Genomic DNA, 124,976 nt, shown 5'->3' on the forward strand with positions numbered 1-124,976 from the left:
AGATACAGCTTTGACTCATGAAAGAGCAAAACAGAAACCAAAGTCTGAAAATACAAACTCATTTGAAGAGTCAGACAAGAAGAAGAGGTTTGTATTGATAGGTTTCAAGGAAGCAAAACCTAGAGAACTGGGCAAAGACGTTCCAGAGAGGCTGCCTCAGGAAAGAGATAAAAAACCTAGGAGAAGCTGGAGAGAGAAAGAGAGAAGGAGGGAGACAATGGGAGGGAGAGGTAGGGAGAGAGTGAGGAAGAGAAAAGTGGGAAAGAAAGAACAGGCTATTGAGGAGGAAGAGGAGGAGGATTAGGGACATGGAGCATAAAGGAAGGGGGAGGAAGGGTTAGGGACTTAAACATGAGCATGGGTCTATTCCCTGGATCCTCTTCCAGACTTGATGGTAGTTGATGGTCCTGGTGCCTAGGAACATCCAGCCTGCACGCGTCCTCTGGGCTGTCCTGGCTCATTTGCATTGTTGATCACCTTCTTCTTCTTGATACTTTCTCTCCTTGGCTTCTGAAGCTCTTTTCTTTCTGTATTTCTGATTTCCCTTTTCTATCTCTTTCTTGGGGTTTTTCTTTTTCTCTCCATGCAATCCATGCTGGTGTTTCCCTTCTTTAGTCCTTAGCCCCCTCGTCTTTTCTTTTCCTTTCCAGTGGATGATGCCACTTCTTCCCATGCCATCACACCACTTAGACCCAGGTGAATCAGTGTCTCTAATCTGCCTTCTCCTCTGGACTCCTCCTCTCTACATCTCCAACTGGATTGCTCATAAACTTCTCAAACACAGCAAAACCAAGTCCTGGTCTCCATCCTTCACCAGCCATCTCCCCTTTTACATCCCCAGATGTCTGTTAATGTCTGCACAGACAGTGTCCTTGTTGCCTCCCTTTTCTTCAGCCACCATCTTTAATCAGCCACTGGTAAAAAAATCACCAGGAGAAGCAGAGTAATGTCGAGTGTGCTCTTCATGCAACCCCATGGCACTTCAGTGTCTCAATACACAACAATATAAATCCCCAAACCTAGAGGATGCGATGGAACACAAAACTGATAATCCCTGAAACCAGCTGCACATAAAGTATAAGGTATAATGTAGGATTCTTCTAGTTCTCAGTAGTGTAAAAAGTATGACAGTTTCAATATGATACAAACCCCAAACACAAACTCTGAGCGTATGACATGGGAGCCCTCACTCACATATTAGCTTGTGTTCCACCACATCTCCTGTCTGCACTATTTCACGCAATGCCTCTGCACCAAGTTCTACCCACTGCATTACTTGAATGCTTTCAGACTCCACCCCCACATCTGCAGTGTCATGCCCTTGGTCTGGTGTTTGCATCACCTCTCTCCAGAATGGTTGCAGTGATTTCCCTATCACTCTCTCTAGGTTGGTACCTCCCTCCACCCCCTCCACTTTCCACAGCCTGCTGCCCACACTCAGCCTACTGATTCAGAACCTCCCATGGGTGAGACCTAGGAACCTGCATTCCTAATAAACACAAGTGATTCTGATATGCCCCAAATTAGGCAGTCACTGGCTACAGGACTTACACAAGTATGACATTCAAGACTATCCACTCTCCCCTACACCCTCTGTTCCCATCCACTCGGGGCACACTTTTCTGCTTGACCTTTGTCCCCTCTGCCCTGCCCTCTCATCTCCCAAGTGTATTCTTTGTAACCTCTTTGAAAAGTTACCCAGACCCCTTTCAGCTGTGTGAACCTCCCCCTCCTTAAATTCCCATAATACTACGATCTCCGCTCCTCTCATGACATTGAACTCCGCTTGCCTGTGTGAGACTTGGGTGCACACGATCTTGCTTCCTATGCTTATCTGGGCACTTTGAACTCAAGGACTTAAATGGCAGGCACTTCTATGATGGAAGAGGTAGCCTTTGAGAGGACACATGTCCATAACCAACTCCATTTCTCATCACCCTTTCTTGGATAATGTCCAGGTGACAAAAACTGTACCCTTTCCACAGTGAGAGAGATTGTGGCTTAATGAAGGGTCAGATTTTCTTCAAAAGGTCAAAACAAACAAACATCAACAATAACCAAACCCCCAAACAAAGGCTGTTGGTTATCCACAGAGGATTTATTTCCATTTTGGTCCCCTGATGGAGGAAACATCGCAGAGGCACCTTACAGAGGAGTGAAGCTTGTGATATAAATATACAAAGTACAGCATCCTCTACACACACCGCTCACAGACACAGGAGTGTGCTGTCAAGACCCAACTGCAAAAGCAGATGCTTCCCAACTGCTCTCTTGGAATCCTTCTCAAGTCTTCTGTCTCTGGTGGGGAGTCCCCAGGAGAGCAAACCCCAGGGAGGAGGACGGTCAGGCTGGAGATAGCCAGGGAGAGGTTGCTGGCATTGGAAGCAGTGAATGCTGGAGCTGGAAGGACCCTGAAGGGGATCCGATGCCTTCCTTTTACAAATGGGGAAACTGAGGCCCAGGGAGGGAAAGCAATTTGTCAAAAGTTACAAGCCAGTTTGGGGGCAGAGCTGCGGCTTGAACCCAGGACTCTGGGCTCTCCTTTCCTCTTACTGCCTTTCTTGGGCAAGACCCTGCTTCTCTGGACTTGGCTCCTAGAAGCTGGAGGAGTGGGTCCCTCAGAACATTCATGCGAGGTGGGCTCTCTGTAGAGCTCAGACTGCAGGCATGCTGTTGGGGGAAGGGGGTCTGGTGGGAGGAGGTCACTTATATAATCCCCCCTTCTTCCGTTCCCCTGCCCAGAGGCACAGCAGCATGGTGTGAGCCTTCTCTTTCTCCAAGCAATCAGGTTGAGTCTCCACATCTAGGGCTGGGGCTCGGGTAGCCCTTTCAGGTGACACATTTCAAGACCGGAAGCTTGCTTCATGCTTGTCTGGAGAGTCAGCTGTGGATGTACCCAGATAAGTGTTCTGCGTTGATGATAGGAATTTAATGGGGTTGGAAAGCTTCCCACTGCTCTTCTCCTCCCCCTGGTCATCACAGAGTTTCCCAGCTTTCTCTTTGCCCTTTGAGATTCCTTTAACAGGGTACAAAAGGGATAAGGCTTGGAGTGTAAGAAGCTTTGGGGAGAGAAAACCCAGGGATGAAAGTACTACAAGGCCTTCTATTTAGAGAGAGAGGCCTCTGGGTTGTCATCCCTGTCTCCTCAAATCTGAGGGCTTTTCTGCTAGAAAAGGGTCTAGACCCAGAGGGCAGAGTAGGGAAAATATATGGACTCAGCTCTAGGCAAGGAAACATTTTCTCAGAGTCAGGTCCAAGCTCAGTTACACCAACGGTGGGGCCACTGGATCTGATGAACAACTAGGGGTGAATGAGGCCCTTGGGTTGGGCATTCCAGGAGAGGAGTCTGGGCACTGGCCTGAGTCTAGCTCCCTCCCCGTCCTGCGGGAGAGTGAGGCCCAGAGAGGGAAAGGGACTTGCCCCAGGGCCAGGGACCCAGGTTTCCTATGTAGGGCCTTTGCCTGTACCACATTGCTGCCTCTCAGGGAGCCAGGAGCCATCTTGGGAGGGTGGGAACAGCGTGTCCATCCCTTGGTCTTGTGAGTAACAGTGGAGTGTGTTGTCATTAGTGGGGTGTGGTGCAGTCTTGCTGGGGCTGGGCAGGGTGGTTGGTGGGCAGGAGTCCGGCACTCACCGCTCCACCTGCAGCTCGCCCAGGCCCTGTGGGGAGCCCATCTGCTCCCACACCCAGTCCACATAGTTGGAGACTTTGGTGTAAACCCCATACACCTGCTTGCTGCCACATTCTTCAGGGCCTCCCCAGGACACCAGGCCTTGGGCCACCCAGCGCTGGCTGGCGTCGTCGAGGATGACAAAGGCGCCACCGCTGTCTCCTAGGCACGTGTCCTTGCCGCCTTCATAGTAGCCGGCACAGAACATGTTCTCGGTGACGCTGTAGTTGCCCGACCGGGACTCGTAGCTGGTCTTGCACTCGGCGTGGGGCACCACGGGTAGCTTGACATATTGCAGGACGTCTGACAAGGTCCGCGTGCCGCTGCCGATGATCTCGTCCACTGTCACGTTTGGGTTGGAGATGCCCCAGCCGGCTACCAGCCCCAGCACGTGGGGTGCCGGGCCTGCAGGCTCGGGCGGTGGCAGGCAGACAGGGAGGATGTGGGGCCCCAGGGGCACGGGCTCCCGCAGCTGCACCAGGGCGATGTCATGGTTATAACTCTGGATGTTGAAGTCCGGGTGCAGCACCACTCGGGCGGCTGAGCTATTGACAGCCCCGGATTTGTCCCGCACGTCGTGCAGGCCCAGGTGGACGGTGACGTGCTCCTTGGAGACCGGTGTCACTGTGTTGTCTCTGCGCTGGGAGCGCAGCACGTGGGCGGCCGTGAGGATCCAGGACTCGGAGAGCAGGGCCCCGCTCCCAAACCACTTGTCATTGGGCACCCTCGAGGTGTCCTCCACCACAATCAGGGCCTGCCACGGGAAGAGGCCGGGCTCGGCGTTGCGGCCCCCAATGATCCGCTTCACCAGGTTTGGCAGCGAGCGCGAGGGCTGGCCGCACACTGTAAAGAGAAGGAGGGGGTGGAAGGAGAAAAGGAGACTGGTCAGGTCAGCAGGGCGCAAAGAGCCTCTTAAAGAAATGCACATCTCACCCGCTGTAGATTATGCCGCCGTGGGCCCTGGCCTATGTCTGGGAGCCATGCTGGCCTGGGAAAGCTCTGAATGGGGTCATTTTTGGCCTAAGTCTTTCTAGCCTGGCTCCTCTGTAGTCTGACACTTCTGTAGCCAGGACCCTCTATGGACCAGACCAGGTTACCTGTGGGCCTTCACCATCCTGAACCCCTCCAGCCAAGACCACCTGTGGTCTGGATCATCTTTAACCAGGGCTATCTCTAGCAGCAGTCCCCTTTGCCCCTTTCTTCTCTAGAAAAGGCATCTCAGAACCCAGATGTGGTCCATGCTATGGGCACTTGGAAAACTTCTGAAAACCACAGGTCAATGGCTTTGAGAGACAGATTAAAAGACTGTCTATCAGGTCACAGCAAACACTGGAGTGGAAAACAAGACACTTGGGGTCTTGATCTGGCTTTTCTCCCCTCTGTCCTGTGTGACTCTGGTAAGTAAATTTCCTTCCCTGGATTTCACTTTTTGATCTGCTAGATGAGACTGTTGGTCAAAATGATCTTCAAGGATCCTTTAAATTACAAATTCCTTTGATTTTTATTTCATTTGCCCTGGCCACTCTCACTTTATAGGTGAATAAAACTGTCCAGAGGGTAAGTGACTGACCCAAGTTCACATTGCTGTTAAGCTGGGTAGCAGGGGTTTAACTAGATTCTAAGACGAATGTCTTACCCTGTATTCCACAATGCCTCATTACATATGAAGAGCATGGTCTCATGCCCTGTAACCTTTTCTTCTCTGGCCTAAGGACACATGCTGTGAAGGGATGGCCAGGGCATCCAAGCTTAGAGAAAGGTGGCATAATCTACAAGCAATGATGCATGGGCTCTGCTCTGAGCCATCCATCATTGCACCCAGGAACCCAGTAGTACCTTCAGGGGAAGAAGAAAGGTCTGATCAAACTTCGTTCCACCGAGTTGCACCCTGAGCATGCACATGCACCACCAGTCTCCTGCAGCCAAACGCCTTTGGCCATGAGCAGAGGGTCTTCAGTACCAGCCCCCTGCTGGCTAAGAACAAGCTCACAAGGGCCCCTCCCAGCAGAGTGCTTAGGTCTGGTAGGTAAGCCTGGTGTGAGCATTGACCTCCTCTTGGTTGCAAATTGCCAGGGCTACACCCCTTGGCCCTGGATACTTTCAGTAATCCTTTAAAGACCAAGGAGCATTTGAGTTGTCTTGGCAACTCTGAGAGGTCAGGCTTCCAGCAACCTAATGCTTTTCAGATGCTCTTCTTCCGGATGTTTTATGTGATTTTGAGGCACCCTGCTGTTCACCCCAGGCCAGATGTGAGCTGGGTTTTGCTAATTGGCTGTGGCCAAGCCTTTCAGAGTTGAAGGCCAGAATCCTAATTATAAGCAGCAGCCTACAGAGTGACTGCTCAAGGCTGGTCTGTGACTAGCCCTGTGCAGCAACTTATTGAGTGCTGCAAGACCCGCATCTGATGAGGGACATGCCTGTGGCTCAATCCATGGTCAGAACAAAGCCAGCACTGAACAGTGCCTTTTTCCAACCAAGGTGCCAGTGGCATGTCCCAGGTCACAGAATGTCTCCAAGCTGGGGAAGCTTGGAGAACGGCTAATTTACTGACAGCGAAATTGAGGTTCAGGGAATGCAAGAGACATATTCAAAGTCATTAGTGACAGAGCCAGGAGTGGAGCCTGTTTCTTTGGATTCTAGCTTCATTTTTTTCCACTGAAGTCTTTTTTCTTCTTTATATTCTCTTGTCCTTTCAAGACGTTGAATGATGCCACAAGCCTTCGAGAGCGCTCATTGATATGGGGCCATTCTTTTTATCTGCTACCATTCTCCATCCAGTCTTTCCTGGGACAGAAGACTTGACTTGAAATACTAGAGCTTCAGCTGTGCTGAAATCAGATTTGGGCTCTAGAAGACTGGAGGTACTGAGGGAGGGCCCTAAAAACAAAATTGTGATATTCTGGAATCCTGGGTTCCTGAGGACAGCAGAGTCAAGAGTGGCTCAGCATTGCTTGTGTTGTCATCGAAAGTCTTGAGTCCACCTTCCAGTTTTGCCTCTAACTTTTTGCAGGTAACCTTGGTTAAATCATTATACCCTCTTGGTCCTTTGTTCTCTCAGTGTAAAATAAGAGGAAAATAATATTTGCTTGATAGTTTCCTTGGAAAGGTGGATATTATGATGCCAGTTGAAACGGCTTTCTCTATTCTGGCTTGTCTCTGCATTCAATCTCAGTGTTTTAGAAGAGAATTTGGAATTTTCTGGCCTGGTCCAATGATACACCATGTTCTACTCAAGACTAGGTGTTACCAGAATTTCAAGACTCATATCCAACATGCTTTGTATGAACCTAGAGGATGATGACCATCAAGAGTCATAGAATGTCATGGATCACCTGATTCTGCTCCCCCACTTCTGAGGTATGAAATCCTAGCCCCAAAGAGGTCAGATGACTTACCAAAGATAGAGATCAGGAAAGGCAATACCAAGACTAGGAGCTGGGCCCTTGACTCCCAGCGTAGTGCCTCACCCACTTCTAGACATCACAACAGGACTGCCCAGGATGGAACCCACCTACACTGCCATTTTCTTTGGCACACATAGTATTAGCAAAATGGGGATTTTATCTCAAGTTTGCCACAGCTGTACCATTCCCCATTTTCTCCAAGGCTTCCCCAGCTGTGGCCCTTAGGTGTGCTCCTGGCTAAGCCTACCTGAGATGATGGGGGCCAGCAGAGTGTGGATGGGTTGACCTTTTCCTTCTTCCAGATCCTCATGAATTCTTTGAATTCTTGCTTAGATTGAAAGCACTCTTAAGTGAAGTCTTCCTAACCTGTCCTCATTTCTCTGCTCCCAGACAACCACATGTAGGAATGTCTTCCTTCTCTGAGATCTTGTAGCAGTTGTGATGGCCAAAGCTGATGCCCAAATGCTAAAACTTTCTTCAGGTCTGGTAGACGGCTCCATAGCCTTTCCATTTTAATGCCTAAATCTAGAAATCTGAGTGACTATTGAAGGTTACGAAAATATACCATTCAAATAATATACTATCTCAATTTACCCAACACTCTAATCCAGTAAAATATGAATGCCACTCAACCCTGAACCATATGGCAAATCTACTGCTGTTTGACCAAATGATGAAATCAACACTGCTTCTCTTGAATGATTATATCTTTCAATCGCTATTGATTGAATCACTATTCTTATTTCTTTTTGAAGTGTAAGTTTCTGTGTTATGAATATTTAATTTTTGGTGGGTTATTTATTTAACCCTAGAGTGTGCATCTAGGGCTATAATATTCTAAGTCAATTTGAATATGTGCATACATCATGATTACGATGTAAATCATTCATCTGTTTAATACCAATGCAAATATCCATAAAATAGCCCCCAATCTATATGCACAGGGACACTTCCTGTTACCACAAAACTCTTTGTTCATTTTAAAGTAGGGTCAGTAAGTAAGCTCAGGGGAGACAGCAGTCACTAAGACTTGAGCATACTGCTTTTTGGAAGAATTTGTTCCTATGTCCTATGGTGATTTAGTGCTTGTCTGATTTCCATCTCCTCTACCCCCTGGTGGCTCAGACAGTAAAGCGTCTGCCTACAATGCGGGAGACCCGGGTTTGATCCCTGGGTTGGGAAGATCCCCTGGAGAAGGAAATGGCAACCCATTTCAGTACTCTTGCCTGGAAAATCCCATGGACGGAGGAGCCTAGTTGGCTACTGTCCATGCGGTCGCAAAGAGTCGGACATGACTGAGCGACTTCACTTTACCACCACACAGTGAGTGCTTGAGGAGCAGGTGCCCACTTCCTCACTTTTCCGGGTGCACAGCCGGTACAAATACCAACTGTGTGAGATGAGAAGCCTGGCAGGAAGAGAGCAGAATGGCAGAGAGAGGAGGCAGGAAGTGTCCTGTTGTGATAGAACAGGTTGAACATAGAGGCTGGTTTGCTCGAGAAGATGTGAGGCTAGGCTTTTCTGACCTTTGACCATCTAAAGATATCTCTTCAAAAGCAATCAAAGCATCATGCCCCCTACCCCTTACTCCATTAACAGCCAGAGCACCCGTGGACCCAGTGCCTTGCATGGGACCTTGAGGCAGAGAACTTGAGAGCGAGGTACCTGGCAGGCAGGTGGGCTGGCTTCTCCCCAGGACTTCATTCATCCAGACTCCTTGGGCAGAACAGGTATATACACCTGGGTGAGGGAAAAAAGGTTGAAGAAAAAGGAGAATGTGGTTGATTCTTATACATGGAAAATAGATCTGAGCTCTTAACTCCTCCACTGTGAATCATTGCAAGTCTTCCAAAGAGTCTTTCTGATGCTGTTCTCTCTGAGCCAGTCTGGTCTGCAACTTGAAGCATCTTTCTAAAATGGGAATCTGATCTAGTCCTGTCTCAGCTCATAATCACAATAGCTCCCCACTGGCCTCTAAAATAAATGGCATGCTCTTCAGTATGGTGTCTAAGCCTCTGAGCAATCTGACTCCTGCCTGTGGGGGCCCCACCCAGACCCTGGAGGGCACTTCTCATCATTAGTTACACAGCTCTGGGTGGCGCACTTGCCCTGCCCCTGCTTCCCCACTTAATAAACCCTTTCATAAACCACAGTCGTGACCACCATCTCATGAGGCTTACACTGGCTCTGTGAGCTCTGCCACCGTTCCTCTCCGAAAGACAGGACTTGGAGGCCCTGGGAAATTCAGAGCATTTTCTTGGTTCTCGTCTGTGGTGGAGGCAGAACTGATGGGCCTTTGCATCTTTTTGAGGGTTCCTTCTTTGCAGGGGGCTGTGAGTGTGTCTGTGTGGGTATGTCACATAGGTCCCAGCAGTATGTCATGCTGCTGGGGTATCATGAAGCTTAACTCTCGGGGTGCAGGCCTGAGGCAGGGAGTGGTGAGGCACGTCTCCAAGGGTTTCTCCTCCCAGTTCCTCTGAAACGGTGTCCCACAGACTGGCTGCCCACCACCCTGAGCCCAGAGCATGAGGAGGGAGTGGGCTGGGCAAGCATGCCAGGCTCACCTGTGGTATTGCGTAGCATCTTGTAGTAAGGCCTCTGGCAGGAATATCTGATCTCAGACTTGTATGTGGTGAGGTTGTTCCTGGTGGAGAAGGTGACCACTCCGTTTTCCAGCTCTGCCGGGGCTCCACAGTCCGCAACTGAGAGGGAAGAGAGCAGACCCCTCAGTTGGCCTTGCCCCTGCTTCTTGGGGCGACTTCATGGGTCTGTCTCATACGATGTGCAGGTTGCCTCCAGAGAGCAATGTTACAGCCTTGCATTTGGGGCTCTCTCCCATCTGTGATAGTCTTGCTGGGCGGTCAGCTCACCTGGCCTGGTGTCAATTCCAGGGCAGGGGCTGGTCTGCTGAGATTCAAGCAGATCCTAGACTTTTCCCCACCAGGGCCCTCTCCTTGATTTCCAGTTCTATTGTGCAATCCTCTTATCCTCTTTTGTCCAAATATGAAACCCATGGCTCAGTGAGAAAATTCTGGCTCATATAAACTAAAGAACCTTCACTTCTTCCAGCCCCAACCACATGCTGAGTAAGAGCAGTTACTGTGTTCACTTTGAAGCTTGGCATTTAAGAAAAAACAAAAACAAACAAAAACTCAACTTCTGCATGCCTGCACAGCCCCACCCTGCTGGCTCCCCACAGGCACAGAAGGCAGGATGCAGGCGGCTAGGAGGAACCAAACTTTCATCTTCACCTGCACATTTTCTCTGGTTGTGGGTGGCTGCTCCTGGGGGGCTGGCTGAAGGACAAGACCAAAGATACCTGCTCCTCAGAGGTGGTCTTAGGAGAACTTGCCAGACCAGGCAAGTCTTGGGAGTTGCCAGGAGCCAGGACAGGGGCTGCAGAGCCAATCTGTCAATATCTCTTCAAGGGCCTTGTTAGGGGGTGATGCTCGTTTCTAAGGAAATCATAATCTTAGGTCAAACAGCCTGTGTCAGAACTGAAGAATCCCAGGGGCTCAGAACTTCCCAGGGGGAATGGAATCTGCAGTTAGGCAATCTAGAACATCATCTTTACTTACAGACGAGCCAGAGAGGAGACTTGACTGGTCTAAGGCCACACAGTGAATCAGAGAACTCGACCTGATCTTAAACTCAGTGCTTTTTTTAAGTAAACCAGACGGACAGTTATTAGAATCTGTTTTCTAGTAAAAATGGCCTATAATCAATATTCTAGGAAAGGCTGGACATTAGCTGTCTGATGTCAGAGGATCACATTCTAAAGCCAGTTTCCCTCCTCCTGAATTTTACCTGCTCACCTTGGAAAACAGAAACAGGGGCAATTTACCCATGAGATGCTAGAAATTGTGATTTTTAATTTTAGAATTCCAAATTTATCTTTTTTATTGAATAGAGTGTTATCTAGCTTAAAACATAGTTGATCTTAAGAGCCTCCAGCATGGAGGAGAGGGATGAAGGATGGGAGTAAATGCAGGTAGGTACCTCCTATCCACAAAAAAGGCAAACACACCCAGAGAACTGGTTAGTGGTGTTTTCCAGCCTCCAATCCCCTTGGATGAATCACTCCCATTTGTTTTGATCGCCCAAATGTAGACACCCCCCCCCCCCCGGCGCCCCCGCCCCCCCCGGGCAGTGTGTAAGGGTCAGCACTACGACAGCAAGAGGCAATAATATTTACTATCTAAAACTGTAAACAATTTTACATGTATTTTCCTGATGAGTCTCAAAGCAGCTTTTTCTTCCTTTTCTTAGGAAATATCATTGATTAGTGTCTAGATCTTTGTATGAGCCTTGTCTCCCTTAACTTAGGTCTAGCAGTTTATTTTGCCCAAATTATCTTCAAAACCTAGTATCTAGTATTTGGTTCAGTTCAGTTCAGTAGCTCAGTCGTGTCTGACTCTTTGCAACCCTATGAATCGCAGCACACTAGGCCTCCCTGTCTATCACCAACTCCTGGAGTTTACTCAGACTCACTTCCATCGAGTCAGTGATGCCATCCAGCCATCTCAGCCTCTGTCCTCCCCTTCTCCTCCTGCCCCCAATCCCTCCCAGCATCAGAGACTTTTCCAGTGAGTCAACTCTTTGCATGAGGTGGCCAAAGTACTGGAGTTTCAGCTTTAGCATCATTCCTTCCAATGAACACCCAGGACTGATCTCCTTCAGAATAGACTGGTTGGATCTCCTTGCAGTCCAAGGGACTCTCAAGAGTCTTCTCCAACACCACAGTTCAAAAGCATCAATTCTTCAGCACTCAGCCTTCTTCACAGTCCAACTCTCACATCCATACATGACCACTGGAAAAACCATAGCCTTGACTAGATGGACCTTAGTCAGCAAAGTAATATCTCTGGTTTTGAATATGCTATCTAGGTTGGTCATAACTTTTCTTCCAAGGTGGAACAATTCCAGGGCTGGTCTTAGACATGGCTAGCTGTTCAAGCCCCTGAGAGCCTGAACGTGTCCAGCACTAGCAGAGACTGTCTGGACTGAGGGGGCCTGCTTTCACTTCCCTCCAGAGAAGTCACTTGGCTCACTGATGAAGCTGCTATTACAGCCACACAGAGGGTGTGACAAATAGTGGAAAACAGAGGATCACTGCAGCTTGGATATAGTGAGTGGGAAAGAGGTGCACCTTCTCTTCAGGTCTACTGTGGTAGGCAAATTACTGTATCTCCTTGGGACATGGAGACAACTTCCCTTAGCAAGACCATTTGAGCTCTGCCTGACACAATCCAAGATGCTAGATCAGGCCTGTCTCGGTCTATCTTCTTTGCTTGATGAAGGGTCTTGACGTCTTCTCTGAAGCGCACCTGGTCACTTCCACACCCTGGAATCAAAATACGCTTCCTCCCTCCATTCTCTCAGACTCCCTTTCTCCTGCGTCTCTGCGTCAGGCTCTGCTACCCACACCCTATCTTCACTGTCACTCTTGCTGTCATTTATTTCCCTTCAGACATGTTTTTCTTGATCCTCCATCCTGAAGATGCTTTGACACAGTCTAAGGGGCGTCCTAGGCAACCACACACAATTGGCTCACCTGGCCCTCAAGATCCGGGAATGCCCAGCCCCGCCCACCCAGACCCCAGCCCCATCTTCATCCCTCCCGTGGTGCCTTGTGCTCCAGGGTCAAGGACCCCTCACTGTGCTGCTGCTTTCCCACTGGGGGAAACCCTGTGGTTCATGCTCTGCCCACCCTTCGGCCTTGATCAAACGTTGCTGCTTCTTGAAAGTATTTTCTCATTCTTTTAATTGGATACAGCTGCTTCCACATTTTTCTTTGCACGGCTCTTTATTCTTCACCCTCTGATGCATGTATCTTTTGTTTACTGGTATTGTAAACATTTGGGTTCATATCATATCTTCCTCCTAAATGACGATCCCCTCTATCACACTGAGTGCAAGGCCTGTTATCCTTTGTACTGTTAAAAATAATGATTCAACTGATGATTATTTTTAGTGATTGCCCCAGCTCCTCTCTCAGGGGCACCCTTGACCTAGAATGGCACTTCAGTCTCTGAACCTTTCTTTGGCCAACTTTGCAGGATTCTGCCCTCATCAAGAGGCCATTCAATCAGCAAATAAACTAATAAGCAGGCACGGTGTAATGCAAGGGTTCCTTGATATGTCTACTTAGATTTTGTTCAGGCTGAAGCAGAGACTCCCAACCTCTGCAGCCCCTTCTTCATCATTGTTTATAACCCAGTGATGTCCCATGACTCCAAAGCTGAACACTGCTGTTTTCAAGTCTGATGCCTATCTTTTGAAAACCTTTAATTAGGAACTTTTCAGAAATGCAAACTTTGTAAGCCCCAGAGGAAAGATCTTCTGGTGATGGGATTTTAGCCCCATTGTAGGTACAGGTGGAAGAGAAACTTTTGGGCATGAGACTAGATCTAGGTTTCCTAAAAACCCACATTATATGAGTTATTGTTAACTTCACCTACTCAAGGTTGTTAAGAAAGTAGCAACAGGTACAAATATTAAAGTCACAAAGTGATTCCGGCCCATTTAACCTTGAGATGTGGAGTAGAAATCAGGGCTCACTTTGACCTGGTCCTCCTAAGCGTTTGAATATAAATTAAATCAGTGTCTCTAGAATCAAAGCCATATTTCCCTTTCACAAGAGTATAGTCCACATAGAAGTGCTAAAAAAGAAATTCCCCATTGTATTTTCATTATTTTCCAGCATAATGTTTAAATGATGGGTGAACCCTCAGAAGGAGAGTTGTTCTCATACATGAGGCAGTTTCAACTGCTTGGGCCTGTGTTGCCTTGTTCAGCATCCATTCTAACCCACACACTGAAATGGGAAATGGAGTGTTGGGAGGATGGGGAGGGATGGAGGAGCCCTGGGACCCGGGGTCTTGTGAGTGGTCCATTCCTGGATGTCTGCACAGTGTGGGTTCCCAGCATTCACTCTGCCACTTGCTCTGACTCAGGTTCGCTTTCCACATCCATTTCCGTTTCTGCCACCATGATGAAGATCAAAGAGGGGTTAGGAGGTGCAGAGAAAGGAAGCAGAGAGAAGGGAGAGAGAAAAAGAAGAGAAAGAAAAATTAGCAAGCAAAGCAGAAACGGTTTATGCAGGAAATACAGAAATTGCTCCACCAGAGTTGATTAAGAATGCACAGTGCAGGTACAGTCAGTGTGAAGGACAGCTTGGGATTGTGGGATGTGTACCATTCTGAGAATTCGCACAGTCATAAGTCCTGGCTCGCGGCAATGATAACATTCTGCTCCCTGAGCAAGCTTTGCATTCATCTGTTCCAAACCCTTATTTGACAGATGGCATCAGAACAGAGCAAGACTTGTTTGGAGTCACCACAGCAGGTGGAGGCAGGGCCAGAACCACAACCCATAATTCCCACTTCCTGTTCCTATGCAAGTTTCCTTCACTGGACACGTACACTTCCTGTCTGTCTCAACCCCTTTCCCTGGGGACTCTCAACTTCTCAGTCCTTTTTACCTTTGCATCTCTCCCAGGACCCGGCACATGCCTGGAACAAAGTGCTCAATAAATACCTACTCAGTGAACAAGCAGAGATGCCGGTGTGTCTGAGAACCTGTGTGTGGGAGAACCAGGCCATATTAGGAAGGAAAAAATTCCTCTTTTCCTGATACTTTTGTATATTAATATGTCACATAAAAGTACCATCAAACACATGAGTTGCCCTGCTTTATCAGCACTTCTGTTACCATAAAAAGTATGTGTCTCATTAGGGAAAAAAAATTATTACCAAAATTTTCAAAAGTGTGAAAGAGAGACCAAAACCTCTTCTTATAGAAGGCGTTCATCTATAAGAAACCTCTTCTTATAGATGGGGGAGATGAACAAGCTTCTGTTGAGTTTTTGCTTGTTTCTGGTGCACCTTAGGTATGATGTGTACATTAACTCAGTTGTTGTACTCAGTCATGTCTGTCTGACTCCTTTCGACCCCATGGACTGTTGCCTGACAGGCTCCCCTTTTCCATGGGATTTTCCAGGCAAGAACATTGGAATGGGTTGCCATTTCCTCCTTCAGGAGAACTTCCCGACCCAGGGATTGAACCCGAATCTCAATTAGTCCTCATAACAATCAACAATGCTGGAAACTGAGGCCAAATGAGGATGAGCCAATGGTTCAGGCATGCTGAACTGGTGGAGTCTGGATTGGAATCTAGAACTTCTTGTCTCCAAAGCAATATCCTGTCCTTCCTACCCCTTGTCCTCCAATTCCTTCAGAACGCTCCCTTGCCTTGTCCTGCAGAGTGCTTCACAAAGGCCTCAGTCACAGCACCACACAGGAGCCACCTGCTGGAGGAGGTGGCACACGTGTCTGCTGGCATTTGAGTTCTTTAACGTCTGGACCTTGTCTTTTCCATCTGAATTCCCTATGGACTTCTGCATAGGCAACCAGTAAAAGTCTGTTGAAACTTTTTGTTGGAGTCATAAAATGCCCCTCTTTCCTACACTGGTCTCTGACTCCAGCCACAATGTCCTATTAAAAAGAAAATTTAAAACAAGCACTTTCCGCTCCAAAATTACACCCGGGATTTGCTTCAAGGGACCCCCACCCTGAGAGTGTCCCCTTGGGAATGCATCTGCCTGCTTACTGGACCAGAGTCATTGAGGGCAAGGGAAGGGAATAGCACTTCAAAGTTCATATAGGGTCATGAATTGGGGCTGGGGCTGGCTGGGGACCCACTCTAGTTCTTGACATCTCACCTCTCCATTCAAAAATAAATCCTCCTCCCCTTCTTCCCTTCTCTTTTACTTTCTGTCACTCTGCCTCCTCCCATCACTTTTGCCACAGATGTCCTCTAAAACTGTGGTCCTTACAGGTCTTGCATTAAAATCACCTGGGTAGCGGGAGAGGGCGTGGCGGCTGTCAGTTTGTATTTTTACAAAACTTACTGGAGGATTTATATGGATCGCATTATTTCAGAACCACTGGGATATATTCTAGAATATTAAGGCTAGTCCAAACCTCTTTATGGCTGAGGTGAAGGATCTTATCCATGATCACAGCATGGGTTAGAAGCAGAGCCAAGGCAAGAACTCTGGGTTCCAAGAACCCATGCAGAGCTGAATTCCCTGCTTCGTGCGGGTCCACTGTGCTGACCTCACCACCCTGCCTTCACAGCTGTCCCAGGAGACAGCGGATACAGCTGATGACCACATAAAGACTGTCAAGGTCACCAGTGCCAAAATAATGTCCTTTATTAGCAAATGCCAGAGCTAGTTTCAAATGTGGAGACAAACTATTCCTTTAGCAAATTTGGCAACCTGTCTGCAGGCAGAGGTAAAATTAGTATTTAGAAAGCAAACTGGGATTCACAAGCAGTGTCTTTTGAAATCCTAACACCTTACTGCTGAAAGGAACATTTGAGAGCTTTTCATCCAACTGCACTGTGTCTGTAAAATTCCTGCCCCATCCCTCTCAGGATGCACTTGCCAGGCTCCCCCAACCCCGTGTGGGCTCTGCTCACATCCTCCCAGTGCTGGGGGGCTCATGACCCTTATAACCAGCCAATAGTGTGTTCTTACTTTTACAGGTGGGAATCTTGTTACTCCATGTCCCGTCCTTCAGACACTCCATCTGGAATGTGTCCATCTCCACATTATCCTAGGAAGAAGCATGAAGAAGGGGAGGAAAGGAGAGGGGGTGGGTTGGTGACTGTTTCCCAGTGTAACCAGCTCACCCTCCAGAGCAGGCTGTTCTCCGCTGGGCTTTCCCAACGGGGGCCTCTGAGGGCTTGAAGTCAAGGGGAGGACAGACACTGAGTTCATGTCGCCTGTTCCTACTCTGGAGAGACACCTAGTGCCAGGGCGGGGCTGGGGGGGTTGTTGGTTGGGGGCTGGGCAGCTGTCTCGAAGGGACACCTGTACTGGTGACGCCTTCTTCAGAGCCGTGGCTCTCAAACCTCACTCAGTGAGCATCAGTGTCCCAGGCCCCCTCCCAGAGTTTCTGAATCAGTGGCTCTGGCGGGGGACCAAGCCCTTGCATTTCTAACTGGTGACGTGCTGGTGCGGTGGGGACTCCACTTGGACTGTCATTCCATGAGAGCAGCAGTCCACTAGCTCGGCTTACACTGGACTCGCCTGGGCTCCTTACCAGACAAAATGATCACAGGCCCTGCCCCAGAGATTCTGTTTTAATTGATCTCAGGTGCGGCCTGGGAGGTGGGTTTGTTAAGTTAACCAGAGGATTCCTAGGAGAACCACTGTTTCGGAGAATGAGCAATGCTCACCTGCCACCTTTAAAAGCTCAGCTTCTGTCCCAGAGCTACCCGGTAAGCCTGATGAACTTTGTTAAGGCTGTTTGTACTGACTGTCGGGCTGAATGGATATTTTGCTTGGACTTTTGTACCACTTTCAGAAGGGAGAGTCTGGGACACATGCTTTGAATTTTCAGAAGGCTGGAATTTTTGGCGCACTGAGGGAAAGCTCGGAAATACCGTGGTGGGACCAGGACAAGCTCTGGAAGACCATCTGCCCTGGGAGGCTCTGGGGAATTTCTCTAGCCTGGAGACCCACCCCTCCCCTAGCAGGACCCTGTACCTTCAGCACTTTGTAGCCTGTGTCACAGCTGATGAGCACCTGGTCTTTGAAGGAATATATGGTTTGCAAGGGTTCGATTTTCCCATGGACAGGAGGCTGCAGCTTGGGGCACTCATTCCCTGGTGGGGAGCATTGAAAGGAGTAGGTGAGAAAACAAAGGAAAGTGTGGTCATGAGAAGCCTTTCCCTAGAATTCAAGGCCTGATGGAGGTGGAAAAAAACACACGAAAACCGCACCCCCAGGGTATGGGGGCCTAGACCTACCAGGCCCTGAAGAAGGCTTACTTTGGATACTTGAGCAGGTCACTTTCCAACTTGGACCCTTATTTCCTCATCTGTAAAATGAGGTGGTTTGCCAGATGATCTCATCAAAACTCAGGGTAGGAAAAGGCATTAAATGTCTCAGTATAACTCTTGTCTGATGTCTCCTTTCCATCTTCCACAGTAGACCTGTGGGACATTTCTATAGGGACAAGGAGCTCAGTACCTACCAGTGTGTACTTTTCATACTAGACTCCTCTGATGAGAGGAACAGAATTTTCATATTCAGCTGAAATTTACACCCTTGAAATTTTTACTCAGTGGGAATAGTTGGCTCTTTTGGGCCACTCACGATGATCCCACTCTTTCTTCCCAAGATCTTTCTTCACAGTGCTAGAGAGACTGTGATTTGCACTTCAAAAGGCTAAATTGGATAGAATTCCTATGCCTGCCGTATTTCCTGGATAAGCTCTCCCTAATTAATATCCTCTTCCTGCCTCTCCCCACAAGTAGGCACTGAAGCTGGTGATGAGCCAAGGCCAGGATATAGCGTCTTTGCACTATATTAGTCACACCCAGCTGTGGTCCTTCCACTGCCCCTCTTCCTCCAGTTACTGTACGCCCCTTGGGTCAAGTAACTCCAGCAGGGCTTGGACCAGGACCGGGTGCCTCAAGGGACTGGGCGATGAGGCCTGTGGGCTTTGTCACTCTGGGTGCACAAGGAGGCAAACCACCATGATGAAACATTTTGTGCTAGAGGCTTACACCCAAATTTCTGCCCCAGACTTCGGAAGGCCTGGGGCTGGAAGGATCATTTTCAGGCCCAGTCAATCACAGTGTGAAGTTCTGGAAACTGGTTTCTTTTTTGAAAATTATAGTTTTTAAAAAAATATTTATTTTATTGGAGTCTAATTTCTTTACAATGTTGTATTGATTTCTGTTGTACAACAAAGTGAATCAGCTATATGTATCCATTTATCCCCTCCCTCCACCCCCCTCCCCCATCCTGTCTGTCTAGGTCACCACAGAGAACCGAGTTGAGCTTCCTGTGCTTTATAGCAGGTTCCCACGAACTATCCATTTTAGAGAAGGTAGTACATATATGTCAATCCCAGTTTCCCAATTTGTTCCACCCTCCCCTTTCCCCCACCTCATGTCTGCACATCTACTCTCTTATGTCAGCATCTCTATTCCTGCCCTGGAAATAGTTCATCTGTACTGTTTTTCCTAGGGCATATACTCTGAGAAAACCATAATTCAAAATGACATGTGTACCCCAGTGTTCCCTGCAGCACTATTCACAACAGCCAGGACATGGAAGCAACCTAGATGTCCATCGACAGATGAATGGAGAAAGATGTGATACATATATACAATGGAATATTACTCAGCCATAAAAGGAACGAAACTTGGTCATTTGTAGAGACATGGATGGACCTAAAATCTGTCATACAGACTGAAGTAAGTCAGAAAGAGAGAAACAAGTATCATATACTGATGCACATATGTTTTTTGTTTTTAAAAATCTCCCCACATGTTCTGAAGTGCAGCCAGTTTTGAAAACGTCTTATCCAAACCCACCATCATTGCTGCCCTTTACCCCATTTATAGATGAGAAGCTAGTCAGCAGAATGAATCTGCCTTGGTCCCAAGCTGCTCAGTGGCAGGGTTGGGAGTCTTGCCACATCCCCAGAGGAGCCCCAGGACAGCACCCCCTCACACTCCCTGGCCGCTATGCCGTGAGGGCTGAGCATGGAAGCCAGGTGTGACCCAGGAGGGGAGAAGCTGTGTTACCTGTCGCCCTGTATGACAGCCTCCAGCCCTGGTTCTCCCCCGAGTTGTCACTGCGAAACAGGATCTGGACGCTGTGGCTCTGGGTATTGATGGGTTCTGGGGCTTTCTCTCCACAGAAGGGTCCCAGAACTTTTGGACCAGCTTTAATCTGTGAGGGGCGAGTTAGAAAAAAAGCAGGGTGACACCTGAGTGGCAGTGACTGCTTCTGGGATCATCTCTACTCTGCACCTAGGGTTTTCTGGAAGCTTCCATGTGAGTCCATGGTGTTCACTCACACTCTTAGTGGGCATTACTATTCACCAAAGGGTTCCATCTCCTCTCTCCCATTCACAGATCACAATGACCTTGGAAGTGGACAAGGCATGCTGATTCTCCTTTCCTCAGAGATGAACATATTATGGTTCAGAGAGGGGCAGAGCCCTGTCCAGGTACACAGGACAGAAAAGGGCCCTGCTTGCAAAGACCCTGCATTCTAGTCAGGGCAGACTAATAGATAATTTTAAAAAATAGTTACCAGCTATAGTAAGTATCACAAAAATAATCAGGGTGATATATAATATAAATGTATGCTGTATGTTTATAATTTAAGTAGCAACATCTATGTAGTCTGTATAATTTTCATCATTAATATAATAGATGTTGTTTAGTTGCTAAGTTATGTCCAACTCTTTTGTGAGCCCATGGACTGCAGCCCACCAGGCTCCTCTGTCCATGGAGTTTTCCAGGCAAGAGTACTGGAGTGGGTTGCCATTTCCTTCTCTAGGGGATCTTCCCGACCCAGGGATCGAACCCCTGTATCCTGTGTCTCCTGCATTGCAGGTGGGTTCTTTACCTCTGTACCACCAGAGAAGCTTCAGTATAATAGATAAAAAACTTTAAATAGATAGTTAGGGAAGGCCTCTTTGTGGAGGTAACATTGGATTTGAAACATGTAGGATGAGTACTAGCTTGTCATTTGGAGAGGAGGGGAGAATACTTTCCAGGCGGGGAAAACAATGTATATAAAGGTTGAGGCCAAAAGTGGGAAAGAGCCTGGTAAGTATCAAGAGCAGGAAGGAAGCCAGTGAGGCTGGAAGAGAGGGAATGCCATGGCTTGTGGATGGGAAGGCAGCCACGGGCCATACTGTGTTGAGGAATTCATGTTTATTCCAAGTACAATCTTGATATAACCTGGCTTTTATAAAATTTACCCTGGATGCTGGAAGAGAACATACCATGCAGAGCAAGAGTGGATGCCAGAAAACCCTCCAGGTAGCCTTGCAGCTGACCAGAGAGAGCAGGGATTGGACTCAGGTAGAGGCAGCGGAGATGGAGAGAAGGAAGAGGCACTCTGGGCTGGTCCAGATTTCCAGCCCCCAGGCCTGGGGTCCTGCCTCTGCTTTAACTCTTTGTCCTTCCTCCTCTGAGGACCAGCACTTCTTAACCCTCATTTGATGACTTCTATAATCCTGGGTATATCTTCATCTTGTCACCCTTACTGTGGTGAGGGGGACAGTGAAACCCCTAGAGTTACCTGCCTAATGATAAGCTCATAGCATGGCACCTAGGATATAATGTATGGTGGACAGAATTCTGGGCCTCCCTTGTGGCTCAGATGGGAAAGAATCTGTCTGTAATGTGGGAGACCCAGGTTCCATCCCTGGGTTGGAAAGATCCCCTGGAGGAGGAAACCCACTCCAGTACTCTTGCCTGGAAAATTCCATGGATAGAGGAGCCTGATGGACTACAGTCCATGGGTCATAGAGAGTCAAACATTTTTTGACTAAATGACTAACACACACAGACAGAATTCTAAGCTGGTCTCCATGATCTTCACCCTGGTGTCACTTCATGATGACATTATGTTACCTGGCAGAAGGGATTTTGCAGGTGGGGTCAGGGAAGTTCCCTAGACTGGGTCCAATCAAGGTGGTAGATGTTATTTTAAATAATTACTTTTTAGGAAGCCACCGGCTTGGCCCCCTATGCTGGAAGAAGGTAGAGAATGTCAATTTTCCCAATTCAGCCAAGATTTGTCAGTATCCCCAGGACATATAGCCCCTGCTATCTTACCTTGATGTAGTCATAGGGGCAGGACACCTCAGGATGGTCCTCAATGTCGAAAATGTCCTCAAACTGCAGGCTGATCATGAAACCCTCCTCCAGCTCAATGGTGTAGAGGCATTCGGAGCTCTTGGGGTAAGGGCTGGGGAAGTCGGGGCTAGTGATCACGCCGGTCCGCTGGGTGAAGAGGTTGTCACTGCACTCCACTGTGGGAAGCACATGGGGGCAAAGTGGTACACCACACTCATGGCCACAGCATCCCCTTTCTTATCTGCTATGGTACAATTTTCCCAGTGGTTCTGAGAGGCAAGTTGGGGAAGGAGTCACTATCCCCATTTTACAGATGGGGAAACTGAATTTCAGTGAGGGGAAGAGATTTACTCAAGGTCACACAACCAAGTAATTTGCAGGGTTCAGACTCAAAGGCAGTGAGTGTGATATGCCTTTTTGTCCAATTCTCTGATGTTGGTGTGGGGCTTGAGGGGTCTCAGATGGAAGGTTTTGAGATATGTGTTCAGGGAGAGGATCTTCTCCTCTTTTGTGCTGCTCTTCCCTCAGCCCAGGATTCCATGAGATCTCTGCTCAAAGCCATCTTTGATCCCTCATTAACACAGGACCCTCACATATACCCTCACTTTCTGGACCCTGGCCTTGCTTTGTTTCTCTTCATGCTGTTGACCACTGCTTGCATTGTGAAACGTATTTCTCAGTGGACTTTCCTGCCTCCACAAGTTCCCTGAGCTCAGGGAGTTTGCTCTGTTCCCCATCACAGTTGCAACCCAGCAACCAGTGTCTTGGATCCTGGCCATGGCTTAACCCTGCAAAGGCCCTGTTATATACCATTGAACCATTGTCCTTGGATCTGGCATGTCAGTTCTTTCTGGTCATTTGTAAATGAGAAAACTGGCCCAGAAAGGGGACATAGCTAACCCTAAAGTCCCTCGGTTATAAGCTACAGAACAAGGTTTAGAGTGGTTTCTGAATCCGTGTGTTAACTTTCTACCCCAAGCATTTTCATGGGGATGGCATTGCTCCCAGAGGGGCCAAAATTGGTTCTTAGAGAGGGGAAGTTGTTACTCTTTTTATGCATAACACACAGGCAGACATATAGTGCATAAACATATATAAGGGTATTTGTAGCATTAAATTTCATGGGTGAGTCAATTAAGAAGAGAATGTTTAAAAAGGCTCTTGGGGGGCAGAAGCAAAAATGAATTGCTCAGTCTTAGCCCCTCTGTGGTCAGCACATGGTAGATACTCAATAAATACTTACTGAATGAAAACCATGGAAAATACAACCCTCTTCAAGAAAACCCATGTATGTGCCTGCTTTATATGGATGGGTTTTATTCAGAAGTAGAAGTTTTTGAAGGAGGAAGGAGAAGAAATCCTGTTTCTAGCAAGCCCTCCCCCAATGCTCCCTCACTCAGCTTCCAAGTGGTCTTTCTAGGACCCAGATCCTTACCCTGCAGTCATACTGATCTACTGGCAATTCCCCAAATATTCTGAATCCTGTCATGCTTCTGAATGTTTGCAGAAGCTGTTCTCTCTGCCTGTCATGCCCTCCTTTTCCTTGTTCTTTTTCCTTCATCAAGGGCGTCATCTCTGGGAAGTGCTTGCTCCCTTGGTGCCGACTCAGGTCTGACAGTGCCACACCCACACTTCATTTACAACACTTACTACATTTTATCATTTGCCTATGTGGCTATTACCCGCTAGCCAGGAGGTTCTCATGGAAATGTCTTAGTCCTCCTATTTCCCCCTCCCCACCTCAGCCTGGATACTATGGCAGAGAAGGCACATGGATGAGAGGGGAAAGCAAAGGGAGCAAGAAGGAAAGGGATGTTTTCTTGCTGTCTTATCTTTGTCTCTCTCTCTCCCCCTTCTCTCGCTTGCAGTAGGGTTCTCTCTATCACAATATAAAAGTGAGAGGCCAAGGAAGAGCAGAAAAAAAGGAGCTGGTGCGTAAAACCTAGTTCCGGGTTCAGAACTGGGAAACCTGGGTTTTCCCTTGACTTGGCCTGTTACTTGCAGGAGGAGAGGAAATAAGGACTAAAGAGCAGAAAGCCCTGCTCCCCAGCAAGAAAGATGGCCTAGAGGCCAGGGCTTCTCAAATGCAGTTCTCTGAGAATCTGAACCCAACTTCCAGGCTGGTGGGCATTTCAGCATCTTTATCCTTGTGGTCTGATTACACTTTTAATTGTTCCTACTGCCTGTCCATCCTTCCTCTGAGCCTCCCCTCATCTTACTGGAAAATATGACTCCTAACAGGGATGCAGAGAATCACCGCCGGGCCCCACCTCGGCACGTCCTGTTGTCTGTGTGGAGGATGTAGCCGAAGCGACAGGAGCAGTAGTAGCCGCCGATGTAGTTATGGCAGTAGTGGTCACAGGACAGCTCCTCGTCCTCCCGCTCCGTGCACTCATCCACATCTGTAGGGCAGGCAGGGCCTCTCACAACCAGTTCAAGTGCGATGGTGAAGGGAACAGCCAACATTTACAGAGCGCTCAGTGGAGCCACTCACTGTGTTGAGAGATACCTGCATTCTCTCATTTAAGCCTCACCTGAGCCAACCCACTCCAGTGTTCTTGCCTGGAGAATCCCAGGGACGGGGGAGCCTGGTGGGCTGCCGTCTATGGGGTCGCACAGATTCGGACACGACTGAGGCACCTTAGCAGCAGCAGCAGCAGCAAGCCTCCAATTACAAATGAGGAAACTTGCCCAAGGTCACAGAAAACCTGGTCAAACCTGGGCAACCTGCCTCCTGGTGGTGCCACTGCTCTCTAATAGCTGTGATGACAGTGAGCAGGACGGTTATGACTCCCTTTTTACAGATGAAGAAACTGAGACTTAGAGCCATGAAGGAACTTACTCCAAGTCACACAGACAGGAAGTAGAGTCCTCATTCAAATCAAGGTGGGCTGGCTCTAAAATCTGGGTTTTTAACTTCTCCTCTTTCTAAGTGTCTAAGGTGGGTCAAGCCCTATCTTAGGCACTGGAAATATAAAGATAAAAAGATGTATGTTTCCAACCTAATTTGAACACATATTTCCTCCCAAAAGATACAGGAATGGCCAAGAAGCTTACACATGAAAAGATACTCAGCATCACTGGGTGCCAGGAAAATGCAAACAAACCATAATGAAGCACCACTGCATGTCCTCTGGAATGGTTAATTTTTTTTTTTAATTGATGACACCAAATGTTGGTGAGGATATAAAGCAGCCAGAACTCTCATACATTGGTGCAGGGATACAAAATGGTGCAAACACTGGAAAGAGACTATATGACAATTTCTTATAGAACTAAACATACACCTACACTACGATCAAGCAATTTTGCCCCTAGATATTAACATATATCCCACAGAAGTGAAACATATGTGAACTATATGAAAACATATGTTTACAAAATGGCTTGTACAAAAAGGTTTGTGGAAATTTTATTAATGATATCCTCAAAATGGATAGAACCCAGGTGTCTGTCAATAGGAGAATGAATAAATAGATTGTAGTATATTTATATAATGGAAAATTACTCTGCCAGGAAAAGAAATAGTTACTAATGAATTGGAACAACATTAATGAAAATCAAAAACTTTGTGCTAAGTAAAATATTTCTCATCTCCAAAATATAATCTGTATGTGTTCATTTATATGAAGTTTTGCAAGAGGCAAAACTAATCTATTGTGGTGAAAAAAATCAGGACTGTTGTGGTGACCTCTAAAGAGGTCGGAGTGTTGTGTAATTGGAAAGGAGCATAAAGGAACTTTAGGGGTTAATGGTAAAGCTCAACATCTTGTTAGGGATTTAGTTATGTACAAATAAAAATTTTTCAAAGCTTAACAAATGTACTTAAGATTTATGCATTTCATTGAATATATAGATTTTACATGAAAAGAAAAAATTGTGAATAGCTGTTGAACTCTAGATAAAGAATTGCATGCTAAAATATTTAGGAAGAAGAGTACTGATGTCTGCAATTTATTTTGAAATGTGTCAAAAAAGATGAATTGATGGATAGAGGATAGATAGATGGATAGATGTACGATAGACCAAATGCAGTAAGACATTAAAGGTAGAATTTATGTAATAGGCGTTCATTTTAAAGAAGAGAACACAAGACACTTTTAATTTTGAGAGAGAAAGGGAGATGTGGGGATGAGTCACCCACTTCTCCAACTTACCCACAGCCACGTAGTGGGCATCAAATCCTGTGAATCGCTCTTCATCGGAGAAATCTGACCGGAAGGTGATGGACATAAAGGAGCCAGGGGAGAGCACCACTTCCTGGCCTGGGGTTTGTTCTGTGTCCGTGGTCTCCCTGCCACAGAAGGTTGCCAACACCTGGTCTTCAGTTTCTACCTTTAGGGTCAAAAAGAAAGGGAACAAGATGTGCAGCTTCCCAAATTAGCTTCACTGCTGGTCTCAAGGAGAAAAGATAGAGGAGCTGCCCACAAGTGGACCAGGCAGCCTGGGAGGCCCAAAGAAAGAGGCTTAGGAATTCTGGAATTTGAGGAAAGACACATTACAGGTTAAGCCAATGTGTCTGTCCTCTTCCCATTTCATTCATTTTGTTTAGGTCCATCAGAAGTAGCTTCCCATTAGTCCTGTTGGCAACAAAATGCCTTAAGGTGAGGTGAAGTCGCTCAGTCGTGTCCAACTCTTTGCGACCCCATGAACTGTAACCTACTAGGCTTCTCCGTCCATGGGATTCTCCAGGCAAGAATACTGGAGTGGATTGCCATTTCCTTCTCCAGGGGATCTTCCCAACCCAGGGATCAAACCCGGGTCTCCCGCATTGGAGGCAGACGCTTTAACCTCTGAGCCACCAGGGAATGCCTTATTTGTTAAAAAAAAATTCAATGTTAAAATAAAATTTCATATTTAATGAAACAGAAGGGTTAGATTTCACAGATGGATTCCAGATACAACAGGAACTTATATTTCCAGGAAAAGAAACTTTATACACAATATAAGTCATTCATTGAGAATTCAGTATGTGCCAACCACGGAACAAAGTGTGGGATGGGGATGATGGGAGATGAGTAAGCCATTGAGCTGTGCATGCAGAAGGGCTTCCCAGGTCTCTCAGTAGTAAAGAACCTACCTGGCAATGCAGGAGACACAGGACACTTGGGTTCAATCCCTGGGTCAGGAGGATTCCCTGGAGTAGGAAATGGCAACCCACTCCAGTATTCTTTCCTGAAAAATTCCATGGACAGAGGAGCCTGGCAGGCTATAGTTCATGGGGTCACAAAAAGTTGGACACAGCTAAGCAACTGAGCATGCACATGGCCGTAGGGAAGCAGTGTTCAGATGGCAGAAAACAGACAGAGCTATCATACAGTGTGACAAGTGTCTTGTGAAGAACGTACTCAGAAGGAGGCAAAAGATCCCCATTGAAATATAACCTATGGGAAGGTGAGAATTTTCGTTAATTAATTACTTTTTTATTGGTATATTTGAGCTTTATTTTTAAAATGATACATTATCTATATCAGAATTGGAATTTAAAAAATGTAAATTGTAAATAAACATCGTAAATAAACCATGTGTTTAGTTACAATGTGTTAGTTTCAGGTGTAAAGTGATTCAGTTACACACACACACATATTCTTTTTCAGATTCTTTTCTTTACAGTTATATTTTCAGTGCATAGAATAGGACCTAGAATATAGCAGTTATCCAATAAATATTTGTCAGCCAGAACTAAAAGTGCAAGACCTATTCTGAGAACAATGAGAAGCCAGAAATTCTGTGGGGATTGTAGGAAAAGATATATTTGGAGGGATAGGTTGAAACTAGATTATTATCGACCTTGAATCACATAACAAGTGACTTGAAATCCCATGGACAGAGGAGACTAGTGGGCTACAGTCCATGGGATTGCAAAAGAGTCAGGCATGGCTTAGCAACTAAACAACAAAAAGGGAAGTCACATAATCAGAACTATATTTAATAGGTAGTCTTACTAATACAGAAACTATTGGAATCACCCCAAAATAGTTGCATTTTTTTAAGACTCAGCTGCAAAATTGCCTATTTGCTAAAGAATTCCCTATTTTGCAAGAGCCGGTGGCCCTGGGTAGATTCAGAAACCCAAGGAGAGATTCTAAACTGGTTGTCTAAAGCAGATTTTGTGTTTGGTTAGGGAAGCAGTGTTGTAGCTGGCTGGTATGTTTATATGACTACCATACTTTGCTCACCTACCATTCTATCATTTATACCCATCTCGATCCTTTTAAGGAAGCATTTCTATCTGCATCCTCCAGACTGATGTTTTAGCCAAGATGCATGAGAAAACTCTGACCAAGAATGATGTCTGCTGCCTTCCAAAGTCTTTAAAGCATAGGTCTCAAAGCCTGCCTATCTCTAGTAGCTTCTAATGAATTGTTTCGTTCATTAGCTTAGTATGTCAGAAGTATCTTGACATTTGACACTTCTGTTTTGAAACTAATGATTTATTTATTTAAAATAAGTGGGAGCTTTAAAGGAAAACAATTTGCCCTGGCAACAAAACACGAGGACAATTAATCACTAACTTTGGGAATTGAAGTGTAAACAGAAGATGAGATCATGGCTTTGCTATGTTTTCCTCTTCTCTGCAGATACTAGCCAAACTCACACCAGCCTTATTGCTGTACAGTGTTCCAATCTGCACACAGCTGAAATGTCACTTTCTTGAACATCTCAGCTACTTTGTTGTTTTGATGATCTGAGTTTTCCAGGTAGCTGAAGTTTTACCTATGATTTTTTTAAAAGCTGGGGTGTTTGTGAGTGAAATGCTTTTCAAAGCACTTTATTCAAATACCTGCTTTCTCAGGTAAAATATACTAATCTTTCTTGGTGATCCAAGGACAGTGTTAAGAACATCAAGTTTCTTGGGGATATTGGGGTTTGTAATGTTGCTTGCCCTACATTGAAAGCCCCCAGACTATAAAGCCTTTGCAATTCTTATGTCTTCTTTATGTAGATAGGGTTTTACTTACTGTTTTAAAATCAGGTAGAAATTCATTAAGCTTCTATCATTAGAATTTAATGAGAATAAGACTAAATACATAAAGAATGAGGGTCTGGGAGGAGGCTTCTTTGATGAGTAACCACATGAGCTGGAATGCACTATCTCGGTGACCTCTGCATTGGAGTGAAATGTATGGACCTGGCTGTTAGAGGTCTGGACCCCTGTTTCTGACTCCACCAAACAGTGGTATATGGCTGACTCCTGTAGCGCTCAGTTATCCACCTGGTAAACTAGGGGTTTGAACAAGCTGGGTTCTACGTTCTCTTCCAGTCCTGACAACCTAGTATTCTAATAAGGCATTATATCCATACATTAAATAAACCAACTAGAGCAGGGGTCCCCAGCCTCTGGGATCTTAATGCCTGATGCTCTGAGGTGGAGATGATGTAATAATAATAGAAACAAATTGCATAATAAATGTAATGCACTTGAATCATCCTGAAACCATCTTCCACCCCCGGTCTGTGGAAAGATTATCTTCCACAGAACCAGTCCCTGGTGTCAAAAAAGTTGGAATTCATTGAACTAGAGAATGGTGAGGAGGAGTTTCAACACAGACATTGCTTCCTACTTAAGAACTTGAACTTGTTTGTGGTCTATACCATGTGCTCTAGAAGCAATTACTAATGAAGAGTCAAGCCTTGAGCATCAGCACTGCTAGACACGGCAGCCTCATTCCTCATTTGTTATCCCCGAGGTCTCCAAGGTTCTATAGTACCTGTGAAAGTGTGAAAGTGAAGTTTCTCAGTCGTGTCCAACTCTTTGTGACCCCGTGGACTGTAGCCCTCCAGGCTCCTCCGTCCATGGGATGCTCCAGGCAAGAATACTGGAGTGGGTTGCTGTTTCCTTCTCCAATAGTACCTGTAGCATGAGACTTTCAAGTGAAACCAACCAGAGATCTTTTGGATCAGGGAGAGACCTAATGAAGGTCTATGATAAACAGCCTCCCTTCTTGTAACTCCCAGGCTTAAGGATATCTAAGTTTATGATGGCAGATAAACAATCTTCACCTGTAGAGCCTCACTATTAAAGAGGACAGGTAGTCATGCCCCACCTGAGACCCATGGGAAAATCTGAGTCTGATAGACCTTTAGAAGCAGGGCAGAGAAGGCCCCAGGGCCCTGGGAATTCAGCCTGCAGCTCTAAATAGAGCCTGGAGGGAGGGACCTTTAAGCTGTTTCAATCCCCTCCTTCTAGAGGAAACTGAGGTCCAGAGAAGGGCAGTGACTTGCTCAAGAGTAGAGAGATAACCAAGAGCATTTCCTGATACCAGATTTGCTTTTGGAACAGTTCTGACCCTGGAGAAAGGAGCCCACCAATCCAGAGAGTGCAAGGCAAATGACACAGGCACTTTGCCAAACAACTTTTTGGCTCAAGGGCCTCTTGAAACTTATCTGGCATGCATGGACTGTCTCCCAGAGAGGATGTGGCTCAGTGACAGCTCTGGTCGTAACATAAACAGAGGGGTCACTGGCCCTACTTAATATTTGCAGCCCTTGCTATGACTGTAAAATTCTACAAAACCCATTGACTTCTGAGTACAGATGGAGGATTGAGCCCTGGCTTCTGTTTGGACTGTCCCTGTACTAGGGTCATTATATTAACATGATGGAGGGAAATACCTTATCAAATGAAAACAAAAAATTCATAATAGTAGAAAACCATTTGGCTGGGGATCACAGACTCTTTTATTTTTCTACTTATTATGGGCAGCCATGTCCTTTCAGCCATGTCCTATTGTGATTTTCGGCACCAACATATGGATGCATGTCCTCAATTTGCTTTCTTTCATCTCAACAAATATTTATATACCAAGTTCTGTTCTCATTATAACATGAAGGATGCCAAAAACTACTAATTTGTTGCATGTGCATAATAAGCCAGCCCCCTGCCTCTGGGAATATAAAATTTAGTAGGAGAATAAGTACTGACATGTGTCTGTGTTAGGGAATTACCAGATTATAGTTATTGCAATAAAAGCTAGGAAGTCCCTGGGGTTATAAGATGGGAAAAGCTAAGGGGAATCAGAAAACAGGAAAAAGAGGATGGTCTCTGAGCTGGGACCAAAAGGTGAGTAGGACGTAGGCAGGTAGAAATCGTAGGTGGAGGGCTGGGAAGGGGGCAGAAGGGTGGACATCTAGGTAGAGGGAGCAGCAAAATTCTGAGGGCATTTGGAGTCTCAGCTGCCCCTCCCTACACACTACTACCTCATATAGGAAAGGGGTTCTGTTGAGGACAGGGGGCAGGAAGGAGGAGAAACCAGAGTCTGCTTTCTGTGAGCTGTCTCCCTTAGTAGAAACAGCACAAACCTCCTAGGCAAAGCTAAGGCAGGGCAGCAGAAAACTTGGTGAACTTTCTGTAAGAGGACAGCTATGGCTTCGTTCCACATGTCCATAAAGTGATCCCATCAGAGACTATCAATGCATTGACATCCACACAGTGACAAACTTGAAGCCGAGATGATTGCAGTGAATCAATCAAAGCCATTATCTAGTGAGCGGTAGTTTCAGGTTCACACTACAGCTTTCTGATTCCCCAATCAGTGATGTCTCCTGATCCTTTAAGACACAAGAGGAACAAAAGGGGCTGTCCACTACTATGTGATATCCCTTATATGTGGAATCTAAAAAATAATATGAATTGACGAATATAACAAAAAAGAAACAGACTCACAGATACAGAGAACTAACCAGTGGGTACCAGTAAGGGAGAGGGGAGGGTGGGGACAAGATAGAAGTAGGGGATTAAGAGGACGGAGCTATTATGTATAAATAAGTAAGCTACAAGCATACATTGTACAACACAGGGAATATAGCTAATGTTTAATGACAACTATAAGTGGAATTTAACTTTTAAAAGTTGTGAATCACCATGTTGTACCCCTGTAACTTACATAATAATGTATAAAAGAAGGTTGAATGCCAAAGAATTGATGCTTTTGAACTGTGGTGTTGGAGAAGACTCTTGAGAGTCCCTTGAACTGCAAGAGATCAAACTGTTTAACCCTAAAGGAAATCAACAGTAAATATTCATTGGAAGGACTGATGCTGAAGCTGAAACTCCAATATTTTGGCCACCTGATGTGAAGAGCCAACTCATTGGAAGAGACCCTGATGCTGGGAAAGATTGAAAGAAGGAGGAGAACAGGGTGACAGAGGATGAGGTGGTTGGAAGGCATCACCAATGCAATGGACATGAGTTTGAGCAAGCTCCAGGAGATGGTGAAGGACAGGGAGGCCTGGTGTGCTGCAGTTTTGGGGGTCGCAAAGAGTTGGACACAAGTGAGTGACTGAACTACCACTGTATATCAACTCTACCTCATTTTCTTTTTTTTTTTTTTTCTTCAAAAAGGCTGTGATATAAGTCCAAATACCTCAGAGATTTGCTGGTCAGTGTTCCCAAGCTACACCCTTGAGCCCCTTTGACATCTTCTCTGGGCCCTTGAAGAGCTATTCAGGCTTAATTTAGGCAGATATTCAGAGAGTGTGCTGATTGCTTTCAGAGGTCACATGGCTCCACTGACACCTTAATTTCAGACTTCCGGCCTCCAGAGCTGTGACAGAAGAAATCGCTATATATTTATTTATAATTAAATGAATAAACCACTAGGTTAATGGTAATGTATTATGACAGCCGTACAAATTGAAAATGGTCTGTAAATAGGTTTTTCCTCATTTGTAAAATAGTGAAAATAATAGTATTTTAAATCAGAGGACTTGGTGAACATATATGTAAACTTATGAAGATAGTTATCTGAAATATAGTCAGCACTTAGTAAATCAGAGGGAAAAACAAGAGCACGAAGATTGAGCCCACTGAGGTGACATCTTTCTGGACTCCCAGATAAGTGGAGTGTGGGTAATTTCACACATTTGAAGAAGAATTAAGAGATTGAAACCATTCCTGGATGCCTTGTTTTCTGGTTCCACTCCTTCATTCCTAACCTCACTGGAGACAGCAACACAGACCTCTCTTTTTATGAGGTCCCAGATCACAGGTTAATGGGGTGGGAAGGGAATGGAGGAAGCCCTCGCCACACGGCCTCCTCATCTGACAGGTGGCACCTTAGGTCTCTCTAACTCTGCACTTTACAAGCTTCCTAATGGTCCTGGGAGGTGGGTGATGTGGTGAAGATATTTTCCTAATTTTATATGAGCGGACCAGAGTAATTTAAAGGATCTCTGACAGCTTTCATCTACAAGAGAATAATATTAAGTCCAGAAACCTTCCTCTTACTTTCCTGGGTTTCAAAGGATTTCTCTAGGTGTGTGAATTTAGGCCAGTGTTTCAGTAACAGCTCTGGGCCCAGAACTCCTGATTCCAGGAACTGGGCCAGGGGCAACAGGCCAATGTTACTACTTTACTCAGCTTCCCAATCTGCAGTTAAAGATCATGAAAGTGAAAGTGAAAGTGAACGTCACTCAGTCATGTCCGACTCTGTGAGCCCATGAACTATACAGTTCATGGAATTCTCCAGGCTGGAATACTGGGGTGGATAACCTTTCCTTTCTCCAGGGGATCTTCCCAACCCAGGGATCAAACCCAGGTCTCCCGCACTACAGGCAGATTCTTTACCAGCTGAGCCACCAGGGAAGCCCAAAGACCATGAGAAGGAGCAAATTAAAAGTACCAGATGCTAGACCAGAACCCAGGACTAAGAAAAAAAAGGAGATGTGTGTATGTGTTGCATTTCAGAAGTTCTTGAAAGCCACGTAAGTAAAAAGAGCACAGCTGGTGTGGTTAAGACTCAAGTTGGCCATATTTGAGAGGGGCTGTACCATGTTGCTTCAGTCTTGACCAAGTAATTTGGCTATAAAATAATAATGATAATAATAATTAAAGTACTACTAGTAGTGCGTGCTTAGTCCCTTAGTTATGTCCAACTCTTTGCAACTTTGTGGACTGTAGCCCAACAGGTTCCTCTGTCTATGGGGTTATCCTAGCAAGAATACTAGAGTGGGTTACCATTTCCTCCTCCAGGGGATTTTCCTGACCCGGGGATCAAACCCACAGCTCCTATCTCTCCTGCTTTTCTAGGCAGATTCTTTACCTGCTGAGCTATTGCAGAAGCCCACTAGCAGTAATAGTAGTATTAGGAATAGAAATAATCCACCCCCACTTTCCATGTGGAATTTCCAGTTGACGGGGTATTTTCAACCATCTTTAGGTAGTCTTGTAGTGAATGCACTTCAGGTAGATAGTAGTTTCTGAACCAGACCAGTGATATGAATCTCCAAGTTCACATAGCCTGGGAGTAGCAGACCTAAGACAAACCTAAATGTCCTAACGTGAGTCAGCCCTGGTTCAATAACTGGAATCACAAGACCATAGCAGATCAGAGATAGAAAGGATATTAAAGGCTATCTTTTTCCTCTCTTAGATGGGGAAACTGAGCTCGAAGAAGTGAAGTACCTGGTTGAAAGTCACATGGCCACATAATGGTGAAGCCACTGTCAAGGCCCAGCTCTATGGAGAGTCCCAGTAAAGTGTTTTTATATATTTGTTAGTTCAAGTAAGAACCTCTTAACTGAGCTGGGGGAATGCCCTAACCCTAGCAAGGTATGTATTGTGCACATACAAACACTGGACATCAATACTGGACGCCACTAACAGTGTGAGGACCTAGACCCGCTGGCAGGTCCTTGGAATCCAGGAATTCCACTGCTACCAGGAAGGATTGCCCATTTGCCAGGAGGGCCCTAGGCAGAAAAGGAGATGGTTTCCAGGCAGCAGAGCATGGGGAGAAGAAAGAGCTGGCTGGGGAGGGGTAACTTCCAGTGTGGGAAGCAGGCATCCCGCAGGTGGGAAACTGGTGGTGCCCGGCATCTCAGTGTGGCAGGGCTTGGGGTGTGGGATGAAGCGTTTGGGAGTCATGGCTGGGAAGGGGGGCCAGGAAGGACTTTACCCTCATTGGCCGGTGAATGGCTTAGACTCTCCACACACCCCTTCTGTGACTTCAGAGACGGGCCTATTCACATGCAAATCTCCTTTGGGACTGGGAGGCTGAGCCCCAAGTGGTTCAGGCAGGAAAATAGCCTGGGGACAGGCAAAAACAAAGCCTTGTTGTGTTCTTCTGTGGCAGAGGCAGCCTGGCTCCAAGTCAGTCGCAGTCAGCACTGGGGTGAAAGCAGTGATTAAGTAAGTGCCTAGCAGAGAGAAGGGATCTGCCGCGGGCCAGCGTCGCCAGGCACTTTCCAGGAATGTGTGAGCTGGTGAGTCCCTCTAATATCGCCTGGGACTCTGCCCTGCACCCGTCTGAAAGTGAATCCTCAAATCTTCGCGGGGAAAATTTTAAGGTCCCTGGAATAGGGGCCTAAAGACCTGGGTTCTGGCCACCACCCTACCACTCATATGTGTTATTTCAACCTCTCCCCAGCATGTACCCTGGAGCTGGCTTGTATTAACCTATAGGGACCAGCTGTCAATTCTCAGGGATTTTTGCTATGCTTTTGTTAGACATAGCCATTATGAAAGATTCAGTTTTATAAACTTACAGTTAAATAAATTATATTTAAAAAAATAAATAATGTAAAAACTCATCACCTCCTAACAATTCTAAAATTTTACCATTATCTCTGCAGTTGAGTTTACTAACTTCTAGAATATTGGAGTGATGAAGAGCGGGCTCCTGTCTGCCCTCCTAGTCCACCCCCCAGTCCAGATCCAGTTGCTGATTATGATAAGTACACTGCTGGGTTCCAGCTCAGTTTTCACAAACATACTAGGTGGAACTTCCTTCTATCCTCTAAGAGTCAGGAGGTCAAATCACACATGGGCAGAAAAGCAGCTAGTAAAGTCTGCCATTGCCTGTGAGCATTCAGCAGGGCCTTTATTTCCCAGGCTCCGTGGCAATCCAGCTCCTATCTATACCTCTGTCTTCATCTTCTACCCCTCTCCCTTGTGCTCCAGCCACACAACCTTCCTTGAAAGTGAAAGTCGCTCAGTTGTGTCCAACTCTCTGCAAGCCCATGGACTATACAGTCCATGGAATTCTCCAGGCCAGAATACTGGAGTGGGTAGCCTTTCCTTTCTCTGGGGGATCTTCTCAACCAGGGATCGAACCCAGGTCTCCCACATTGCAAGAGGATTTTTTACCAGCTGAGCCACAAGGGAAGCCCAAGAATACTGGAGGGGGTAGCCTATTCCTTCTCCAGTGGATCTTCCCGACCCAGGAATTGAACTGGTGTCTCCTGCATTGCAGGCAGATTCTTTATCAACTGAGATATCAGGGAAGCCAGCCTTCCTTGCCGTTCTTCAAATACACTAGGCATTTTCCCACTAGGCATATTAGTCTTGGCTGTTCTCTGGTTGAGAGCTTTTCCCCGAAAGCCACATGGCTGACTTCCTCAGTTTCTTCATCTTTGCTCAAATGTCACCCTTTCATCTAGGACTGCCTTGACCAACACATTTCAATCGTAACACCCACCCTTCTTTACCCTGCTCTATTTCATTTCTTTGCCTATTACCTTACTGGTGGTGGTGGTGGTGGTTTAATTGCTAATTAAGGTCCAACTCTTCATGACCCCATGGACTATAGCCCGCCAGGCTCCTCTGTCCATGGAATTTCCCAGGCAAGAATATTAGAGTTGGGTTGCCATTTCCTTTTCCATATCTTACTACTCATTATATAATTAGCTTTGAGTTTTGTTTAGTGCTTATTGTCTGTTCCCCCCAGTGTAATGTAAGCAGTGCCAATAAACTTTTCTGTCTTAATTACTGCTATACTCCAAGTGCTAGTAAATGGTAGGCATTCAATGAAGATTTATTGAATAAATGAATACTTCCCATTCCCTTCTTCTTGTATGAGCACACCAAAGTAAATTCACGCTCTGCTTTTTACTAAGGTGTGTCTGAGAGCAGCCTGTGTACACTTACACCCACAGATTTGCACACCAGGGCACTCCAGATCATTCCACCTCACTCTTGCATGCATTTTCTGCCTCAGAGCTGGGACCGTCCTCCTGTTTTTCATCACTCCCAAGGCTGTGCTGCTAGCATCTCCTGTATAAAATAAGCCTTTATCACACTGTTTCTGAAGCTCATTTTCACTTCTTGATTCTTCTGAATCAACTAGAATGGATTTGGGAACCGGGTATCTCTGGAGTGGAGGAATTCCACTAGGGAATACCATTGAAATTCACGAGAAACATTTGCTCATTCTTCTTTTCCTTCAGGGGCAAGGCTTCCTGTCTACTCCCAGAGAATGAGCAGAGCTGCATCAGTAGTTGAAGGTCGAGGGCATGTTCAGAGTAAACACAGAGCACTGCACAGAAATTAGGAGCTGGGGGTCAGAGGAGTCAGTCTTGGAGCAGGGCCATGGGAGGGACTTATCTCTCAATTATACAGCAGGATGCAGACTGACCCATCGGGGCTTGGGAAAGGAGAATCAGGACTGGAAGGACTGGGAGAGGCGAGCCAGTCCAATTTCCTCATTGAGCAGATGGAGAAACTGAGGCTGAGAACAGACAGGTGACTTGCCAATATCTCGGTAGGAGTCAGTGGCTCACCTGTAAACCAGAGCCCTTTCCTTTATGCTCACCACCAGGAGACCCATGCTTTTTCCTGTTCTCCCCCCCGCCCCCCCCGCCCCAGGACTGTGTTCACTACAAGAAACAAACACAGACACAGGCCCTGAGCTCATGAGGCTGATGGTCCATGCAATGACCTTGAGTTTACTATTAGAACTTGTGTGCCACAAACAGATAAATCAAACACTTTCCATCCTTCATAGCACAGATTCCATTTCCTCTTATTTTTATAAAATATTTTTTTCCTCACAAAGGATAAGAGAAAAAGTTATTTAACAACACCTAGACAACACAGGGGCCCTCAAGGTCACACAGTTTTACACAATTTTACTAAATTTCTCTTGTAACCCAGGAAGCATATAAAAATCCTGATACTCCATTCAGGATAAAACAGAGAGACTCAATCTTAATTTGGGAGTAAGAAGACCAGGGATTGAGACCTGGCTTTGCTATAAAGTCCTAGACGAATGCACTTAAGCTCTTGATGCTCAGCATCCTTTCCTGTAAATTAGGTGTAATAATTCTGACTCTCCCTAATCCGTAAGCATCAAAGAAGGTAATAGATTAGAAAGTGCTGTGAAATGAAAATATCTCCTGCCATATCAGTAAACAGGAAATATCATAGCCATTGTTGATTTCTGGCCTCCAAATGTGAATGAGGGCTCCCAAAACTGGCATCCAACAAATGCTGTCAACCCTCTACCATATTGCTAAGGAGCTGGGGGAATGTGAGAAGCAGCCATCTGCCACTCCTTAAGGTGAACAAGAAAACAGGGTTTGCACTGCCCAGACACCCCTGCCCCCCACCCCCCCCCCCCCCCCCCCCCCCCCCGCCCCTGCCAGAGCAGAGGTGCATATGAAAGGAATGAATTCACTGAGCCCAGAAGCTTGTATCTTCCCAGACACAGAACACTAAATTCCTTAACTTGAAATCTGATCTTTGATGTACAGATTGCCTGCTCCGTTTGTTGCAAACCATTAGACTCCCCCTCCGTCCTCCTTGGAACAGTTTTCTCAGAGCTACAGGGGCTTGGAGTTCTAAACATTCCCACCAAAGAAAATAGCTCTCTACTTTCAGGTTGTAACTATATTTTTTTAGTTGACATTGCCATACACTTGTGTTGCTACAAGGTGAACACACAACAGAAATAAACAGCCTCTTGCATTTGATCAGTCCGTTCAAAGTACTTTCCCATAAATTGAGAAACTCAGTGACTTGAGCAAGGTCATAGGCAACCAGTTAGTGTTAGAGATGAGGAAGCTGACACTCACTGAGCATCCAGTAATATCAGCTGGCGCTTCAGTACTCACACCCTTGCCATTATAGCCTCTGAAATAATACTGAGCTCATTACATAGGCATTGGACACATGCAGATACAGCATTTGCCTCGCTTGGCATTGACAATAATAAGCCCAGGAGACAGGCATTATTGTTATCCCTATTTTTCCATAAGTAGTGGAGATAGGACCTGACTCTAGGTCTGACTGGCTCTAGACCCTGATCTCCAAACCATTGAAAATGTTTGCCTTTTCACAGCATTGATTCCACTCACAGCTATCATTTCACTTAAATCCTCATATAACCTTCGAGGAAGGTACTGTATTATTGTCTTTTTTTTTTTGTATAATCACAAAACCAGTGCTTAGGGAGATCAAGGCATTTAGGGAATTGTTAAATAGAAATTGTTAAATTCCTATTTATCCTTCAAGACTTATCTCAAACATCAACCATTTCCAAAGCCTTTTTTGAACCTCAAGAAATGACCACTTTACAGCATATATACTGCCTCATACTCTTGTGTTCCTCTTCCCGGCTTTAGCTTATTAATTATATACTTGTCTCATGATATATTATTGTGAGTTCCTGTAGGGCAGGTACTGTTTTACTCATCTTCATGGGCCCCGTCTTTGGTGCAGTGTCCAACTTACAGTAGGATTTCAATAGAATTCTTGGACTTCATTCCATAGACAGTGGGGAGCTGTTGAAAGGTTTTGAGGGTGGCACAATCAAAGCATGTTTAAGAACATCTCTCTGGACATGTGTAGTGGCGGATTGGACAGGGAGAGACTGACCGCTGGCAGACATTTAGGAGGCTGTTATAATAAACTAGGTGAGAACAACAAGAATTGGAAGTAAGGGGCTAAAGTGAAGAGAATGGGAAAAAAAATGTTGAATATATTAAGAATATAGGATTAAGAGGAGAAAAAATGGTGTTACATCATAAGGGCATTTAACAGTTGCCAGTTGAGTTGTATGCATTCAACAGGAGAAGGAAAGAGAGAGAAAGAGAATGAAAGCCAAATGTAGGTTTTCATTATCTCCGTTTCCAATGCACAGATGCCTGAAGTGAACTTGGAAATAGGGTGTGTGAATCTGCTGTTCCCTTGGTGATTCTGATTTCTGAGTACCTTTTGCAGTAAGTATAGCTCCAGGGCTCCTTTCTCAGCACAAATCAGTTACTTCACCTGATGCTCAATTAAAGGAACCATAATTGGTTGCATTTCTGAAAAAAAAGTCTCTTCTGGACATTCTGAAAGACAGTGCCCTACTGTATTTAAGAGATTAAGTTTGATTATAGACAACACTTGCCTTCAGTTCAGTTCAGTCACTCAGTTGTGTCCGACTCTTTGCGACCCCATGAACTGCAGCACGCCAGGCCTCTCTGTCCATCACCAAGTCCAGGAGCTTACCCAAACTCATGTTCATTGAGTCGGTGATGCCATCCAACCATCTCATCCTCTGTCGTCCCCTTCTCCTCCTGCCCTCAATCTTTCCCGGCATCAGGGTCTTTTCAAATGAGTCAGCTCTTCGTATTAGGTGGCCAAAGTATTGGAGTTTTAGCTTCAACATCAGTCCTTCCAATGAATCATTCAGGACTGATTTCCTTTAGGATGGACTGGTTGGATCTCCTTGCTGTCCAAGGGACTCTCAAGAGTCTTCTCCAACACCACAGTTCAAAAGCATCAATTCTTCGGTGCTCAGTTTTCTTTATAGTCCAACTCTCACATCCATACAACACTTGCATTACATTACACTTAAAAGCCTAAGCATCCATATGATGGGGGATTTCACTGTGACTTAATATTTTTAAAGGAAAAAAAGACTGAATGTTTTGAGATATAAATTCTGGTCCCAGTGTGACCTTGGCCCAAGAATTGCCCTTCCCTGGGCTTCAGCGTGTTGATCATGAAGTTGAACCATGATTCCTGGGGTCTTTGATACATAGAATATCAGGGCTAGATGAGCCTTAGAGACCATCTGGCTCAACTCCCTGTGTGTGAGAGAGGAATCCCCTGCCCAGGGTCTCTTAGTTATAGAGAATGGCCACAAGAATCCAGGCCTCCTGTTCCTGGCCCATGTCTGTGCTCTGCCGCTCGCCTGCGGCATTAATCAGATGTGACTCCTACGCCTGTCTGTGCACTGCAGGAGTCCGTACATTGCAGCCACATTCCAAGGAGGCAAATACTGTTGTGCAGATGCTCATGAGCCTTGAAGACCAAGGACTGCAGGAGATTAGGCTGGAGAGGAATTTTCATAAAGTGTGAGTATCTGGACCACATCCTTGGGGTCCTGCTCTTCTTCAAGCTGCTGATGTGCAGTGTCAGCAGTTCCATCATCATGACCCTGATGGGCCAGGATGGGAAGGGCAGTCTGTGGAACTGTGGCTGGGCAGAAAGGATTCCTGTGAACTGGAGGGTCCTTTAAACCCACTCCCAGGCCTGCCAGGGGAATTCAGTCACAGAGTGAAAGATCCTCAGGACAGGAGTATTATCTCACCAGAAGGAAATGTGTGATATTCAAAGTTCCTTGGAAAAAGAACAGCACTAGAATGATATATTTACAAGTTCTCTTTAAATGACGTGTCACTAAGGCAACTCCAGCAGACTAGGGTCTCTTACTGGAGTGCTGGAACTTGGAGAAGTGGCTGTTGTACCATATAATTACTATTTTCTGGGATTATCCTACCTAGGATAATGAGGATTTAGTGAGGTCATCTGGAAAGCCCTGGAAAGGAGAATTAAGATTAAAACTCTGGAATTTTAGGGACCTTAAGTATCATCTCATCTTATTCCTCATGGAACAAATGAAAGAACAGAATTTTGTAAAGGGATATTGACTTAACTAAGGGTGATACAGCCAGCATGCTCACACTTCATTCAGATGAGAAGGGAAGAGCCTCTTTCTCATTCATAGCCAGAAAACCCACATATCCTGGGGGCAGAGGGTTAGGGAGAGTATGCAATTTGAAAAATTCAGTGGGTTTCAACTATATGTGGAAGACTTCTGGGTTTGAAATTTCCGAGTTCTCAGATGGAAATACTAGTCTTGTACCTGAATTGAGAACTTAGGGAGTATTTAAGCTGTAACTGGGGCTTCCCAGTTGGGCTTCGCTGATAGTTCAATTGGTAAAGAATCCACCTGCAATGCAGGAGACCCTGGTTCAGTTCCTGAGTCGGGAAGATCCACTGGAGAAGGGATGAGCTATCCACTCCAGTATTCTTGGCCTTCCCTTGTGGCTCACCTGGTAAAGAATCTACCCACAATACGGGAGACCTGGGTCTGATCCCTGGGTTGGGAAGATCCCCAGGAGAAGGGAAAGGCTACCCACTCCAGTATTCTGGCCTGGAGAATTCCATGGACTGTATAGTCAATGAGGTCTCAAAGAGTCAGACACGACTGAGAGACCTTCGCTTTCACTTTCAGGTAGTGCTAGTCGTAGAGAACCTGCCTGCTAGTGCAGGAGATATAAGAGACGGGGGTTCAATCCCTGAATTGGGAAGATCCCCTAGAGGAGGGCAGGGCAACCCACTCCAGTATTCTTGCTGGGAAATCCCATGGACAGAAGAGCCTGGAGGGCTACAATCCATAGAGTTGCAAAGAGTCTGATACAACCGAAGCAATCTAGCATGTGTCCACGCATGCACACAAACTGTAATCCCTACAAGCTGTGACCTTCAGGGGGGCCAAGGAGACTAAATGAGCAGGGTGAGCTTCTGAGCCACCTTCAGCCCCAACAGCCCCACTTCTGTTTCCAGAATCAGGACTACTAGGATATTTCAAAGGAGAAAAACGTCCACTGGGGAGAAAGTATTTGAACAATAACAACAATGTGGGTCTAGGTGGGTCTCCAGTGGCCCTCTGCAGTCTGACATTCCATAAGTTCTGAGTCTAGGAGGGGAACTCTGCCAGGGGCGTGTGAGCAAGGGTGCGGTGTCCTGTGAAGGAAGGCCTACTCAGGCCCCATGGCTGCTAATACCTCTGAAGAGGGGCCAGTGATGGTGCTGGACAGCATTCTGGAAGGAAGTGAGCTGTGCAAGCCCGAGGAAAGAAATTCTTCTCTGTCCAATATGTTAATCCGTTCTTCTAAAGGAATTGGGAAACTGTTGGGTACTTCAGATAGGTGGCTCAAACTCTGTGTTGTCTCACCCAGGCTGATTCTTTGCTATGCTCAGAGGTCAAATTTTGGAGCAGAGAGTGCTAAAAGATTGTCTTGTCCACTCCAGATCATTTGGGAGTTAGTGGCAGATCTGCGGCCAGAACAGGAAGTTCCCAAACTCCAGGCAAGGACCCAGAGCATGCTGCCCTTCCAGAGGGCCTAGTCTCATCTCCTTGAATTTTCAGGAAGGTGTCATATCACCCTGGATAGAAATCATCAATTAACCTCCAAAATATTCTCCAGCCAGAAAAGCCAAGCTTTGGGTATAAATGTACTCCAGTGTCCCTAATTCAGGGCCAGAAGAGGTCTTCATATTCGACTGTGGCCCTTGAAAAGTGCAGTGTGTGTGTGTGTGTGTGTGTGTGTGTGTGTGTTTCCATTACAAAATAGCCAATGTCAACTCCTTAATTTATCTTGTCAGGAGAATCAACTTATTTGGGAGCAAAGGACTGGGTTACGTCCTCTAGTGTGTGTTTATCATCTTGGTGATGGAGTCCTGGGCAGTGCTGTGCTTAGTCACTCAGTTGTGTTCTACTCTTTGCGACCCCATGGACTATAGGCCACCAGGCTCCTCTGTCCATGGGGATTCTCCAGGCAAGAATACTGGAGTGTGTTGCCATGCCCTCCTCCAGGGGTTTTTCTCAATCCAGAGATCGAACCCAGGCCTCCTGTACTGAAGGCAGATTCTTTACCAGCTGAGCCACCAGGGAAGCCCCAAAGGTGTCCTAACAAGGTCAGACTTGACCTCTGTCTCAGTAAGAGGAAACCTGTTAGAAAAAAACAATTGCAAATGAATTGAGAGTGAATTCTTACAGTGGAGGGATGGGAAATAATGAAAAAAAAGTCATTGTCACAGCTAAAGAAAAAAATTGCAATTTCTGTGATCTTGAGGCCTCAACTACTAATAAAGGCAAATGTTTCCACTGGCAAAATTTCTAGATGTTTGACATGTTTGAAAGTAGATAAAAAGCAGTTAGGAAGTTCACATCTAGCCTTGTCTAAATCAATGGAATTTACTCTCATATTAAGCTAATGTTTGGTCATTTTCCTTCTGCTAAGTTCACTCTCCAACCTAAATATCTGAGAATACAATAGTGGTACAGCCAGCATTAGCTAGGGGAATGGGCTGGGGGATTCTGCTAACCAAATGCCCCTTACCCATAGTACATCTGGGATCCTGGAGTTTGGTTCTTCCAGAGGCTAGATTATATCTTAGAAGACATAACTATCCTGTTTGTTAGAAATTTCAATTTACTATGATGAACACTTAGGGTCTTGGTGAATATTCCCTGTTCGATCCTTGTGACTCAGAAGTTGGCTCCATTTGTAATGAATTTACAGAAGCTGTATTCGATCTAGATTACCAAGGCACATCATCTCTGAGAGCAGATAGTTTCAACATTTCTCATTCTTTCTTTGTCAATCTTTTATCATCATTACCCTTTTCCACCTTGTGCAATGGCTCTTTTTCTAGGCTCAGCTCTTTTGCTAATGGACTAGATTTCTGGGTCCTTAAATTCTCACAGTTCCTAGCACAGGACATTCAAAGATGGGCAGCAGCACAGAGAGAGCAATGGTTCTCACATGTGGAGTTTTTGCTCCTCTGGGGCTATTGATAATTGCTGGAGGCATTTTTGGTTATCACAACTGGAATGTGAGTGCTATTGACATCCAGTAAGTGAAGCCAGGGATGCTGCTAAAAATCCTATAATTTGCAGAATAGCTTTCTTTGGCAAATACTTATCTGGCTCAAAATGTCAATAGTGCTAAAATTGAAAAACTGTGCCACGGAAGACCAATTTTAGAAAGTTTTTAGTCACAGAAAACTTGCTTTAAATGGGATACTTGATGCATATCCAACATAGTAATCAGCAACACTCACCATTCAAAATGAGTTAATCAGGGTAGGAGTTCACAGTCCCAGTTACCAGGCTTCCCCGGCCCCCACCCCAATGCTCTTGTCAGCCTCTGCAGTATCCTAGGGCTCAGTGGAGTACAGCTTGTGAGCAGTTTGGCAGAGCCAAAACAAAGAAGTATTGAAAGTCATAAGACATGGATTTGGAATCTTGATCCATCATTTACTAGCTGTATAATCTTGGGTGAGTTGCTTCACCTTCTTGGGGTTGTGTCTTTGCCTGTAAATGGGATAGTAATACCTATCTCATAGGATTGTTTCAAAGGTTGAATGAGATTATAAGTGTAAGCATCTTGCCAACTCACTTCTTTGCTGCGGAAGTGAGCAAAGTGGTATTAACATCCTGGTTAATACCAGGTTAATTCTTACTGAATTATGGCTGTAGAAAAATGAAACTATACTAATATCAAAAATATACGAAGTCTATGCTCAGTTCAGTTCAATTCAGTTCAGTCGCTCAGTCGTGTCCGACTCTTTGCAACCCCATGAATCGCAGCATGCCAGGCCTCCCTGTCCATCACTAACTTCCGGAGTTCACTCAGACTCACGTCCATCGAGTCCGTGATGCCATCCAGCCATCTCATCCTCTGTCGTCCCCTTCTCCTCCTGCCCCCAATCCCTCCCAGCATCAGAGTCTTTTCCAATGAGTCAACTCTTCGCATGAGGTGGCCAAAATACTGGAGTTTCAGCTTTAGTGGTTTAATAAGAGCTTCTTCCAGGAAGCCAGAGAGAGGTTATAAGTAGGTTCTTAGGTCTTCACCTCTTTTTGAACCAGATACAACCGTAATATGTGTCATCTCTCAGAAGTACTTTGACCTTTTTTAGCTCCACTTTTAAAAGAGAACAGCTTCATATCTATGGCATTGCTGTGGGTACTTTCTAAATTCTGAGAAATTGTTTGATGCTGTAATCATTTCCTGTTCCTCTTCCCTTTGTTTTTTATATCCATCGTCACTTCCATCTTCTGTTGCCTAGACTCTTTGTTGATAAAATCTAAACTCTTTAGCATTACATTCAAAGCCCTTCAGGATCTCACTCCAATCAACCTTCCAACCTCACCTCTTATTTCCCCTGTGACATACTCTACACTTCTCATTATCTTGATCATTACCTAGAGAACTGGACAATGCTTTCTAATGCCTCAGCTTTGGATATAATGATGGCTTACTCTGGAGTCTCTTTAGCTTGTTGAACTAAAGGTGACATTGGAGCAGAGGTTAGCAGAAATGTTAGACTTTGAGAACAGAAAGGAAAAGGGAAGGCTGTATTTGAGTAACACTTGGCCAATTTCATCTTCCCTTAAGATCTTTTCTAGGTCTTCCTACTCAACCTGCTCCTGTGTACCACCCGCAACCTTCATTTATCATGCTATGATACTGTATGTCTCCCTCACTGGACTGCCAGCCTGGGGGGCAAACACAGCATCTAATTCATCTGGGTTCCTCTAACTCCCGGCAGATCCTCCAGTAGAGAACCTGCCCCAGTAAGGGAACGCCAGGATCTCACCTTCACATAGTCGTATTCACAAAGGTAGGAGGATTCCAAGTTGAAGTGCATGAAGTAAAGCTTGATTCGAAATCCCTCTGGGACAGTGATATTCCAAGTCACCTCTGAATCACTTGGATAGGCATCCGGATAGCCAGGAGACTGGATCTGGCCAAACATATTGTTAAGCTCGACAATGTGGGCTGAGGCCTTCAACAAGGAGAAGCACAGCGCATGAGAGAGAAGGAGCCACCTGGAAGACAGGAATGGATTCACTCACACTCAGATAACGGGCCTTGTCGTTTAACTAAATCAACAACCAGGAGGCCAAGTTCCCAGCATACCATGATCTGCTGTAATTATTTTTCCCTTATGGGCCTTGCTTATCCACTGTATGATACTGAAGGATAGTAACTTGATTTCTAAGGTTACTCCCAGTTGTGCTCTTTTAAAGATTCAATAATAGTATTAAACTTACCCAGAAAATATCATATTTGGGACTCTGAGACATATTGCTTTTTGGTTTAAAATATAAATTTCATAGTTAGGTAAAAGCTGATATAATTTCTTCAGCTCAGCTTAATTTAAGAATCATAAACTCTTGATTCAGTTTCCTAAAAAGTAAGTAATAGTAAGATGGAAATATTGAGATAAGGCTTGTACTCAATGATGGGATCTGCAGTACCTTAAACAAATTTAACAAAATTAATCAAGAAATATAAAATTTTGAATTAAGAAGAAATTACCAAGTACTGTTGTTTTTTTCCCCTCTTTGACAAGTGTTCTTATAAAAGGATAAAAAACTTACAATCTATTTCCAGTTGTAGGAATCCAAGATATTAGACTGTTAAGAGTTGCATAAGGGGAAAGGGAAATTCAACTAAAACTTACAGAACACACCCAAGTGGCTGATGCAATAGAGGCAGAATGTCCAAGGCTTGCCAAAAACCTAATGGTCAATGTACAGTCCAACCAAGGCATCCAATAGACTGTTCCCCTGCAAGACTCAAGGACCTTGAACTCAAACATCTCAAAGCTGGCTCATCAATTTCTCCCCTAAGTCTTATTTATGCTGATTCCTATGTTTTGCAAACCCTTCTGTTTCTCCTCAGTCAATTAATTTAAATGTTCTTATCCGGACTATTGCTACTGAATCCTAACTGATTTCCTTGGCCCCCATTTCATACCATTTAGCAATCTTCTGCCAAATTTGATTTTCTAAAACACAGACGTGTCCATGTGGCTTCACTGTGCCTGCAGGGCAAAGCATCTGCTACTGGGCTGGCTGATGAGCCCTTTTTGATCTAGCGCTGATGTGCTTTATCTCATACCAGCCTGAGGCAGATCATTCTGGAAGCATGCCACACCCATCCAGGCCTCAACTCCATCACACATGCCCCACTCATTCCTCACCTGGTCATCTCATTTATCCTCCACCATCCAGCTCAAAGCTTCCCAGGATACCATGGAATATCCTTCACTCCAGATTGCAGCTCCCTGTACATGCTTCCAATTAGAGCAATGCTTTAGGCACAGCCCTGAAGTTAGGTGTATTTGGGTTCAAATCCCAGTTCACTTCCTTACTGGCTGTGAAATCTTGGGGAATTAGTCTCTGAGTTCAGGTTTCCTCAAATGTAAAGTGAAGATTATAGTCTTTAATTTACACAGCTCACATGAATATTAAGGATGATGTATGTAAAGGGCCCAATATAAAGCCTGGTCATATAATAGATGATGAATGAATGAATGAGGTAAAGCACGAATGTGGGGCCAGAGCGTTATTAATATATAGTCTAAAAAGTAAGTTCTGTGGAATTATACCAGCATTTTAACGTTAATAGTTAGAATTTGGCTAATCGGAAAGTTGTTTCTCCCAACCGACCCCTCCCTGCTCAGTAAAAAGATGCATATATGTGTCTACATGCATATATATGAATTTTTGAGTGTATAAACACAATGAGATAACCACAATGAAATTATCTATCTGTTTTATATAATATTTACATAAAAGGTAAATACATAAGTGCAAAAAGGCCTAGAAGGGTATCACTGGGGTATTAACGGAGAAGGCAATGGCACCCCACTCCATTACTCTTGCCTGGAAAATCCCATGGACAGAGGAGCCTGGCAGGCTGCAGTCCATGGGGTCTCGAAGAGTTGGACACGACTGAGTGACTTCACTTTCACTTTTCACTTTCATGCATTGGAGAAGGAAATGGCAACCCGTTCCAGTGTTCTTGCCTGGAGAATCCCAGGGATGGGGGAGCCTGGTGGGCTGCCATCTCTGGGGTCACACAGAGTTGGACACGACTGAAGCAACTTAGCAGCAGCAAGGATATTAACAGTGGTTATCTCTGAAGTGGTAATATAAAATTACACTCAATAAAAATGAGTGCTTTCAATTTTACTTTTGTGTATGTAAAATGTTCAAATGTGTCTAGAAGGACCTTGTGCTATTTTTTCAATTAAGAAAAATAGAGGTAAATTTTTTTCCAAGGCCCCTACAATAGCAACACATGAGATGCAACTAAGGAAACAAAATGTTTTCATCCAATTGCCAGGGTCAATATTTTTATAGCCAATCTGTGGAGGAAGGGCCTCCAAGGCAGAGAGAAAGGCAGGCATGGGTCCAAGCTCTCTGATGAAGTAGTAGGAAAGGTAAGTTTGAAAACTCTGGCTTGCAGTGGTCGGTCAGGCTGCCCCACTTTGAAATGAGGAAATATACTGATATTTCCAACCTGCGCTGGAAATTCTGGTTAAGTGCCTCTTGAGCAGGGGAGGGCACTAGTCTTGGGTTGGAAGAGCAGGATTCCAGTCCAGACTTCTACTTCGTTCATCTGACCCATCTCGGGGAAGTCAGGTAAGGTCTCCCTCTCAACTTCTTCATTCATTAAGTGTCATAGTAATGACACCCCCCGAGGCTGCTGTCACAGTAAAGGAGGATTGGAGAGTAAGTACTTTGTCAACTGCCCAGCCCTAGTTAAACATTAGTTACTATTACCCCATCAGGCTGCTTCGCGAAAAGCAGGGGTTAGGAATGAGCTTTGGTTCCCAAACTGGACTTCCCTGCAAAAGCAACACCCAGATTATGCAAGGCTGAAAGGTCAGCTTTCTCCACTTCTGCTTTCTTTACACCACATGGAGGAGACCCTGAGCTTCCTGCTGCTAGCTCTGTCATGGGCTGGCCCAGGTGGATAGCTCCATCTATCCTCAGAGGCCTCAGACCACGTGTAGTAGGCAACTGGTCAGCGTAGGAGGAAGGCCTGGGAAGCACTCTGTTCTATTTTGTTTGCATTTCAAAACAGTTTCAAACATATGAAACAAATCTCTCTTTTCACATAATAAGCCTGAGCATATGCTCACTTGCTTGCTTGCGGGGCTGCAAATCAAAGAATGTAAGTGGCGGCTTCCATTTCCCATCACGCTCTCTGAGTGTTTTTGGCTTCTTATCCACCAGGCACCGGCTGTACAAATTCTGACACCTGCTATCTATTCTCCGACTAATCAAAAAGTTTAGTTACGTTTGCTTGAAATGTCACAAGTAATATATAAAGCCGGGATTTCATAAGCCCTACTGTAGGCGCGGGCTCTGAGGAATGCATAAAAAAATGCCGGCATATAGCCACGGTTGTGGAACGAGTAGCACTTTCTATCCTTTCCACTCACTCCTCACTTCAGCCTACGCAACACCAAGACTGTTTTGGGATAGAAGAGTTGAAAAGGCTTGTGCAGATCTCTTTGACACTCTTGCTTGACAGAGGACAAAAAGGATACCCCAAGAGGTGACATGTCACGCCCAGTACCATATGGTGAGTTAGCTTCCACAGAAAACAGCAATAACAAAAGCTCACAGAGGAAGCTGGGTCCATGCCCATATCATGCCCAGGCATCTGGCCAAAGCAATTAATCCTGTGAAAAATAATTTTAAAAACCCGTAGCTTTATGTGAAAATTAAAAAAAAATACTAATACAAAAGTATTTAGTTTAATTGGTCAGATTTTAGTTTAATTGGTCTGGAGTGAGGCCTGGTCATCGGCATTTTTTAAAAAGTACTATAAATTGTTCTAATGTGCAGCTAGGTTGAGAGCTGCTGATGTACAATAATATACTTGGTTGAGAATCTGGCACAGTATTATAGAAAGAAGTCCTAAACTTGGAGCCCAAAGATCCAAATTTGGGTCTGGGTTTTTTCAAGATCATCAGTGTGGCTTTGGGCAAGTTGCTTAACTCTTTTTATCCTCTTGTCTCCATAAACCCTTACCTCATCCAAAATCTGAAGACCAGATGCAACAGTGACTATGCACGTGCTTTGCAAACTCTGAAGTGTTGTGTCTGTATGAGGCGAGACCTTTTAGAGACTTCTGCTGCTGCTGCTGCTGCCAAGTCACTTCAGTCGTGCCCGACTGTGCGACCCCACAGACGGCAGCCCATCAGGCTCCCCTGTCCCTGGGATTCTCCAGGCAAGAACACTGGAGTGGGTTGCCATTTCCTTAGAGACTTCTAGTGGAGCACTTTTCCAGGAGAAGTTTTGCTATTGAACAACTGAATTCAATTCAGCCAGTATTGATTGTATGCAATGAAATGATTGTATGTATGAAACATTATGCTAGGTACGAGGCATACGAAGATGAACAAGCCACAGATCCTATTCCTTAAGGAACATTCAGTCTTGGAGGAGGTGGTGGACATTTCAGCATGATAATATTAAGAGAGATAACTCCCAAGGACAGAAAAAGCACAAAGGATAAGATGCTGACTCTGGGGAAGCTGAGCAGGGAAGAGAAGGTGATGTTTGAGCAAGCTTGAATGATCGAGTCTTGTAGAACAGCGGTCCCCAACCGTGGGCCTGCGGAGGACTGGTACCAGTCTGCCGCCTGTTAGGAACCGGGCTGTGCAGCTGGAGGTGAGCAGCGGACCAGTGAGCAAAGCTTCATCTGTCACTCCCTGTAGCTTGCATTACTGCCTGAACCCCTCCCTCCTTCCCCCCATCCCTGGAAAATTTTCTTACATGAAACCAGTCCCTGGTACCAAAAAGACTGGGGACCACTGCTCTAGAAATAGGGGAAATAAGAGAGTTGAGGGATGAGCAAATGCCAAGACAGAACTGATCATCGGCCCTATAGTTTGATATGGCTGGGGTCCTGGGTGGTGGGGTGAAGACTTGAATAGTGGACAGATGAGTCAAATTGTCATTCCATGTAGATGGGCATAAATCTCATCTCTTTCAAAGGAGAAAGGAAAATGAAGTTAGACAGCAGGTTTAACATTACAATGGATTTTAAAAGAACAGAGTGATTGGATTAACCTTAAAGAGCTGGTTATCTTTCTAAACCACAGGTAATCTGAGTTCAAAGAGTTAACACAGCCTGAAGCCCCTCATTGGCCCCAGACCCTGAAAAGTTGCTAGGTGACTGCAGAAGAGAAACAAATAGAAACCCCTTTCCAATTGAGAGTAAAATTAACGGGAAAAGAGGTGTTCAGAGACTTAACACGTCTCTGGAGTGTTTGTTTTTTCTTTTTTGTATTTTTAACAGTATTAGCACTTATAAGTAGTAAAAATAATTATGGTGGCTGGATTTTGACACTTAGAGAGGAAAACTTACAAGAAATGTCTGGTAACAAGCAGCTAGTAACTAAGTATAGGCTGAGACATTGGAAATATTGAAGAGCTTGGAAACAATTGCAATTTAAAATCTTAGGTTCAGAATCAGGAAGACTTTTTTTTTTTTTTTAATTTGAAATATCCCTTTAAGAGTCATTTGGTGCAATTCATAGCCTGATTCATGCTACTGGCGGCCTCTGATTTCAGTGAGAAATGCAGAAATTTATAGGGGACTGTAAAATGTGGACAGGTTTTTGCTTTTTTAAACCGAGGTTTAAACTAGCAAACTTCTGAAGGTTTAAGAAGCCACAGAGCTGAGCAATGGGAATCTGGTTTCTTTTCCGGTCAGAACAAATAAACACACAAACACATATTTAACTCACAGAGTGTTGGAAGAGAGAAACCAGTGTTCTTTTTAAAGGAGGAAAACAAAAACTCAACCTTGTAGGCAACAGGAGAAAAGTCACATTGGCCGGCAGGCAGCACCCTGCATTGGCAGAGGAGAAATCTGAGCTCCAGCGGCACCGGCGGCATTTGCACACAGCCACAGCCTCCCGTTTCAAGTTGCAAGTCTCTGGAGTCCCAGGCAAGGCCCCAGCCTGGCTCCCTTCTCAGAGCCCCGAGCACTGATGAAGAGCCCCTGCACCAACCATAGGACACGCAGGTGAGTCTGCCCAGAGACAAGGTCAGCCCTTCCAGAGCTACTTGGCATCTGGTCCCTGAAAGCTGCCGCCCCCCTCCGCCCACCCCATGCCCACTTCTGCCCTGGCACTCACCTCATTTTCCTGCCTTGAGTGCTCCTGGCTGCCTGGTCCCCTTGGCCTGACTCGTCTGCGAGCTCGTCCCCAGTGTGGTATCAGCCTTATCTTTGTTCTGAGGTCCCTGTGTGACTCTGGAATTGGCTGGCATTCTCCATTCAGGTCACGCCTCCCCCTGCCTGCAACAGATCCCCTCTCCCTCTCTCCCTCTGCCTCCTCGCTCTCTCTCCTCTGACTTGCTCTTACACACACTCAGAGCAGAATCCGTCTTCTTCCTTACAAGATCTCCTCCTCCAGTTCCCTCCTTCATCCTGTACGGCTGCTTCCAGCTCCCGGGAGAGAATCACTGAGCAGCTTGAATAGGTATTTGTATCACTGTGTGTGTGTGTGTGTGTGTGTGTGTGTGACAACGTCAGCTCTCCCCAGTCTCCCTTGCCAGATGGCTATAATTCTCTGCTCGTCTTCAGGACACTGGCAAAAGGACATCAATTAACCAAGGACAATACCAAGAAGGCAATTCTAGTATCCTACACGAGGCAAGAAAAAAGATCCAAATCCCAAAGCTTGTCTGTCTACAAACAACCACAGGCTTTTTGGTGAACCGAGCAGCTGGCCGCGCTTGTGAGCTAGCAGCCAGTCCTTCACTTGGCTAGTTGTTCCTCACCACTTGAAAGTGAGGCTTGAGCTTTTTACCAACTCAGACTGTGCAGGGGCCTGTTACCGCCCAGGGAGGACCCATCGCAGTCAAAGAGCCTCACACCCCATGGGTGTGAAGAGACCTGGGCCTGTGTACATGGCTAGACCCAGGGACTGTGAAGAAAAGCAGCACCAGATCTCAGCCGAGCTGAAGAAGGAAATTTCCTTTCTCCACAACAAAATGACTACCAGTCCTGAACAAGGAGAGGGATGTCTGGTTATAAACAGTACAGTTCACTGAGAACCTTTTCTGTGTTAGGCACAGGGTTAGGTGCAAACGTCATCTCAATTATTTCCACAAACTTGAGAGGGTCACACTATCATACCCATTTTACAGACAAGAAAACTGAGGCAAGAGAGGTCCATAACTTGCTTAGATTATCCAGCTTCTTATTACGCCTACTGCTGTCACAGCTAATAGTTACCATTTACTGAGCACTGTGTGTCAGGTACTGCTCTAGTAATGGGTTAACTGCTTTTGATTGTCTTTACATTTTGCAAAGCTGAGTAGTAATATTATTTCTGCTTCCAGATGAAGAAACTGCTCAGAGAGTTTAAGTAAGTTACCCAAGATCACACAGCTAGAAAGTGATGGGGAAAAATCTGAGCTGGTATCCACTATGCTGTGCTGCTTCTCACTAACATATTATAGTGCATATGGCATTACAGATACATACCACAGTCACAGAGAAACTCAATTTGAGGCATTTTTTGAAAAGAGCAATTAGACTCAGTCAGAGTTAGCTATAATTTTTCCTTTCTATTCACGCGAACCATGTACTTTGGACTCAATAACATCTCTGATCCTGTTTCCTCATCTGGAAAATGGGGTTTGCTATGAGACTTAAAGGAAATTATTCTTATGTTTTTTTAGCTGTTCGGTGTACTCAAGAGATGGCTCCCACCCATTCCAAGCAAGATGGCAAACACATGCATTCTCCACACTCTGATAACACTGCTTTGGCACATTTTGGGGAACAGTGTCTTGAATCTTGCTGAAGTTCTCCTTGTTCCATTTTTTCTCCATTTTCTCTGTTTTATCACCTTTAAAGGTCAACTTCACTAAGCTGGGCATTATTAAGAAGCCATGTTTGATATTGTTGGTACAAGTATATGCGATGAGGAAATGTTTGAACCTAGGCACTGTTTTTGCAAAATACTGCTTTCTGGTTTAGGCAAAAGAAAAAAAAAAAAACCTTTAAAAGTCCCATTAAGAAGACTCACAGGCCCCTCTGACATCAAATAACTCTCACCAACATTTTAATGATTTAAGTGTAAATGAATCAGAAACACATGGGCTGCATTTCTTTTGGAATAGACAAGCATTTTAAAACCAAGAGAGGAAGAACTTGGCACAAAGCACCCTGCGCCATGCAGAGGGCCCTGCCCACTAAAGACGTTCCCTCCATTAGTGCTGCAGATGAGCTGGCCCTCTCCTAATTTAGGGCATATCCAGGGAAATGCAGTCATTTGTTCTGGGCAGAGAAGGGAGAGTTTGGGAGGGAAAGCCATCAGCTTCTCCTTGTAAAGTGTCACAGAGCCACTGAGCCTCCCAGAATAATTTCCTGACTATGTTTTTTTTAAGGCTGCCAACGCTCAATGGGAGGCATTTGAAATATGTTCTGAGCCAAAGTTCTGCCAATATACAGCAGAGCTGATATGTGCTTCCTTGGGAGTTAGCCAAGGCTCAGATGGAATCTGCACGAAAACTCTGTGGCTCGGGACTGATCTGGCCTGGATTCAGGGCAGTTTCCCATTGTGTGGGGCTGCACTGGTGATACCATCCTGATCTTTTGATAAGAACGTCCTGGAGCAACATGAATAAATCATGAAGAATGGGAGGAATGGAAAAGACAGTGGTCTAGGAATAGACTCAAACATGGGTAACTCATGTGTGACCTTGGGCAAGTCACCTACTTTCTCTGCTGCAGGAGGGGAAGGAGGGACATCAGTTTGCTCTACTGTAGACTCAGGGGCTAGGAGTCCATTGGGAGCACGAAGCACATATAAATGTGAGTGTGCGGACTATGGAATGAAATTGCAGTGGGGGTGGTGAGGTGAATTGCTAATAATCTGTTAAAAGTCAAAGAGCCCAGAGTGGCCTTCTAATCTTGACACTTGCTTTTATCTGTGGTTATAATATTACATCACTCAGGATTCAATCACAGGTATTCAGAAAGATAATTTCTAAGAAGATTCAACTTGTTTGAAAAAATGTGGATGAAAAAGTTAACATACTTACATATAGGAAACTAATGGTATGTCAGTTAGAATCATAAACGTGTAGAATGACGGATGTTGGCTCAACATCCCGTTTATAGTAAGGGAAACGGATCAGAAACCTACTACTGACAGAGTAAATACTACAGCATTCCTACAGCTAGAATAGGGCTTTGTTTACATGTTCTACCAAAGTGTTTATTATATACAACTCTTGAGCACAGACTTTCTGGAATTCCATGAATGCGTTGGAAAAAGTAAAATATTTGGGCAAAAAGTTTTTATTGGCCAAATGTGAAATCCAGGCTTCCTATAGAATATCTAAAAACTGATAAATGGCCCCAAAGATTACACCTTAGAATTAAATTTTGGGTTATTCAATAAACTGACTGACAGAATGCTGGAAACCCTGACTTTAGAAACTATCAGGTCATCAGAATAATATGCAAAATTAAAAAAATAACAATGCCTGAGCTTCATCTCAGAAGATTCAAATTCAATGAATCTTGGGAGGGGCTCTTGAATCTATAATTTTAAAAGCTCCCATGCACAAGTGTCCCATTTTGGGTACATATAATGGTGTGTCATAATTAATGACATCTTAGATTTGATGTAGTATTCTTAGTATCTGCCAGATACCTTCATGTACATCATTACATGTAATGTTGACATGTGTTTCCAGATGAGGTTCAGAGAGACTAAGTATGCCAACAAGATGATGATCAACATCTAGAGCCTTGGACTCCTGACCCTAAGTCCAGCCCTCCTTCTCCTCATCTGTAGACCCCTGATTCTGTCCGTGGATTTTGAGCATTCATGAGCCATGCTGTCCTGTGACTGCAAGATTTTAGGGGAGGGAAAAATAATTTATATGCAAAAAATAAACTAGGTTCTATGATGGGCTGAACTGTGCTCCTCCAAAATTCATATGCTGAAGCCCTAACCCCCAGGATCTCAGAATTTGTTTGGAGATAGGACCTTTAAAGAGGTGATTAAACTGAGGTTGTTAGGGTGGGCTCTAATCCAGTATGACTGGTATCCTTATAAGAGGAGGAGATTAAGATACAGACAACACAGAAGAAAGATGGGGTGAAGAGGCAGCCATCTGTGAGCTAAGGAGAGAGGTCTCAGAAGAACAACCTTGATCTTGAACATCCTTAAAATACTTGTCAACACCTTGAGCTTGAACTTCTAGTCTCCCAAACTGTGAGAAAAAATATTTTTGCTGTTTAAGCTACCTAGTCTCTGATCCTTTGTCATGGCAGCTGTGGCAAACTAATACTGACTGTTAATAGAAGTTCTCCCAAAGCGTAAGTAAGCCCATACTACCATAGTGTCAAGCAAATTTCAAGCACCACATACATGGAACTAACAAATACTGAGTCAGTTAAGGTTTTGTTTGGTAGGTGATAAGAAAAACCTTGACTAGTGCTGAAACAGAGTTTATTTTCCTTGTGTAGCAAGAAGTGAGGCAGAAGGTGGGCCTGGGGACATTTTCTTTTTTTTTCCTCTTCTGTCAGTCCTAGGAGGGGTGATGTGTCCTAGGGTTAGGTACGTGAAACATAGACCATCTGTTATGGGCTGAATTATTTCCTCCCCAAATTCATATTTTGAAGCCTTAACTCCCAGTATCTTAAAATAAGAACATATTTGAAGACAGGAGCTTTAAAGAAGTGATTAAGTTAAAATAGGGCTGGATGGGCCTAATCTAATTATTAATGTAAGAAGAAGAGTTTAGGATACAGACAACACAGACAGTGGGGAGACCATGAGGGAATGCAGTAAGAAGGCAGCCATCTGCAAGCCAAGGAAAGGCTCTCAAAAGAGACTAAAGCTGCCAACACCCTGATCTTAGACTTCTGGCCTCTAGAAAATTAATGTCTTTTACTTGAGTGACCCAGTCTGTGGTATTTCAGTATAGCAGCCCTAGGAAGCTAATGCACCATCTATATTTGCCTTACCTTTGCTCACCTAAATATGTTTGATATAAATTATGGTTGCTATTCACTCATATGAGGTCTCCCCTCCCTCAGAAGTTCCTCAAATGCTAAGACCACATGGATCAAGAAGATACAGCCATCAGACAGGATTAATTAGGCTTTAAGAATTCCCTGGTGGCTCAGAAGTTAAAGTGTCTGCCTGGAATGTGGGAGACCTGGGTTCGATCCCTGGGTCAGGAAGATCCCCTGGAGAAGGAAATGGCAACCCACTGCAGTACTCTTGCCTGGAGAATCCCAAGGAAGGAGGAGCCTGGTGTGCTACAGTCCATGGGGTCGCAAAGAGTTGGACATGACTTAAGAAGCAAATGAACAGGAGGGGTCAGACCTTGTGAAAGGTCAGGGGATTCAGGATTATCACCTCCCTAACTCTCTAGTGCTATTTCGTGACCATTGCTTTTCCAAACTCCTTCTAAATTCCCCTGCGTTTCTATCATTCTGGCACATTCTGCTCATCTCTACTACTGTCATCTTCCAATTTCCTTATCCTGTCCTCTGTTCCTTTCATTAATAACTTAGGCATGTGACACTATGCTCACCTCTCCTTCCCAATTCCTCCTGACATCCTGAGTGACAGTGGCCTCTCATTGCTTGATCTAGTTTAATGATGATTTCTTCCATTTTACCATAGCCATCTACTCTTACCTATAGCCATATCTATGTCTGAAATCTTACTCTTGTGATACCTCATTCTCTGATCACTGTCTCCCATCTTTCTAAGTCTGACTTCTTCAATAACCCTAGAATTCAACCTCATCAGGATAGCTAGCCCTCTAACACCATTCCATTCCCAGTCTATCAGATTCTCTTGGCTTTATATCTTTTCTGAATTCCACAGTCAATCACCATCACTCCTTAGTGGATTCTTCTTCTTCTTCTTTTTTTTTTTACCAGTTTCTTGACTCTCTTCTTACTTCAGAGGAATGATTCTTCATATTTCTGGTAAATCATTGAGAGTCTAATGACAGCCAGATTCCCTCTCTTTGGAATATCCTCAACTGCTACTGCTGCTAAGTCACTTCAGTCGTGTCCGACTCCTAGTGACCCCATGGACTGCAGCCTACTAGGCTCCTCCATCCATGGGATTTTCCAGGCAAGAGTACTGGAGTGGGTTGCCATTCCCTTCTCCGGGAATATCCCCAACAAGACCACATAATTCATTCCCTCACTCCTTCAGTTCTTTCTAAAAATGTCACCTTATTAGTGAGGTCCTTCCTGGCCACTCTACTCTATTACTTCTATTCTTACCCCCATTTGCTCTCCCCATATCCTGCTTCATTTGTCTTTGTGGCACTAGCCAGCAGCTAAGATGGTGTTTATTTTAAGTTTTTATTGGTTTGTTGCTTGTTCTCCACCCCATTAGAATAACACTGTCTACAAATGGACAAGTATTTTTGTATTTTTTTGTTTACTGCTCTATTCCCAGTACCAAGAATAATGCCCTTGGCTTGCACAAAATAGGACCTTAATAAACATCTGTGGAATGAGTTTTCTTCCAAGAAACATTTAATAGGCACTATTCTTCAAATTTGGGATCTAATTTCAGGGGCTTGATGGCTCTCCTAAAACCATGAAGCTCAGAAGCTCAATTGTAACCAGTCTTCTCAAATATTTCTCATACATCCCACTATAGTTTTAAAAATCGTTACCTACTGATCACTAGCAAATCTACTACTTCTTTAGTCTAAATGTCTTTCCATAGTTCCTCATGCTCAAATCAAATGTCTATTCTCACCTCCACCTCAAGGTTCCATTAGGCAGAAGTCATTTTCTATATTCAACCTGCTCATTTTCTCATATGAACAATGTTCATGAACTACTAGCAAATCAGAAATTCAAGCCAGATATTTGAGTGTCATCACTGACTTATTTTTCCTTTTCTTCTCATCTGTCATCAATCAGCAACTCCTATTGTTTACATATAAGTATCTTTAAATCCATCATTATGCCTAACATCCATTCCCCATTGCCCTTGCACTAGTGGAATGATTCATTAGTTTTCACTGGATTATTTCAATAACTTCTCATTGGTTTCTTTACCTTTAGTACCACTCTTATAAGTATACAAGTCTCATTAATTCTCTCCCTTTGCTAGACCTTTCAGATCCTTCTTGTTCCTAGAGAATAAAATAAAAATACCTTAGAATAGCCTTAGAGCCTTAAAGTCTAACGCTGCCGTGAAACTGAAGTAGCCTGCAGTGCCGAGCCAACATGTGGAGGACAGCTGCCTGGAGAATGGCCTGGATCCACAGCAGACTTTGCTTAAGCTAGAAAGAAACTGTTGTGTGAAGCCACTGAGCTCTTGGTATTGTTTGTTACTGTAGATAATTTAGCCTATTCTGACTGACACAATACTCTTATATGGGTTTACTCTTTCACCTCTGTATTTTCCCCCAGAACCAGCACACCAACACATCACACTTAATGTCTAGAACTGGTACCAAACTAGTTTTATGTTCCAGATTTTATCATGCTCTCTCATGTCTGTAGGCACTTACATACTTAGTTCTATTGGTCTTTAATGCTATTTTCTTCCTCATTTGTCTACAGAACTTCCTCTTATTTATCATTTGAAATCTTTCTTAAACATCAGCTTCTCTGGAAAATTTTCCCCAATCAGTCAACATGGAAGTAAACACTACCTTTGTTCTTTACACTTACACTTTAAATTATACTTTAAATTGCATGTGTCAAATTACAGAGCAATTTTTTTGTTGACTTGTGTCATTCTTTCATCACAATAATTTGAGGGTCTGAACAATATCCTTTGTATTTTCAACTCAATAAATGCTTATTGAATGCATAATGTCTAAATAAATTTTTAGAAAGATATCAGGACAGGGAAACATATAATTAAATCTATAGTTATAAATTATGATGACTGCTACACAGAAAGAGAACTATGAGAGAGGCTAATAGAAGGGCTTAATTTATGTAGAGTGGTCAGCAAAGTCATGGTGAACTGTTATTTAAAATCAATAGGATGAGTACAATTTGCTAGTGAAGAGCCGGTGATTTCTCAACGATGGACTACCCTACTTGGACATCACACATGTGGAAACTCCCCATTTTTATAGCCCAGTTCATAGAAATAATAAAGACATAGAAATGTGAACAGCTGCACTCGGAATCAAGAAAAGGAATGACCTGTGGATGAGGAAGTGGGAAAGTCCATAAAAGGAAGGCAATAGATGGGAAGTTATGGCAGTGAGTTTCCCACAGTGGGAACCCATCCTAACCATGTGGGAGGTCTTCATAGTCCTGCTGGGGCCGACAAGACTGTATGTGAAGTCACTGGGAAAGGAGAAAGAATCACCAACACAGAAAAATTGCCAAACAAGAGTCAACAAATATTTTTCAAAGCCTGTATATGGAAAAGTGATACTAAACTCAATAAGAAAAGGATTTCATGGAAGGAAACAGAGTTAATAGAACCACACGAACAGGATTTTAAAATAACTGTCTCCAGAAAGTTAAAGGAGGGGATATCATCTATGAGACAAGGAGAAAGATTTGAAATAAGAACAGGTTGAAATGCAAAAAAGAAGCAACTGGACAATTAATGAAATGAAAGTAACAATTTTGCATTTATTAAATGTTTATTGAAATTTAAAAATAAGATGCAATTGTAAGTATAAATAGCTGAATGGCTACAAATGAAAAATTAATGAATGATTTGAAAAATCAAGCTGAAGAATTCTCTCAGATAAAGAGATCAGAAGTATAGAAAAAAATAAAGAGATATAGATTCTGAAGTTCTTACATATGTCTAATAGAATTTTCTTTAAAGATGAAATAAAGAGGGGGAAAGTGAAATAATCTTTGATGATATATTGGCCTTAATTTTCCCAGAATTGAGAAAAGACAAGAATTCTCAGACTGGAAAGATCTACCAAGGCCCAAGTGAGATATTTACATAAAATTAGACCTAGATTCCTTGTCATGAAAGGTCAATGTATTAAGAATAAAATTAGAATCTTAAAATTACCAATTTTTAAGAGAAAAAAATGAAATTAGATTATCATTCCGACATTTTCAGCAGCCACATGGAAACAAAAGGGAAATAGAGAATATCTAAATGTGAAAAAAAGAAAATACCTTTAAATTTATCATTTTTTACTAAGGATTATGTAAGTGAAGCTGAAATAATGAAGACATTTTCAGACTCTAAAAATCCCACCATTTGCAGGCCCTTTCAGAAAGATACTGGAGGATGTTGGAGCTGGTTAGCGTTGGTGAAATTGTGGAGAAACAAGCACACTAGAACCTTGGTGTCTCACATGGTAAAGAATCCACCTGCAGTGTAGGAGACCTGGGTTCGATTCCTGGTTTGGGAAGACTCCCTGGAGAAGGAAATGGCAACCCTCTCCAGTATTCTTGCCTGGAGAATTCCATGGACTGTATAGTCCATGGGATTGCAAAGAACTGGACATGGCTGAGCGATTAACACTTTCAACACTTTCAAGTACATGCATATCATGCTTGTCAGAACATAAAGAGGCCTGGCTACTTGGAATACAATCTGGGGATATTAACAAAATAAAAATAGGCATATCCTACAAACCAATAATCTTACCTCAAGATATCTGTCTCAGAGAAACTTTCATTTGTGAACATATTTATTGTAGCATTATTTGTCAAGGTGGAAAATGGGCTTCAGTGGAATAATGGCTAAATATAATATAGTCATACTATAATCCATTCTGAAGGAGATCAACCCTGGGATTTCTTTGGAAGGAATGATGCTAAAGCTGAAACTCCAGTACTTTGGCCACCTCATGCGAAGAGTTGACTCATTGGAAAAGGCTCTGATGTTGGGAGGCATTGGGGGCAGGAGGAGAAAGAGACGACCGTGGATGAGATGGCTGGATGGCATCATGGACTCGATGGACATGAGTCTGAGCCAACTCCGGGAGTTGGTGATGGACAGGGAGGCCTGGCGTGCTGCGATTCATGGGGTCGCAAAGAGTCGGACACGACTGAGCGACTGAACTGAACTGAACTGATGGAACACAAAACAACAATAAGAAGGGATATGAAAGATCTATTGATATATGCATCAACCTGGATTTATCTCTAAGATTTACTGTTGAGTGAAATGGGCAGGTTGAAGAATGGTATGTGCATTAGGATACTATTTATTTAATGAAAAAGCAATAGGTTCAACATGAAATACACATTTTGCTCATATCATAGATATTTGCATATATTTTCCATATATAACTGACAAAAGTGGAAGGAAATAAATCACAAATAACTAGTTACTTGTGTGGAGGATGTGGTGAGAGGCTTTATTCATATTTAGAATAAACAAAACTTTTAGTGACTGATCAAGTCTGTTTAAGCAGGGAATTTTAAGGGTGAAGGAGAACTCTGGGTATTGTGAGGAAAACGTATTTGGAGGCCAGTTTGGAGCCTGTTGCAGTACTTAGGACCATTAGGCACTCTGGGCATAGAGCCTGGGGCCCATGAAAATGTTTTCTTTTAAAATCAGAATTAAAAAATAAAATGATAATGGATATATAATAAAGAATCCAGTTATCTTTGTAGCAATGCAACATTAAAATGTAACATTTGTTTATTTATTTATATTTTTATGAATAAAGCCCAGATTAGGAGAGAGAATGCCTGGATGGATCGGACTGGTGGTGGTGAATATGGAACCCAGAGGATAAAGACAAAATATATTTTGTTTTTCAGAAAAGCCTGAACCTGGCCATAAATTGAGAGTGAGAAATTGAGGGAGAAGAAGACAGCAAAGACAACTCCCAGGATTCTGACTCAAGATTGTGTTGTTGCCACTTACTGAGATGGGGGAAGAGAGGTAGGGGGTGAGTGGGGGTCAGGGTGTAAGGGTCCTTGCATGCCACACTAGATGCAGAAAATCTACTAGGCAGGCTGGGAATTTTCTCAACTCTGGATAAATGAGAGAGTCACATGGGAAGCTTGAAAAATTCAAATTTCTGCCACAGCTCCCAGACTTGATCCCATCCAAAATCTTGAAAGGGTTGAGGAACACTGACATTTTAGGCCACAGAAAGGCAAGATTTTTAAACGGAGAATGACATGATCAGATAGCGCTTTGTTTTGTTTTTAAATTCATATTTGATAGCAGTAATGAGTTCGCAAGAGATTGGAGGATAATCAGGAACTACAATACCTGACAAACCCAGGCTGCCTGATTCTCAGCCACTGCCAGGCTAGGAAGAATTTAATGGAACTAAAGCTGTTTGGAAAAGAGCTGAAAAGACCTCCTGGCCAGACCCAGCCCAGAGCACAGCTTGGCTGAAGCCCAGGGGCATTTGGAGCACATGGGCCTTGGGGCCATCAGCATTCTCTGGCCAAACCGCAGTGCTAATTTAAATGTTCAGTTGTCACAGAACAATGAACCTGAACCATAATGACTTTTTAAAAGCAGGATTTTAAGTGAAGTGAAGTTGCTCAGTCAGTCGTGTCTGACTCTTTGCGACCCCATGGACTGGAGCGCACCAAGCTCCTCCGTCCATGGGATTCTCCAGGCAAGAGTACTGGAGTGGGTTGCCATTTCCTTCTCCAAAAGTATTTCACAAAAAAAAGCATTGCAAGAAAGCTGGCCATCCCTCAGATAATGATTTTAAAATGGTGGGCTTCAAAATATTTTCGGGCCGCAGATGAAGGGGCTGAAGCAGGAAGGGGCACAGAGCTCTATGTGTGTCTTTACCCATATAGGACTGTGAACAAGTATGACTCTTCTGAAGACGTGCCAGCAGACCCTGATAGTTGAGCAGAACATAATACTCAGTGCTGCACTCATCAGGACAGTGAGGGTATTTGGGTAAGCTGTGGTAACTCTCTGGGCCTGAGTTATTTCATTTTCCCCACAAGATGGGAGAAATGAAAGCACCTTTTTTACATCTTGTTTCAAGGAAACAGTTGTTCTTAAAGTCTTTTAAATGAGTGATACCTTTGGGATTCTATAGAAAGTTGACCTTTTCTGGAGAAAAGTATAAATTTTTCCTGTATCTAGATATTTATAAGACTGGTGATTAATCCTTGGTGAAGTGAAAGTGAAATTCACTTAGTGGTGTCCGACTCTTAAGAAATTCTCCAGGCCAGAATACTGGAGTGGGTAGCCTATCTTTTCTCCAGCGGGTCTTCCGACCCAAGAATCAAACCTGGGTCTCCTGCATCGCAGGCGGATTCTTTACCAGCTGAGCTATGAGGGAAGCCAAGCTTTGGTAATGTTTATAAATCTCCTGCAAAGCTCCTGGCCCTTTGTGGAGATTCAACCAATAGTAATTGTTATTAATATAATTAGAAAGTAAGAGTAAGGACCATGATAGATATACAAAGAAAGTGGCCTCAGGATGGGCCTGAAAAGGTAAGTAGGGTTTCAACAGGCCGAAAGAAAAACAAGAGCTATGGTAATGGCAAAAATGTAAGACTCAGCGATGCAGGGATTACGCAGAATGAGCACTACTACTGAGACTTGGCTCCGTTCCAGGTGTGTTATGCAGTATTTACTTCAATCTCCACAATGAGATATTGTTAGAGAATAGGAAACAGAGAAAAGGAAATGTTCTTACTCAGAATTACCCACTCAACTTTGCTCCTGCTTCCTTAGCCAATAATTGGTTATCTTTCTGTCACTACAGGTTCATTTGCACTTTCTAGAGATTTAAGTCAATGGAATCATACAGCATAAACTCATTTTTGTCTGGCTTCTCTCACTTAGCATAATTATTTTGAGATTCCCTCATGTTGTTGCACACATAATTCGTTCATATGTCGTGACTTGCTTATTCATCTGCTCATGGACACCTGGATTATTACTAGGTTTCAGCTATTACAAATAAAGCTTCTATGAACATCCATGTCTGTGTCTTTATTTGGAAAGATGCTTCCATTTTTATTTGGTCCATCTCTAGGAAAGGGATGGCTAGATCAGATTGTAGGTGTATGTCTAATGTTTTAACACACTACCAAACACTTCTCCAAAGTGGTTGTACAGTTTTACATTACCACCAATAGTGAATGAACATTCCAGTTGTGCCATACTTATGCCCAAACTTGGTAAGTTCAATTTTTGAAAAACTTTAACCATTATCATATATATGTAGAGGTATCTCATTGGATTTTAATTTGCATTCCCCTAATGATTAATGCCGGCCAAGAGTAGCTACCCCGCATCCGAGGTCAGGAGCGGTGCCCGAGGCCAAGGGCAGCAGCAGGAAGGAGCAACCCCATGCCCGAGGCCAGGGCGGTGACCAGGAGCAGCAACCCCACGCCCAAGGCTAGGGGCGGCAGCTGGGAGGGGCAACCCCATGTCCAAGGAGTGGTGGCTGTGCGGGGGCAGGAGGGCATTGAGGAGCCATCCCACGTTGAAGGTCAGGAAGGGCGGCGGGAGAAGATACCCCTCATCCAAGGTAAGGAGCAGCAGCTGTGCTTTGCTGGAGCAGCCGTGAAGAGATATCCCACGCCCAAGGTAAGAGAAACCCAAGTAAGATGGTAGATGTTGCAAGAGGGCATCAGAGGGCAGACACACTGAAACCATACTCACAGAAATCTAGTCAATCTAATCACACTAGGACCACAGCCTTGTCTAACTCAATGAAACTAAGCCATGCCCGCAGGGCAACCCAAGACGGGTGGGTCATGGTGGAGAGGTCTGACAGATTGTGGTCCACTGGAGAAGGGAATGGCAAATCACTTCAGTATTCTTGCCTTGAGAACCCCATGAACAGTATGAAAAGGCAAAATGATAGGATACTGAAAGAGGTACTCCCCAGGTCAGTTCAGTTCAGTTCAGTCGCTCAGTCATATCCGACTCTTTGCAACCCCATGAATCGCAGCACGCCAGGCCTCCCTGTCCATCACCATCTCCCGGAGTTCACTCAGACTCACGTCCATTGAGTCCGTGATGCCATCCAGCCATCTCATCCTCAGTCGTCCCCTTCTCCTCCTGCCACTAATCCCTCCCAGCATCAGAGTCTTTTCCAATGAGTCAACTCTTCTCATGACGTGGCCAAAGTACTGGAGCTTCAGCTTTAGCATCATTCCTTCCAAAGAAATCCCAGGGTTGATCTCTTTCAGAATGGACTGGCTGGATCTCCTTGCAGTCCAAGGGACTCTCAAGAGTCTTCTCCAACACCACAGTTCAAAAGCATCAATTCTTCAGCGCTCAGCCTTCATAGGAGCCCAATATGCTACTGGAGGTCAGTGGAGAAATAACTCCAGAAAGAATGAAGGGTTGGAGCCAAAGCAAAAACAATACCCAGCTGTGGATGTGACTGGTGATAGAAGCAAGGTCTGATGCTGTAAAGAGCAATATTGCATAGGAACCTGGAATGTCAGGTCCATGAATCAAGGCAAATTGGAAGTGGTCAAACAGGAGATGGCAAGAGTGAACGTCGACATTCTAGGAATCAGTGAACTAAAATGGACTGGAATGGGTGAATTTAACTCAGATGACCATTATATCTACTATTGCAGGCAGGAATCCCTTAGAAGAAATGGAGTAGCCATCATGGTCAACAGAAGAGTCCGAAATGCAGTACTTGGATGCAATCTCAAAAACAACAGAATGATCTCTGTTAATTTCCAAAGCACACCATTCAATGTCACAGTTATCCAAGTCTATGCCCCAACCAGTAACACTGAAGAAGCTGAAGTTGAACGGTTCTATGAAGACCTACAAGACCTTTTAGAACTAACACCCAAAAAAGATGTCTTTTTCATTATAGGAGACTGGAACGTAAAAGTAGAAAGTCAAGAAACACCTGGAGTAACAGGCAAATTTGGCCTTGGAATACGGAATGAAGCAGGGGAAAGACTAATAGAGTTTTGCCAAGAAAATGCACTGGTCATAGCAAACACCCTCTTCCAACAACACAAGAGAAGACTCTACACATGGACATCACCAGATGGTCAACACCGAAATCAGATTGATTATATTCTTTGCAGCCAAAGATGGAGAAGCTCTATACAGTCAACAAAAACAAGACCAGGAGCTGACTGTGGCTCAGATCATGAACTCCTTATTACCAAATTCAGACTGAAATTGAAGAAGACAGGGAAAACTGCTAGACCATTCAGGTATGACCTCAATCAAATCCCTTATGATTATACAGTGGAAGTGAGAAATAGATTTAAGGGACTAGATCTGATAGATAGAGTGCCTGATGAACTATGGAATGAGGTTCGTGACATTGTACAGGAGACAGGGATCAAGACCATCCCCATGGAAAAGAAATGCAAAAAAGCGAAATGGCTGTCTGGGGAAGCTTTACAAATAGCTGTGAAAAGAAGAGAAGTGAAAAGCAAAGGAGAAAAGGAAAGATATAAGCATCTGAATGCAATGGCATCCCACTACAGTACTCTTGCCTGGAAAATCCCATGGGCAGAAGAGCCTGGTGGGCTGCAGTCCATTGGGTCGTGAAGAGTTGGACACGACTGAGAGACTCCACTTTCACTTTTCACTTTCATGCATTGGAGAAGGAAATGGCAACCCACTCCAGTGTTCTTGCCTGGAGAATCCCAGGGATGGGGGAGCCTGGTAGGCTGCCATCTATGGTGTCGCACAGAGTCGGACACAACTGAAGTGACTTAGCAGCAGCAGCAGAGTTCCAAAGAATAGCAAGAAGAGATAAGAAAGCCTTCTTCAGTGATCAATGCAAAGAAATAGAAGAAAAGAGCAGAATGGGAAAGACTAGAGATCTCTTCAAGAAAATTAGAGATACCAAGGGAACATTTCATGCAAAGATGGGCTCGATAAAGGACAGAAATAGTATGGACCTAACAGAAGCAGAAGATATTAAAAAGAGATGGCAAGAATACACAGAAGAACTATACAAAAAGGATCTTCATGACCCGGATAATCACGATGGTGTGATCACTCATCTAGAGCCAGACATCCTGGAATGTGAAGTCAAGTGGGCCTTAGAAAGCATCACTACAAACAAAGCTAGTGGAGGTGATGGAATTCCAGTAGCGCTATTTCAAATCCTGAAAGATGATGCTGTGAAAGTGCTGCAATCAATATACCAGCAAATTGTGAAAACTCAGCAGTGGCCACAGGACTGGAAAATGTCAGTTTTCATTCCAATCCCAAAGAAAGGCAATGCCAAAGAATGTTCAAACTCCCACACAATTGCACTCATCTCACATGCTAGTAAAGTAATGCTCAAAATTCTTCAAGCCAGGCTTCAGCAATACGTGAACTGTGAACTTCCAGATGTTCAAGCTGGTTTTCGAAAAGGCAGAAGAACCAGAGATCAAATTGCCAACATCCGCTGGATCATGGAAAAAGCAAGAGAGTTCCAGAAAAACATCTATTTCTGCTTTATTGACTATGCCAAAGCCTCTGTGTGGCTCCCAATAAACTGTGGAAAATTCTGAAAGAGATGGGACTACCAGACCACTTGACCTGCCCCTTGAGAAATCTGTATGCAGGCCAGGAAGCAATAGTTAGAACTGGACATGGAACAACAGACTGATTCCAAATAGGAAAAGGAGTACGTCAAGGCTGTATATTGTCACCCTGCTTATTTAACTTCTGTCCAGAGTATATCATGAGAAATGCTGGACTGGAAAAAACACAAGTTGGAATCAAGATTGCTGGGAGAAATATCAATAACCTCAGATATGCAGATGACACCACCCTTATGGCAGAAAGTGAAGAGGAACTCAAAAGCCTCTTGATGAAAGTGAAAGAGGAGAGTGAAAAAGTTGGCTTAAAGCTCAACATTCAGAAAACGAAGATCATGTCATCCGGTCCCATCACTCCATGGGAAATAGATGGAGAAACAGTGGAAACAGTGTCAGACTTTATTTTGGGGGGCTCCAAAATCACTGCAGATGGTGATTGCAGCCATGAAATTAAAAGACGCTTACTCCTTGGAAGAAAAGTTATGACCAACCTAGATAGCATATTCAAAAGCAGAGACATTACTTTGTCGACTAATGTCCGTCTAGTCAAGGCTATGGTTTTTCCAGTGGTCATGTATGGATGTGAGAGTTGGACTGTGAAGAAAGCTGAGCACCGAAGAATTGATGCTTTTGAACTGTGGTGTTGGAGAAGACTCTTGAGAGTCCGTTGGACTGCAAGGAGATCCCACCAGTCCATTTTGAAGGAGATCAACCCTGGGATTTCTTTGGAAGGACTGATGCTAAAGCTGAAGCTCCAGTACTTTGGCCACGTCATGAGAAGAGTTGACTCATTGGAAAAGACTTTGATGCTGGGAGGGATTGGTGGCAGGAGGAGAAGGGGACGACTGAGGATGAGATGGCTGGATGGCATCACTGACTCGATGTATGTGAGTCTGAGTGAACTGCGGGAGTTGGTGAAGGACAGGGAGGCCTGGCGTGCTGCGATTCATGGGGTCGCAAAGAGTCAGACACGACTGAGCGACTGAACTGAACTGAATGATTAATGATTTTCAGCATTTTTAAGTGTTTTCATTCTTGTATCATTTTTGGTAAATTGTTCAAACCTTTTGCCTGTTTTTAAATTTTCTGTTTTTTCTAATTATTAATTTATTTACATATGAGTCCACTCTGTATGGGGCTTCCTAGGTGGCGCTGGTGGTAAAGAATTTCCCTGCCAATGCAGGAGACACAAGAGCCATGGGTTCGATTCCTGGGTCGGGAAGATCCCCTGGAGGAGGAAATGGCAGCCCACCCCAGTGTTCTTGCCTGTAGAATCCCATTGACAGAGGAGCCTGGCTGGCTACTGTCCATGGGGTCATAAAGAGTCCAACATGATGAAGAGTCTAAACACACTGCTGTATATCAGATGCATAATTTGCAAATATTTCTCCCTCATCCACAGCTTGTCTTTTCATTACTTTAATGTTTTTTGCAGAGGAAAAGTTTTTAATTTTGATGAAGTACAAGATCAATAATTTTTCTTCTATAGATCATGCTTTTGGTGTTGTATCAAGAAAATCTTTGTTTAACCCAAGTATTCACAATAATAAAATACCATGTACTGGGGGTTTAAACAACAGACATTTATTTTTGACATTTGTTTTTCAGTTTTGGAGGCTGGGAAGCCAAAGAGCAAGGTGCCACAGATTGGGTTTCTGGTGAGAGCCCTTTTCCTGGTTTGCAGACTGCCTTCTTGTGGTGTTCTCACATGGGAGAGGGAAAGGGTGTCTTTTCTTATAAGGACGCTAATCTAATCATGGACACCACCCTCATGATCTCCTCCAACCTTAATTACTTCCCAGTTTCCTCCTCCAAACTATCTCATTGAGGGACAGGGCTTCAATATACGAATTTTGGGGGATACAAATGTTCAGTCTGTAACACCAAGGTCACAACAGTTTTTCCTGTATTTTCTTTTTTTATTCTCTGTATTTTCTTCTAAAATTTTTAGACTCAGATTCACATTAGGTCTATGATACTATGATTTACATTTCGGTCTATGATCCATATGGAGCTGATTTTTGTATATTGCATAAGATTTGGATCGAAGCTCATTTTTTAGCATATATATATCCAATTGTTTCAGCATCACTTGTTAAAAAGACTATACTTTCTCTGTCGATTTGCTTTTACACCTTTGTCAGTTAAGTGTGAATTTGTATCTGGTTTCTCAATCTGTTCTGTTCATCTATTTGTGGATTTTATGCCAGTACCACATTGTCTTAATTACTGTAGCTTTAGAAAAATCTAGAAATATGTAGTGTTAGCTCTCCTGCATTGTTCTTTTTCAAAGTTGTTTTAGAAAGAGTTTGTTAATTCCTACCAGAAAGCCTGCTGTGATTTTGACTGGAATTTTGTTGAATCTATACATCAGTTTAGGGAAGAATCGGCATCTTAAGAATAATTAAGTATTCATATTAAGAACATTCAGTATTCTTAAGTGAATACCGTATATCTCTTCACTTATAAAGTTCTTTAAAATTTCTCTCAGTAATGATTTGTTGTTTTTAGTGAATAGTTCTTATCTACCTATTGTCATATTTATCTCTAGGCCTTTCATAAATTTTGATTTCATTGCATTTCATCTTTATTTTGATTTCTGATTGCTCATTGCTAATATAGAAATATAAGTGATTTCTTTCTGCCTTCTGCAATCTTACTGAATTTACATTTTAGTTATAATAACTTTTTTAAAGATCCCATCAGATTTTTTACATAGATGATCATATCATCAAAAGAATAAAGACGGTTTTACTTCTTTTCTTTTCCTTGCTTTGTTGCACTGGCTGGAACCAAAAGTGTAATATTGCATAGAAGTGGAGACTGAACACAAAAGTTTTATTCTTGATCTTATGGAGAAAGCATTCAGTCTTTGCCATTACATTATTTGCTCACTGTGGGAGTTTTGTAGTTGTCCTTTATCAGATTGAGGAAGTTCCCATCTATTCTTAGTTTGCTGAGAATTTATACCACGAATGGCTGTTGGGTTTTATCAATTATTTTTTTCTGCCTTTATTTATTTATTTATTTCGGCCATGCCACACGGCTTGTGGGATCTCAGTTCCCCGACCAGGTAGTGGAAGCACAGAGTCCTAACCACTGGACCTCCAGGGAATTCCATTTTCTACTTTTATTGACATAATCATATGATTTTTCATTTGTTAATATTTAAAATGTCAGTGATAAAAATTTACCACTTAAAAAATATGGTAAATTACATTGATTTATTTTCTCGACTTTTCCAGAAAGTTAATCTTGCATTAACTCTACTTGGTTATGATATATTAATCTTTTTGTATATTGTTGAATTCAATTTTATAAAATTTTGTCAATAATTTTTTATATATGGTTTCGAGGCATATTGGTATGAAGTTTTCTTATAACGATTTAGTATGATTTTGGTATCAGGAAAACACTGGCTTCAAAGAATGAGTTGAGAAGCATTCACTTCTCTTCAGTTTTCTGGAAGAGTTTGTATAGAATTGGCATTCTTTCTTTCTTAAGCATTTCTTAATACAGTGAAGTTATATAGGCTTGAGTTTCCCCCCTTCTTCTTTGTGGGGAGATAATTTTAACTACAAATTCCATTTATTTAACAGACAAAAGGTTGTACAAATTATCTGTTTCATCTTGAGTAAATTTTTGTGTTTTTCGAGGAATTTGTACATTTTATCTATGCTATCTTTTTAAAAATTTATTTTTAATTGGAAGTTAATTACTTTCCACTATTGTGTTGGTTTCTGCTTAATGGCATAACATTGTTTATCGTAGTATTGCTTTATTGTACTTTCAGTACTTATAAAATCTTTAATAATGTCACCTCTTTCATTCCTGAATTTGGTAATTTGCATCTTCTCTCTTTTTGTGCTGATCAGTTCTGATAGAAGCTTGTCAACTTTATCCCCTCCTCGAAGAGGCTGCTCTTGATTTCATTGATTTCCCCCCCCACAACATATCTCTATTGCATATTTTTAATGGATTTATCTTCCAGTTCTTTAAAGTTGTGTATCTGGAAAGGTTTTTACCCTTCTCTTGTTTTAAAAAGATGTTCTCATGGAAGCAAAAGCATCTGTATTATTTTGAATGCAAAGAAAGGCATAATTAAAATGACAGCGTGCATATATCAAGCACTTAGGTTATGCCAACAATCTTCTGAGTTAAACATCATTATTATTTGCATTATACAGACTTGGAGACTGAGGCTCAGAACAATTTAAGTTTTCCAGTGTCATATAACAACAAGCAACAAAGCGACATTCACACGACTCCAAAGTCTCTAATCTTAACAACAAGATAGAAAAGATTCCGCTGTCTATCAAGAAAATAGAGGACATATGAGTATACACTCCAGGAAATGCCTCATGCTTATAGTCCTGAGAAAAAAAAACTGAAGTCCCTTGAGAGTCATTCCAGACTTTTTCCAGGACAATGGTCTTAGCAGGAAACTCCTGGGACCCTGTGAAACCATACAGCTCCCCAGAGACACTTACAGAGAACACAACCAACAAAACTCTAGGACATAGCTTACTGATCAAAGCCACCCAAAGTCACTCCCAGAGCCTGAGAAATGGCTCCATAAAATTAGCAGCTGGGGGTTGGAATGGGTGTTGGTTCAAAGAGGGCATTTCCCTATGGATGGCTGCACACACTCAGATGAAAAGACAGCCTTGCTGATACTGTTGGGTGGGGCAGCATGTTCTTTTTTCAAATGTTCTGTGGAAACAGCATGGACAAAACAAAGAACACTGGGTCTGCACACATGCTACCTGAATGGATGGATTCAGATCTAAGAACCTGAGCATCCCATGTTGCTTGCCTGGGCCTGTTTCCTCATCTATAACAAAAAGACATGAGTGGTCATTCAGCATACCATTTGGTGCTACAAAAGTGAGAAGGATAATTATTGTTGTTGTTAATACTTTTCTGAACATTTCAGGATTCTGCACAGAAATAAAATAAAAACATTTTATATCATACACTGAAAACTGAAATATACCAAAAAAGCTGCACCAAGTTAGGATTTGGAACAGAAATTGTTTACAAAATAGGCAATGCTACTGGGCATGTTTTGGTCTTCAATTAAATTCTTTTTAAACTCTGGCTCCATGGTGTAATGGTTTTGGAATTAGTAATCATAAAACATTAGTTACACTGGTGAGTAATGGTTTTATTTAAAACAAGATGAAATGTTAACCCGGTGATGCCCTGAACCAAATGTAAGGCCTCTAAGTTAATGTCAGAGGCCAGTAGTGGGGTCATTGCTACTAACCGTTAGGTGAAGGGCTGAGATATACACAGCACAGCTCACTGCATCTCACCTCATTGTTTCACCTTGCTGTTGATCTGTGTCTTAACATCCTTTTGGAAGCACTCAATATTGACTTTTTTTTTTTTAACACTGGCAGAGACACTGGGACTCAGAAAAATTGATTGGGTCAAAGTCTCATGGCTTGTAGGGGTGCAGGGCCCGAGAGGTCGTGACAGTGCAGAGAGCAGGATCTGATATCAGGTGTCAGTTGGGGCAGGTGTCTGTGTAACTGGGGAGCATCCACTATGTGAGACGGGGATAATACCGACTTCACGTGCTTACTCAGGGCCTGACTCTTACTTAAGTACTAAATAAAAGTTAGCTATTCTTCTTCATCTCCCACCTCACTTTTCATTGCAGCACATGCGGGTCTTGGCAAACACAAGCACAGCCACAGGCAAGTTCCCACTTCCATAGTCCTCCACCTACCAAGAACATGCCCCCAGCAAACAAGTCTGGAATGGACTCCATTCCACTCCCCTCCCAGCTTGTGAGTCTTGGCCTTTGGAGGTCCTCCCCCAGGGCTCCTTTCCCTCCCTCTGCCAGGGAGAACTTCAGAACTTCAGCCTGGGGCTATCCTCACCTGATTCTGGTGACTTCCCAGGGGTGGGAGTGAAGGCAGAGGGGCTGGGGGGCAGTGCTTCACTTCAAATGGGAAGGGAGAAAGAAAAGGAAAAGTTAGAGCGACCTTATCTTGCGGGCTGGTCCCTGCTCTGATCTCGGTCAGACTCCCTCCCATCTGTCACCCTCCTCCCAGTCCGAATCTCTTTCTTCTCTTCTGCCCCAGGCCTCAGGGCCAAGCTCCCTGGCAAATCTGCATTTTTTTTTTTTTTCCTGGAACATGGGGCCTGTAGCCATCTTCTGGGTTTGCAGAGAACCCAGCAGTAGTATTATCTGAGGACTTGCTGAAGACCCACATTCCCTGAAGGCACCAGGCCTCAGTTCAGTTTGGTTCAATTCAGTTGTTCAGTCGTGTCCAACTCTTTGTAACCCGATGAATCGCAGCATGTCAGGCCTCCCTGTCCATCACCATCTCCCGTAGTTTACTCAGACTCATGTCCATAGAGTCGATGATGCCATCCAGCTGTCTCATCATCTGTCATCGCCTTCTCCTCCTGCCCCCAATCCCTCCCAGCAACAAGGTCTTTTCCAATGAGTCAACTCTTTGCATGAGGTAGCCAAATTATTGGAGTTTCAGCTTTAGCATCAGTCCTTCCAGTGAACACCCAGGACTGATCTCCTTTAGGATGGACTGGTTGGATCTCCTTGCAGTCCAAGGGACTCTCAAGAGTCTTCTCCAACACCACACTTCAAAAGCATCAATTCTTCGGTGCTCGGCTTTCTTCACAGTCCAACTCTCACGTCGATACATGACCACTGGAAAAACCATAGCCTTGACTAGATGGACCTTTGTTGGCAAAATAATATCTCTTCTTTTGAATATGCTATCTAGGTTGATCATAACTCCACTTCCAAGGAGTAAGCGCCTTTTAATTTCATGGCTGCAATCGCCATCTGCAGTAATTTTGTTCAGTTCAGTTCAGTTCAGTTCAGTCACTCAGTCGTGTCCGACTCTTTGTGACTCCATGAATCGCAGCACGCCAGGCCTCACTGTCCATCACCAACTCCCAAAATAAAGACTGACACTGTTTCCACTTTTTCCCCATCTATTTGCCATGAATTGATGGAACCAGATGCCATGATCTTCGTTTTCTGAATGTTGAGCTTTAAGCCAACTTTTTCACTCTCCTCTTTCACTTTCATCAAGAGGCTTTTGAGTTCCTCTTCACTTTCTGCCATAAGGGTGGTGTCATCTGCATATCTGAGGTTATTGATATCTCTCCTAGAAATCTTGATTCCAGCTTGTGCTTCTTCCAGTCCAGTGTTTCTCATGATGTACTCTGCATAGAAGTTAAATAAGCAGGGTGACAATATGCACCCTTGACATACTCCTCTTCTTATTTGGAACCAGTCTGTTGTTCCATGTCCAGTTTTAACTGTTGCTTCCTGACCTGCATATAGGTTTCTCAAAAGGTAGGTCAAGTGGTCTGGTATTCCCATCTCTTTCAGAATTTTCCACAGTTTATTGTGATCCACACAGTCAAAGGCTTTGGCATAGTCAATAAAGCAGAAATAGATGTTTTTCTGGAACTCTCTTGCTTTTTCCATGATCCAGCGGATGTTGGCAATTTGATCTCTGGTTCCTCTGCCTTTTCTAAATCCAGCTTGAACATCTGGAAGTTCACGGTTCACATATTGCTGAAGCTTGGCTTGAGCATTACTTTACTAGCACGTGAGATGAGTGCAATTGTGTGGGAGTTTGAACATTCTTTGGCATTGCCTTTCTTTGGGATTGGAATGAAAACTGACATTTTCCAGTCCTGTGGCCACTGCTGAGTTTTCCCAATTTGCTGGCATATTGAGTGCAGCACTTTCACAGCATCATCTTTCAGCAGTTGAAATAGCTCAACTAGAATTCCATCACCTCAGCAAACTTTGTTCATAGTGATGCTTTCTAAGGCCCAGTTGACTTCACATTCCAGGATGTCTGGCTCTAGGTGAGTGATCACACCATCGTGATTATCTGGGTTGTGAAGATCTTTTTTGTACAGTTCTTCTGTGTATTCTTGCCACCTCTTCTTAATATCTTCTGCTTCTATTAGGTCCATACCATTTCTATCCTTTATCAAGCCCATCTTTGCATGAAATGTTCCCTTGGTATCTCTAATTTTCTTGAAGAGATCTCTAGTCGTTCCCATTCTGTTCTTTTCCTCTATTTCTTTGCATTGATCACTGAAGAAGGCTTTCTTATCTCTTCTTGCTATTCTTTGGAACTCTGTTCAGATGCTTATATCTTTCCTTTTCTCCTTTGCTTTTTGCTTCATTTCTTTTCACAGCTATTTGTAAGGCCTCCACAGACAGCCATTTTGCTTTTTTTGCATTTCTTTTCCATGGGGATGGTCTTGATCCCTGTCTCCTGTACAATGTCATGAACCTTGGTCCATAGTTCATCAGGCACTCTGTCTATCAGATCTAGTCCCTTAAATCTATTTCTCACTTCCACTGTATAATCATAAGGGATTTGATTTAGGTCATACCTGAATGGTCTAGTGATTTTCCTTGTTGCTGCTGCTACTGCTAAGTCACTTCAGTCATGTCCGACTCTGTGACCTCATAGACGGGAGCCCATCAGGCTCCTCTGTTCCTGGGATTCTCCAGGCAAGAACAGTGGAGTGGGTTGCTATTTCCTTCTCCAATGCATGAAAGTGAAAACTGAAAGTGAAGTCACTCAGTCGTGTCCAACTGTTAGCGACCCCATGGACTGCAGCCTACCAGGCTCCTCAATCCACAGGATTTTTCCAGGCAAGAGTACTGGAGTGGGGTGCCACTGCCTTCTCCAGTGATTTTCCCTACTTTCTTCAATTTAAGTCTGAATTTGGCAATAAGGAGTTCATGATCTGAGCCACAGTCAGCTCCCAGTCTTGTTTTTGCTGACTGTATAGAGCTTCACCATCTTTGGCTGCAAAGAATATAATCAATCTGATTTCAGTGTTGACCATCTGGTGATGTCCATGTGTAGAGTCTTCTCTTGTATTGTTGAAAGAGGGTGTTTGCTATGATCAGTGTGTTCTCTTGGCAAAACTCTATTAGCCTTGGCCCTTCATTCTGTATTCCAAGGCCAAATTTGCCTGTTACTCCAGGTGTTTCTTGACTTCCTACTTTTGCATTCCAGTCCCCTATAATGAAAAGGACATCTTTTTTGGTTGGTTCTAAAAGGTCTTGTAGATCTTCATAGAACCGTTCAACTTCAGCTTCTTCAGCATTACTGGTTGGGGCATAGGCTTGGATTACCATGATATTGAATGGTTTGCCTTGGAAACGAACAGAGATCAGAGAACTCTAGGGGCGGGGCCCAGCGGTCTGAGTTATAAGAAGCTCCCCAGGTAATTCCAAGGCAGCAAAAGTGTGAAAATTACTGTTCTAGGGAAATGAGGCAAAAGGAAGCTGAGGACCTGACTATTCAGCTCTGCTTCCCGAGCACAGTCAGAACATCCCTAATTGTGGTTAAAGAGGATAAAGTTCTCAAATCTCTTCTGAGTAGATAAAGAAGACAGGATATAAAAAGAAATAAGAAAGGAAAGAGTTTTCTCAGCAGGAAAAACAGGTATCTGATTTTCCTGGATCCTCTATTGCTTCTCCAGAGACCACCCATGCCTTCCAACAAAAATATCTGGGTCTAAACTTCTGCAGGTGCCATCCAAAGGGACACAGGTAGCAAGGGAGCAGTGGCAGCACTCCAAGAACTTAAAAGTTCATGAAACCTTGGGAGGAATCTCAGAGCTCAGCCACCCAATTCTTCATCTGATGCTTCAGTTTCTATCAACCTCTGAAGGGAACTCACTCCCATTCAAAAGCCTAGAGTTCTATAAAAGTTCTTTCCCTGGATACCAGAACAGGGCTGTGCCTTCTTGCTCACTCTGATATTCTTACTCTCCCTGCTCCCACAGGGCTCGATAAGTGCTAGCTGAATGAATGGATGGATGAATGAACTAATGAGCAGGCATTCTGCCCAGTTTATGTGCTTAGAAGCACAGTCTTCCTACAAAGGAGGGTGGCAGCAGTGTGCCTGGGACACTGCTTCTGTGACCCACCTTGCTGAGGGTAGGAGCCCTTTGAACTTGAGAAGGATGGGAGAGCTCCAGACTAAGAGGTCCCTGGCATGGGGAGACGACTCTTTCAAGTGTCCTGAGTGTCAGGGCCCAGTGGCAGCTTTCCTCCACTGGCAATGACTTATTACATTCCTGAATAAGTGAAGGGAAATTCAACCCATATGTTCCGGAGTTATTTGCACAATACTCAGCAAGATGCTGCCGTTGTGTAAGAGCCATTTGACGTCGGTGGCATGACTTTCTTCTTTCTGTTCTGAGAAGAGTCCCTGAAGAAAAGCCAATTCTACGTCCCCGAAGAGGGAGGGGCAGGAGCACAGCGGGAAAGTCATCTAGGGCCATCCTGCAGGCAACTCAGCCCTTGAGGAGACTGGCAAGTCTCAGAGAGGAGGCCGAGGAGAGGGAGACTCCTGCCCAGCTGTACGCCTACGTGGGCTCAGCCAGCTGCTGCCAGAACAGTCTCAGTGGAGGGTGGGGTGGAAACAGCTTAAGGAGTTGCTGAAGAACAGGGAGGAAAAGCCGATGCATTGGAAAGATGGGGGCATCAGGAAGAGCACCTGGGTTGCATTCTGGTGTAACTTTAGGTAAGTTACTTCCTCCCTTCCAGCCTCAGTTTCCCCTTTTGCAAAGTGTGAGGCTATACTCATGTTCCACCATCCCTACGCATCCTGATAGACTATTCTAGGACCCTTTTTTTGCGTCTTGCTATGAATATTATCTGGAAATGCCTGGATAATATTTTTACCACAATCCTTATTAAGAAATACACTTCCCAGAGTAACTTTGTATACGTAACTGAAACAAAGTTTTCACAAATCAGTGCTTACCCTTCCTGCAAGCACTGACATGTTGATCAATGGAAAGCAGAGAGACTCCAGAAATAAACCTACACATTTATGTCGAGTGATTTCCAACCAAGGTGCCAAGGCAATTCAATGAACAAGAACAGCTTTTTTAGGTGGTGGTGGCACAATTAACTATCTATATTCAAAAATACATACATACATATATGCATATGTATATATGCGTATGTACTTCACATGACGCACACAAGTGAATTAAAAATGGATCCTAGCTTGAAATATTAAGGGCTAAAAGTAAGTAGTGAACTACGTGCATATGTTAACCGCGAGGATGAACCCTCATGAACATTATGTGAAGTGAAAGAAGACAAACATGAAAACTAAATACTTTGTGTTTCTACTTACATGACATTTCTAGAAAAGGCAAAACCTTAGAGACGGAGGCAGATCATAGGTTTTCTTGGGCTGTAGGGCTGTGTGTGGGAAATTTGTGGAGTGACAGCAGTATTCTAAAACTGTGATGAATGTTATTCAGCTCTGTAAATGAGCTAAAACTAATCCAATTGTACACTGAAATGGGTGAACTTTACAACATGTACATTATAACTCAAAGAGATATGACAACTAATAAAATTAAACCCAAAGGATAAAGATGATACATAACTTATTCAATTGTGTTTTTTTGGGAGGGCGTGATGAATTAGTTCTGGACCACCTCTTATTGCCTTATTAGTCTCTCTTCATATCATCCACAGCATCATTGCACATAAATATACTACTCATGAATACTAGTCATTTGAAAAGACTAGCTATAGAGTGATTAGGTTTATATTGAACACTAAAACTTTTTTAAGGAGTTTATAAGCCTGAGCAAGTCTTCTAACATTATGCTACACCAACAAATGCCATTCAGTTCAGTTCAGTTCAGTTGCTCGGTGGTGTCTGATTCTTTGTGACCCCATGGACTGTAGCACAACAGGCTTCCCTGTCCGTCACCAACTCCCGGAGCTTGCTCAAACTCACATCCATCGAGTCGGTGATGCCATCCAGCCATCTCATCCTCTGTTGTCCCCTTCTCCTCTTGCCTTCGATCTTTCCCAGCATCAGGGTCTTATCCAATGAGTCAGTTTTTCGCATCAGGTGGCCAAAGTATTGGAGCTTCAGTTTCAGCATCAGTCCTTCCAATGAACATTCAGGCTTGATTTCCTTTAGGATTGGCTAGATTTGATGTAGACCATAATTAGCCATAGTTTCAGGTATGTAATTTGTCATACTCCCCAAAGGCATAATCTGAGAGCTCTGAATACTTGCAAAATACAAGGAAAAAAGTTCTGTTTCTCCTTAGCAGCTTAGTGTGGCAACCAGACACCTCCAAACATTTCCTAATCAGTTCAGTGGCTTCCAAACTTAACGGATCACGAAAATGATTCATGGAGAGCCTCCCATCCCACCCCCAAGACCCAGGCCATCAGAGCATCCGAGGGGTGGAGATTTAGGATTCTTTACCCACTCCAGTGTTCTTGCCTGGAGAATCCCAGGGACGGCGGAGCCTGGTGGGCTGCCGTCTATGGGGTCGCAGAGTCAGACACGACTGAAGCGACTTAGCAGCAGCAGCCTTAGAAGTACTTCCTAGGTGATCAGGGAGACTTGTGAGTTTCATTTGGTGAGATCAGTGTGATTAGATTTGAGATAGAACACAATAAACTAGTTTCCAGTTACAGTTAAAAGATAAAAGTTTGCAAATGAATGACTTAAATATAAAGCAAAATATAGATTAAGTTGTCTCAACAATCACACCACCCACTCTTTCTCAGTTTCATTCCTTTAGAAAGGGATGGAGTAACAGTCTTAAGCTAGAATTCTGCAAATTCCTGGATCCTACATTGATAATCTCAAATTCTTAGCTTTTAAAAGCTTCATAATCCTTTTCAGTTAAATGGAGAATATCATCAATTATTAATTTTTAAAAATAGTTGGCTGCCATTAAGTTAAGTTGCACTTTTGTATTTTCAGAAGCTAATTTTTAAACCAAGTGCAGAATTTACATTTGCATGGTTAAAGTCAGTTTTTAGGTCTTCATTTGAGACTCAACTTTTTTTTAACTCTTAATACAGTTATTTAATGACCTCTCTATTTCTCCCAGATTTATTTGTCAACTCAAATTTTGACAAGGTAAGTTTACATATTTACACTATTTGTTTTCTTTTGTCCCTTTAGTCAACCTGCAAACCTATTTGCATTCACGCTTTTCCTCTTATCATCTGCCTCAGGAAAGGAGGGTCCTGTCTCTGGGGGCTCAGGATGGCTCCCCAATCCTGCCTGCCCTCTGGGAACCCCACCTCTCTCTCCTGGACCCTCTGCTCTGATGTCAGCCCACGCGTCCTCCAGCGCATGGAAAAATATCCCAGTCTTTCCCATCTAAAACCAAAATGCTTCCACACCATCAGTCCCTTCCCACCCAGCTTCCATTCCCCTTCTCATTTTCTTTCAAGTCAAGCTTCCTGAAAGAAAATCCCCTGAGTATTGGTGCTTCTCTCCTGCAGGGACATCCTACCCTCTGTTGTCTGGCTTTTCTCCCCGCTGTTCAATAAACCACTGCTGGATAGAGTCAGTAATGACTGTGTAGTTGTCCAAATCCCATCAACCCATTGTCTATTCATACCTAATTTAACTTTCATGTTGAGTTTGTTTTGAGGAATAGCCTCTACTTTTTTTCTTTTTTTGTATGCGTGACTGGTCCTTATTTTATTTTTTAAAATTAATTTTTTAATTGGAGGAAAATTGCTTTACAATGTTACATTGGTTTCTGCCATACAACAAAGCAAATCAGCCATAACTATGCATATATCACCTCCCTCTTGAGCCTCCCTCCTTCCCTTCATTCCTTCCCTCTGGGTCATCACAGAGCACCAGGTTGGGCTGCTCTGCACAGGGTGTGTGGATGCCACTTTCTTCATTTGTTCCGCTCTTTCCTTCCCCTACCGTGTCGACAAGTCCCTTGCCTATATTTGGGAAGGAGTAGTCTCTCCTCCGTAAAGCAGTCTTCCTTCCGTTTCTCAGGCGCTGCTTCTCCCTTCCACTTCCTGTTACCAAGTTGTTTTCCCTCCACCACCAGCTTCACTGCCCACCCCCTGCGTGTTGCCTGCTGTCCTCTGCTCTCTCCCCTTCTCATTCTCCTCTGTGATATCTCAAGTGTGCCCTCAAGTCATATGTATCAGAAACACTCAAAGGGTTTGCTGCTTGCTGAAAGTGCAAATGCACAGACCTGCTGAATCAGAATCTCTGCAGGGGACCTGGGAATCTGCATCCAAGCTGGCTCTCCTGGGAATTCGAAAGCATGATGAAGTGTGAGAACAACCAGCTCTGTGGACTTCCACTGGGCCACACTTTTTAATCCAGTGTTTCCTGACTCATCGACCCCATTGCTGTCCAGTCCCCACCTCATTGTTCTCCTTGAAGTCTTGCATGGCCTTCTCTCCCCTGGAAACTGAGGCTAAGCTCCCAGACCCTGGCATTAAGGCCTTTGTCATTTGGCCCTGGTGCAGTTCTTGGGTTAGGCTTCTTCTCCCCACAACTCTCGAGAGTTCTCCATACCCTAGATGTACCCTTAACACACCTGCCTGTTCCGCCTCTGGGCCTGGTTGTTCTGCTGCTCTCCACCAAGGTTCTCCTGAATTCACCTTCAAGTCCGAGAAACTTCTCTGAACATTCTTCACCGAAACTACCCTGAGCCTAACAGCCGTACCACATTCTCTTTTTGCCCTTCGAGCACCCAGGTGTAAGCAGCCCCCAGCTCAGTATTGTCCTGGCTGGGCCTCCTACCCCCTGGAGCTCTTCACAAGGGGACCCACACCTGCTCTCTCCAGGACCCCAGAAACATGGGGTTCCATATCAGAGAACAGGAAGACAGTGGCTGTGGTGAGAGGTGTGGTGAGGATGCTCCTGGTTCAGACACAGACTGTGCTGCCCACCTGGTGAGCAAGGTGACAGGAGGCTTCTCTCATCAGTTTATATCTGCTGGGCTCTAGGCTGTGAACCGTCTCTGCTCTCACAGGTTTCTTGTTGAGTGAAGGACACGGGAAAGTCGATGGAGAGACCCTGGGTAGAGAGAATCTGTTACAGAGGGAAGTGTGGGGAGCTGTGGGAGTGTGGAGGGATGCAACCAGACCGGACCTTGTTTCCAGATGGAGAGTGCCTGTCCTAGGAAAAGGGCAAAAAGATAGGAAAGATTAAACACAAAACACGGCACAGGGTGTGAAAGAGCTCCTGAAGGACAGCAAGAAGGCTTAAGCCTCAGTCTGGGCTCTGCCACTGATAAGATGTGTGACACGTGCTTATACAATTCCTGAGCTGCAACTTCATGCAAGTAAAGGGAGTTTATACTGGGTTCAGTTCTGAAACCCTTGAAAAGATCTGAGACTGAATTTGATACAAATACGTTTTAAAAAGGTGCATAATTAGCGTTAGCCACCAGATGGCAGGAGAGGATCTCTTTTTTTTTTTCACAAACTTGGGTCTTGCCTCCATCACTGAAATATCGTTTGGGGGCAGTCCATTAGAATTGGGCCTGATGGACGCCACCAGCTCCAGATGTGGGTTCCATGTAAGAGGCTCTTCTGACATATATGAGCAGCATATAAATGCCTCACTTTGGGGGAACTTGTCATTAACTGTCTCTAAATACACACTTTTGAAAAGCAGCCCCTGATACCTGCTGAAGGTCGTCCTAGCATTGCTGTTGCAGCTCTGGTTCTGACAACATGGGCTAGACACTGGAGGGAGATGTTTTGTTCAGGTCCTAGTGGGACAATCAGCCCACACCTCAGTCTCTGTGGGGCCAGTATTGATCACCTGGGCAATGGAAAGTGCCAAGAAATGGTTGGGATACTTTGCTAGGGACCTATGTCCCATCCCTGGGCCTTTGAGCAAAGGTGGGAAGTCGGGGAGGTAACTCCAGATTCTCAGTGGCTGGATTGAACTCAGAGACCTCTGTGAGGATGCTGTCCTCCAGAATACTCATGCTGCTGCTGCTGCTAAGTCGCTTCAGTCGTGTCTGACTCTGTGCGACCCCATAGACGGCAGCCCACCAGGCTCCCCTGTCCCTGGAATTCTCCAGGCAAGAACACTGGAGTGGGTTGCCATTGCCTTCTCCGAGAACACTCATGACAAACATGTTATTTCAGCAGCTTCTCAGACCTTGTTTCTAGGGACCCAGGCTGTGAACCACTCAGAATTCTCAGCCTTAAGAACCTAAGGTCATGTATTCACTCTCAGTAATCAGCTGTGCTAGGCTTCCTAGGTGGCTCAGTGGCAACGAATCTGCCTGACAATGCAGGAGATGCGGAAGACACGAGTTTGATCCCTGAGTTGAGATGATCCCTGAAGGAGGAAATGGCAACCCATTTCAGTATTCTTGCCTGGAAAATCCCATGGACAGAGAAGCCTGGCTGTCTCCAGTCCATGGGGTTACAAAGAGTCGGACACAACTTACCAACCGAGCATGGGCAGCTATGCACATTGCTTTCTGATTTGAGGTTAGACTAAACTCTTGGTTATTTTCCCTAGAGAAGAAATAGAAGGAGTGAGGAATCCTGAGCCTTACTATGGCCAATAGCTAAAAACTAAATAGTGGACCATGAAGCATCAGTTAGATATAACTATGGTGCGTTTGGATGTGGGTTTCCTATGAGCACTTGAGCCCTGCAGAAAGGCTGTATTCTGGAGCTCTGCTCCAGGGGATGCTGAAGAGCTGCACATGTTTCCAGCCAGTGTCTGCCTGCTGGAACACACTTTGTTCTGCACAGGGAGGGCATGGAGCTTTTTGTCAGCTATATGCCCACATCTCTGTCCTGAATTTTCTTTGAATATCTTTCTCTGTGCTGGAAAACCTTTGCTGCCTGTTCTGTGCACTAGATGGCTATTACACATACTCATGGCTTTAGGGTTCTTTGCTTCCTTAGACTAGTGACCTAGAAGCATCAAGGGACCAAATGACTAGCAATGACCTTAGGTTAGGAGGCTCTGCCTGGTCCTGGCTCTGCCATTTATTAACTGCGAGTCTCTAGGCCTTAAATCTAGAATAGGGATAATGATTCCCTTTTGTGGTCCCACAGGGTTCATTTATTGGACAAACATGCACTGACAGCCTATTATGCTCCACTCCCTGCTTCCCTAGTGGCTCAGAGGTTAAAGCTTCTGCCCGCAATGTGGGGGACCTGGGTTTGATCCCTGGGTCAGGAAGATCCCCTGGAGAAGGAAATGGCAACCCACTCCAGTATTCTTGCCTGGAGAATCCCATGGATGGAGGCGTCCTGGTAGGCTACAGTCCACGGGGTCGCAAAGAGTCGGACACGACTGAGCGACTTCACTTTCACTTTCCTGCTCCAAACACCATGGATACACTGAATGAAACAGACGTGGTTCTCTGTCCTGATGAAGCTGACAGTCCAGGCTAGTTTGAGAATCAAAACCAGAAAACATCTGAATACCTTCTGTTAACTACGAAGTGCTCTGCTGACACGAAATATTTCTACTGGTTTTGTTTGAATGGTTTTGCAGGCTGTTGTGGCAGGAGATAGGGTTCCAAACAGACACAGACTCAGGGCTCCAAAGAATACAAATATGAGGAACTTATCTCCTAGCAGAGTTGATGGACTCAGTCCTGTTGGTGGGAAATTATAACTGGTCTGACAATGCCCATCCTCTTTTCTTTTTTTGAAATCTTTCTTCTGGAAGATAAGAGCATGGGACTGGTGATACCAAGCAGGACCCTCTGGGATTCCTGGGAAAAAAGGCTTTCTGTGTCCCTCATTTCTTTGATAACAGGAAATAGGTTTCATTCACCCTGGCACTAGCTGCAAAGAATCCATCTGCCAATGCAGGATACACAGAGATGCAGGTTCGATCCCTGGGTGGGAAGATCCCCCTGGAGAAGGAAATGACAACCCACTCCAGTATTCTTGCCTGAAGAATCCCACGGACAGAGGAGCCTGGCGGGCTGCAGTCTATGGGGTCACAAAGAGTTGGACACGACTGAAGCAACTTAGCATGCACATACCCTCCGTGATCTTCCCCGAGTTTCAACAGGCAGATTCAAGCAGTTGTTAATTAGGGAAGGGAGGGGATGTGAAACCAGGGAGAAACAGTCAAGAGAAAGAGTAGAGCATCCCTGGGCAAGGTCCTGGTTCCCCGTTAAGGGATACATACAACAATATCTGTGAGATATTTTGCAGCTACTGAAACACCAACCAGGTGGGAGAAGTTAACAGTGACAGGATGCTGACCATAAACCTGTAGACCCCAGACCAGCTGGAACCAGAAGGTCGATGATGTTGATTGACTTCCATTTGCCTCATCACCAACCAATCAGAATAGTGCCCATGAGCTGATCGCGCCCTCCCTCTTTGAACCATTCCTATAAAGCTTCACTGCTCTCTCCAAGGGGGACACAATTTTGAGGGCATTGGCCCACTGTGGCCCCTTTTGCTTGGTAAAGCAATAAAGCTATTCTTTTCTGTTTCACCCAAAACTCTGTCCCTGAGATTTAATACAGTGTTGAAGTACAAAGGCTGGATTCAATTTTACTGGGGACTTCACTATTCAAACAAAACACAAAGTTCTCCCCTGAGACTTGGGCAGACACACAAGACCTATGTGCTGCTGGCCAGGGAAGCGCCCCAGGACACCCCGAGTCTCCTGAACCCTGTGCTCTTCCTCACGGCATCCCGAGCCTCCCAGGCCATCCTAAGACAACCAGCTGTAGGTTTCCGTCTGGTCTTACTGCTTCATGTGATCCCAGATTTCCAAATCGTAGGCTACCTACACAAAGTAATCTAATGTTAGTAATGGGGAGTTGGGAGACCCTTGGTCCTCTTCTCCACTCTTTTCCCCTTTTTGTCTCCATCAAGGCCCATCCTGTGGGTCAGGCTCTGTCTGGGTGAGACACTGTCAGTGAACAGATTGACATTGTGTAGCTGCAGAAATCCAAGAGCCCAGAGGACACTGGATCAGAAAATGAGGCTGGTCCCTACCGCAAGTGCTTAGAAATGTAAAATACATCCCTTCCCCCTCCCTGTACTCCTCTCAGTCATTTGAATACTCACCCCTCTCACTGGGTGGGCTTTAAATCAACACTGACATAACACCATACAGAAAAATATACTCAAAATGTATTAAAGACTTAAATGTAAAGCCAGACACTATAAAGCTGTTAGCAGTCCATAGGCAGTACACTCCTTAACATAAGTCACAGCAAGATACTCTATGACCCTCCTCTTTGAGCAACAGAAATAAAAACAAACAGAAAAAACAAATGGGACCTAATTAAATTTAAAAGCTTTTGCACAGCCAAGGAAACTATAAGCAGGGTGAAAAAACAACCTTTAGAATGGGAGAAAATAATAGCAAATGAAACAACTGACAAAGGATTAATCTCCCAAAATACACAAGCAGCTCATGCAGCTCAATACCTGAAAAACAAGCAACCCAGTCAAAAAGTGGGCAGAAGACCTAAATAGACATTTTTCCGGAAGACATACAGTTGGCTAATAACATGAAAAGATGCTCAACATTGCTCATTATTAGAGAAATGCAAATCAAAATTATAATGAGGTATCACCTCACACCAGTCAGAGTGGCCATCATCAAAAAAATTTACAATCAATAAATGCTGGAGAGGGTGTGGAGAAAAGGGAACCTTCCTGCATTGTTGGTGGGAATGTAAGTTGATACAGCCACTATGGAGAATAGTATGGAGATTCCTTTAAAAACTAAGAGTAAAACCACCATATGACCCAATAATCCCTATACGGGGCGTATACCCTGGGGAAACCAGAATTGAAAAAGACACATGTACCCTAATGTTCATTGTAGCACTATTTACAATAGCTAGGAGACGGAAGAAACCTAGATGCCCATCAACAGATAAATGGATAAAGAAGTTGTAGTAAATATATACGATGGACTATTACTCAGCCATTGAAAGGAATGCATTTGAGTCGGTTCTAATGAGGTAGATGAACCCAGAGCTTATTAGACTGAATGGGTTAACTCAGAAAGAGAATATTGTGTATTAACACATAGCAGTGGAGTCTAGAAAGGTGGTGCTGGTGAAGCTGTTTGCAGGGCAGCAATGGAATGCAGACACAGAGGACAGACTTGTAGAAACAGTGAGAGACGGAGAGGGCGGGCGGATACAGAGAGGAGCATTGGAACATGTACATTGCCATATGCAAAGTAGGATAACCCAACAGACGAGAACTTGCTGTATGATGCAGGAGCCTTAAACTCGGTGTTCTGTGACTACCTAGAGGGGTGGGATGGGCTGGGAGGCGGGAGGGAGGTTCAAGAGGGAGGGGACATACGTATGCCTATGATTGATTCATGTTGATATATGGCAGAAACCAACACAAAATTGTAAAGCAACTGTCCTCCAATTAAAAATAAACAAGTCAACGCAGAGCTTTCAGACAAAACCTGCATGTTGAGGGTCTGAGTTCCCTCAGGAAGCACTGCAAGTGTGTGGACATCTTTAAAGTTGCATTTTAATTAAACAGTATGTTAGACTTAAGCTATTCCATTATGTGCAAGTTATTCAGAAAATCAGTTTTCCTGGACAGAATATAAAAAGGAAGCAAGGAAAGCAGGAATTAATTATTAGGAATTCTGAGGACAAACCCTTCTCTCTCAAAAACTCTTCTCTGCTTTATAGAAGACATATGTGCAATGTTTGTGTACAAAACAGTTTTATTTAATACAACTCTTCCTCTGTCCTGCCCTCACATACATCTTCTCAAAACCAAGAGTGTCCTGTGGGTCATGTGAGGTGCTGTGAGGGCTCCGACTCTCTGGGGCTCAGCCTTAAAACCATGCTGTCTTTGTGACCCCTCTCTTCCTCTTATGCCACAGATCCAACCACTCAGGAAATCCTACTGACTATTTTCAAAGCGTATCTGGAATCCAACCATGTCTTACTTCTCTTACTGTGATCTGAGATTTCAGTAGGATTAGTGCAATAGCCTCCTAATTGCTTTCCCTACTTCCCCCATACACTCTATTTAAAAAATTATACCCAGGGTGGTCCTGTAAAACCTAAGTCACATTAAATCAGTTCCCTTGCAAACCCTTCTATCAAAATAAAGTTACAAACCATTTGCATGCTCTACTGATCATGGGAATGTCTGACAGGCTCAACAGAATCTGTGTGTCCTTTGTTCAGTAGTATTAACTACTACCAGCTCTTGGGTCTGGACCTAATTCCCCTAAAGTCTCTTAAAGACTGAAAACTCCTGGAAATGAGGTAACAGCAGAAATAGGCTGAGATTTCTTTGAGGTTATTAATTTTTACTTCTCTCTAGCTAAATTGGGCCTGAAGTTCTCCTGAGGAGCACAGAGCAGTGATTCAAGCAGAGCCCTGCCAGGGTAGGTCCAAGGGACCCATCCAAGTCTGGCACAAGGGAGCAATCAGAGGAGAACCGAAAGAGCCCATGCAAAGTCATCTGGAAATAAACGAGCCTTGGATAAGCATCTATAACTGGCAGATTTCCTCCCTTTACCCAGGATCTTTCTTTCAAGGGGAAATCTGCCAGCCCTAGATCTTCCTGCCACAAAATCTGATTTGAATATGGATGATGCATGTTATTATTAAGCATGTATTTTGTGCCACACAGTATTCTAGATACTTTACGTTCATCCATTCATTTATTCACTCATTCAACAAATATTTACTGGATATTTAATAAATTTACATATAAATCAGAAAAATACCCCCCACCCCTGCCTTCCAGAACCTACATCCTAGTACAGGGAGACAGAATTTATATGATAACCATAAAGTGAAAGTGAAAGTGAAGTCGTTCAGTCATCTCCGACTCTTTGCGACCCCATAGACTGTAGCCTACCAGGCTCCTCCCTCCATGGGATTCTCCAGGCAAGAGTACTGGAGTGGGTTGCCATTTTCCTTCTCCAGGGGAAGGGAAAAAGAACATCTGAGAACAAATCACAATTTGATTGTTGGTCCAGGTAGGCCTCATTGAGGAAGTGACATTTGAGAGAAGATGGAGATGGTAATGAAGTTATGCATGGGGTTACCTGGGGGACCCGTGTTCCAGTGCAAAGACCCTGCAGGGAGAGCAACCTGGATGCTCTGGGACCACCAAGGACTCCTGCAGCTAAAGTGGAGGGAAAGGGGATGAAGTCAGAGGCCATGAAAGGACCAAGAAGCCACTAGAAGTGCCAAGCTTTTCTATAATCAAGTGAGAAGCCATGGAGGACTTTACTTGGTGACCTATGTCTTCCAGGAGCTGACCACTGTGCTGGGAATAGAGTGTAGGATGCAAGGGGAGAAGTAGGGAACCAGTTAGGTGGCTGGTGCAATAATCTTGGTGAGAGATGGTGGTAACTTAGCAGAGGGAATGAGAAAGATTTAGATTCCAGATATGATTAAATGTAGAGTTCATAGGATTCCTTGGATCTATGGCAGAAGTGAAAGTGAGATGGTAAAAATGAATACCAGATTTTGGCCTAAGCACCTGGAAGAATGGAGTTGCCATTCTTCACTGCCATTCACCTCAGTCAAGGTGGAGAAGAAAGTAGGAGAAGAGGCTTTTGGAGGAAGACTGGGAGTTCAGTTTGGAATATGCTACACTCGTGTATCTGCTGGAGTGGGCAGTTGGCTATGCGAGCCTGGAGTACAGGGCAATGCCTTGGCTGGAAGTGTGCATGTAGGTGTCTTTGGCACGTGGATGGTAATTAACTCTAGAGCTTGAACGCATGCACTGAGGGGATATATGTTGCACATAGGTAGAGAGGAGGACCAAGGACATGACCTTGGGGTGGCCTACACCTTGAGTCTGGGAGAAGATGAGGGACTACCCAGGGAGAATGATCAGGTGTAGTCAGAAAGGGAGGACCAAGTCAGCAGCATGTAGTCCCAGAAGCTAAGGGAAGAAGTGCCTCGAGAGCACAGTAATGACCTGCTGTGTCAAAGGTCACTGATGGTTCAGACAGGGGTAGGACTGAGCCGGCCAGTAGACATAGCAAAGTGGAAGCCGTTAGTGACCTTGACTAGAACTTTTTATGTGGAGTAAAGGCCGTGACAGCATCAAACTCATGAGAGAGTTTGAGTGTGTTTAAGAGAAAACAGGGGAGGAACTGGAGACAAAGAGTGTATCAACATAAGAAATGTTGCTGCCGAGTGTGGTAGATAGAGGAGGTAGACGGCCAGGCAATGAGTGTCGAGGGAAGTTGAAGTAAACATCTTTTTGAGATGGGACAAATAACAGCCTGTGCGGAGCTGATGAGAATGATACAATAGACAGAAACAATTAATGCTCTAGGGGAAAGTGCTGCTGGAGCCGGTGTCTCTGGGTCTTCTAAAGGGGGAGAATCTAGTCACTTAAATGACTGAGGGTCAGCTTTTTGGTAGTTTTCTGGAGCTGCCAAGGCAAAGGACCATAAGCCAAGTGGCTTGAACAATGGAAATTAATTTTCTCATAGCCCTGTAGGCTAGAAGTCCAAGGTTAAGGTGTTGGCAGCGTTGGCTCCTTCTGAGTCTCTAAGGGAGGATCTATGTGTGGCCTCTCCCCTGGCTTCTGGTGGTCTGCGGGAAATCTTTGCCATTTCCTGGCTTGTAGGCACATCACCCTGGTCTTTCCTCCCTTTTCACTTGGCATTCTTCCTGTGTGTGTCTGCAAACAAATTTCCCCTTTGTATAAGGACACCAGTGGTATCGAATCAGAGGCTCGCCCTACCCCAGGGTGACCTCATCTTAATTAATTATCTCTGCAATGTCCCTCTTTCTAAATAAGGTCACATTTCGAGGTACTGAGGGTCAAGATTTCAATATAAAGTTTTGAAGGGCATAGTTCCACCATAATAGCTTTCCAGAGGAGATGGACAATTTATCTTTAGTAACAGAATGGAAGGTAGAACACTTGTTTGAAAATGCTGGCAGGTTTATAGATAGATTTGTGGGAGTCCATGGAAATGCTCTTTTTGATGGCTTCCATTTTCTCAGTGATGTGAAAAGCAAGGCCATTAGCCAAGAGTGTGGGCAAAGGCAAACTGAGGAGGAGGATGTTGTGAAGTTGTTTCTAACAGGGTGGGAGAGTGGTTGGTCTAAGGGGATAAGATAGGGAAGATGAAGAGTCTTAAGTGCACACCTGTGGTCCTTGGTCCTGCATCTAAAGCAGTCAGTGTGGTCCTGAGCTTTTTTCAAGCTCCACTCAGCTGCAGGAGGGCAGGCAGAGAGCTTGGGGAGACTTACAATTCATTAGGGTGTGATCTTGCAAGGCGAGTACAGCACAGGGAGGAGAAAGAGCAGCAAGGGAGTTGAGAATAAGTATTGATACAAGCAAGGTGTCATGAGAGACTGTGGAAATAAAATTGGATAACAGGGAAGAGAGGATCCTATGTGAGGATCCTATGGTTACTCTGATTTCACAGATGGAGAAAGTGATGTATAGAGAAGGGAAGTACTTCTGGGAGTTCAGTCAGTGGCACAATCAGAACCCAAGTCCAGAGAGTGTGGCTCAGAGCCTGTGTTCTTAGAGACAAGACCAGAAAGTTGGGAGGAAGGAGGCAGGAAGGATGAGGCATCGGTAGGTATTAAGACTGTTTTCTCCACTGCCTCCACCTAACTATAAGCAAGGCATTCCCCTCCCTGTGACACAATACTCCACAATTCCAGTACCTTCCTCCTCTCTGGAGAACAATTTTTTCCCTTTTGTTCTGACAGTTCTTCTCTTTTATTTAAGACAGACATATGTGTGCATAGTAACCTCCCATTCTCCCTTCCACTCCTCCCTTAAATATGTACACTGTTTCATTGTTTATAACATACCTTACTATTCATTTTCACATTTTGTGTCCACAGCCACCCTGCTCAGGCACTTATCTTCAAGATAAGGAAATGGAGCTTAAAATAGTAAAGAGATGGACACAACAGACAGTTCATAGTAGATGTAGGCCTCAAATCTAAACCTTTAATTTTAAATTCAATTCTCTTTTTAGCTCTTAGAATACTTTCTTTGAAAATGGTTATTTTCTGATTTTGAAAGAGGGTGAATTGGAGGGGTGTATCCCTGACACTGGAGAAGTTCAGGAATGCAGATTAGCAGACTTCTGAGACTCTGAAGAGTAAATGTGCGATTTATGCAAGAAACAAATGTGCTCTTAGAGTACATGCCACTCATATTTTCCACCCTTGGCTCAAGGGTAAGTCAGGGAATATATGTTAATAGAAGAAAATCTAGTTAAATGTTTTAGTTACGGTTCAGTTCAGTTCAGTCGCTCAGTCGTGTCCGACTCTTTGCGACCCCATGAATCGCAGCACGCCAGGCCTCCCTGTCCTTCACCATCTCCTGGAGTTCACTCAGACTCACGTCCATCGAGTCGGTGATGCCAGCCAGCCATCTCATCCTCTGTCATCCCCTTCTCCTCCTGCCCCCAATCCCTCCCAGCATCAAAGTCTTTTCCAATGAGTCAACTCTTCACATGAGGTGGCTTAAGTACTGGAGCTTCAGCTTCAGCATCATTCCTTCCAAAGAACACCCAGGACTGATCTCCTTTAGAATGGACTGGTTGGATCTCCTTGCAGTCCAAGGGACTCTCAAGAGTCTTCTCCAACACCACAGTTCAAAAGCATCAATTCTTCGGCACTCAGCTTTCTTCACAGTCCAACTCTCACATCCATACATGACCACTGGAAAAACCATAGCCTTGACTAGACAGGCCTTTGTTGGCAAAGTAATGTCTCTGCTTTTGAATATACTATCTAGGTTGGTCATAACTTTCTTTCCAAGGAGTAAGCATCTTTTAATTTCATGACTGCAGTCACCATCTGCAGTGATTTTGGAGCCCAGAGAAATAAAGTCTGACACTGTCTCTACTGTTTCCCCATCTATTTCCCATGAAGTGATGGAGCCAGATACCATGATCTTAGTTTTCTGAATGTTGAGCTTTAAGCCAACTTTTTCTCTCTCCTCTTTCACTTTCATCAAGAGGCTTTTTAGTTCCTCTTCATTTTCTGCCATAAGAGTGATGTTATCTGCATATCTGAGGTTATTGATATTTCTCCCAGCAATTTTGATTCCAGCTTGTGATTCTTCCAGCCCAGCGTTTCTCATGATGTATTCTGCATATAAGTTAAATAAGCAGGGTGACAGTATGCACCGTTGACATACTCCTCTTCCTATCTGGAACCAATCTGTTGTTCCATGTCCAGTTCTAACTGTTGCTTCCTGACCTGCATATAGGTTTCTCAAGAGGCAGATCAGGTGGTCTGGTATTCCCATCTCTTTCAGAATTTTCCACAGTTTATTGTGATCCACATAGTCAAAGGCTTTGGCATAGTCAATAAAGCAGAAATAGATGTTTTTCTGGAACTCTCTTGCTTTTTCCATGATCCAGAGGATGTCGGCAATTTGATCTCTGGTTCCTCTGCCTTTTCTAAAACCAGTTTGATATGGTACACTACTGTAATATCATGTTTAATATGGTAGGTGAGACTGTTATTGGGGCATTCTTTGTATATTAACAACAATGCTTCTAAAATATTTGGTCAAGTTCCTGAATGAAGTTTATTCACTCAAACATTCAATAATTCATTCATTAAACTTTCATCGAGCCCTTGCTATGAGCCTGATATTGTGCTAGGTATTGAATCCTTGTCTTTAGGAAATTCACAATCCATGAGGTGATACAGACCTATGAATAAACACATACCCTATAAACATTGTTAGGAGAAATGAACTAACTGCTAAGGAGCACAGGGCTAGGCCTGACTAATTGCCTGGGCTAATGAAGGAGGACTTCAAGTTGGAGGTGACATTAACACTTCTTAGAGGAGTTTTCCAGGTAGTGCAGGGGAATGATGGCACAGCCCGCCATAGTTCTTGCCATCCCTATACCCCAGACTACTCTTAGCCTGACCTCCACACCTGTAATGACAAAACACACACCCTCACTAATAGTTTGAGACAAGCAAAGAGCAGAATGTTTCTTCAGATCCAAGATGCCATGGGATTCAAGACACAGACATTGCTGTGACCAACATGATTATGGGGAAGAAAGGGCATGAGTATGCAGAACTGAGGATCCATCTGGGCTTCTTGTATGAGACAGAAACTCCACCCACGCTTTGTCAGTCATGTGTTCCTCTAACAACAGAATAAAGCAAAGTCTTCTATATCAGAGAGAAGGACAGAGGACTGGTATGGAGAAAACTCAGCCAATGACTTGTTGACTGATAGATTGTCAGCTGACCACTTCCTCTTCCTCTTGACTACAGTCCATACAATATGGAACTGATATTGCCAGTTGTGATGGGGTTACAGATAAAAGCCTTTTCTTTAAATTATTTTTACTTTTTCTATATTTTCCATATTTTCTGCAATGAGAATGTTTTAATTGACCTTAAAATGTTAACATATTTATTAACCTTTAAAAAAGTGAAAATGAAGAGGTTGCAGTAAAGGACTTCTGAGACCCACTCCAACTCAAAATCTGATTTTAAAGAAAGTAGAAATAGAGAAAATAAGCAGAGAGTATTGACTTCTGGTGGCAGTAATACATTATGCTGATGATGCTTCTTTATAGCAGCTCTCATTTACTGAGGGCCACGTCTTATGTAAAACACTTTATGTACATATTCAAATATATATCTAGAAATATGTAGTATATATGTCTACCTATTCATATATCTGTAGACATGGAATATATCTGTATATAGATATTCACATAGATATCTATATATATGTCATATATCTCTAGATAGGTATCTATAAATAGATGTAGATATATTCTTGGGATAAGAAGAAGCAAAATAGTGAAGTGCCTGGGGTCCTTTGGACTTGGAGTTAAGTTCTGGCTGGGTCTACACAGTCTTCATCTGTCTCTGATCCCACTTCTAATAAAATTCAAAGAGAGAAACATTTCCTTTTTATGCGAGCATCAGCAGTATACTCTTCCCCAGGTCCAGACTGTCTCAAGACCCACTACTGGTACTATCAGTCCCTATCTCCTCACTTCAGTGAGACAGCTGCAAGCTGCATGAGTGAATGCCTTTAGATCAGGACGCCTCTGACTGCTGGGGCTGCAAAGAAGGGCAGGGCTGTGATATTCAGGAGCAACTGGGAGCTCCCACATCCAGAAATCTGGCTACAGGTGCAGCTCATTGCCTATAGCATATCCCCACCCTCCACTCCAGGGCTAGAGTCAGATTTTAGTAGAGAAAAAGCATTCTCAGGTGGCCTTAAAGGCAACCTCTAGTAAAAACTAAGCCTGTTGCTAAGAATTGCTAAAGATTTAAGGAAAATAAACTATATAAGAAAGGAACAAAACTCAACAGACAGAAATACTGGCACCCTAGGAAAGAGAAAGTGGACTAGATGAAATGAAAAAATGTAATTAGTATGTACATTTATGAAACATGAATATGAAAAATACAAATTAGGGATTTCAAAAATGATTAAAAAATGCATGTTGAAAAGAAAAAGTGAATAAATGAGGTGCAGAGCACAATTAGACATAACTGAACAGAAATTAGTGTGCTATAATATGGAGCTGAACTAACTGCCTATTTTTATTTAATTTATTTACTTACACTTTTAATTGGAAGATAATTGCTTTACAATGGTGCGTTGGTTTCTTCCACACAACAACTCAAATCAGTCATGAGTATATATATGTCCCCTCTGTGTTAAGCCTCCCTCGCCACTCCCATTCAACCCCTCTAGGTCATCACAGAGTGCCAGGTTGGGCTCCCTGTGTTATATAGCAGTTTTCGCTAGCTGTCTATTTCACACACGATTGTGTATTGTATGCCAGCGCTACTTTCTCAACTCGTCCCATCCTCTCCTTCCCTCACTGTGCCCACAACCATTCTCTAGGTCTGCATCTCCCCTCCTTTCTGCAATAGGCTCATCATGACTGTTTATAGACTCTTCTATACGTGTTAATGTACAACAGTTGTTTTTCTCTTTCTGACTTATTTCACTCTGTGTAACAGGCTCTAGGTTCATCCATATCACTTCAACTGACACAAATTTGTCTTTTTTTTATGGCTGATTAATACTACATTGTATATATGTATCCACAGTTTTTAAAACAGAAGGACCAAGAGCCAAAACATACAGAGAAAGTGAAGATATGTGGAGCACAGAGTCAAAAGTCCAATATATAGATAATAAGAGTTGAAGGTGGAGAGAAAAGACAAAACAAAAGAGAGAAAAATCAAAGATACAATAGAAAAAAATATCCCAGTGCTGGAGAAATACGTTTTAGATGGAAAGAATCACACCTTGCTTCTGAGTAAAATGAACAAAACAAAACAAAAATTCAACCTTAGATACATCCTGATAAAATTTTGGACATTAAACAGGAAAAAGCAATCTAAAAGCGTCATAACAAAGTACCTACAAAGAAGGAAGAATCAGATAAACAACAAGCTTCTGATTATCAATATCAATATATCTGATATCAATATTGCCAATGGGATAATTGCCAATGGGATAATGGAATAATATCTTCAATGTTAGGAGAGGAAATAAATTTGAGCCTAGAATTCTATAATTATCCAAATGATCATTAATTATCAATTAATTATAATTCTATAATTACCCAAAATATAAATTCAAAATAAAAGGATTTTAGAATATGAAGTTTGTACAATTCTTATTGTAAGCATTTCTGAAAGTTATGGTCCAGCAAAATAAAAAGTGAATAAAAGAGAAATTATTACAGAGAGGCAATTTAAAATTAAATCTTAACAACTGTTGACTATAAAAAAAATCAAAATTATGTTAGATCCCCAATACAAAATGATTCACATATATGCTATGGGGAAGAGGAAGCTATCATTTTTATTGTTACAAAAATGGGAAAGTATAGGTACGGTTTAGTTTTAGGTTACAGAAAAATATGTTTATTGTGTTGTTTGGACTGCAGCAATAAGTGTGAATTGTTTCCAGAGATTGAAAGGAAAATCAATAAGATATGTATAAAAGAAGAAAAAAGAGACTACATTGAAATGCATTAAATGGAACCAGCATTCTTAGCTAACATCTCAGTTACTGAACCGGAGAGGGCAATGGCACCCCACTCCAGTACTCTTGCCTGGAAAATCCCATGGGCGGAGGAGCCTGGTGGGCTGCAGTCCATGGGGTCGCTAAGAGTTGAACACGACTGAGCGACTTCACTTTCACTTTTCACTTTCATGCATTGGAGAAGGAAATGGCAACCCACTCCAGTGTTCTTGCCTGGAGAATCCCAGGGACGGGGGAGCCTCATGGGCTGCCGTTTATGGGGTTGCACAGAGCCGGACACAGCTGAAGTGACTTAGCAGCAGCAGCAGCAATTACTGAGCAACTCATTTCCTTCTAACATCTATTGGCTGACTGTTTAAAAGTAAGAATGGAGCTTTGCTCAAGCTTTGCTGTTTGTTAGAATCACCTGGATAGTGTTTATAACTTTCATCACCCAAAAAGTGAATGAAGTTGCTCAGTCGTGTTCAACTCTTTGCAACCCCATGGACTGTAGCCTGCCAGGTTCCTTCATCCATGGGATTTTCCAGGCAAGAATTCTGGAGTAGGTTGACACTTCCTTCTCCAAAAAGTGAAAGTTGTTCTGTTCTGTCCAACTCTTTGGGACCCCGTGGACTATACAGTCCATGGAATTCTCCAGGCCAGAATACTGGAGTGGGTAGCCTTTCCCTTCTCCAGGAGATCTTCCCAACCCAGGGATTGAACCCAGGTCTCCTGCATTGCAGGTGGATTCTTTAGTAGCTGAGCCACCAGGGAAGCCCAAGAATACCACAGTGGGTAGCCTATATCTTTTCCATTGGATATTCCTGACCCAGGAACCAAACTGGCATCTCCTGCATTACAGGCGGTTTCTTTACCCACTGAGCTATGAGGGAAGCCCCTCAACACCCAGGCCCCACATTAATTATGTTAGGATCTCTGGGAGTGGGACCCAGGCATAAATAAGTAAGTTGTAAAACTTTACAGGATATTCCAGTGTGTAGCTGAGTTTGCTAACCAGGGGTTAGAGGAGGGAATCTCTACGGAAAAGGTCACACTTCAGGTGGGATTAGATAGCTGAGACTCTGATGGACAGGTCCTTGTACACTCAGATATTCTGTGAGTGGTCAGAGTTGCCAAGCAGGAGCTCTATGTGCCCTGCATGAGCCAAGGAACTCTGATTCTGTAAGACCAGTCCCAAAAAGAAGAGAATTTTTGTTTACTTTCTTCTACACTCTACCACCTGGGACCCATCTGTGCATAGAGCTCACTTCTGCCTGGTCATCAGAGCTGACATCCACATAGTTGCTCTGTTTGCAGTGGACTCTGTTTGCATTAGGAGCTTGCCCACAACTATCAGTAAAAAAAAAAAAAAGGCCCATCAAGACCTTCTCAGTCTAAGACAGTGGCTAGTAGTCTTGCTGAGAACTGCTGCTGGACCCAGTGGCAAGACTTGCCCAGCCTGAAATACCTCTCTCTCTTCCCTGCCTATTTAGGGTATACTCCATTTCTCTAGTAAGATATGGCTTCTTTCTCTCAACTCCTAGTAAATACTTAGGAGTATTGTCTTAGCCCCTAAATAGATGTCAACCTCCTATTTGGCTTAAAAAAAAAAAAAAAATCCTCCAAATGCTTGTTTGATCCTAATTCCAATGCAGTTAAGAGGCATTTAAGCCTGCAGTGCCTGAATGCATTCCCACCATAATCCACCAATGTGTAGGTCAGTCTCTTGAATCTGTTTTTCCCCTTTGACATGATGAAATTCAAACGCCTTTGCGTGCCATTCACACCCTTCACAACCTAGCGCTCATCAGCCTTGCAGAGCATCATTCTCTCTCTGCCTTCCAGTTAAGCCCACTCTCCAGCCATCTCTTCAAGGCTCCAAAGCATCACTGCTATGAGAACATGATAGTCACACAAATGCTCCATCAGTGTTCTCTGTGAACTCTTCCTGGGCTTCCCATTCAGAGCTGAGTTCACTTGCCTCTATGCGCCTATACTACTGTCTTCCTTTCTCTGTGACAGCAGTCATCACTGTATTATAATCACATTTCCAATGTGTAGCTTTTCTAGCTAGATCAGAAGGAACTAGAAAACAGTCCTGGTTTCTGTCTTCACCCATGGCTAGCACAGTGTTTAACTGTTAATAAATATTTACCAGATTGGAGAAGGAAATGGAAACCCACTCCGGTATACTTGTGGATGGAGGAGCCTGGTGGGCTGCTGTCCATAGGTTGCACAGAGTCGGACACGACTGCAGCGACTTAGCATGCATGCATGCATTAGAGAAGGAAATGGCAACTCACTCTGGTACTCTTGCCTGGAGAATCCCAGGGATGGAGGGGCCTGGTGGGCTGCCGTCTATGGGGTCACACAGAGTCGGACATGACTGAAGTGATTTAGCAGGAGCAGCAGCATTTACCAGATAAATGAACAAATCAGTGAATGATTTAAGACCCTAACTGATCTAGCAGAAGGGAAAAAAAAGCTCTTTGTCTTGGCTAAAATTAGAATTAACATGAAAATTTATTAAAATGCTTATTCCTACACTTCAGTCCAAAATGATTTTGATGTAGTTGGACCAAGGTAAGACCTGGCAATCTCTATTTTCAAAATCCCCTCTGCCCACCAGTTGAGTCTGATTTGTAAGATCTGGGAACCTACCACAGCTTTGGGAATTCCTCCTCAATGTACTTCTGCCCTTGTTCCAGTGCTCAGATCCGGAACAATGAGACTGCTCATGGGCTTGTTTGTCTCTTTCTTCTCCAGGAGCGCCAAGGAGGTCAGTTACCCCTCCAATACGCTGATCCTGCATAAAGAAGAGTCTTTACAGCTTAAAACTTTCTGAGAGCTATGCCCTGAGCAAGGCAGAACTGTGCCCACACAGATGTGCGGGGTCATGGAGCCCAACATGACAAGAGATTTGCATTTTGGCTAACTTCTAAATCTGAGAGGATGTGAGGAAAACAGAGCAACATTTTGCTATTGGGGTCCTGTCATCTTGTTACTTTCTATGTGATTGACAACCCTAGTATGAACAGTCTGCTTTTCAGCCTCCATCTTCCTCTAAATGAATATTGATGCTGTGTTTACCTTTAATTAATATTCATTGCGATAAAGGAATTACACTCATTCACTTTTAATTATATCCTTCTTGCATAAACAGACTTTTAATAACAGATTTTCCAGAGCAGAAAAAAACAAGCTCTCTGCCCCCAGCCTTGTCTGATGCCAGGAAAGCCGCCTCTGCAGTTGATAAAGGGAATTTCAGTTTGTAAATTGGTGCAGTGGGAAGAACCATTGTAGAAAGTTAACTCTTCTAAGTTCTAGCTCCATCCAGCTATGCCACAGCTACCGTGCATTCTCGGGCCAATTCTTTGCCCTCCTGTCCTTTACCTTTGTATCTGAAAAAATGGTGATAGAAGCCAGTGAATCGTTTTCATTCATGACTGAATATGAGGATCACCTGAGGGAATGAGTGAGTGAAGTCGCTCAGGCGTGTCCGACTCTTTATGACCCCATGGACTGTAGCCCACCAGGCTCCTCCGTCCATGGAATTTTCCAGGCAAGAATACTGGAATGGGTTGCCATTTCCTTCTCCAGGGGATCTTCCCGACCCAAGCATTGAACCTGTGTCTCCCGCCTTGCAGGCAGACGCTTTACCGTCTGAGCCAGGGAATAATTGAGGGGATAATTGAACAATACCAAAGCCCAGACTATAGTCCAGATGAATTAAGACAGGGTCTCTATGGGTTGAGTGTAGGCACAGGTATTTTTTTTTTTTAAAGATCCCCAGATGGGATTCTTTTGATGTTGAGAATTATGGCTATTATGCTTCTAGTTGCTTGTGGCTCCAGCCAGGGTGAAAGACTGCACATGACCCAGGAGGAAGGCTAGCACTGTTCTCAAGCAGTAGCTCAGCCCTGCCCTGATGCTCCCCTGTGCTGGCCGGGGTCTCACACCCTGGGACAGGTTCAGTGGTATTTTCTAAGAGCAGGGAGGAAGGATAACGTTCACTGAGCACCTGCTCTGTGACAGACACATTCAGTGTCTCATCTGTCAGTCATTAGACCCATCTCCTGTATTCTGTGTCAGGCATGAGAGGCTTAATGTTGGTGAGAAAGGCAGCTCTGGCCCTCACAAAACTTATGCTCTAGTAGTGGGGAGAGACTTTAAGCTGGTAATTAACAGTTACATGAATTTATGGCGTTGAAAAAGAAATGGACAGGTTGCAATCAGAGGACATAGCAGTAGTGGGGAAGTGATGGCCAGGGAGAACTGCTTTATGAAGCACTGTCTACAGTCTAAGGCCTGAGGATGAGCAGGACTCCGTTCAGTTCAGTTCATAGATGGGGAGGGGCATTTGAGTAAGAGATAGTGCTACAAGGCAGATGTTGGCACTCTTGGTTTACCGGTGAGCAAACCCAGTCCCAGAGAGACCAGGTCCAGAGCGACCTCCTTGGTTCTGACTTTTTAGCTGGAAGGAGTATCTGAACCCACTGAAATCACATGATGGGACAGAGTTCATTAAAATGTCCATGGCTGTAGCTGGACAGAGCAGAAATCAGGTTGAAATAAGAAAGGAAGAAAGCCACAGGCTTAAGGGAGTCTCTAGGCAGAAAATGCCACCTGCTTGGTAGGGTCATAGGCCACAGGTAGTCCTAGTAAGGAAGCCGCATCACAGTGTCCAGCATGAATCTTGGATGGGAATGGGGTTCTCTGTGAGGCAGACTGAGACTTGTGTGGTGTGGATACTGGAGGGGCCCAACAGAAAGGGATATTTTGATGATTCTACCAGGTACTCCAGAGCAAGGCAGTCTTTCAGCCAATAGAAGGTCTCTTCTCATTACCCTGGGGTTGGGGGATGACCACAGACTCTGAGAAAACTAAGGCAATTCCTGTCAATCAGAGCTGGACAAGCTCAGCAATGCTACTCCTTCAGGGAACAAAGTGAGACCACACCTCCACAGCTGGCTGGGGCTCAGGGGTGAGACTAAAACAGGTGGTTAGAGTTAGTTCAGTACCCGGGGTGCTTGATGCTGAGATCCAGAGCCTGAGTACAGTATCAGAACTGGAGTTTGGGTTGGGGGGGTTTTCCTAAGGGTGGAAATCAAGTCTTTCCAGGTGAGGTGGACCAGGTAGGCAGAGATGAGGGGCAAGCAGGGCCTGACTACCCATTCCAATTGTTCTTAGTGGGCATGAGATTCTAACATCCTCTGAGAATCTACTTCAACATATCAGGATAGGGTGTGGGTACTTTCATTTTTAAGAAGCTCTTGAGAGCCCCTTGGGCTGCAAGAGAATCAAACCAGCTAATCCTAAAAAAAATCAACCCTGAATATTCATTGGAAGGACTGATGCTGAAGCTGAAGCTCCAATACTTTGGCCACCTGATGGGAAGAGCTGACTCACTGGAAAAGACCCTGATGCTGGGAAAGACTGAGGACAGGAGGAGAAGGGGGTGACAGAGGATGAGAAGGTTGGATGGCATCACCAATTCAATGGACATGAGTTTGAGAAAACTCGGGGAGATAGTGAAGGACAGAGAAGCCTGGCGTGCTGTAGTCCATGGGGTCTCAAAGAGTCAGACACGGCTTAAGATTGAACAACAACCACAGGCAATTCTAGGGTATATTTTTGGTTAAGAATCACTGAGATGAACCATTCCCTTCAGTTTTCTGATGAAGAAATTGAGACTTAGAAGAAGTGACTTGCTCAAGGTCCTACAGCACACTAGGAGAAATAGGACTAAAACCTTGGTTTCTTCCTCCCGGTCTACCACCTATATGTTCAGGTTAGTGATTGACATTCCCAGCAGTAGTATCAGCTCTTGACATGCGTGCACCCATGCCTCTGATATCACCAGATCTTCTCAGTTAGGGATTATCAATGCCCCAGGTTACAGATAAGCAAACAGAGGCTGTGTGAAGTGAAATGATTTGCTCACTCAAGACCATGGAGCTGGCTGGGACAGGAACGTATTCCTTTTTCCTAATCTTGAGATCTTTCTCCTGCTTCAGGCACCATATTATGAAGCTTGAGTTCAGGCTTCTCTCCCAGGAGGTAAGACCTGACCTTTCTCAGTGTGGATGATCTAATGGCCTCTAATCCATTTCCTGTGCATGTGGCCAGCAAGCTCCCTAATGGAGTGTGGATAGAAGGCTAAAGGGGAGCCCAGTAATTAGAGACCTAGAGGTATAAGTGACATTTGGACAACTGGCCAGCTGGCTGCAGTGCATTTGGCACCCCAAGGGCTCCAGAAACTGGAGCCAGAGTGCCAGGCATGTCAAACTCATGTCACCAAGGTCTGTGCTCAGCTGCTCCCCTAGCATTTGCAAAATGTCCTGCCCACACTCTTCCCCTTGCATCCTCCCTCGGTCATTTGCAGAAGCAGATGAGTCGAGGTTACATGCAGCTGATCCCAGACCTGCTGGTTAATTATCTTGGCCTGTAATTAGTGTTTCCTATTTCTCACTCCTTTCCAACTCCCGTGGTTAATGTATCATTCCTCTCTCTGCAGAGACTCCTTTGGGAGGGTGCCGCGGCCCCAGAATGAATGTTCCTGGTAGTGGCAGCATTTGGGAGGCGTTCCATCTGCTGCCTGTCCCTCCACCCCTTGGCATCACCCCTGACCCCTCCCACCTCAGTGTCTACATTCATCACCAAGTGCTCAGTTCTCTCCTGAACATTTCTTAAATGTGTCTTTTTTTCAGCTTTGTGCCTCTGATTTGATCAGACCTCATCATCTCTCATTTGGACTCCTACAGTATTTTCTTAATGGGCCTCCCTGTCTTGGTCCTGCAAATGTCTCCTCTGCAATATAGGAAGAATAATCTACCTAAATTGCCAGTCAGACTGTATGACTCTCCTATCTGAAAGCCCAACCTTTTTAGTTTGGTACATAAACTAGACATGGTGGTCTGCCCATCTTTCTACTCCCTCTTTCACAAGGTTTTTACCTGGTTTTAAATTCAGAACTTCTGTAATTTTCTCCTCTCCTCCTTCCCTTACATGTCCCTATACATATGTACATTTGTGTGTGTGCGCACACACACACACTCCATCCATTCATGACCAGGATAACAGGGCAGGAGGGGATTTGATTGACTTGGGCAGGCACTTTAAGAACCATCATGAGGAAATCCAGAAGGGACTTATTCTATGTGGCTTTGGAAAATAGGATTAGAAACTATTAAGCTCATTTTAATATTCAGAGTAGATATTTAACTGATAGGAACAGAGTAAAGGGACAAAGTAGATGATTAAATAGTTAATCTCTCTAGGGGAATGTAAGTAGAAAAAAAAGGTATGGGAGACTCCTGTTAGCTAATGATTTCAAGAAAGCAGGCTTGCCTAATAACAAACCAATGCCACAGAAGCATGAGGCTTGCCCCTCAAAGAGTAAAATGATAGTGGAATGAGATCCACTTCCCTCCTAGTGAAGTCAGTAAGTTAATGATTCCTAGGACAGGCTTCTCTGTACATACTAAAAGCAAAAATATAGGGAAAACGTGACATTATACTGAAACCTAAGATGATCTACCATATTTTAGTATATTACCACCTTTTGGCCCATTTCCATTGTACCACAACAGTCCTAGTTTGACGACGTAGAAACAAGAAAACTCCCCTGCCCAATGTGGAGGAGGAGTTGATGATGGAAGTTCGATGTCTATTCCAAAATGAGGAAGAAGTTGGTCTTTCCCCCTCTCTGCTTTTCCTTTGATTATAAAACTGTAGCCCACTAAGCTCTTCAGGCGGCACTCCCTTGCCTGTCCTCTTGTTTTTCTCACAAAAGTCCTGTACTAATAAACTCTTTCCTTGTCACTCCGCCTCTCACTGAATTCTTTCTGCCCTGGGACAGAAGAAGCTATGCTCTACTGGGTCTCAAAATGTGTTCTGCGATTTCATAACCACTGAAGTTATTTGAGTACATAGTGGGCTCCCCCAGGAAACAGTGAGTGTACCACCTGGAGGATTCGGGCAGAGGCTGTCAGTTAAGGTGCCACAGGTACAATTCTTGCACTGGGCATGATCTTGGAGTCTTTGGCCCCCAAATAACTTTCTAATTCCAAGTTTCTGTAAATCTCTGATATAAAAGCCACATCAAGTTTTGCTATTTCCACTGAGACTTTCCTATTTGGGAAAATCTCTCACCTCTGAGCATTTATGTCCAAATCCCCTCCATGCACATACACACACACACCCCACACACATATCTCTGGCATGGAAATTGCTATTACACAGAGAACTTTACCACACGCTGAATCAAGTTACTTCAAATATCTGGTGGAGACACATCTTACACTCATTCAAGTATAAAAGCTGGGGGGAAAGTAGAGTGGGAAAATAATTTGAATATGTGGGGATGTCTCCTGGCTTTTCACTCAATAAGCAGAGGCCCCAGGCCACACTGGGGTGCGAATGGATGTGGTGAGAGCCCACCGTTTCCTCATTCTCTGTGTGTTGCTCAGAGTTGTGAGGCATCTTGAATAATACAGCTGCAGAACCCAAGCCAGCTACTGCAGCTGAGGCATCACCAAAAAGCAGAAATCAGTTCCAGCCTCAAATGACCAACTGGTGGTGTTGGACTCAATGAGAGTTTGGATCAGTGTCAGTTGTGGGGGCCTTCCAGAATTTTTAAATTTTTAATTTTAAAGGGGATTTGGGTGCTGCTTGATTTTCCCTCACATGCCAACTTTAAAGGGTACTGAAGTCCAAATCCCCTGTATAAGGTCTATCACCATGCCTGGTGCGGACCAGGCAATGGGAAGGTCCCAGGTCTCTTCCCCCATGGAACTCTGAGACAGCATGGTGCCGGGCATATGGTTACTTAGTAATTGTTTAGAAGTTGCTTTAGTCTTTTAGGACTGGTGTAGTAGAAGAAACAGGAGGTTAATGGTTAGTGACCCAATCACAGTCCAGGCCAATTCTGTGATTTTAGGTAAATCTCTTCCCCTCTGTGGGGCTCAGCCTCTTTGTCTGTGGCTATGGTGGGGAGGGGAGGAAAGGGGATTAAATGATCTTCTATCCAATATGAATGTGCTAGGGTTCTGATTTTTCTGTTTTAGAGGTTGGGAAAATTTTCCTGTAGAGGGCCAGGTATTTTAGGCTCTGCACACTACAGTCTCTGTAGCAGCTACTCAGCACTGCCATTATCGCCTGAAGGTAACTATGTGTGAATGAATGGGTGATTTGTCTCAATAAGACATTATTTGCAAAAACAGGTATCAAGTTGACTTTGGTTTGCAGACCCCAAGTTTGTGGACTTCTGTTCTAGTCTAGTCTATCTGTTCTTCATATAGTGGGACTTTCTCAGTCTGAACAGAGTGGTGGGACTTCATTGTACACTGCTCAGTTACCTATTTCACGAAGAGACTCTCACCAAAGTTCCTTACTCTTTCTCTGCCGAAGTCAAGTGGTTCCAACCCACAGTAGCATTTCCTTAGTTTGTCTCAGAGTTCTGCTGAATGTAGAGCTAAGAACCATGCAGTGAAGAAAGTAATAGCTGACTATTTTCACTCTGTCAAAGAAGTCTAACTCTTCAAGATTTCCCAAATCACTGTGATGAGTGGAAAATCTGGTCAATAACTTGCATTGAATCTTTTAAATAACAACATCTGGGATGAATATATCAAGAGCTGCACACACTGGTCTCCTAAGCCTGGCATTCAATATCCTCTTGTTCTATTATCAGTGACTTTTACATACTCTCCTGTAACCTGCACCCAGACGTTGAATCAATTCTATCACCTCTAAGCTGTGTGAATTCAAAGAAGCTCTCTGTGCTTCAGTTTTCTCAGTCTAATGAAATTATTGGTTTTAAAGAGCTTGACATGGCTCCTGACATACAGTAAGCACTTGATAAATTCCATTATTATCACCTTACCCATGTACGTCCCTCATCTTTACCTGCCCCTGGGGCTTGGCTTACCTTTATTCTCTTCATTCCTCAGGATTGCACACACATACTGATTGTCCAGGAAAAGTTCCCTGAACTTTGTGAGGGAATAAGTGAGAAATAAGCTTCCCATGTCCCACTCACCCCTTTGTCTTTCTCTACTTCTACTTATCATGGTTATTTTCTACTTTGTCATAGTTTGTTGACATAGTTTGTATATTACCGTAAATATCTTAGAGGTAGAACATGTCACCAATTCTTTTCTGGATCCCCTCCATGGTGCTGAGCCAAGTGCTTCAACACATAGAGTGTTTTTGCTAAGTGTTGGTTGAATTAAGGAATCAAGTAAATCAAGAAAAGCTTCAACAGCCAGATTTCATTTTCCCTTTCATTTTTCATTGTGATACTTTGTTTCATGAGGATGGGGCTCTATTGTCAGTTTCCAGTGGAAGTTTAACAGGCTCATTAATTTTCAGAATATATTGGATATGATAATTGACAGAGATGTGATTCTTGCTCAGGTTTCATTTGCGTATGGGTGGATGATTTTCCTTAATAACTTGTAGCCTATGAACTCATCTGTTTATACCTTATCTAGGCACAGATTGGAAACTGGAATTCTATGCCTAGGAGGCAGCAGGAGTAGGTGGCCTTGGAGCCTGGAGCTCAAGACAGAATTTGCCAAGTTTTGCTAATTAATCTTGGGACCCATCTTGCTGTTCACCTGCCAGGATGAGGACCATGGGCTGCAGCTAGTCATTTTACTGAAGAATTGCCACTGACATTTTTTTCTGTTATTAGTGAGAGAGAAGTCTGTTTGCATTAGGTCATACTTTACCCCAATTTGGAATATATATTTGGTCCTATTTGATTTCACATTTATGGAGCTGAGTTTAACTTCAGGGAGATTTCAGTTGCCAGGCCTATGATATTTCCAAGTGCTGAATGAATCACAGACTTTTAGAACATTGAAAAGGGTCTCAGAGATGAATGATTCTAATGTCTGATTCATCCATCTAGCCAAATGTCTCTAAGTGAGGGCTGTGCAACTTTCTCACACATGCTTCCACTGACAGGGAGTTTTATTGCTATATGAGGCAGCCTATTTCTCTTTAATTATAACTCGAATTCTCATTGATATTAATAGTAACACTGGCTTGCATCTTCATGGTGATTTACTTCCAAGAAAGTATCTTCACATTTACAGTGTTTGATTTTCAAAGGTTGTTTGGAAGAGGCCTGGACCCCTTGGTTCCATCACCCTTACTTCACTGGGGAGGAACATAGGCCTGGATGGCTCTGAGTCATGAATCCTGTTTAGGGTATTGGACTCAGCATATGAGGTGATTCTACTATGCCATGAGCTTCCTTTTTAAGAAATAAAAGCTATTTTTGCCTTCAGTTTTTAAATAATGAAAGTATATATATATATATATATATATATATTTTTTTTTTTTTTTCTGAAAAAGTAAAGGGAAATGGAAATACTTGAAGTGTATGTTTTGAACTCACTCCCTGTGTCAGTACTCCTTTGAGATGTCTTAACCCTGTGAACAAAGTTCTGGGAAGCAAGGAAGCCTGGAAGAGGTCCCACTGGCCTTATTACAGTCTCAGTTTCCATGGAGATGATTCAGGCAGCCACCTGAGATTTGCTTGCCATGGGCAATGGCTTGCTTCTCAGAGAGCAAGGAGCAAAGTCCAGGGAAAGCCAGTCTTCCAGTTACTGTGTGTTTGACCCCAGGAGGAGCTGACCCTACTGGCATCAGCTATCCTGGTGGGCCAGTCCTGCTGAGGGACATTGATCTTCTTCAGTGCCCCATTTGTCTTCTCATGAATCTGGACAACTTTATGAACTCAGTGGTCTGTCCTTTATCTGAATTCAGGAATCCTAGCTTGTCTACCCTTTGCTGTTGATCTACTTGGAAAGAGTCCAATACTTTCAAGTCACCAACAGCCTGATATCAGTATTGTTGAAGGAACCTACACTGGCTCATGGTGCTGGCAAGTCTAGGCCTGTTTCCATAAGAAATAAACATGCACACATACAGAAGAAGTTAAAGAAGAAAAGAAGAAGAAGAAAGAGAAGGAGAAAGAGAAGAAGAAAGAAACACTGGATATTTGAAAGAATGAGAAGCCTAAAAGAAGAACTATAGCAGTGAGAAATCAAAGTAAAGTGGAGCCTGTTTAAACAGAATAGAGGCAAGAGAGCAAGAAAGAGAACTCTCTGATACAAATTTTCAATGAGATTCAAGAAGATATTATCAAAGAGAGACAGCTCTCTTTTTTATTAAGAAAAATATTTAATTATTAGGAAAATAATTTAAAAAATAGTTTCTGAAATTAAAACAATCCAGAAGGAGTAAAAATATACAGAAAGACAGAAAACTGAATTATTGATCTCAAAAATAGACTTAAAATATACTCCAGAATATAGAGCAAAAGGAAAAATGAATGAAAATTGTTACTAAAAGTGAGAGACAAAAGGAAGAGAGACTCAGGATGCATAATTGACAAAAACAAGCAGCTCAAGAGGGAAAAAGGAAAGAATGGAAGAATTACACTAAAAAATAAAAATAAAATTTTCTGAAGCTGAAAAAATGACCAACAATTTTGAATTAAAAGTCACAGAATTATATACAAGATTAATAAAAATAATATAAACAAGTATTTTCTGGTGAAAATGTTAATTTCCAGTAACATAAAATACATATTATAAGCTTTCAGAAAGAGAGAAGAGCTTACTTACAAGGGCAAGATAATTATTTTGACATGAGAGTTCTTATCACAGCCCTGGACACTAGAAGATGTTGAGAAATAGTTAAAGACTATCAGTGGAAAAGGACTGTGATTCTTTGATTTTCCAACCAAGCACTTCAAGGACTCAAAATGCATTAAGCCATGGACTTCTTACAAAGGATTTGAAGAAGTATGCTTTTTCCATTAAAATGGCAGTAGGAAAAAATATCAGATTGGGGAAGATAAAATATGTAAGAAAAATACTGATATTCAATGAATTCAGTAAATCTCATTGTTAAGTATAAATCAAGTTTCTTACAATAAAATACTGCAATAAATGTTGAAACAACTCAGAGTAAAAATTCCAATCATCTCAACAGGCAGAAAGAGGATAGAATGAAAGAAAGCATTCTAAGGGTCTCTTCTTGAGGGACTATGAGCATATACAATATACAAAAATCAAATGTATCCAGTTAAAACATAAAATTCTAAAAGTATATCATTTATAAGGACATAACAATATGAAATATCTAGGATAAAATCTAACAAAGCTGTTCAAACCTCTCTGTAGGTAAGCATAAATTTGCTGAAACATTAAGGAAGACCAAACTAAATGGAGAGATACAATATACTCAAGGACTGAAGACCTACTGTAATATACCATTTCTTCCAAATTGATCTAAATATGTAATACAATCCCAAACAAAATCTTAAAGTGTTATGATCATGTCTGTGATAATCTCAAAGCTTATCTTTATAAGTTGATTATAAAATTTATATGGAAATATGAAGAGTCAAGCATAGCCAGGATACTTTTGAAAAAGAAACCAAGGCAGGAAGACATGTAAAAATATGAAGACTTACTCTAAGGTATTAAAACAATGTAGTATTTAATAAGTAATATGTAATAAGTAATAAGTAACAGTATAATATTTAAATTACATAATATTAGTAATTATGTAAACATTATAGCCGTTAAACAGTGTAAATTTAGCACAGGATGAGAAGCCAATGGACTAGAATAGAGAGCCTAGAGACAGATAGTATGTATGGATGTCTGATATGTAAGTGACAATTCAGACCAGTAGAGGAAGAACAGTTTTTTTTTTTCACTAAATGGTATTAGCTGGACCCCTACCTACCAAATTAATTCCAAGATAATTTGAGATCTAAATGTGGAAGACAAACAAGAAAATATTTTACAAGACAAAACAGGCAAATCTTTTTATACATCAAGGAAGGTAAATTTTCCTTTAAAAGGACATAAAAGGGGAATTCCCTGGCTGTCCAGTGGTTCAGACTCTCAGCGTCTATGGCATCAGACATAAATTCAATCTCAGGTTGGGGAACTAAGATTCTGCAAAACTAACTAAATAAAATTAGCAAAAGGACAAGAAAGCAATAATCATATAATAAAAGAATGAAAAATTTGAGTATATTAAAATGAAGAAATTACACTCATCAGAAGACACCATTGAGAGAGAAAATACAAGTCAAAGAGTGGGAGAATACTTTTTCAAGGGGTTCATATCCAAAGTGAAAGTGAAAGTCACTCAATCATATCCGACTGTTTGCGACTCTATAGTCCATGGAATACTGTCCAGCCCAGAATACTGGAGTGGGTAGCCTTTCCCTTCTCCAGAGGATCTTCCCAACCCAGGGATCGAACCCAGGTCTCCCACATTGCAGGCATCTGAGCTGCATCTCACATCTGAGCCACAAGGGAAGCCCAAGAATACTGAAGTGGGTTGCCTATCCCTTCTCCAGCAGATCTTCCTGACCCAGGAATGAAACCAGAGTCTCCTGCATTGCAGGTGGATTCTTTGCCAACTGAGCTATCAGGGAGGTCCTCATATCCAAAAATATAGTTATAAAACAAATCAACAAAAAAATGACTGATAATCCAAGAGTTAGCAAGAGTTTTGAATAGGCATTTCACAAAAGATGAAAATTTGTAAGAAATTAATGTAAGAAAAAGCACCCAATTTCGATAGTAATCCCAGAGATACAAAATTAAAACCACTGGAAAATATCACTACACATTTGCTAGAATGATTATAATTAAAAAGAATAGCCATATCTCATATCAGTGAGAATGTAAAGTAGTAGGAACTCATACATGTGACAGCTTAACCCCTTTGTATAAGTTAGGCAATCTCCAATAAATTTAGTCCCCATGATCCAACAATTCTACTTATTGTTAAACAGACAATGGAAATATGTGCATAAGAAACTTGTTTAAGAATGTTCATAGCAGCATTGTAAAATAGCCCAAACGGGAAACAACCCAAAAGTCAGAAAAGGTGGAAGAGAAAAATAAGTTGTTGTGTATTTGTATAATGGAATATTGTACATCATCACCACCAATAACCAAAGCTATAGCTACATATCCCTTACAATCCCTTAGAAGAATTGGAGTAGCCATCATAGTCAACAAAACATTCTGAAATGCAGTACTTGGATGCAATCTCAAAAACGACAGAATGATCTCTGTTCGTCTCCAAGGCAAACCATTCAATATCACGGTAATCTAAGTCTATGCCCTGACCAGTAATGCTGAAGAAGCTGAAGTTGAAGGGTTCTAAGAAGACCTATGAGACTTTTTAGAACTAACACCCAAAAAAGATATCCTTTTCATTATAGGGGACTGGAAGGCAAAAGTAGGAAGTCAAGAAACACCTGGAGTAACAGGCAAATTTGGCTTTGGAGTACAGAATGAAGCAGGGGAAAAGGCTAATAGAGTTTTGCCAAGAGAACAGACTGGCCACAGCAAACACCATTTCCGAAAACAGAAGAGAAGACTGTACACATGGACATCACCAGAGGGTCAACACCGAAATCAGATTGATTATATTCTTTGCAGCCAAAGATGGAGAAGCTCTATACAGTCAGCAAAAAGAAGCCCAGGAGCTGACGGTGGCTCAGCTCATGAACTCCTTATTGCCAAATTCAGATTTAAATTGAAGAAAGTAGGGAAAACCACTAGATCATTCAGGTATAACCTAAATCAGATCCCTTATGATTATACAGTGGAAGTAAGAAATAGATTAAGGGCCTAGATCTGATAGACAGAGTTCCTGATGAACTATGGACGGAGGTTCGTGACATTGTACAGGAGACAGGGATCAAGACCATCCCCAAGAAAAAGAAATGCAAAAAAGCAAAATGGCTGTCTGGGGAAGACTTACAAGTAGCTGTGAAAAGAAGAGAAGCGAAAAGCAAAGGAGAAAAGGAAAGATATACTCATTTGAATGCAGAGTTCCAAAAAATAACATGGAGAGATAAGAAAGCCTTCCTCAGCAATCAGTGCAAAGAAATAGAGGAAAACAACAGAATGGGAAAGACTAGAGATCTCTTCAAGAAAATTAGAGACACCAAGGGAACATTTCATGCAAAGATGGGCTCGATAAAGGACAGAAATGGTATGGACCTAATAGAAGCAGAAGATATTAAGAAGAGGTGGCAAGAATACACAGAAGAACTGTACAAAAAAGATCTTCACGACACAGATAATCATGATGGTGTGATCACTCACCTAGAGCCAGACATCCTGGAATGTGAAGTCAACTGGGCCTTAGGAATCATCACTACGAACAAAGCTAGTGGAGGTGATGGAATTCCAGTTGAGCTGTTTCAACTGCTGAAAGATGATGCTGCGAAAGTGCTGCATTCAATATGCCAGCACATTTGGAAAACTCAGCAGTGACCACAGGACTGGAAAAGGTCAGTTTTCATTCCAACCCCAAAGAAAGGCAATGCCAAAGAATGCTCAAATTACCGCACAATTGCACTCATCTCATGTGCTAGTAAAGTAATGCTCAAAATTCTTCAAGCCAGGCTTTAGCAATACGTGAACCGTGAACTTCCAGATGTTCAAGCTGGTTTTAGAAAAGGCAGAGGAACCAGAGATCAAATTGCCAACATCTGCTGGATCATGGAAAAAGCAAGAGAGTTCCAGAAAAACATCTATTTCTGCTTTATTGACTATGCCAAAGCCTTTGACTGTGTGGCTCCCAATAAACTGTGGAAAATTCTGAAAGAGATGGGAATACCAGACCACCTGAGCTGCCTCTTGAGAAACCTATATGCAGGTCAGGAAGCAACGGTTAGAACTGGATATGGAACAACAGACTGGTTCTAGATAGGGAAAGGAGTATGTCAAGGCTGCATATTGTGTCCCTGCTTATTTAACTTCTATGCAGAGTACATCATGAGAAACGCTGGGCTGGAAGAATCACAAGCTGGAATCAAGATTGCCAGGAGAAATATCAATAACCTCAGATATGCAGATGACACCACCCTTATGGCAGAAAGTGAAGAAGAACTAAAGAGCCTATTGATGAAACTGAAAGAGGAGAGTGAAAAAGTTGGCTTAAATCTCAACATCAGAAACTAAGATCACCGCATCTGATCCCATCACTTCATGGGAAATAGATGGGGAAACAGTGGCTGACTTTGTTTTCTGGGGCTCCAAAATCACTGCAGATGGTGATTGCAGCCATGAAATTAAAAGATGCTTACTCCTTGGAAGGGAAATTATGACCAACCTAGACAGCATATTAAAAATCAGAGACATTACTTTGCCAATAAAGGTCCATCTAGTCAAGGCTATGGTTTTTCCAGTAGTCATGTATGGATGTGAAAGTTGGACTATAAGGATAGCTGCTCACTGAAGAACTGATGCTTTTGAACTGTGGTGTTGGAGAACTCTTGAGAGTCCCTTGGACTGCAAAGAGACCCAACCAATCCATCCTAAAGGAGATCAGTCCTGAGTGTTCATTGAAAGGACTGATGTTGAACCTGAAACTCCATTACTTTGGCCCCCTAATGCAAAGAGCTGACTCATTTGAAAAGACCCTGAGGTTGGGAAAGATTGAAGGCAGGAGGAGAAGGGGACGATAGAGGATGAGATGGTTCAATGGCATAATCGACTCAATGGACATGAGTTTGGGTAAACTCTGGGAGCTGTTGATGGCAGGGAGGCCTGGCATGCTGCGGTCCATGTGGTCACAAAGAGTCAGACATGACTGAGCAACTGAACTGAACTAACTGATAGCTACACATAACAAGATGAATAAATCTTTAAAATGTAATATTGAGCAAAGGAAGTAAGACATAAAAGATTTATACTGAATAATTTTCTTTATGTATATTTCCAGAAGCTGGCAAATCTAAATTTTAGAGTGCTGAATATACACTTAGGTGGTTAAAATATGAAGAGAAAGGAGCCAATTCCTATACAAATCAGGATAATGGTAAGATCCAAAAGGAAGCTTGAGAAGAACTGTGGGCTTTTCGAGTTCTCCCAATGATCTACATTGTTACTCAATAAGGATAGTGGTTAGATGAGCAATTCTTTAACCATACGTTTATGTTCTAAACATCCTTTTCTATATATTTCACAATAAAACTTTAATGTATATCCTTAAAATATAAAAATAAGCATCCCTCCTAAAACTGGCAATATTAATATCAGATAAGGTAAAATTTGAGGCCAAGAGTAAAAATAGAAAAAGAGAATATTTCCTATTTGATTAAAGGCATCAAGAGTATGAATTCCCTGGTGGTCCTGTGGTGAGGTTTGGTGCTTTCAGTACAGTGGCCTGAGTTCAATACCTTATCAGGGAACTAAGATCCCACAAACTGCACAGCATGGCCAAAAAACAAAAACAAATCCCCATAAAAAATACATATTTGTTGTAAACTTTCACATACTCTAAACAATACATAGCAAGATATACAAAGCACAATTCTTAAAAAGCAAAATTTGATAAAAACAAAATTGGTTTTTTTTAAACAAGAATTTGATTAACCAGATAGATAAAAGAATATAAAAAGGCTATAAATTAGTTTAATCACATAAATAGTAGGATCAACTTACTAGATAATCTAGTACTTGATACCTTATAGAGCATATATATTCTCACTTACTGATAGAAGTGAAGTGTGATGTATTTAGTCATAAAGGAAATCCTGAATAACACATTTCAAAATTTAGAAATCTTATTGACCATATTCTGGGACTATCACACAATCATACCAGAGCCTCATGAATTGTAGATCAAAACAAAATGAAAACCAAACAAATAAAATTCCACAGTTTCTTTAAGGAAATTGTAAATGAAATCAAAAGTATACCCTGAGATCATCTAAAAATCAACAAAAATAAGAACAGTGCATAGCAAAACTCTTGGTTGATGTTAACAAGAACTATTATAGATTTTAATGCTTTATTATTTTACTCATAGAAGGCCAAAAATAACAACCAAGACAATAGAAAAGTTAACAAATTAAGCCAAATATATAACTTACATATAATAATTAATAAAACAAAAGAAATTAATGACTTAGAATACTAAAAATAAAACACAGAATTAATTAATAAATGAACTGATTCTTCAAGAAGATAAAATAAGCAAGTCCCTAGGAATTTGAGCTTTGAATAAAGGAAGGAAACAAAAATATAAAGCATTAGGAATGAGAAAGGTAGAGCTACATGAAGAAACTGAGTGAAATGTGTAATTCTTTAGGAAAGTTGAAAAAACCAAAACGGACTTTCAGTAGGGCTCTCTGGCTCTCCCACCTTGGGTCTGTGGGTGCAGGAGTGTCCGTGGAAGAGGTCTTTGCTCTCCAGCACAATCAGTAACAAGGAAGCTCAGGTCAGGGGGATGCTATGACACTATTAGAGCTACAGAGCTCTAACTTTGCCAGTAATAAAGGTATTTTCATTCCCTCTTAGGTCCAGTATCTGTTTCTTAATGCATGCTGAAAATGAATAGAAGGAGGTGAGAATAATTAGCTTTCCAACATATTCAGAGTATAAATGAAATGAAAAATTTCCCAAATCTTTTTTATGAGATCAACATAAACTTGATACCAAAACTTATTAAAAGAGCATACAAAATTAAAATACAGATAATTATAGTTTATGAATGTTATATTGTGTCAGCTGACTTAAGGGAAAAAGGATGCTTACACTGAAGTTACCAAAAGTATGGGAGTATGTCTTTTGCCATGCCAGAACAGGTGCTTAAAGTTTCTCTTTGTGCTGATCTCATTCACAAGCACATTTCCGCCTGGCTGTGGCAAGCTGTTTACCGGTGGTACAAGCTAGCATTCTATTAGCTGGAACTCCAGCAGAATAAGAGCACATCTCTCCTGACAATACCTGACAAGTTCTGAGAAGTCTCATTGGTCTGGCTTGGCTCCAGTGCCCATCACTGAACTATTCATTGTGGCCAAAAGACTGGTATTCCAGCTGGTTAAGAGTTGATTATAAATCCTCTCCTAGAGCAGAGATTGAGTTAGCCTGACCTGATCCTCTAGTCTAGAAGTGAGAAAGCAGTAATTCTCCAAGGGAAAATTGAACCTCTTCTTAAGAGAAGGGCTAATGAATTCAGTTCAGTTCAGTTCAGTCGCTCAGTCGTGTCTGACTCTTTGCGACCCCATGAATCGCAGCACACCAGGCCTCCCTGTCCATCACCAACTCCCGCAGTTCACTCAGACTCATGTCCATCGAGTCAGTGATGCCATCCAGCCATCTCATCCTCTGTCATCCCCTTCTTCTCCAGCCCCCAATCCCTCCCAGCATCAAAGTCTTTTCCAATGAGTCAACTCTTCAAATGAAGTGGCCAAAGTACTGGAGCTTCAGCTTTAGCATCATTCCTTCCAAAGAAATCCCAGGGTTGATCTCCTTCAGAATGGACTGGTTGGATCTCCTTGCAGTCCAAGGGACTCTCAAGAGTCTTCTCCAACACCACAGTTCAAAGGTGTCAATTCTTCAGCACTCAGCCTTCTTCACAGTCCAACTCTCACGTCCATACATGACAACAGGAAAAACCATAGCCTTGACTAGACGGACCTCAGTCGGCAAAGTAATGTCTCTGCTTTTGAATATGCTATCTAGGTTGATCATAACTTTTCTTCCAAGGAGTAAGCGTCTTTTAATTTCACGGCTGCAATCACCATCTGCAGTGATTTTGGAGCCCCCCAAAATAAAGTCTGAAACTGTTTCCACTGTTTCCCCATCTATTTCCCATGAAGTGATGGGACTGGATGCCATGATCTTCGTTTTCTGAATGTTGAGCTTTAAGCCAACTTTTTCACTCTCTTCTTTCACTTTCATCAAGAGGCTTTTTAGTTCCTCTTCACTTTCTGCCATAAGGGTGGTGTCATCTGCATATTTGAGGTTATTGAGATTTCTCCCGGCAATCTTGGTCCCAGCTTGTATTTCTTCCACTCCAGCGTTTCTCATGATGTACTCTGCATAGAAGTTAAATAAGCAGGGTGACAATATACAGCCTTGACATACTCCTTTCCCTATCTGGAACCAGTCAGTTGTTCCATGTCCAATTATAACTGTTGCTCCCTGACCTGCATACAGGTTTCTCAAGAGGCAGGTCAGGTGGTCTGGTATTCCCATCTCTTTCAGAATTTTCCACAGTTTCTTGTGATCCACACAGTCAAAGGCTTTGGCATAGTCAATAAAGCAGAAATAGATGTTTTTCTGGAACTCTCTTGCTTTTTCCATGATCCAGCCGATGTTGGCAATTTGATCTCTGGTTCCTCTGCCTTTTCTAAAACCAGCTTGAACATCAGGAAGTTCACAGTTCATGTATTGCTGAAGCCTGTCTTGGAGAATTTTGAGCATTACTTTATTAGCACGTAAGATGAGTGCAATTGTGCTGTAATTTGAGCATTCTTTGGCATTGCCTTTCTTTGGAATTGGAATGAAAACTGATCTTTTCCAGTCCTGTGGCCACTGCTGAGTTTTCCAAATTTGCTGGCATTCTTAGTGCAGCACTTTCACAGCATCATCTTTCAGGATTTCAGGGTAGGCAGTAAAAAAAAAAAATGAAAAGGAAAGGAAAAGAAGAGACAAACAAAAAAATATAAAACAACATCTAATGTAAGATTTCTTATAAAAATGTTAGAAAATCAAATGTAGCTGTATATTTAGGACTATTATATGGTCAATAAGAAGAGTTCATTCCAGGGCTTCTGGAGTAGCTCAGTGGTGAGGAACCTGCCTGCCAACACAGGAGATGCGTGTTTGATCCCTGGTCTGGGAGGATCCCCCATGCTGTACAGCAGCTAAGCCCATGTGTCATAACCACTGAGCCTGTGCTCTAGAGTCCCCCTGGGAACCACAACTACGGAGCCCAGGTGCCACAACTACTAAAACCCCTTCGCCCTAGAGCCCGTGCTCCGCAAGCAGAGAAGCTGCCGCCGTAATCCTGAGCACCGCAGCTGGAGATGAAGCCCCAGTCGCTGTAGCTAGAGAAAAGCCCAGGCAGCCACAGAGATGCAGCGCAGCCCAAAATACATAAAATAAAATATTTTAAAAGAGTTCACTCCAGGATTGCAAAGATGGTTCAGTATTAGAACTCCATGAATGCAAATCATGACATTAATTATTAAAAAGGAAAAAACATATAGAGGAGAGGCATTGGACTTGATTCAGCACCTAGTTCTGGTTAGTTGATCATTTCTCCAACAAGCATTTTTTCAATACCAACCATGTGCTAAAAACTTTTCTAGTCATTGGATACAGGAGTGAATAAAATGGGCACAACTCCCTGCCTTGTAGAAGTTATATATTAGTGACTAAAACTCAATGCAAAATAGTAAGAATACAAAACATCTTAAATATGGTAAAAAGTACCTGTCACATGCTAACAGAAAAATTTACATTAAATATTGAAGTGTTAAACACATTCCCATCCTAGAATTTTTAATTTATTTACCTTTTAGGGCACAATTTTAATAAGATTTCTGGAAAGAGCTGATGTAAATACTGAATTCTTACTTGTTATGAATATCTTTCCCTGCCCTTTCAAGTGAAAAGAACTTGCAAGATTTTTCAGCCTTGAGTATTTTCCCTTTAAATTCTGCAAATGTTGCTACTTTTCCTTCTGGCATTTAATATTAATGAGAAATTATCTGAAGCCAACCTAATCTTTGTTTCTTTGTAGGTAAGCCATAGCTTCCCACTCAATGAAGAATTCTACAGGACTCTTAATTAATTTTATTGCTTTTTATGAAATCTTTTCAAACTTAAACACTGCCTTTGACTCAACAAATGCTTCTCCTTCTCTTCCTTTTATTGTTTCTACTCAATTTGCACTTTTCTCCTCTAGGTTTTATTTAATACCTAAATAGAATTTTCTAAAGTTGTTCCTTATGTCTTGTCTTCATTTGTTTCTCAATTGTTCACCTCCCTCTCCCTTTCCTTGGACTTGTGGAGACATCTTTTGAATTTTCTCCAGCTTTGATGGTTCCCCACCACCACCCTTTGGTTTGTAGTCCCCTGTTGTATAGAAAGCTGAGCGCCGAAGAATTGATGCTTTTGAACTGTGGTGTTGGAGAAGACTCTTGAGAGTCCCTTGGACTGCAAGGAGATCCAGCCAGTCCATTCTGAAGGCGATCAGTCCTGGGATTTCTTTGGAGGGAATGATGCTGAAGCTGAAACTCCAGTACTTTGGCCACCTCATGCGAAGAGTTGACTCATTGGAAAAGACTCTGATGCTGGGAGGGATTGGGGGCAGGAGGAGAAGGGGACAACAGGATGAGATGGTTGGATGACATCACCAACTCGTTGGATTTAAGTCTGAGTGAACTCCGGGAGATGGTGATGGACAGGGAGGGCTGGTGTCCTGGGATTCATGGGGTCTCAAAGAGTCAGACATGACTGAGCGACTGAACTGAACTGAATTGAACTGTTGTTTGTATTTTGGTGTTATTATTCTGAGGCTAGCAAAGGAAGACAGGCTTTCCTTTATCAAACTGCATGATGTTGTTAGAAAAAGATCTCCTTTTAGTTAAACATTCTCAGAAAACAAATTAAATATTCTCTCTTCTTTCCCTAGCAATCTTATTTAATATAAGGATGTGTTGTGATTCCAGAAGTCCATACTTTCTCTGTATTAGATATTGAGCCTGGATCTGTCAACAATTACATGTTGCTGTTTTAGACATTTAGGTCTAGACAAGGAGAGATTGAAGGAGGTTAGCTTTAAAGTAGTTTTCCTTTCCTGTTCTGCATTCTGGAAGCCTGAGAGGGGGAGGCAGAGGTTCAGGGGCAAAGATGGTTGGGATCTTTGCATTCTTTGCAAGATTCCTTTCTATTCTTGTATTTTATTTGATCTGGGGCAGTAGCCTCATCTGCCCACCCTCAGGGTTCTGTGGTGCATGGCTCATAGGTCCTTGGACATGCACCAGATACCAGCATACCTTTATATCACAAGGACCAGGAAACCTTTCAAATAGTTTCAGGCAATAAAGGAGAATGACATGCTCAGTTAGCTAAGATAAGGTGAACTCCACAAGGGTTGTTTGTTGTTCTAGGTTTTGTGTTTGTGGTTTTTTTTTTTTTTGTTGCCACAGCCCAGTGATGTCAAGGACTAAGTTTCTTTTGATCTCCTACCTCTGCCTCTGATGTGTCAGCCCCACTCCTAGACTGAACTTCCTTAAGGAGATGATGTAGCTGCGGCAGTTCTGGACTGCATGGACCTGCAGGAGAGGAAGCCAGCTAACTCAGAAAGATGCATCTGGACTTCATGTGACTTCTGAAGGAGAATGCAGTTTCACTAATGAGCTTAGACCAGTCTTGGCACTCCTGCTCCAGGGCGGGGATGGGGGCAAGTCACGTTTCCTTTCTCCACCACAACAGCTGCTACCCAGGGGTGCGGGTGAAATGGGTGGTGAGGAGTCAGCTATAACATATTCAGATTTGTAGTGTTTCTTTTAGTGTGTTCCCAGAGTTGGGGAGACAAGTTCCAAAACTGGTCTAAACAATACAGGGATAGTTCATTTCGTTATGTAAGTTTTTTTATATTAATTACCCAATTTATTAAAATCATGTAATCCAATTTTGAGAGTGAGAATTTGGGAAAGATCTTTAGCTTTTGCGTTTGTTTCACTTTGATACTCTGTCAATGAAAAATCAACTAAAGAGGAGAAAGAAAGATGGACTAGCAGAATCTCATAAAATAATACTTAATTTGGACATTAAATATGGACATTTGGATTCATTTACTTGTGTAAGAAATACTTTTGAGCACCTAGTTCTTGCCAGATATTTCATTCCTAAATGTGGGAAGTACAGTGGTCTACCAAGTGGAAAATATTCCTGCTCTCAAAGAGTTTAGGTCATAGAAGAAATGATAGTCAAGTCAGCAGGTTTGTAAGTGTGAAATAAAAGGAGAAATACCAGCTGCTTTGAGAATACACGGAGAAGGAAATGGCAGCCCACTCCCAGTATTCTTGCCTGGAAAATCCCATGGACGGTGGAGCCTGGTAGGCTACCATCCATGGGGACGCAAAGAGTCGGACACAGCTGAGCGACTTCACTTTCACTTTCTTTCACTTTGAGGATACACAGCGTGCATGTGTGCTCAGTTGTGTCCAACTCCGTGACCCCAGGGACTGTAGCCTGCCAGGCTCCTCTGTCCATGGAATTTTCCAGGCAAGAATACTGGAGTGGATTGCCATTTCCTTCTCCAGGGGATCTTCCCAACCCAGGGATTGAACCCATGTCTCTTGCATCTCCTGCATTGGGTGCCAGGAATCCAGGGAAATCTGAATTGGGTGCCAAATCCAAGCTTGGGGAAGTAGTTCAAAGCTTACTTATCAGAGAAGGAAATCATCTGAGCGAAAACTTAAGAGATGGGTGGGAGCTGGCCAGGTGAAGAGGAGATAAAGGGGCTTTCTGGCCAGAGGGTCAGCATGAAGAAAGGCATAGCAGAGAGAGAGGCAGCATAGCGATTCTAGGGCTAGGGAACCTGGTTTGATTCCTGGCTCTGCCACTCAGCAACTGTGTGATAGTGAACATTCAAGTCCTTTGTTTCTCCATCTGAGAAACAGATAAGAATGGGAGCAAGCTCGTAACATTATGAAGACTGAGCTAGTTAATATTTGTAAAGCACTTAAAACAACGCTCTGTTTGTTACATAACAAACAGCATAAATCTTACGTAAACCATAGAACACATCTTTCCGCACTGCTTCGGTCAGCAGGGAGTAAGAGAGAGGTTACTTTTTGGGGTCTTGTGTTCAAGAGAAGCATGCTTTTCCTCTAACCTCCACAGTAGTGGGTCCAGCTGCCTGAATAAGACTGTCCACTCAGTACTTCCTTGGACTGAACTCCTGGTCCACTCAAGAGACAAGCTAGAACTTCTCTTGTGATTCAGTGGTTAGGACTTAGCCTTCCAGTGCAGAAGGTGCATGCCAAAAAACCAAAATGTAAAACAGAAACTATATTGTAACAAATTCAATAGAGACTGAAAACAGTCCACATTAAAAAAAAAATCTTGAAAAAAGAAAAAGAGAGACAATCTGAAGCACGAGATCACAAGAGAACAGTGAGAGAGAGTGAGATGGCACTCAGATCAGCAAGTCAATGTGAAGACGGTCAACAGGAGTCCAGGAGAGTTGGTTGTGTATTGGAAGGTGAAAGCAGGGGCAAAGCAGCAGTGAGCCGCCTGGGAATGCTGTCAGACAGACTGACAGCAGGTCCTTGCCAGTGCTTACAGACCCCATGCAGAGGCAAGACTCCATCTCTAGGAATCCCGACCGGGACTAAGCCAGGTCCAGATCCAGGAAAACCACAATGCCAGGTAGGCTATCAAACCCGTGATCCTCTCTTTCTTTTGTTCTTTCCACAAAAAAAAAAAAAAAATTATTAAAAGGCTTAACATGTGCCAGACTATCTGCCAGGTGCTGGAAGTATTAATGATAAAACAT

The 124,976-nt window shown here is 43.4% G+C and overlaps 1 protein-coding gene and 1 long non-coding RNA gene across 5 annotated transcripts; one reads left to right on the plus strand and one right to left on the minus strand.

Annotated features, from left to right (window-relative positions):
• Positions 1–2,077: 2,077 nt before the first annotated feature.
• Positions 2,078–54,366, minus strand: MASP1 (MBL associated serine protease 1). Of its 3 annotated transcripts, XR_005723263.1 has the most exons (12): positions 52,500–54,366; positions 46,143–46,374; positions 25,918–26,095; positions 24,031–24,162; positions 21,740–21,936; positions 19,688–19,835; positions 17,634–17,752; positions 16,620–16,698; positions 9,640–9,777; positions 8,741–8,815; positions 2,862–4,514; positions 2,078–2,803 (listed from the first exon to the last, which is right to left on the minus strand). XR_005723263.1 is itself a non-coding variant. In XM_040252959.1 (11 exons), exons 1-11 carry the CDS (start codon positions 52,502–52,504, stop codon positions 3,631–3,633), a joined length of 2,187 nt encoding a protein of 728 aa, XP_040108893.1. In that variant the 5' UTR covers positions 52,505–54,366; the 3' UTR covers positions 2,078–3,630. The 3 variants fall into 3 exon arrangements, 2 of the variants coding, with proteins under 2 accessions (XP_040108893.1, XP_040108902.1); XM_040252959.1 differs by having other exon boundaries at positions 2,078–4,514; XM_040252968.1 differs by lacking the exons at positions 2,078–2,803; positions 2,862–4,514; positions 8,741–8,815; positions 9,640–9,777 and adding an exon at positions 12,823–14,058.
• LOC120872528 lies at positions 52,736–64,812 on the plus strand. 2 transcript variants are annotated; one of them, XR_005723267.1, is made up of 3 exons: positions 52,736–52,844; positions 63,095–63,225; positions 64,103–64,812. It is a non-coding gene; the product is annotated as an uncharacterized LOC120872528 (long non-coding RNA). The 2 variants fall into 2 exon arrangements; XR_005723266.1 differs by lacking the exon at positions 52,736–52,844 and having other exon boundaries at positions 62,406–63,225.
• Positions 64,813–124,976: the final 60,164 nt, after the last annotated feature.

The sequence above is a fragment of the Oryx dammah genome, unplaced genomic scaffold (assembly GCF_014754425.2).
Source record: "Oryx dammah isolate SB20612 unplaced genomic scaffold, SCBI_Odam_1.1 HiC_scaffold_2, whole genome shotgun sequence".
In the NCBI taxonomy this organism is placed as follows: domain Eukaryota; kingdom Metazoa; phylum Chordata; class Mammalia; order Artiodactyla; family Bovidae; genus Oryx; species Oryx dammah.

Excerpts from the sequence above, each read along its gene's own strand:
- MASP1 (XM_040252959.1), bottom strand. Across the intron at positions 9,778-16,619 it reads CAAGATTCCCACCTGTAAAA|TTGCGGACTGTGGAGCCCCG; the intron begins GTAAGAACACAC and ends CTTCCCTCTCAG. Across the intron at positions 8,816-9,639 it reads GATGCTACGCAATACCACAG|GTGTATATACCTGTTCTGCC; the intron begins GTGAGCCTGGCA and ends TCCCTCACCCAG.